The sequence below is a fragment of the Hibiscus syriacus genome, unplaced genomic scaffold (genome assembly GCF_006381635.1).
Source record: "Hibiscus syriacus cultivar Baekdansim isolate YM2019G1 unplaced genomic scaffold, ASM638163v2 tig00014862_pilon, whole genome shotgun sequence".
Taxonomy (NCBI): Eukaryota; Viridiplantae; Streptophyta; class Magnoliopsida; order Malvales; family Malvaceae; genus Hibiscus; species Hibiscus syriacus.
This window is the reverse complement of record NW_024062338.1, coordinates 289,317-433,495: the sequence shown is the minus strand read 5'-3', so window position 1 is coordinate 433,495 and position 144,179 is coordinate 289,317. Positions and strand designations below refer to the sequence as shown.

Here is a 144,179-nt window from a genome sequence, read left to right as displayed (position 1 = left end):
CTCTGTAAGCTCTTCGTGAGACATAATATGTTTATCTTCCTGTTCCACTATCTTTATAAATTCATAAGGTGGTTCACATCCCTCATCATCACCACAACCTTCAATTTCCCCTTGACATATGGGCATCTCGAAATTAATCTCCAGGTCAGGGTCATCAGTATTTTATCATTGATATCTGAGTTCCTGAAATAATAACGGAAAAGAAGATATATATATATATATATATATATATATATATATATATATATATATATATATATATATATATATATATATATATAGGAGAATCTAAATAAATATAAAGAATAATATATACATATATCCAACCAAAATGAAATGCATAGGAGAATGTTTGCCATTTGGCAATTAACAAAATACATCTTTTATTGAAAGCAAGTAAAAACACACAGTTTAACCCTTTCCATCAGATCACCTATTGCCCCAGGGTATGAACAATAGGGAAAAGTTCTAGCGTATTACTCTGCAAAAGATTTGTAAACTACAGGCAGTTCCTCCGTTGTCCAGTTTTTCAACACAAAGCCCGGTAGTGCAGGGTAAATCCCCATAGCCCTCATTTCTTCAAACTCCTCGTTGGTTATAACATTAATGCCTAAATCCTTCAAGGCATTCTCAACTATCACTTTACTGTTCCTCGAATTCCCTTGAAACATATGCCCTCATGACACGAAAATATTGCTTAATGGCGGGAAGGTCATGGGTTCCCAGCTTGGGTCATCACTAGTCAATCTTGTCTTTCTCAATTCTCGACTCTTCTTGATGACCCTCAGTTTTTCCTTCAAAGTTGACTGATACCCTAAACCAAACCTGTCTCTTTTAGTTATAGGGTAAATTGGACCCACCAGTTCTTGCAATTGACGTCCTAACCCTTTGCCAATTTTTGCTCATTTTCCAAGGACCAGTTTGAGTCCCATTTTGGTGCAATTTGACAATTTAGGCTTCAGGATCTTCTTGCCTTCGGCCACAAATATGGCATTGACAAACTCTAACGATCTGAAAGAACATTCAACAGCTTGTTCTTCCACTTCAACATATAGACCCATAGTTGAAACTGAAGCGATAATGTCTTCTTCAGCGTGAATGCATATAAGTATTCCATCAATTGCAAATTTTAGCCTCTGGTGCAAAGTTGACGGAACCGCACCGGCCTGATGAATCCAGGGCCTTCCCAATAAGCAGTTGTATGTAGGCATGATGTCCATCACAAGAAACTCCACTTTATATATTGCTAGACCAATAGTCAGAGAAATGTCAATCTTGCCTAACACTTCTCTTTTCGTTCCATCAAAAGCTCGAACCACGCTATGACAGTTTCTCATTAGGGTACTGTCCACTGGCAGCTTTTTCAGAGTCATCAAGGGCATTACATTTAATGATGAATCGTTATCTATTAGTACTCCGGATAAAACATGCCATTTGCACCTAACTGTAATGTGCAGAGCCTTATGACTTCCGATCATCCCGGAGGGGATTTCATCCTTAGAAAAAAATAGAAAGTTATCGGCTTGTATGTTGGCAACCAGTCGGTCCAACTTTTCAGTGGGTAACTCTTTTGGGGCAAAGGTCTAGTTCAAAACCTTTAACAAGGAGCTTCGATGGGTCTTTAAACTCAGAAGAAGCGATAGAACATAAATTCGTGCAGGTAGCTTGTACAGTTGTTCAACAATACTGAACTCACTATGTTTCAAGAATTTTGAAAATTCCACTGCTTCATTCTCCGTTACTGGTTCATTGATAACGAGACCGTCTTCTTTTATCTGCACATCGATACTTTTTCCTTTTTCAACAGTAATCTTCTTCTCAGGCTCTTTGAAATAACACATACCGCTCTTGGTTAAGTGGCATACTTCATCTATTTTTTCTTGTTGCTTTGCCACCTCTCCCATTTGACAATTATATCTCCAGGGAACCTGTTTATCATCTTTATACGAGAACGGAGATGGAGGTGCAATAATCACCTTTGGAGCTATCCTTTCAGTCACTCGATTCTTTGGAGTAATGATGAGGGGTCAGCTTGCACTGTAGACCCCCTTGGAAGATCCTTCATAAGCGCAAATTTCTGCTTATTCTTTTTCAGCCACTTCTTTAAAGAATTTGATTTCTTTATTGCCCATCATTTCTTGTATTAACTCTAAGAAATCGGGACACTGTTGTATATTGTGTCCTATGCAATTATGGTAGTGGCACACCTCTTCACTGTTATACTGGTCACATGACAGACTGTGCTTCAACAATCCCGCTTTAACTATTTGGTACCATACCCAAGACATGGGTGATACCACCTCAGTAACATTCCTTATAACCCTCATTCCTTTATGTTAAGATTTTCGGAAGCTCGAATCGATAACCAGAATGATTTGTAAAGAGGGGTCGGAATAGTTTTGTGTTTAGGGAGTAAGGAGATTGAAAGATAGAGAATTGCACAACGATTTATAGTGGTTTGACTTTCTCAAACAAAGTCTATGTCCACTACCTTAGCTCCTCACCAAGGATTTTCCAACAAATTCACTAATTTGTTCATTCTTTTAAGGACAAAGAGTAACCTTACAACTCCCTAGTTTTTCGGGGCTAAACTAGAACCTTTTCCCTAGCTTTTACAAGGGATAAGCTAGAACATTTCCCCTTTACAAAATGATAAAAGATGTAAACAAGAAAACCTCTCTAAGGTAGGTGTTTACAAGATTGAGCTCACAAGAACAAACTATTTACAAGAGAAATATGAAATAAGAATGAAAAACTCTTCTCTTGTGTTTGATTGCTTGGATAGTTGTTCTCTTGCTTCTTCAAGTGTCCTTAGCTTGTATTTATAGCTTGGAATGTGTTTGAAGTCGTATATAGCCGTTGGGGATATTTTGGAGTCGTTTGGAGATGAGAATCCATTAATAAAACAGCTTGGAGCGAGTGGGGAATCGGTACCCCCTCATGGGGAATCGGTTCCCTAAGTGCAATCTATTTTCGATCGTTAGACAGGGGGAATCGGTACCCCCTAGGGGGAATCTGTTCCCCCTGGGGGGGAATCGGTACCCCCTAGGGGGAATCTGTACCCCCTGGGGGGAATCTGTACCCCCTGGACAATCTAATTTTTCTTGAAACCCTTTAAAAAGAAAATATTTTTGGCTCGATTAAGGCTCGAAATACTTTGTAAAATAGTTTTAAAATAGTTTAAGTATAAAACACAATTTTACACTTTAGTAAGGATTAAAATGAACTTTGAAAGACTTGGAGTAATATTTTGATATTCGAATAATTATATCGAATACAATTAGAAAATCATTTGCAAAATCTTAAAATTCATTTGTTATATCGAAACATCAAAATGTTTTCAACAATCTCCCCCTTTTTGATATAATAAAACATTTGAGTAATTTTAAGATTTTGAATTCAAGTTTGAAATTACTCCCCCTTACTTTAACACTTCTCCCCTTTAACACCTTAACACTTCTCCCCCTTTTTGTTAAATCAAAAAGACTCTAATCTTTGAAGTTAAAAATAACTTTGGAGAGTAAGTAGTAAATTTGACATTTTAAAAATAATTTGAAAAAAATCAAAGCTCCCCCTCAATAAATGTATTCCAAATAAAATTTAGCTTTAAGAACAAGACACTTAAACAAAATTGAATTTCAACAAAGAATAACAAACATGTTAGTAGCACATGAAATTCAATATATCCAAGACTAAAATACTTTATGCAATACCAATTGTTGAAATTTGATATCAATACCAATTGTTAAAATTAAGTGCATATGCATAAAGTTTTCCAAAAATGTTATGCATTTGAAAATTTTGATATCAATTGTTAGAGAGATATCATTTTCATTTAAACCACATGCATAAACATTCAAATTTAGGTCAAAAATTTTAAAATTTGTAAAATCAAAGTATTTGAAAAATAATATCAATTGTTAGAGAGATATCAATTACATTAAAACCAATTTTGACCAAAATTTTTTATGATGAACTAAAAATTCTTAAAAATTAATATAACTTTAAAATGTTCATCATAATCATCTTTTCAACATACATGAGATTAAAACAATGATGCATAATCATTTAAAACCAAAACTCATGCATGCTTAAAATCAAATGAGCAACCAAATAACCAAAATTAAAAGTATTAAGCTTAGAGGTTACCCATTCCTTTTTCATGTGTGGCTAGAGCATCTTGAATATCATCACTTTCATCACCATTGCTCCCACACACCTACAAGAGACATTTAAGTAGATTTTGGTATCCAAATTGCTTTGGATCCTTGGACGTTAGTTTCAATGCCCCTTGTTCCTTTCGGAACTCATATTTGCCTAATTTTAAAATGTTTTTCTTTCTTCAAAGGACAAGTATGTTCCAAATGACCATGATAATGACAATGTGAGCATATTGTCATTATTGAACTAAATGAATTATTTAAAATGATTTCTTTTTCTTTTGTTAAGTATTCAAGCTTAACTTTTAAATCAAAATTTTCTTTTTCAAAACTTTCAATTTTTATTTTTGAAAGCTCTAAATCCTTTTTCAAAATTTCATTTTGGCTTTCAAAATCTATTTTTGTTTTCAAAAGAAAATCGTTTTCGATTTTAAATTTTGAAATCATTTTCTTATATTTGGAGTTCATGGTCTCAAACTCCGAATATAACCTATTAAAAGCATCTTGTAACTCATCAAACATATATGAATTAAATTCAATTGAGTTAGAAGATACCTCAGGCTCTTCATAAGCCATTAGAGACACCACCTTTGTTGGTTCTTCTTTCTTGTTTCCATGGATTTCCTCAAGCTTATTCCAAAGTTCCTTGGCACTTGAACATGAAGAAACTCCTTCATAGATTTCATAACCAAATGCACAAAACAGCATGTGTATGGCCTTGGCATTAAGTTGAGCTTTCTTCCGTTCTTTGTCACTCATCTTCTTCTCCTTCTTCTTTGGAGAAGAGTATCCGTTCTCGATTATCTCCCATGCATCAAGATCATTGGATTGGATGAATACCTTCATTAATTTCTTCCAATGACGATAGTTGACTCCATTGAAGTATGGAGGCTTATCCGTTGGTAAGGAGTCTTCCATGTGAAATGAGCCGGAGGTGGAAGCCATCTTCTCGGTTGTGTTGGGAATTGGTAGAGCTTCTTCGAGGATCGTCTCAAGGTGGTTAAACCTTCTTAACGAGTTAGGCTTTGATGCTAATTGTTGAGATTTTCGGAAGCTCGAATCGACAATCGGAACGATTTGCAAAGAGGGGTCGGAACAGTTTTGTGTTTAGGGAGTAAGGAGATTGAAAGATAGAGAATTGCATAGCGATTTATAGTGGTTCGACTTTCTCAACCAAAGTCTACGTCCACTACCTTAGCTCATCACCAAGGATTTTCCAACAAATTCACTAATTTGTTCTTTCTTTTAAGGACAAAGAGTAACCTTACAACTCCCTAGTTTTTCTGGGCTAAATTATAACCTTTTCCCTAGCGTTTACATGGGATAAGCTAGAACCTTTCCCCTTTACAAAAGGATAAAAGATGTAAACAAGAAAACCTCTCTAAGGTAGGTGTTTACAAGATTGAGCTCACAAGAACAAACTATTTACAAGAGAAAATGAAATAAGAATGAAAAACTCTTCTCTTGTGTTTGATTGCTTGGATAGTTGTTCTCTTGCTTCTTCAAGTGTCCTTAGCTTGTATTTATAGCTTGGAATGTGTTTGAAGTCGTATATAGCCATTGAGGATGTTTTGGAGCTGTTTAGAGATGAGAATCCATTAATAAAATAGCTTGGAGCGTGGGGGAATCGGTACCCCCTCATGGGGAATCGGTTCCCTAAGTGCAATCTGTTTTCGACCGTTAGACAGGGGGGAATTGGTACCCCCTGGGGGAATCGGTACCCCTTGGGGGGAATCGGTACCCCCTGCAGGGGGAATCTGTACCCCTGGGGGGAATCTGTACCCCCTGGACAATATGATTTTTCTTGAAACCCTTTAAAAAGAAAATATTTTTGGCTCGATTAAGGCTCGAAATACTTTGTAAAATTGTTTTAAAATAGTTTAAGTATAAAACACAATTTTACGCTTTAGTAAGGATTAAAATGAACTTTGAAAGACTTAGAGTAATATTTTGATATTCAAATAATTATATCGAATATACTTAGAAAATCATTTGCAAAATCTTAAAATTCATTTGTTATATCGAAACATCAAAATGTTTTCAACATAATTTGAGGTTTAATTTAGGGTTTAAAATGATTTTTTTTAATTTTAAAACACATTTTGTATTAATAATCTATGTCATCATAGTATGATCAAAACAGAAGTAATTTGAAAGTTTAGTTATTAAATTAAAAGTTTTTGAACTTTAATAATTTAAATAGGAATGAGAAAATAATTGAATGATGAACATTATAACTTCCTTTCTTATCTTCGATTTTCTAGATAAAAACAAAAAAATTGAAAATTTGTTTCATTTTTGAGAAATCGAAAGTTCAAGCCTTAACTTTTTGATTTTGATAACCCATCTATTCTTAGTGCATCAAAACATGATCTATTTGTTTTTGTAAAAATAAAAAATCTTAAGCCTCAAACTTTGAGGAAAAGTTCATATTCATCCCGTACTCATTTGAACACCAAAATGCAAATGCTTGAGGAAAAATTCAATGCATTATCTTAAGATCTAGGCTTCTCCTTCTTCTCTTTGAAGAGTGCCAAGAGCGAAACACCCGAGACCTTCACGACCTTGAACCTAACACCGGGGATATCGCCCACTGCATGACCCTTTCGTCCAAATCCGGCAATCAACACCTCATCTTAAACCAAATACATTATGGTCATAACAATGGCATACCTAACATGCTTAAATAAATAACAATATTGTAAGGCTTTCACTCGGATACTAACATTCTCTTCGATGTAGTTTAAGCAACCATCATTTGGAACAAATGCGGCAATCTTCTTTCCGTTCTTGATCAGTTGAACTCTAGCACACTTTCGGATGGTAGAGTTTGGCTGCTTAGCTTCAATACAACTGCATGTTACAAATTCATTAGTACAAATATTTGATTCTCGAGTTACTGAAAGCAAGAAAACCAAAAAGGAAAAAGAGGGATCTACTCTTACATCTTCTCAAGGACAATGCCTTTGGCATGGGAAGAACCTGCAAATGGCTTCTTCCACTCATTTCCAAGGTTGGATTTTTTGTATGCCTTATCAGCCCACCTCTGCCTCCTGCGGTGGGTCCTCAGCTTGCGCCCAGCTTCCATACCACGCGTCTTCCTGAGATAAACGTTTTTGATATAACGCGTCTTCCATACCACCGTTAATTTGAGGTTGTAACAACCAGACAAAAAATTGGAAATGGTGTGAACAACTAACTGAGAGTGACCAGAGCTCAAAAATAATTTGAGCTTGTAACAACCCGACCCTCAATACACCATGAAACCCAAACGTTTTTAAACCCAATCCAGAATTACATTCAATACAATCTACACACAATCCAATAAATTGGTCTAGGACCATATCTGCATATCTAAATGTATCAAGCTACTGAAAATGATTATGTTAGGGGAATTGCAGATTGCAGAATCTAGGTAACGTAGGCCAAAGATAATATCAAATGTACACCTGAAACTAGAGTCTTTCCTATATAGTTTGATAAATTATTGAAAATGGGCCAAATTACACTTATGGTTGATATAAATTGTACACCTGAAACTAGAGTCTTTCCTATATAAAATGTTCACGTAACAATTAAATTTTTTGATATAAATATAATTTACTCCTCATTATTTAGCATTCTCAGTTTGGTCCTAATTTTACTTTAATTTAATAAATTTAATCATTCAAATAAATTAAAATTAAGATGAAGTTGATAGAATATGTAAGTAATGAGAATTAAATATATAACTATACTAATTTTGTTAACTGACATGTCAACTTCTCCGTCAAATGTCAACGATACTTCATTCAAATAGTTAAATAATTTAATTGATATATTAAAAGATTGATAATCATACACAGAATGAGTCTAGAGCAAGCGTCGCACATCGAAACATACCACTAATATGACACACCAATTCACACTACTGATTAAATTGTCCTTATTAAATAAATATAAAAAAATTTAATGACTTATCAATAATTAATCTTTTATTAAAATTTAATGAGTTATCAATAATTATATATTATTATTATTATTAATTTTATTACATAATGCTTGCAGGCCTATCAGTCAAATAATCAAAGTCCAATATTAGTGACCTAATTACAAAGCCCAAAATAAAATCCTGGAGCCCAAATTTACAAGACCCAAATCAGCAACCCAGCACCAGATTCGACCCGGAAGAGGACTTGATCCAGAGCCGACCCGAATGAGACTCGAACCGATCTAGGAGATGACCCGTTCAACTAGGGTATTAAAACCCTAAAATAGCCAGCCGCCAACAGTTCTTCTAGATCCATCGACGTGCATGCCATCACCCACGAGCCACTGAACGAATCCACTCCGAGCAGTACGCGAGGCCACTATCATCATCACCGAGTCATCATCCATCAACAGAAAAAATAAAAACATTATCATCCACTAAAAAATCCACCAAACCAAACATCCACTAAACATATTTTAAAACCAAATCGCAGAAAATCAGTGTGTTACCCTACCATTATTCGGACAACAGTGGAATAACCACTATTCAGCAAATATAAATACACCAGGGGATTCAAACAAGGGGAGGAGGCAAGCAAGAGAAAAAATCAACAACAACAGAGTGCTCCACAACGACCAGAAATCAACGTAAAAAACTCACGAACACAGAGAGGGGTTATTTTTACAGTACAAGGGGTCTCTTCTTTGAAATCATAAGAGCAATCAAGCTTTGTAAGAGGGGTTCCCTTCCATTTTCAAAATAAAAAAAATCAATACATGAGGTTTATTCTAATTTATTTTCAATTCACATTTTATTCTTGTTTTCAGCATTGATTTCTTGTTTTTTTACATGTTTATAAATTAATAGTGAAACCAAAAAGAAAGTGAGAGAGGTTGGGTTTACCTTCGGGTATGTGTGTAGCTGAGGTGTTGGGGTTGATTAAAGCCTTGCCTATCATGTATTTGAGTTAGCTCTAATCGGTTGGGGTTTTAAAATAAAAACGAAATAGAAATGAGAGATTAATTTACCTTGCGGTGTTTGAGACTTCACTGGAGTAGAGAGGGAGCGTCACTAGAACTGGAAACCGAGCGTTATCTAGTGGTTGGAGAATAGTGTATAAAAGGGGTGTAAACGAGCCGAGTCGAGCTCGAGTATTGCTGAGCTCGACTCGACTCGAAAACTCTGAAATGGAGCTCGACTCGACTCGAAAACTCGCGAGATTAAAATTTTTAAGCTCGAATCGAACTCGAAAATCCTGAAATGAAGCTCGTGAGCAGCTCGAAAAGGCTCGAAATGAAAAAATAAATCTTAAACTTAACTAGATTGAAGTTTTAAACTCAAACTCGAACATGAACCTTAAATACATGAAAATCTTACTGTATTTTTTTAAAACAATCAACACATAAATGTTAATATTATTAATAATTTATTTTTTTTAAAAAATAAAATCTTAATATATTATATTTTCGAGCTGCTCACGAGCTTTTCGAGTCGAGTATCAAGTAGCTCGTTTCGGCTCGTTAAGAATTCGAGTCGAGCTCGAGCTCGACTCGAGTCCATTCGATCCGAGTATTTATCGAGCCTTGACCGAGTCGATCTCGAGTAGCTCGCGATCTGTCTCGTCTCATTTACAGCCCTAGTGTAGAAACCACCGTGGGGTTGTTGGCCGTGGCTTTTGAGAAAAGGCCTTCGGCCATGGGAAGAGGAAAAGAGAGAATAGTCGTTAATCCTTAGGGTTTGTTTTCGTTCTTCATCGGGCTTCATCGAGGGTTGTAGAAGAACGGTGGTCGGATGAGGGGTTTCATCAGTTTTTAACTGTTGGGCTTTTGAGCTCCTCATTCGGGTTAGGTAACTAGTAAGTTTGGCCACCATAGTGCAGTGGTTGGGCTGGCAAGGCGGTCTGAGAGATTTGGCCATCACCGTTGGTGGCCTATTTGTGGCGTTGAGGTGAGCCTCTATGGCTCTCGGTCGAGAAAAACGAAGAGATGAAGAAGAGGGGAAGAAAGGGGCTATATTGCTGTGTGGGTGTTTTATGTGCGTGAGTTTAGTTTGTGTTTAGTTATATTTAGGTTTTAAATTGATTTTTTGGGTAAATTAAATTTTAGTCACTGAAGCCGAAGGGTAAATTAGTTTATAGTCCCCAAGACTTAGGCGTCCTTTTGTAAATTAGTCACCTGAGGGGTTAGTTTTAAAATTTGTCCATTCTTGTTTGTCCTGATTTCAGTATTTTCCAGTTTTATTTTTAGATGTAATGTTGTTGGGCTATTTACGGGTTAATCCCTTATTTTTATGCATGTTTTTATTTAAGTCCCTGACTTAGTTTTTAATTAGTACGTAATTTTGTGTTTATTTAAATTTAATCATTTTTTAATATGTATATATATATATATATTTAATTTTTGTAGTTTAGCATGTATGTTTTTATTTTATTATATTTAGTCCCTACTAGTATTTAAATATATTCAGGGTAAATATTAGATTTAATCCCTTAGATTTTAATAATTTATAAATTAAGTTGAATATTATTCAGGAATAAAAGATTTGTAATAAAAATGATTTTAGTCGTGTTAGGTATTGGTGATTTTAAATTTATAATTATTGTTTAACCTATTTGGCAACTTATATATAATAATGCAAAACCTAACTCTTTTGGAGCTTTCCCATATCTCCCTTGAAAAAGCTAGACCATTGCCTTAAACTTGATGTTGAGTTTGGTTAACGTGATTAGCATGTATATATTATATCTTAAATGTTATTTTCAACTTTAGGTAAATAAGATTAGTATTATATTTATAGTTATTAATTGATTTAGCATAAAAAAAATATTGATTACATGTTAGTATAATTTTAATAAGTTTTTTAGGGTATAGTTATATGTGTATTTTAGACTTAAATATTTTTTTCAAATGTGTGACATTATTTAATTAGTTTTCGCATGTTAACCTCATATGCATAACTCAATATTTTTACATAATTGGATTAAAGATAATACCCTTTTAATTTAAAATTGTTTTAAGTGGGCTGCCTTAACTCATTAGAGGTCCGCTTTTAACAATTTTAAATTAAAAGTGTATCCCATTAGTGCCTAAAAATTGATTCATCACTTTAAAATTTGGGAATAGAAGAAAAAGAAATATTCAGTTATTTAAATTTATCGAGAAAAGGTTGTTATACCTCATTTAAGATCTGGTCTCGATATTTTTAAATAATTGAATATTCTTTATCTTTCTAAAGGCTAGATAATTTTAATCTATTTTGGTGCTTTTGAATACTGTAAAATTTGTATGTTATTGTTTTGTTGGGGATCAAAAATCAAATTAAATTCAAATTTGTAAAATTCATTGCAAAGACATTAACTAATCGAGTAGGTACCGATTTAGGGTGCTATGGGGGTGCTAATCCTTCCCCACACGTAACTGACTCCCGAACTCATTTTCTGGTAACGCATACCTCAATTTATTGTTTTAATTAAAATTAATTTTTATTTAAAATGACAAAAATGTTTTTGGGTGCCTAATCACACCCTAATCAAAGGTTGGTGGCGACTCCTCGAACTATATTTTTTTTCTAAAGGAATTTCCAAAATTTTGAAACGAGAGGTTTTCTAAAATCGCATTTACTTTTTAATTAAAATCAATCAATTAAACGGAAAATTAAAAAAATGATGTGGTTTTCAAAATCTCGCTCTTTTTAAAAAAATCGTTTCGACGGCTTGGCGACTCCACTAGGGGATTTTTTTAGAGAGTCAGACCGATAGCCGATTAATTAATTGTCTTTGAAAATGAAAGTTATAAGTTTGTTTTAATTTGGTTTTTGATCCCTTGTTTGTTTTAAATTTCATGTTTGCATTTTAATTGGTGATTTGGTTAACAAATAAATAGTTTGTACTAACGTGTGATTTACATGTTCCAATTTTCTGACATTCACTTTAGTTTGTTGTTTTTCTTGGATCGAGACAAAGGATTATGAGTTTTCCCCCACTCTCGCTATAACCTTTATATATTTAGAGCCTTCTAACTGTGCTCTCTACCATTAAGTAGAGGTGAACGCTACGCTTACGTGAGAAAAATTACTTTTCTCCGCATGAGCTTTAGCAATAAATCATATGGGGTACATGCCTTATGTTTATGAGCGAAACATATAGTTTCCTCGCATGGACATAAGGAAATGTATCGTCTCGAATTTAACTTGACCCGTTTAAGCCTATAATGGGTAAGGGTCGAGGGTTTGGCAAGCCCAAAAGGGCATCAGCAAAGGACAGTTCAAGGACCCTGTTAGTGATACAAAAACTCTGTCCGTCTTATGCTGAATCTCTGTCCGCAGACACAAAGGAGAAACTCATTCTAACCTTTTCCTCGAATTTATTTTTGCAAGAAGTATAAGAACTAGAAAAGCATGCGGTTAGATTTTATATTTTCGTACAAAGCCTGTGAACTAGAAAAAAATATGGTTAGGATTTTTTGTGAGTAGATATCATGTTGGGTAGATGTCATGTGGATAAGGTTTAGGATGTATATATTTTCTATCTTTATTTATCATATTGTTGTTTATTTTATATTCTTCGATTATTCATTGTATATACTAACACAGTTTTATTTTTGTTCATGTTTCTGTGTTTTATTTATTATTGTTGCATTGCATTATCATTCATGAAGAAAGATGTTGGTTCACGAAGTGGTCATCAAAGTAGAAGGCGATCATAAAATGGACAGGAGCTTTCATAACAAGGAAATTGTTGAAACATTTTAATATTTCGATATAACAAATTAAGTTAAATGAATTTTAAGATTTTCCAAATGATTTTCTAAGTATATTCGATATAACTATTCGAATATCAAAACATTACTCCAAATATTTCAAAAATCATTTTTGATCCTTACTTAAGTGTAAAATTAAGTTTTAATCATAAAACAATTTCAAAATAATTTTACAAAGTATTTCGAACCAATTCAAAGCCAAAAATTCCAGATTACTCAGAGGGAACCGATTCCCCCCATAGGAGGAACCGATTCCCCCTGAATGGTTTGGCTCCGAGATTTCCAGAATGCTCGGAGGGAACCGATTCCCCCCTAGGGGGTACCGATTCCCCCTGTTCAACGGTCGAAATATTTGAATTTTACACTTAGGGAACCGATTCCCTATGAGAGGGAACCGATTCCCCCCACGCTCCAAGCTGTTTTATTAAATGTTTTCACACTAAAACGGCTATAATATCTTCTCTAATTATCTCCAACGTTCAGAAGTGATCCAAGGTGTATTTAAGCAAGCTTAGAAGCCATTGATCAACAACAAGAAATATCAAGCAACTAGAATCAAGAGAGAATCAAAGAGAAAGCATCAAACCTCAAGTTTGAGCATTTCAAAGCCCATTTTCATTCAATATTCATTTTGCTTTCAAGAACACTTTTTGTGCTCAATTGTATTCATCTTTGAGTGTTCTTTTCTTTGTTCTAGAATTGTGCAAACATCTTACCTTGTGAGGTTTTCTTGTAAGTTTGCAAATTTGTAATCTTCTCTTGAGAAAAGAGTGTTCTCAAGAGTTGGGGTATACTCTTGAGGGAATTGTAAGGTTATCTCTTTGGCCTCAAAAGAAAGAACAAATTAGTGAATTTGTTGGAAAATCCTTAGTGTGGATAGCTAAGGTAGTGGACGTAGACTTTGTTTGAGAAAGTCGAACCACTGTAAATCGCTGTGCAATTACTTTCAATTTTCTGCAAAAGCTTCCACAAAATTTTTATTGCCAATTCACCCCCCTCTTGGCCAATTTCGTCATTCGATTAACTCAACAATTGGCATCAGAGCCTAACTCATTTGAAGGTTTAATCGCCTCTTGAGTCGATCCGGGAAGAGTTACATCGATTACCAAGTCATCAATGGCCTCCACTTCAAACTTCGACTCCGGTCTCGATTCGATGCCCGTCAACAAGCCTCCTTTCTTCAATGGAGCTAACTACGCCTATTGGAAGAATAAAATGATGTACTTCATTCAAGCAAGTGACATGGGAGCATGGAATGCCGTAGAAGAAGGATACATTAAGCCTATCACTCATCCAAGGTTGTGGAGTGAAGGAGATACAAAAATGTTCCAGCTCAACTCCAAAGCCATCCATATTATCTTTTGTGCTCTTGGACCAGATGAATACGGAAGAGTTTCATCGTGTACAACCGCCAAAGAAATATGGGACAAGCTTCAAGTCACACATGAAGGTACCGATGAGGTAAAGAAATCAAAAATTAGTATTCTAACGCATAGCTATGAAAATTTCAGGATGAAACCAAATGAAGACATCAAAGCTATGACGGATAGATTTTCAACGATTGTCAATGGTCTCAAATCATATGGAGAGATCATCTCAAATGAAAAGCTTGTAAGGAAGTTAGTCTACTCCCTCCCAAAATCATGGCAATCAAAGAAGATGGCAATCATCGAGTCTAAGGACCTATCGTCCTTAACTCTTGAAGAACTTATCGGTTCACTCCTCACTCATGAGATGATGCTTGAAGATGAGGTGGACCTTGATAAAGTTGAAGAGACACCAAAGGAGAAGGAGAAGAAGAAAAACATTGGAGTTGCTCTCAAATCCAAAAAAGATGAGAGTGATTCTAATGATGATGATGATGACGAGGAAATGGCATTGTTTGCCAAACGGTTCCGAAAAATGATGAGACCTTACCAAGGAAGAAAATTCAAACGAAACGAAGGCCTCAAAAATGAACCAAAAGAGAAGGACCCAATCATTTACTATGAATGCAAAAAGCCGGGGCATGTCAAATATGATTGCCCACAATTGAAGAAAAAGGGTCAATCAAAGAATAAGCACAAGGCTCATGTGGCTACATGGAGCGATGAAGAAGGTTCCGATGAAGAGGAGCAAGAAGTAGCAAACTTGTGCTTGATGGCATTCGGGGAAGATTCTAAGGTAACCTCTAACTCATCCGATTTTGATGATTTATCTTATGATGAGTTATTTGAGGAGTACAATGGGTTGGCTTCGGATTATGATAAATTGTTTTTAAAATATAAAAATGATGTTTCAAAATTGAAAAATGAAAACAAACTCATATCCAAAACCAACAACGATCTTGAAAGTAAAATCAAAAATTTGCAAATCAAACTAGAAGAGTTTTAAAAGAAAAATTTAGATTTGCAAAATTTACTTTCAAAGATCAATGATGATCATCAAAAGAAAATTGATGATCTTAAAACTTCTTTTGATAAAGTTGGAACAAAACATTTTGAAAAAGGTGAAAATTCAAAATCCAACTTTGTTAGAAAAAGTTTTAGAAACTACAATCATAGAGGTCCCCAAAGAACCTCTAATGGAAAAATCATTAGAAGTGTGTGGGTTCCTAAAGAACTCATTACTACTAAAGATAAAAATATCCTACACAAATGGATACCTAAAGGGACTAGGATTTTGGAAACTAATGAATATGGACCCAAAAGAATTTGGGTACCAAAAATCAAAAATTAATCTATGTTTGTAGGGAAAGGAGCATTGCTACAAGGCACGGGAAACAAATTCAAACTCATGGTATCTTGATAGTGGATGCTCAAGACATATGACAGGATACAAAAGCCGGTTCATTGAGCTTAACGCCAAAAATGGAGGAGAAGTGACTTTTGGAGACAATTCAAAAGGTCACATTGAAGGTATTGGTACAATAGGTAATACCTCTTCCATACAAATTAAGAATGTTTTATATGTGAATGGATTAAAGCATAATCTATTGAGTATTAGTCAATTATGCGATAAAGGATTCAATGTCTTATTTGAAATTAATGGTTGTAAAGTCATTGACATTGCATCTAATCGGATTATGCTTGTTGGTCATAGAATAGGAAACATTTACATGGTGCATTTAGATTCTATTGATATGACTAATTTATGCCTAGTTGCTAAGGATGAGCATGATAGTTGGTTATGGCATAGGAGACTAGGTCATGCTAGTATGAGTGTTTTGCAACGGTTAATTCAAGGTGATTTAGTTCGAGGGTTGCCTAAGCTTAAATTTGATAATGATAAAATCTGTGATGCATGTGCTAAAGGAAAACAAAAACGGGGTTTCTTTTAAATCTATTAATGATGTATCAACTAGTAGAGTATTACAATTGATCCATTTAGATCTTTTTGGGCCAACTAGAACTACTAGCTTGGGAGGAAAACAATATGCATTTGTCTTGGTAGATGACTATTCTAGATACACTTGGGTTCTATTCTTAAGTACTAAAGATGAAGCATTAGAAAATTTCATCACATTTTCAAAAATAATCCAAAATGAAAAAAAGTTACTCTATCACTAGTGTTAGAAGTGATCATGGAACTGAATTTGAAAATCTTGGATTTATTGAGTTTTGTAATTCTAATGGTATTAGCCACAATTTTTCAGCACCTAGAACCCCTCAACAAAATGGAGTTGTTGAGAGGAAAAATCGAACTTTAGAAGAAATGGCTAGAACCATGCTTTGTGAAAATAATTTGCCAAAATATTTTTGGGCGGAAGCCACAAATACCGCTTGTTATGTTGTAAATCGAGTAATGATTAGGCCAATTTTAAAGAAAACTCCATATGAAATTCTCAAAAATAAAAAGCCTAACATTAGCTATTTTCATCCTTTTGGATGTAAATGTTTTGTTTTAAACAACGGTAAAGAAAATCTTGGTAAATTTGATGCTAAAAGTGATGAAGGAATTTTTCTGGGTTATTCCTTAAATTCTAAAGCTTATCGTGTATTTAATAAAAGAACTTTAGTTGTAGAAGAGTCTATACATGTTGTTTTCGATGATAATCCCCTTTCGAGGAAGGATTCTTCTGTTAATGATGATGTAGGTATTTTACAAGCAAATGACATTAGACATGACGTTGGAGAATCATCATCAAAGGAAGAAACAAAAGATGAGGAAACTCATGATCCCCTCGAGAATCCAACCATTGAAGAAAGGGAAGTATCTTTTCCAAGAGAGTACAACTATGTCAAGGATGGTGAAATTATAGGTGATCCATCAAAAGGGGTAACTACTCGATCTTCTCTTAGAAATATCTGTAATTATGTTGCATTTATTTCATGCATAGAGCCTAAGAACATCAAAGAAGCATTAAAAGATGAACATTGGTTATGGCTATGCAAGAAGAATTAAATCAATTTGAGAGAAGTAAAGTATGGACATTAGTTGAAAGGCCTAGTAATAAATCTACTGTAGGTACTAGATGGGTTTTTAGAAATAAACTTGATGAAAGTGGTAATATAGTGAGGAACAAGGCTAGACTTGTTGCTCAAGGCTATACTCAAGAAGAAGGCATAGACTATGATGAAACATACGCTCCCGTAGCTAGGATGGAAGCAATTAGAATGTTATTAGCATTTGCATGTTTCAATGAATTTAAATTATATCAAATGGATGTTAAAAGTGCATTTTTAAATGGTTTTATAAAAGAAGAAGTGTACGTGGAACAACCTCCAGGTTTTGAAGATTCAAATTTTCCGGATCATGTTTTAAAATTGAAAAAAGCTCTTTATGGTTTAAAACAAGCTCTTAGAGCTTGGTATGAAAGATTGTCAAATTTTTTAATTGAAAAAGGTTTTTTAAAAGGAAAGGTTGACACTACATTGTTTTTAAAGAGAAAAGGTAAAGATTTATTAGTAGTTCAAATTTATGTTGATGATATAATATTTGGTTCTACTAATGATGTTCTTTGTCAAGAATTTTCTAAGCTAATGCAAAGTGAGTTTGAGATGAGCATGATGGGGGAGCTCTCATTTTTCTTGGGACTCCAAATCAAGCAAAGAAAAGATGGCATCTTCATTAATCAAGCTAAGTACGTCAAAGATATGCTCAAGAAGTTTGGACTGGAAAATGGGAAACCTCATAACACTCCAATGAGCTCTTCAACAAAGCTTGACTTAGATGAAGGAGGTAAATGTGTAGATGTTAAATTATATAGGCCAATGATTGGCTCTTTGCTTTATCTAACTGCAAGTAGACCGGACATTATGTTTAGTGTTTGCTTATGTGCTAGATTTCAATTATGTCCTAAGGAATCACATTTACTAGCTGTTAAGAGAATCTTTAGATACCTTAAGGACACTCCTAGTTTAGGACTTTGGTATCCTAGAGACTCTAGCTTTAGCTTGCATGCTTTTTCTGATGCGGATTATGGAGGATGCAAATTAGATAGAAAAAGCACCTCCGGTACTTGCCAATTCCTTGGAAATATGCTGATTTCTTGGTTTTCAAAGAAACAAAATTGTGTTGCATTATCTACCACTGAAGCCGAATACATTTCAGCTGGTAGTTGTTATGCACAAGTTTTATGGATGAAACAACAACTTTTTGATTATGGAATTGAAGTAGGTACTATTCCTATCAAGTGTGACAATACTAGTGCTATTTGTCTCACTAAAAATCCCATCCAACACTCTAGAACTAAGCACATTGAAATAAGACATCACTTCATTAGAGACCATGTCACTAAGGAAGATGTAGTTCTAGAATTTGTTGATACTTTGCACCAATTAGCGGATATCTTTACAAAACCCTTAGACAAGGAAAGATTTTGGACACTTAGGAGAGAATTAGGTTTGACCAACCTATCTTCACTTAGTGTTTAAAATAATTTTAGCACTTTTAATAAATCTTGAAAAATGCTTATAATAATAATTTTTGATTGCATTCTTGCTATTAGTTAGGGGGAGTTTGTGATTCTTAATGAAAATTAATTTTATGTTCAAAAATCAATTAAAGATTAATTTAATTATTTGAACATAATTAATGTTTGATATATGAGTTGCCAATACCACTAGAAAAGATTAATTTAGCATTTTGTGCTTAAAAAATCGGATTTTAGCATTTTGGTGTATAGGGAATCGATCCCCCCCTGAGGGAACCGATTCCCCATTTGAAGGGGAACCGATTCCCCCCACAGGGGAATCGATACCCCCCTGGGGTTCTGCTAAAATCGGGCAGAACAACCCCAAACTCTCAAAAACCCTCTTCCTCTCTCTTCACCGTTTCTCCCCTCTAAATCTCTCAAATCTCCATTTTTTGCCTCAAATCAACAATATTAATCGGAATTTACTTCATAAATCATCTTCTAAACCTGTTGGAATCATTAAAATCGTGCAAACAACATCTAAATCCCCTCAATCTTCATCTTTCAAGGTAAATTTTTCTAAACTCTTTATTTTCATTATTTTTGAACATAGGATTAGTTTCAATTAGTTCTAGGTTGAAATAGTGATCGGGCATTGATTATTTAGTGATTAGAAACTAGATGTTACAACTAATTTCATCAAAAACACAAGAATTTTTCAATTTTTTTTAAATTTTCGAAATAATAATAAAAAATGTTATTTTTCAAATTATTGTGTTTTGATTAAATTATGTTGTTGTTATGAAAAAACAATACATATATTGTTTCTCAAAACCATATTTTTCAAAAGTTTTTCAAAAACTTTGCCCATTAGGATTGATTCAGAGAATCTTGAAATATTGAGGACTCATTTGAGTTTTGGGATTAATTGAATTGCATACACTTGTTTTAAAATTGCAGGTTATTATATCTATTCCGATTTCCTTCACCATGTCAAATCCTAAACGTCCTAGGTCTTCATCTTGTCGTTCTAGTCGTCAACCAAATCCACCTCCAAATCCTCTTTCTATTCCAATTTCTAATCCCAATCCCACTGATCCTAACTTGACTATTCAAAATTCGTGTTTTAATCATCCTGGATCTAGAAATCACCGATTTTGGTATTATCAATATTTCGATTCTTACAAAATCCGGGAAGAACGTATTCCTTCTCGTCAAGCTATGTTAGCTATCGATTTTAAATATCTTCCCATTTTACAAGAATGGAATTTTGATAAACTATTTGATCTTGAACCCATCGTTTACCATCAACTTGTTCGTATATTCTACTCTAATGCCGTATGTGTTAAAAACCAAGCTGAAACCGAAACCATAGGAATTCGTTCCTACCTTCTAGGACAATTCTTATATATTGACCCGGCATATATAGCCAATACATTTGGATTAGATAATGATGGTATTTCGAATGAAAAACAAATCTTAGGTTCTCGTTATAAAAGAAGAGATAGTGCGAGTGTCTTAGACCTACATGAGCGTTTTCTTCATCTAATGATTTCTTGGTGGTTTCGACCATCCGGAGGTCGTTATTCTACTCTTAGAGCTTTGGATCTTTGGTGGTTACATTGTTTTGAAAATCGTATTAAAATTAACCTACCTCAGATTATTTTTGCTGAAATTGTTAAAACCGTAAATCTTGTTCCTAACAAGAAACACTGTTCATCTCTAGTTTACGGTTGCTTTTTGAGTAATCTGTTTTCCAAAGCTGGGCTTAGAGTCGGTCTAGATGCCGTTTTTCCTCTTAAGAAACAAATAAATCTTCTTTCCTTAACGAGAGCGGGATGGGTAAAGGACAAAGAAACCGGTGAATGGGTTCGTTCTTCTACTCCGGGGGCTAGTTCTTCACAAGCTCCACCCGAGGCTGACGAAGATCCCGAGTTTGAACAATTAATGAGGGATATTGATGAAGCTGAAGAAGAACCTGAACAACCCGAAGAGCAGCCCGAGGAGCAAGCACAACAAACGCATCAAATGCCTCCATATTTTCAATCCTTTATGGAGACATTCGATTTCCGATACGCTACCATGGACTCGCGCTTTTCCTCTATAGAGTCTCATTTATCCACAATGGGAGCTCAACAATTAGAGATTCTTCGGGAGATGCGTGCAAACAATGAATCAACCAACGCTCGTATCAATGAACTCACACACGAGATGGCCGCTATGCGAGCCCGTTTTCCTCCTACCAATCCGGATGCTTAATTTTATGTTTATCTTTAAAACTTTGAACAAAATGAATATTGTTTCAACATTTTGAATTGTTTGATTTTGTGGATTGTTGGATTTTGGATTTATGAATGGTGTGAACTTATATGTTTGGTGTGTTTTATTCATTTTTGCATCATTTACATTATCATTAGCAATATGACCAATTTTGTCATATCACATTATTTATGAATATTGATTTATGAAACTAATGGCTAACCTCTCTTTTGATTGTGATCTTAGCAGCTTAAGCTTATAATTAATAAATCAATTGGCTAAATGATTTTCAAAACCTTGTTTTACAATGTCTTTTTGATTTAACAAAAAGGGGGAGAAGAATAAGTGTTAAATGTTTTACATGATAAATTGAAGAAGTGTTAAAGTAAGGGGGAGTAATTTCAAAACTTGATTTCAAAAATCTTAAAATTACTAAAATGTTTTGTTATATCAAAAAGGGGGAGATTGTTGAAACATTTTAATATTTCGATATAACAAATTAAGTTAAATGAATTTTAAGATTTTCCAAATGATTTTCTAAGTATATTCGATATAACTATTCGAATATCAAAACATTACTCCAAATATTTCAGAAATCATTTTTGATCCTTACTTAAGTGTAAAATTAAGTTTTAATCATAAAACAATTTCAAAATAATTTTACAAAGTATTTCGAACCAATTCAAAGCCAAAAATTCCAGATTACTCAGAGGGAACCGATTCCCCCCTGAATGGTTTGGCTCCGAGATTTCCAGAATGCTCGGAGGGAACCGATTCCCCCCTAGGGGGTACCGATTCCTCCCTGTTCAACGGTCGAAATATTTGAATTTTACACTTAGGGAACCGATTCCCTATGAGAGGGAACCGATTCCCCCCATGCTCCAAGCTGTTTTATTAAATGTTTTCACACTAAAACGGCTATAATATCTTCTCTAATTATCCCCAACGTTCAGAAGTGATCCAAGGTGTATTTAAGCAAGCTTAGAAGCCATTGATCAACAACAAGAAATATCAAGCAACTAGAATCAAGAGAGAATCAAAGAGAAAGCATCAAACCTCAAGTTTGAGCATTTCAAAGCCTATTTTCATTCAATATTCATTTTGCTTTCAAGAATACTTTTTGTGCTCAATTGTATTCATCTTTGAGTGTTCTTTTCTTTGTTCTAGAATTGTGCAAACATCTTACCATGTGAGGTTTTCTTGTAAGTTTGCAAATTTGTAATCTTCTCTTTGAGAAAAGAGTGTTCTCAAGAGTTGGGGTATACTCTTGAGGGAATTGTAAGGTTATCTCTTTGGCCTCAAAAGAAAGAACAAATTAGTGAATTTGTTGGAAAATCCTTAGTGTGGATAGCTAAGGTAGTGGACGTAGACTTTGTTTGAGAAAGTCGAACCACTGTAAATCGCTGTGCAATTACTTTCAATTTTCTGCAAAAGCTTCCACAAAATTTTTATTGCCAATTCACCCTCCTCTTGGCCAATTTCGTCATTCGATTAACTCAACAGAAATAAAGAATGCGGAAGTGAGGTCGTGGTCTGAGAAAACTCAGAGAAAGAAAGACGATAGCTTGACTAAAGACTATATATCGGTACTACCAGAGGTTGCTCCGGTCAGTCTAAAGCAAAACAATCTGTAAGAGTTACGTGAAATTTGGGAGAGTTAGAATTCTGATGTGAAGTATGCTTTTTGGCAAAAATATGGTTACATAGCCCTTTTGTTGTACGTGAAAGTAAATAAACCCCTGATCAAAGCTCTTATCCAGTTTTGGAATCCAGCGTATAGTTGATTCACTTTCAACAAGGAAAACATGACTCCCACGTTAGAAGAGTACACATCCTTGTTTAATTTCGAGACGGTACACTTGGACCGAATCTACGCAAATGCCACAAGAGTGCAATCCTTCAAAAATAAACTTGCAAAGATTACAGGAATGGGTGAGAAGTGGGTTGCTGACCGAATCCAAAAGAAAGGAGAGTCCGATTGTTTCCCTTGGTCGTGCCTTAAAGAACTTATTGTCAAGTATAACGATATCGAGAAGAGCATGGAGATGTTCGATTTGGGGATTTATAGTTTAGTGATTTTCCTGAAAGTTCTTTGTCATGTAGAATCCGCTGTATTCGATTTATTCGAGCGTTTGGAAAGGAAGATGAATCATGTTCCTGCGGTTTTGACAGAGACATTCAAAGCGCTTAGCAGTTGCAGAAGAGCATAGAGTAGCCGCTTCACCGGGTGTGTACAGTTTCTTACTGTTTGGATACGTAGCCACTTCTGGAAGATTGATCGAGAGTACAGTCATCGGTTTTCTACTGCCTATTCACCCTTAAAAGATTTCCTCACCAAAGAATGGCCAGAGCATCTCACCAGGAAAGATTGGGTTTCACTCTTCAAAAGCCTACAAGATCATGATATAGTGTGGCGCGTCCCTTGGTTAGTTTTTGTCGATGTATTGTACAAATGTGGGGATTCTGATTGGATAACCTTATTAGGGTTATGGGGGTGGACTAGGTTATGCTCCACTAATGATACTAAGGCAATTTGGGGCACGTCAATTCGTCCCAGCTACTTCAGGTCTGAGTAAATATGAATTTGTATAAAATGGAGATCACTACAAGAAACCCGCCCGTTTAATGTCAGATGCATGGAAGTCAACCTTTCAAACCAATATGGTAGCAGGCGATGTTATGTTAACACCAGATTATGTGGCATGGAGAGCTGTAAGGAAGAATGATGTTATTCCCTTAATGGATCGTGAGCAAGTTATTCCTGTAGAAACACAATTAAGATATGTACCGTCTGAGTTGGAAATACTGAAGAGTGAATATGAAGTCGAAATTGCCAGAAAGGAAGCATATTGTAAAGCTCTTAAGCAGGAGAATTTCATGTTAGACCTCGATAATGGATTCTATAAGAAGCAATTTGAGCTCATGTGAAAAAGAAAAGAGGATGTTGAGGCCAATTTTGCTGACTTACAGAAAGATTACCGAAAAATGAATCGGGCTTGGGAAATTACTGGATTAGGAAAAACTTTAAAACAGTGGAAGTTGGAGCTCAAGGCCAAAAAGAATCGTCGAGTTAAGGACGCCAGAGCTGAAAGAGAACGTCGGGTTAGAGAACTAGAGGCAGAGAAAAAGAAAAAAGATCAAGAACTCGAGATAGAGAAGAAGTCTTGGGCTAGTGCACTGAGTAGTGAAAGAAGAAAAGATAAAAAATTGAGACAAAGACACACCTTGAGCAAGAAACGAGAAGAGGAGCTCGCTTTTGAAATACAAGGGTTGCAAGTTAATATTGAGGAGCTTAAAATTGAAAATCATAGTATATTAAGCAAGATCGAGGAGGGAAAACGAAGAATAGAACATTGGAAATTGAGAAAAGTAATATGCAACGTGAACTTGAGATTAGAGGACAAAGAATATGCGAGCTCGAAGCTGAAAAGATGCGAGCCAGTGAAGAATTAAAATTAGAAAGACAACATAGAGATCGTGTGCTCAAAGGTAAACATGATGAGGTGTTTCTTTGGATGCAAAGATGCGTAACAAAGAACGAGCAAATAGAGGTCCTCAATCAAGAGATACAAGAGATGTAAGCAATGCATGAGGAAAAATTAGCTCAAGCTCAGACAAAAAATGAAGAGTATAGTGCTTACATTTTGCAGCTCAAAAATTATTTATTCACAGAGAATAGTCAGTGCTGGTTGACAAATTTAAGGGTTAGTCTCGAAGAGAACGTCGCTTTGCAAAGAAAGGTTCATGATTTAGAGAATGCCTTACGAAGCTGTCAAATACATATCTCTGGTCTTGAGCGTACTGTCCAAAGTACCCGACAACAGTGGCAGAACTTGAGTGATCGTTTTGAAGACTAGAAAATGAATGTGAATAGTATAATCCTTGAAACCATGAATCACTTAAGCGATATTACGAGGCAGTTGGGAGAGATGGACATCCAAGCAAGAGTCATCCAGAACTATACAAACCCATCATCAGATGTGGGAAAAGGGTCAATTGACTTGTCAATGAGATAATGGAGCTGAGCACTAGAGCTAGGCCTTTTCTGTAATGGATTTTTCTTGTAACGATGAGGCTTTTGTCCTAAATGAAAGTTGTTCTAAGTCTGATCACGTCTTATGAATCAATGTCTTTCTGCATATATTTGCATTTTGTTTAAGTATTGTTTTCTGCATTTTATTCGTACTTTTATCATTTTATTACCACATAGTTTGCATTCATTCTCAAAACATCAAAATTAACAATAAAGGGTACACTACAGAATACTGAGACCTTCCAAGCATCCATATAATACGAGAAAGAGAGCCATGGAAGATAAGATTATTCAAATTGAAAAAACTCAGCTGGAGTTGCAAGAGAATATAAAGAAAATACAAGAAGACATGATCAACGCTCAAAATGATATGTTTTCTAAGTTGGCAAGTTTGTTGGAAGGGAGAAATCCAGAACATGGAAAGGGCTCTGTACTAAGAACTGAGGAACCACTTTATCCTCCAGGTTTCACCCCAGCACAATCTCAGAATATCCAAGAAACATTTTTTCCTACTAAAGTACACATCAATCCTGTCAGCGCTGCTATAAATCTGCAACCTGTATCTTGTTCATATCCCAAAGAAAATCCATATCACCAGGTTCCGGACCTTGATGAAGAAGCTAAAAAAGACAAAAACAAGCAATTATAGGAATAATATAAACAGTTATCAAGCGAAGTCCGGGCTATGAAAGAAGATACCAGCATGTATGGACTGGACGCTAAAGAATTAAGTTTAGTTCCTGATTTGGTCCTATCTCCAAAGTTCAAGACTCATGACTTCGAGAAATTTGATCGTACTAAATGTCCCTCCGCTCATATTACGATGTTCTGTATGAAAATGAATGGTTACATCGGGGATGATCAGCTACTGATCCACTGCTTCTAAGAAAGCTTAACATGTTTATCACTGCGATTGTATAATCAATTAAGAAGAGCTGATGTTAGGTCATGGAAAGATATTTCCAAATCATTTCTCGACCAATATAAACATATGAAAGATGTAAGACCTAACAGAATAGTGTTGCAAGGAATGGAGAAGAAGCATAATGAGAATTTTAGACAATACGCTCAGAGATAGATGGAGGTAGCGGTGCAAGTCCACCCACCATTGGAAGATGAGGAAACAAACATGCTTTTTGTTAATACCTTCAAGGTTCATTTTTTCTCGCACCTTATAGGCAATCCTTCTTGAAGTTTTGCTGATATAGTTACGGCGGGAGAAATGATCGAAATGGCGATTAAAAGCGAAAAGCTCGAGGGATGAGAGTCCAACAAGAAACCTTCGATGAGGAAAAAGGAAAACGAAGTCAGCACCGTGAAGTAGTATGATTCCCATAACATCACAGTGTCCCGACCTCAGGGAACGTTATCACTACCCCAAAATTACAATAGACAAGGGGTAAAAGATCTGTGGAGAGAGAGACCTCAATTCGATATAATTCCTATGACTTATAAGGAGTTATTTCACGAATTATATGATCGGCATGTAGCTCACCTTATCATATGCCACCTATACAACCCCCATATCCCAAATGGTATGATGCTAGCGTTAAGTGTGAATACCATGCGGGGAATCCCGTACATTCTATTGAAAATTGCACTACGTTAAAAAAGGTCGTCCAAGATTTGAGAAGAATGAATGTCATCAATTTTGGTGACAGCGAACAACCAAATATAGCCCAAAATCCATTGCCCAACCATGCAGGAGCAGGGATTAACGTAGTCATAGAAGAGAAAGTGATAGGATCGAGTTATTCATTTCTGAACAACTTCCCAGTGGGTCACCCATCCTTGGATTTTCCTTGTCCAAGCACGCTTAACCATAGAGTTCTGAAGCGAATGATCAACATTCCTTCTTAAAACCAATTGGTGATAAGTAGGTGGGCTATTTTAACCTCATATCTTTGTAGTGGGTGATCACTGGGTTCCCCCAAGCCAAGGTGGATTCTTATGGGGCACCCCCACAGTTCACCACGACATTGCAGAGCCCCGCATCTATAGCGTGCTGCGGGCGGGCCTAGGGGCTTCACAAGGCATATGTGGGCCTCGACAAGTTGGGCAGTCACGCACCGATATCGTGCCTATACACGATAAAATCTCTAAGGGTGATCGCTGGACCCTATAACCCAACAAATTACAAACCATATTCTATGCTCATTCAAACCCTTAATTCATCCCTAGCTTCGATAATGGGGTGGATGGGGGGTTGTGATTTAAGTTTGGGTATTGTAATTTGAAGTTTATGTTACTATTTAGGCATGTAAATGAACTCAACATTTAACGAATCGTTCGTGAATCGTTCGGAAGGAAGTTCATTTACTTATTAAACGAACAAATATGAACAAGATTTTATGTTTGTTTAATTAAATGAATGAACACGAACAAAGGGCTCTTTCATTCATTTACTTTCGTGAACGTTTGGTAATCCATTTGTTTATGGTCGTTCATTTATGTTCACTTATGCTCGTTCCAATCTCCAGATCCGTTTGAAATATTAAGACCTAATCAATTTTAACCTTAAACTCATTAATATTTCAAAACCCAACTAGTTTTAAACCCAAATAAAAATATTCAAATCAATTAAAGAAAATATAAATCCTAAAATTATTCAGAAAGTAAAAAACTCTTCTCAATATAAACCCAATTAATTTTATGTATGTTCATTTATATTCGTTCGTTTGAGTTCGTTTACGTTCGTTCATTTGTGTTTGTTTATCATTTTAACGAACAAACATGAACAATCTAAATTTCTTCATGAACGAACACAAACAAGAAATTTCGTTCATTTAGTTGTTCATGTTCGTTCGTTTGTTCAGTTAAAATTAAACGAATGAACATGAACATACTCTCGTTCTTGTTCGTTCGATTCATTTATAGGCATGTTACTATTTGAAATTTCAGGATTTTAATTTGAAGTTTATGCCAATGTGGCATTCGAATTATTTTTGCACTCAATGTGACCTATTGACTAATGATTTTCGTCATTAACCGTTAGGATGCTGATGTGACGGTCTACGATGTTAATGTGACGATCTACGATGACAGATGGTGTGACAAATATGCAAATTAGTTTTTTTGTTGAGTTCGAGGATCACATTAGTTTTTTAAGTTCAATGGCTTTATTTGATTTTATTTAGAAAAAATATTTTAAATTTTAAATTTAAACTATACAAAAATAATAAAAATCAAATTACTAAAATTTTTAAATATATATATAAATATTAACCAGAGTGATCGAAAATATTATTATTAAATGATTCATTGAAATTAGAGACGAATTCTAATGTTAATTTATTTTATTTAGCAGTATATTGTTATGGTCGTACATGTCAATTATAATGTGACTTTTGTTTTGTTTTTATTTTATAGAGATGAATCTATTATTCCTTGAAAAATTTTAAAAAATAAACATTAGAGGTTATAAAAAATCTCAAACATGTTGACTCTATATCTACCTTGACTTTATAGAGTTGTATCTAACATAAATTAATAGATCAATTTTCCTATTAATTTTTTAAAATCAAGTTTAGGTGAAGTTTACCTTTTTCTATTATGTTATATTAACTAAAATGCTCTTCTTAATTGTATAATTATTTTTTATATTTTTAAATTATATAGTTTCATGATAATTTATACATAAATTTTAATTTTTATAATAATTTATAATGTTTATTTAATTCAATTTTATAAAAAAAATAGTGAAATCAAATTAAAAAGACATTTAGAGTTTATAATAATTAAAGGTAAATATATAAAATAAAATTTATACATGATGGACGAGTTCATATCTATATAAATGAAACTCAAGTTAAATTTGAGGTAAAAAATAATAATATATTTTCAATTTTCTAGTAATTTAATTTTTATTTTTAGTATTTTTTAAACTATGTTTTATAATATTTTGATATAACAAATTATGGAAAAATATTTTTTGGACTTAATTGAATTTGTTCAAAGTTTTCAAAAGTAATTCAAAGTCCATTAAACTAAAATTTGAGCATAAAATTATTTTCAGGGTACGTAGTACCGATACTGTTCTTATAGTATCGATACTATATGAACAATACTGATAATGTTCATGTGGTACTGATACCAAATATAAGAGAAGTATCGATACTCTCTAGGTAGTATTGATACTACCAATTGTTTTCCAAATTACTACCGATACCCAAGGGGGTACCGATACTACTTTACATAGTAGTATCGAAATCATTATCATAGTATCGATACTGGTCAAGCCCAGAGGTCTTTAACGACTAGTTTATTTAAAAATTATAAAGGTAATATCGATACTCATTAAAGAAGTATTGATACTCCCTGTTCTAGACAGTTTTATTTTACAGAAAATTTATCCCTAATGGCTAGAAATGGCCACAAACTCATTCCAACATATAAAAACAAGTTAATGACACTTGAAAAAGGGTTAGAACACCTATCCAATCAATCAAACACAAGAGAAGAGCTTTTATTCTTATTTTTCTTTCTCTTTTAAAAATTTGTGTTTTTGAGCTCATTGTAAATCTTTCAATTATTTTTTTGTGAGCTTAATTTTCTTGTAAACACCCTACCTTAGAGAGGTTTTCTTGTTTACATTTTATACCTTTTGTAAAAGGGGATTGATTCTAGCTAAGCCTTTGAAAAACTAGGGAGTTGTAAAGGTTATCACTTGATCCTGTAAAAAGAAATAATAAATTAGTGAATTTGTTAGAAAATCCTTAGTGAGGAGCTAAGGTAGTGGATATAGATTTGGTTTAGAAGTCGAACCACTATAAATGATTGTGCAAATTGTCTATCTTTTTGTATTCCTTACTCCCTATACTCAAAAAGTCAATTCACCTCCTCTTGGAAAAATATTATGTTGATCATTGAGGTTCATCGACATCCAAATAATTTGTATCAGAGCTTAACTAATTAGAAGGTTTAACAACCTTGAGATGATCCTTGAAGAAGCTCTATCAATTTCTGACACAACTGAAAAGATGGCTTCCACCTCTAGCTCGTTCCACATGGAAGAATGGAAGACTCCTAACCGATCGACAAGCCTCCATACTTCAATGGATCCAACTACCGTCATTGGAAGAAATTAATGAATATATTCATATAATCCAATGATCTTGATACATGGAATATGATCGAGAACGACTACTCTTCTCCAAAGAAGAATACGAAGGACTGGAGTGCCCAAGAACAGAAGAAAGCTCAACAAAATGCTAAGGCCATGTACATGTTGTTTTATGCATTTGGTCCCGAAGTCTATGAAGGAGTTTCTTCTTATTCAAATGTCAATGAGCTTTGGAAAAAGCTCGAAGAACTTCATGTGACAAGAAAGAAGAACCAACAAAGGCGGTGTGCTTAACGGCTCTTTAAGAGCACAATGTATCTTCTAACTCAAGTGAATCTAATTCATATTCTTTTAATGGGTTAAAAGATGCATACGATGAATATTTTTGGAGTTTGAGACCATGAACTCCAAATATAAGAAAATTATTTCAAAATTTAAAGTTGAAAATGATTTTCTTTTGAAAGCAAAATTGGATTTTGAAAAACAAAATGAAATTTTGAAAAAGGATTTAGAGCTTTCAAAAAATGAAAATTGAAAATTTTGAAAAATAATGCTTTGATTTAAAAGTTAAGCTTGAGTGCTTAACAAAAGAAAAGGAAATCATTTTAAATAATTCATATAATTTCATAATGATAAAATGCTTACATTATCATTATCATGGTCACAAGGAATATACTTGTTCTATAAAGAAGGTAAAACCTTTTAAAATTAAACAAGTATGGATTCTTAAGGGGACAACGGGCATTGAAACTAACGTCCAAGGATCCAAAGCAATTTGGATACCAAAATTCAATTAAATGTCTCTTATAGGTGTGTAGGAGCAATTGTGATAAAAGTTAAGAAATTTAAATGATCTAGCCACGCTTCAAAAGAATAATGGGTAACCTCTAAGCTTATTTTGTTTATCCTTCATAATTGGTTGCTCATTTGGTTTAAGCATGCATGAGTTTTTATTTTAAATAATTTTATGTTTTCTATCTCATGTATGTTAAAAAGTGTTGTGATAAACATTTTCTAAAGCTTTAATGATTTTCATAAATGTTTACTCATCCTGATGAATTTTGGTCAAAATTGGTTTTAAATGTTTTTTATTTTAATTTTTGACTTTAATTTAAATGTTTATGCATGTGATTTATTGCAAATGATATCTCTCTAACAATTGATATCAATTTTTCAAATGCATAACATTTTTTGATAGCTTTATGCACATGCAATTAAATACAACACTTAGTATTGCATAAAGTATATTAGACTTTGATATATTAAATTTCATGTGCTACTAACATGTTTGTTCATCTTTGTTGAAATTCAATGTCTTTTAAGTGTTATACTTTTAAAGTCAATTTTTTTGTTTGAAATGCTTTTATTGAGGGGAAGCTTTTGATTTTTCAAATGATTTTAAGGCTAAAATTCTTACTTACTCTTCATTGTTGTTTTGAACCTTAAATTTGAATTATTTTTTATATAACAAAAAGGAGATAAATATAGGTTTGAAAAAATCAATTTTAAGAATAAAAAAGGGGAGCTTTAATATTTTTCAAATATTGCTCTTTTTCATTAAATATTTTATTAAGGTGGATTTTTGGCAAAAATAATTTTTTAAATGTTTTGTTATATCAAAAAGGGGGATATTGTTGAACTATGTTTTATATTATAAAGGTAGTATCGATACTCATTAAAAGAGTATTGATACCCTTGTCCTAGGCAATTATATTTTGCAGAAAATTTATCCCAGCAGCTAGAAACGGCCACAGATTTGTTCTAACATATGAAAAATTTCCGACCGATTAGCCTTTGCTCGGTTGTCTATAAGGTTGTGTCGAAAGTCATTGTGGATCGTTTAAGGCCTTTGATGTCTAAATACTTTGCTGAAAACCAATGTGTTTTATTCTGGGTAGGCGTATCTCAGACAACTTTCTTGTTGCTCACGAGTTATTCCATTACCTTAAAGGTTCTAAAAACGGATCGAATAAGGGGGCGGCTATTAAGCTAGATATGGAAAAGGCTTATGATAGGGTCGAATGGGATTTTGTTCTTAATGTCATGAATTGAATGGGTTTTAATGTATCATTTGTTAACCTCATTCGTAACTGCGTTAGCTCTGTTTCCTTCCAAATTAGGATTAATGGTGCTTTATCTGATCATTTTACCCCATAAAGGGGACTCTGACAGGGTGACCCTTGTCCCATATTTGTTCTTATTTTACGCACAAGGTCTCTTAACTTTGCTTCTATAGGCTCAAATGAGGAATGATACAAAAAACATTCGGGCTAGCTTTCGAGGACCTAGAATCTCTCACCTCTTCTATGCAGATGATAGCATCCTATTTGTAAAGAACTCCATCGAGCAACTGAGGAAAATTAAAAGCATCTTATTGAAGTATGAAAGGGCGTAAGGACAAAAGGTCAATTTCGAGAAATCCAATATCTACTTTAGCCCCAATACTCCACTCGATGACCGGACAATATTTCTAAATGTTTTGGGAGTAGCAGAGACCTAGGATCCATGAAATTACCTTGGGTTACCGCTTGCAGTGGGGAAAGGTAAGAGAACGACCTTCAACTTCATCAAAGATAGGACTGCGAAACGAATTCAATGGTGGACCAAGAGACTCTTATCATTCGGAGGCAGAGAAATCTTTATCAAATCTGTGGCCCAAGTGCTTCCAGCGTACGCCATGTCTTGTTACCTATTGTCGAAAGAGGTAATTGAGGATATCTCAAGCGAGGTCTTATTGGTGGTCGGACAAACATGATTTAAGAAGGTGTCCAATGCTTGCTTGGGACACGGTTTTTCGTTCTAAATGATTTAGTGGAATGGGTTTCAGGGACTTAAAATTGTTCAACATTGCCCTACTAGGCAATCAAGTATGGAGACCGACGAGTCTTTGGTTTTTAAGGTCCTTAAGGCCAAGTACTTCCCTCGTTCTAATTTTCTTGAAGCCAGACTGGGGGACAGGTACTCCTATACATGGGCAAGCATTCTTAAGGCCAATGATGCTTTAAATGAAGGCTTATTCTAGAGAGTCATGATTAACAGCTCCGCTCGGGCGTTCCTGGACAGATAGGGGGACTCAGGCCCTCTTCGGTGGAATGAAAGTTACATGGATAACAGTGTTGATCCTATTAAAGTGGCAGATTTTATGCTTCCAAACTGCCCCATATGGGATGTGAATAAAGTTCGTTCGGTGCTGTCAAGGGAAAATACAAAAAAGGTTATGAATATGTTGATTGTACCCACTTATGAGGATAAAATCCTCTGGTGCCACCATAGCTCAGGTTCCTACTCGGCCAAGTCAGGTTATAATTGGTTGAAGCTTCATAACAGCACGGCTATGGTCTCTAAGAAAATTTGGATTACTATTTCTAAGGCAAATGTTCTCCCAAAGATTTGTATCTTCGGTTGGAGACTCTGTCATGAAGCTCTTCTTTCTGGGGAAAAAACTTAAACATGCCAGACTCGGGGATGGTATGTGTAGCCTCTATAACGCTTCGATGGAATCGGCTCTGCAAGCGATTAAGGGCTACCCTAAGTCGAAATCTATCCTCAGTCTATCGGGACTTCCCCAAGCTATTGTAGATTGGGAAGGGACATCCTGCTTTGATTGGATTAAATTCTTGTTTCCCATGCTAAACCAGGAAGGATTTTGATTTATTCTTCACGCTGCTTTGGAATATTTGGAATCGAAGGAATAAAAGGATCCATGATGTTGAACTGTAAACGGATAGAGATGTCATCTTAAAAGTTTGGAATCTTATTGGTGAGTTTAAACAGGTTTCCAATCCGTTTGTTTGCCTTAGCAGAGAGACTCCTCCCCGTCGAATCCACAAGTGGAGTAAGTCGGCGCAGGGATTGATCAAGATCAATGTGGATGGAGCGTTTAGTCAAGAATCTCATAAAGGTGCGGTGGGGTTCGTGGCACAAGATTCGAACGGAATGGTCTTTGGAGGAATGGCCAAGCTGATTGATCCTCCTAATACGTCTGAATCCACGGAAGCTTTTGCGTTTACTTAAGGAATTAGACTTATTGTCGAGAATGGGTGGAACAATATGTTAATTAAAGGAGATGCTATCTTGGTGGTGAACAGACTGTCTAATAGATTCTTGAACAAGACTCAGGACCTCTCTACAATCGGATTGTTGCTCAATGACGCTCGTTCCCTTCTTAATGATTCTCATTCCATCAAAGTGTATTATATTTGTAGGGAAGCAAATAGAGTAGCTCACACGCTAACTCAATGGGCTTTATCAAACCATAATCCAGTTTGGTTTTTCATGGATGAACCTGAATGTATCAAAAACAACTTGTAATCAATGATGTCATTGGAATTTAAATCATTTTTTCCTAAAAAAAACACAAGAGAAGAGTTTTTATTCTTATTTTTCTTTCTCTTATAAATATTTGTGTTTTTTGAGCTCATTGTAAATCTTTCAATTGTTTTCTTGTGAGCTTAATTTTCTTGTAAACTGAGTTAATCGATCGACAAATCGGCCAAGAGACGGTGAATTGGCAATTAAAATTATGGTGGAAGCTTTTGCAGAAAATAGAAAATATTAGCACAACAATTTAGAGTGGTCCGACTTTCTCAACCAAAGTCTACATCCACTACCTTAGCTATCCACACTAAGTATTTTCCAACAAATTCACTAATTTGTTCTTTCTTTTGAGGACAAAGAGTAACCTTACAACTCCCTCAATAATTATACCCCAAATTCTTGAGAACACTCTCTCCCAAAGAGAAATACACAAATTTGCAAACTTACAGAAAAACCTCACAAGGCAAGATGTTTGCACAATTTTTAATAAAGAAAGAATACTCAAGAATAATACAATTGAGCACAATAAGTGTTCTTGAAAGAAAAAATGAATATTGAATGAAATAGGCTTGAAAATGCTCAAACTTGAGGTTTGATGCTTTCTCTTTGATTCTCTCTCAATTCTTATTAATTGTTGTTGATCAATGGCTCCTAAACTTGTTTAAATACACCTTGGATCATTTTTGAACGTTGGGGATCATTGGTGAAGTCAATAGAGTCGTTATTATGTAATTATCAATTAATAAAACAATTGGGAGCGTGTGTGCATCAATGCATAGTCAAAGTGCATCGGTACATTTTGTGTAAAATTCAAATATTTCGATCGTTATAAGACTTAGTGCATCGGTACACTAAGGGTACATCGGTACACTAATTACATTCGATGTTTCAAAAGAGCCAGGAGTACATCGATGCATGGTCTGTGCATCGGTACACAAAATGCATTCGATGGTTCAAAAATATTCAAGAGTGCATCAATGCGTGGCTTGTGCATCGGTATACAAAATGCATTCGAAATGAGTGTACATCGATGCATCAATGAGTGCATCGGTACATCCCTTCATAAAATTGATTTTTGACTCGATTTTGGTTTGAAATACTTTGTAAAAATTGTTTCAAAAAATATTTTAAGTTTAAAACACAATTTTACACTTTAGTATGGATTGAAATTGATCTTTAAAAACTTGGAGTAATATTTTGATATTCAAATAATTGAATCGGATATACTCTAAAAATGATTATAAAATCTTAAAATTCAATAAAACTTAATTTATTATATCGAAACATCAAAATGTTTTCAACAATCTCCCCCTTTTTGACATAACAAAATATTTGAGTAATTTTAAGATTTTCTTTGAAAAACATTTTTGAAATCAATTTTGTTAAAATTACTCCCCCTTACTATAACACTTATTCTCCCCCTTACTATAGCACTTATTCTCCCCCTTTTTGTTAAATCAAAAAGACTCTATATAACGTTTTTAAACAAGATTTTGTAAAAATAGCCAATTGATTTAAATTTTAAAGCTTAAGCTGCTAAGATCACAATCAAGAGAAAGGTTAGCCATTAGTTTCATAAATCAATATTCATACATAATGTGTAATGGCAAATTGGTCATATTCTAAATGATGTAAATGATGCAAAAATTAATAAACAATAAGTTCAAATTAAAAATTCAACCAAACCAAATATATAAATGTAAGCATTCAAGTTTAAACATCCAACCATCCATAATAAAACAATCCAAAACATCCAAAATGTTTTAACAAGAAGTCTTTAGTTCGATCCAAGAAAACTAAAGCAAGGCAAGGTCTAATCATCCAATGGAGGATCGGGAGGAGGATAATGTGCTCACATCTCGAGTGTGAGTGCATCAAAACGTTCGCGCATCTCCTGTTGAAATTCCAATTGTTGAGCACCCATAGCGGTTAAATGAGACTCTATGGATGCAAACCTCAGATCAAATAACTCCAAAAATGATCGAAAGTATGGAGGCATTTGATCCTCTTGTTGTGTTGGCTCGTCCTCAAGTAATTCATCATCAATATCTTGCATAAGTTGTTGAAGCTCTGGATCATCGTCATCTGCCGGTGTCGGTGGAGGTGGAGCTCGTGAAGAACTAGCTCCAGGTGTTTGCTCAGTGGATCGAACCCATTGATCACCTTCCTTTTTCCATCCCTATTTCTTTAAGGAAATGAGATTGATTTGGTTCTAGAGAGGGATGGGAATATCAAGCGAAACCTTAAGCCCGAGTTTGATAAACAGATTACTGAGGAGACAGCCGTAAACTAAAGTTTCTACATTTTTTATGGGACAACGTTTACGATATCTACTAGCTCACCAAAAATAATCTGTGGCAAATTTATTTTCTTGTTATGTTGGATACAATGTATCCACCATAAATCTATAACTCTAAGAGAATAGTACCTACCTCCGGATGGTCTAAACCACCAAGAGATCATCAAATGAAAGAATCGCTCATGATGATTTCTTAGGGTACTTACACTATCCTTAGATTTATAAGGTGTATCCACTATCTCTTTCTCGTTATCTAAACCGTCATTATCTAGTCTAAAATTGTTTGTGATAGTGTCAGAGTCAATATAAATGAATTGACCCAGAAGATAGGATCGAATTCCTATGGTTGCAGTTCTATGCTCGTTTTGGACACATACCACATTAGAATAGAAAATGTAGACTAATTGATGATAGACAATTGGTTTAAGGTGAAAAAGTTTATAAAATTTCCAGGATGTAAGGGTAGGAAGATATTGAAAATTTATATCAACCATAGCTTGAAGTGAGTGAATATGCTCTTCCCGGATTTTGTATGACTCAAAACAATTATGGTACCTATGGTAGAGATCTTGTCTACGACCAGGCACATTAAAACATAAGTTTAGAATAGTCATATTTGGATCATCTGGATTTGGATTTGGATTTGGATTGGGTGGAGGAATAGGAGGTCGGTTTTGACTCGAACGACTCGATGATGTCCTAGGTCGGTTTTGACTCGAATGACTCGATGATGTCTTAGGGCGTTTAGAAATGGTTCACGAAATCGGAATAGATAAGGTAACCTGCAAATTTGAAACACATGTATGCAATACAATCAATCCCAAAAAAATTCCTTCATCGCTTTTAGCATCAAATTTGCCAAGATTTTCTTTACCATTATTTAAAACAAAACATTTACATCCAAAAGGATGAACATAACTAAAGTTAGGTTTTTTATTTTTGAAAAGTTCATATGGAGTTTTCTTTAAAATTGGCCTAATCATTACTCGGTTTATAACATAATAAGTGGTATTAGTGGCTTCAGCCTAACAATATTTTGGCAAATTGTTTTCACAAAGGATGGTTCTAACCATTTCTTCTAAAGTTCGATTTTTCCTCTCAACAACTCCATTTTATTGAGGGGTTCAAGGTGCTGAAAAATTATGGCTAATACCATTAGAATTACAAAAATCAGTAAATCCAAGATTTTTAAATTCAGTACCATGATCACTCCTAACGCTAGTTATGGAGTAACCTTTTTCGTTTTGGATTACTTTTGAAAACGTGGTGAATTTTTCTAATGCTTCATCTTTAGTACTTAAGAATATAACCCAAGTATATCTAGAATAGTCATCTACAAATACAAAGCAATATTGTTTTCCACCAAGTTAACAGTCCTAATTGGCCCAAAAAGATCTATATGGATCAATTGTAATACTCTACTAGTTAATACATCATTAATGGATTTAAAGGAAGCTCTTTAATGCTTTTCTTTAGCACATGCATCACAGATTTTGTCTTTGTCAAATTTTAGCTTTGGCAACCCTCTTACTAAATCTCCTGAATTAGTCATTGTAAAACACTCATGCTAGTATGTCCTAGTCTCCTATTCCATAACCAACTATCATGCTCATCCTTAGCAACTAGGCATAAATTAGTCATATTGATACAATCTAAATACATCATGTATATGTTTCATATTTTATGACCAACAAGCATAATTTGATTAGATGCAATGTCAATTACTTTACAACCATTAGTTTCAAATATGAAATTTGTATCCCTTATCGTATAATTGACTAATACTCAATAGATTATGCTTTAATCCATTCACATATAAAACATTTTTAATTTGTATGGAAGAGGTATTACCTATAGTACCTATACCTTCAATATGACCTTTTAAATTATCACCAAAAGTCACATCTCCTCTATTTTTGTCATTAAGCTCTATGAATCAGCTCTTGTCTCCGGTCATGTGTCTTGAGCATCCACTATCAAGGTACCATGAGTTTGAATTTGTTTCTCGTGCCTTGTAGCAATGCACCTTTTCCTATAAACATAGATTAATTTTTTATTTTTGGTACCCAATTTCTTTTGGGTCCATATTCATTAGTCTCCAAAATTCTAGTCCCCTTAGGTATCCATTTATGTAAGATATCCTTATCTTTAGTAGTAATGAGTTCTTTAGAAACCTATATACTTTTAACGATTTTTCCATTAGAGGTTCTTCGGGAACCTCTATTATTGTAGTTTTTAAAACTTTTTCTAACAAAGTTGGATTTTGAACTTTCTCAATTTTCAAAACTTTTTGTTCCAACTTTATTAAAAGAAGCTTTAAGATCATCAATTTTCTTTTGATGATCGTCATTGACTCTTGAAAGTAAGTTATGCAAATCAATATTTTTCTTTTCAAACTCATCTAGTTAGTTTGATTTGCATATCTTTAATTTTACTTTCAAGATCATTGTTGGTCTTAGATATGAGATTATTTTCATTTTTCAATTTTGAAATATCATTTTTGTATTTTAAAAATAATTTCTCATAATCCGAAGCCAACCCAGTATATTCCTCTAATAGCTCATCAAAAGAATAATCTTCAAAATTAAATAAGCTAAAGGTTACCTGAGAGCTTTCCCCGATGGCCATCAAGCATAAGTTTGCTACTTCTTGTTCCTCTTCATTAGAGGCTTCTTCATCGCTTCATGTAGCCACGTGTGCCTTATGCTTCTTCTTGGATTGACCCTTTTTATTTAATTGTGGACAATCATATTTGACATGCTCTGGATTTTTGCATTCATAGCAAATGATAGGGTATTTCTCCTTCGATTCAGTTTTGAAGCCTTCATTTCGTTTGAATTTTCTTCCTCGGTTGGGCTTCATCAATTTTCTGAACCGCTTGGCAAATAATGTCACTTCCTCGTCATCGTCATCTTCATCTGAATCACTCTCATCTATTATAGATTTGAGAGCAACTCCCACTTTCTTCTTTTTCTCCTTCTCATTCTTTGTCTCGTCAATCTTCTCAAGGTCTACCCCATCTTGAAGCATCATTTCATGAGTGAGGAGTGAACCAATTAACTCTTCGAGAGTTAAAGACTTTAAGTTTTTAGTCTCGATGATTATCATTTTCTTTGATTGCCAAGCTTTCGGAAGAGAGTAAACTAACTTCCTCACAAGATTCTCGTTTAAAATGATCTCTCCATATGATTTAAGACCATTGACAATGGTGGAAAATCTATCCGTCATAGATTTGATATCTTCATCCGGTTTTATCTTGAAATTTTTATAGCTATGAGTTAGAAGACTGATTTTAGATTCTTTTACCTCGTCTGTACCTTCATGAGTGACTTGTAGTTTATCCTATATCTTTGTGGCAGTTGTACAAGATGAAACTCTCCCGTATTCATCTGGTCCAATAGCACAAAATATAATATGGATAGGATAGCATTTGAGTTGAGCTAGAACATTCTTGTCTCTCCTTCACTCCACATTCTCGAATGAGTAGAAGGAATGATGTATCTGTCTTCTATGATATTCCATGCTCCCATGTCACTTGCTTGAATAAAATACTTCATTCTATTCTTCCAATAAGCATAATTAGTTCCATTGAAGAAAGGAGACTTGTTGACGGGCAATGAATCAAGATCAAAGTCGAAGTTTGAAGTGGAGGTCATTGATGACTTGAATATCGATATAACTCTTCCTGAATCGACTCAAGAGGTGATTAAACCTTCAAATTAGTGAGGCTCTGATACCAATTGTTGAGTTAATCGATCGATGAATCAGCCAAGAAGGGGTGAATTGGGAATTAAAATTTTAGTGGAAGCTTTTGCAAAAAATAGAAAATATTTGCACATCAATTTAGAGTGGTTCGACTTTGTCAACCAAAGTCTACGTACACTACCTTAGTTATCCACACTAAGGATTTTCCAACAAATTCACTAATTTGTTCTTTCTTTTGAGGACAAATAGTAACCTTACGACTCCCTCAAGAATTATACCCCAAATTCTTGAAAACACTCTCTCCCAAAGAGAAATACACAAATTTGCAAACTTACAGAAAAACATCATAAGGCAAGATGTTTGCACAATTCTTGAACAAAGAAAGAACACACAAGAATAATACAATTGAGCACAATAAGTGATCTTGAAAGCAAAAATGAATATTGAATGAAATAGGCTTGAAAATGCTCAAACTTGAGGTTTGATGCTTTCTCTTTGATTCTCTCTCAATTCTTCTTAATTGTTGTTGATCAATGGCTCCTAAGCTTGTTTAAATACAGCTTGGATCATTTCTGAATGTTGGGGATCATTGGTGAAGTCAATAGAGTTGTTATTGTGTAATTATCAATTAATAAAACAATTGGGAGCGTATGTGCATCAATGCATAGTCAAGGTGCATCGGTACACTGTGTGTAAAATTCAAATATTTCGATCGTTATAAGACTTAGTGCATCAGTACTCTAATTACATTCGATGTTTCAAAAGAGCCAGGAGTACATCGATGCATGGTCTGTGCATCGGTATACAAAATGCATTCGATGTTTCAAAATATTCAAGAGTGCATCGATGCATGGCTTGTGCATCGGTACACAAAATGCATTTGAAATGGGTGTGCATCGATACATCAATGAGTGCATCGGTACATCCCTTCATAAAATTGATTTTTTGCTTGATTTTGGTTCGAAATACTTTGTAAAAATTGTTTCAAAAAATAGTTTAAGTTTAAAACACAATTTTACACTTTAGTAGGGATTGAAATTGATCTTTGAAAAACTTGGAGTAATATTTTGATATTCGAATAATTGAATCGAATTTACTCTAAAAATTATTATAAAATATTAAAATTCAATAACACTTAATTTGTTATATCGAAACATCAAAATGTTTTCAACACCTACCTTAGAGATGTTTTCTTGTTTACATTTTATATCTTTTGTAAAAGGGGATTGGTTCTAGCTAAGCCTTTGAAAAGCTAGGGAGTTGTTAAGGTTATCTATTGATCATGTAAAAAGAAATAATAAATTAGTAAATTTGTTAGAAAATCCCTAGTGAATAGCTAAGGTAGTGAATGTAGACTTGGTTGAGAAGTCGAACTATAAATCATTGTGCAATTTGTCTATCTTTTTTTACTCCTTACTCCCTATACTCAAAAAGTCAATTCACACCATCTTGGCAAAATATTATGTTGATCATTGAGCTTCATCGAAAATCCCAACAGTATTTATTATATTTAATTTTTGAATATTTTTATCTTTTAAATTTAGAATATTTTTATTTTTATAAAAAAATTAAATAAGTCCTTGAACTTTTACAAAATAATTAATTTAACCCTCGGACTCGACCAAAAAATTAATTTGGTTCATCTACCACATCATCAGTCATGTCGTCGGTCACCCTGACTGTTACTTCAGCACTATGAAGTGTCACGTCAACATCGTAACGGTAAACAACAAAAATAGTTGATCAAAAGGTCACGTTAAATTTATTTTCTAAGTTTAAGGTCCACATTGAGTGCAAAAATAATTCAAAAGTCAAGTTAGTTTTTTTAAAAAGTGCAAATGCCTTGTATATCTTTTTGTCTAAATATTTTTTTATTTCTTTTATCATATCACTTATTTATTAAATAAAATTTTAAAAACATATACAGTTATTAAAATGCCAGCTCTTTTCAAACATATAGTCTACGTAGATTTTTCCTAAATGATAATAAATATTATTAAAGTTCTTATTTTGCATAAAAATAATTCAAGAGCCACGTTAATTTTTTTAAGGTGCAAATGCCTCGTATAGCTTTTTACCTAAATATGTTTATATTCCTTTTATCACATCAATTATTTATTAAATAAAATTTTAAAAACATATGCAATCATTAAAATGTTAGATCTTTTCGAACATATAGTCCACGTAGATTTTTCCTAAATGATAATAAATATTATTAAAGTTCTTATTTTACATGAAAATAATTCAAGAGTCACGTTAATTTTTTTAAGGTGCAAATGCCTCGTATAGCTTTTTACCTAAATATGTTTATATTTCTTTTATCACATCACTTATTTATTAAATAAAATTTTAAAAACATATACAGTCATTAAAATGCCAGCTCTTTTCGAACATATAGTCTACGTAAATTTTTCCTAAATGATAATAAGTATTATTAAAGTTCTTATTTTGCATAAAAATAATTCAAGAGTCACGTTAATTTTTTTATGGTGCAAATACCTCCTCGTATAGCTTTTTACCTAAATATGTTTATATTTCTTTTATCACATCACTTATTTATTAAATAAAATTTTAAAAACATATACAGTTATTAAAATGCCAGCTCTTTTCAAACATATAGTCTACGTAGATTTTTCCTAAATGATAATAAATATTATTAAAGTTCTTATTTTACATAAAAATAATTCAAGAGTCACGTTAATTTTTTTAAGGTGCAATGCCTCGTATAGCTTTTTACCTAAATATGTTTATATTTCTTTTATCACGTCACTTATTTATTAAATAAAATTTTAAAACATATGCAATCATTAAAATGTCAGCTCTTTTCGAACATTTAGTCTACGTAGATTTTTCCTGATAACAAATTTTATTAAAGTTATTATTTTACATAATTAACTTATTTTAATCTTAAATCTTATAATCAAAAATTATATATATATTTTTAAACTCTAAACAACCCTAAATTCTAAACTCAAATCTTAAATCATCCTAAATAAGACTCATAAATAGAGATGCACATAGCCGGATTTAAATCCGATCCGGATCGGATAAAAATCGATCCGGTTTTTTCACTAAGTCAAAAAACCGGTTTATAAAAAAACCGGTTCGGATCATAACCGGTTTGGAGGGCCAGATGATGTAACCGGTGTAACCGGTTTCGGTTTGAAAAAAACCAGTTTTTTTAAAAAACCATTTTTTAATCCGGTAAAAAATCCGGTCATCCAATTTTTTAAACCTCAGACCGGATTTTTAAACCCCAGACCGGATTTTTTTCCGGATAAAAAACCATTTTTTTATCCGGTTTTTTTCAAACTGGTTTTTAATCCGGTAAAAAATCCGGTCGTCCAATTTTTTCCCAAACCGGTTATACTATCCGGTTTTAAAATATCCGATCCGGTTAAAAAAACGGTTTTTCTCAAATCCGGTTTCGGATATTTTTTGCTCAAAATCGGATATTCGGATTTTTTGTGCACCTCTACTCATAAATCTAAAATAAGCATACTTATATATAAACTTCTTAGGGTTTAAATATCCTATTTAAGATTTAGAATTTAAGTTAAAATAAACAAATTGTATAAAATAAAATTTTCACAACTTACACATCAAATAAAGTATTATTGTAATACATTTTTATATAATCTTTAAATAAAATAATTTTAAATTATCATTTTAAAAAATAAATTCTAATAAATAAACATTTTGATTAGACAATTTTTCATAAGTATTTAAAAAATTAATTCAATGTAATAGCTTATATGAAAAAATATATATAAATACAATCGTTGCATCAAACAAGTATAAATCATATAAAACCCATAAATATCACATCAATTACTTTTCTTTTTCCTTTTTTTCTAAAAAGAAAAAAGTTAAAATACTTGATAAAAGATACACCAAGTTCTGGAAAAAAGAAAAACACATAACATACTATACACGCACAAGATCAGGGATATGTTATTTGGTCTTGCCCAAACCGAGCAATCAACAACGTAGGATAGAATTTAACTTTATTTTCACATCATGCCATCACACATAGAAATGTGGTTCAGCTAGCCACTAGATGTTCTTTGATTACAAGGCAAGAACATTGGTGACAAGAACTCAGGCCCCACGAGCCATGGTCTGCTCCCCAGGAGGGGCCATGGCCAGTACAGCCTGAGCATTGAATCCTGGATGGTGCAGCCTTCGACGAACCTCACGCCCTTCCTGGCAAACAGCACAGGGATGGCACACTGGGTTGCCAAGTCCAGGTTAACTCACACACGTTGCAAACGCAGCCTCCGCATGACCTGTTAAGTGCCTCGAAGCTTCCCTGTTCATCAAAAAAATCGATGATACTCTGACTTGAGTGTGAGTGTCGAATACAACTATATGTACAACCATGGTTATTGGTACCACACTTATAGCAACATTACGATCGGTATGTACCATTTCGGGCCTTAACAAAAAAGTTCTGTTTCAGTCAAAATTCTGGTTTTTTGACCGTTTCAGCTAATACCGGCCTGTACTAACTTAAATCGGCTAGTACAAGATTTTAATAATTCAAACTAGTGCCTAGCGGAAAATATTTCAACAGCTCATGGTTCAGCAACAGTGCGTATGAGACAAGGATATACTACTACCACACCACAATATGAAAGCAGAATTTTCCAAAAACCAATCAACACCGATAGACCGCCAGCCTATGTCATTACTATTGGCAAAGAACTTCGGTTGACAAACTGTCGTCTATATAGATACAAACTATATCAATTAAATCAATCTTAAAAACCAAGTCAAAGAATATTAAAGAAAATATTAATTTGCCTCGAGATTGAACTTTCGCCGAATTGCAGTACGAGTAGGGTATGAAAACCATGGTGCAAGGCAATTCCAGCCAAAAACTGAGTTACCGATCAGGTAGAGAGCTGAGTACGGCAAGCAGTGGTTTACAAAGGTCCCAGGATCAGATCCAAGTCTTTCAACATTGGTTCCATGTAGCACACAAGGGACCACACTTCCAAGGAGACCTGGCCGAGCAAAATAAGCACATAAGAGATTTCACAATTGACAAATTGGACAAAAGAAATATTATATATATAAAAAATAAAATAAAAATGAAACTGGTAAAACATTCCCTGATACTTTGTTTTATCCAAATTTGAATTTAGTATCATAAAAGATCTGAGCTTTGAATAGAAATCCATTATATATCAACTCAGGTAACCGTATGAACTGGACTAAACCTTTAGTTCACAATCAATCTGCTAAGTATCATAAAAGATATGGGATTGAATCCGAATCCGCTCAATATCACCTCAGGCAACCGGATTAACCTTCAGTTCACAAGTCAAATCGGCTTAATAAATAAAAGATATGAGAATTGAATCCAAATCTGCTAAATCTTCATCTCAGGTAATCACATGAACCGGATTAAACCTTTAATTCACAAGTCCAATTGGCTAAATATCATAAAATATATGAGATTTGAATCCAAATCCGCTAATTTTGGCCTTGAATAACCACACGAACCGGATTAAGCTTCGAGTTCACTGATCACAATCTACCTTTTCCTTACACAAATATAATTGGTCTCTGATTTTTCCACAACTTTCCTTTCTAAAATCCAATTTCTCTACATCTACAATCAATATTAATTTCTTTTACGCAAAACAATAATAAGAACATCACCATTAAGTTTATAAACTATGTCAATCACTTGCATATATAGAGACATAAGCATAGATTTCAAAGCAATTACAATTTAGCTCCTAATCAATGGGAAAAATCATATATTTCATAAAAGATAAAAAATCCCAAATTGAACCAAATTTATAAAGTATCAGATCCAAATAGAAAACCCTTCGCGTAAATCATACAAGGACTTACAAACTTCAATGTCGCTGCTGCAAAACTCATCGTTACGGCCAAGACAAGCGAAGAGAGATGAGTTCCATTGAGATCGGCCCAAGGGTTCACCCAGGACACTCCGATGGACTAACGGCAGCCCATCAGCCGTCCATCCAAACCCATGGCCGGTACTGAATACCGGAAGAGGTGACACCTCGGCGGTGTGTTCCTTTGACTTTTTACCATTTGGTTTCTCTTTCAAATCTTCGTCGAGCACTTGTTTGGCCAAAAGAGGACTCGATTCTTGGTGATCGTTGCTGTTGTTGTCGTTGAAAGTTGCCATTTTTTGTGGAATTTTTTCCCTTCCTTTGGAAGAAAAAAGATCAAATTTAAAGCATTAAGAAAACTGTGGATCTAAAAATAGTGACAAAAATTAAGGGGCGGAAAAGATTTGATATTTTGGTGTTAGCTTCTTTGGGCGTAAGAAACAATAACGAATGGTCGTTAAAAGATAAATTTAGGGTAAACTACACTTTCAGTTCTTCGTTTTTAAGATTCTTTATAATAATTAATATATTTAGGGCAAAGTACAAAATGATCCTCCAAGTATAGAGTGTTGCTTTGTTGAGTCATCTGACTATAGAATGTTACTTTGTTGAGTTTCTCGACTATTAAAAGTTACAAAATGGTCAACAAATTATTCATATGTTTCAAACTCGTCCTTTGTTATTAAAAATATTGATGACAATCTAAGTTGGATGTTAACCCGTTGACTGAGATATGATAGTAGTTTGAGATTTTGTGATCAGATTTTATCATATCACGGTCAATAGGTTAACGTCCAACTCAGACTGTCGCCAATTTTTAATAGACAATGACGAGTTTGGAATATATGAATGGTTGAGTGACCATTTTGTAACTTTTAGTATTCATAAAACTCAACAAAATAATGTCCTATATTTAAATGATCACTTCATAACTTTTAATAATAGAGGACTCCATAAAATAATGTTTTATAATAAGATGATGTGTATCATCTTTTTATTCATCTTTTTATTAATAAAAATGAGAAAAATATGTATAACTTTGATAAGGATTAAACCATTTATGTTAAAGAGAAGATATGATGTCTAACACTAACCATTAAATTAAAGAATTATGATAGCGTTAAACAAAAATAATATTTAAATTAAACTAAAATTCAAACTAATTTAATATATTTTAGACAGATATAGTTGATTTATTTGGGAAAAAAACAAGAGTGATTTCGGCTTATAATCAAGGGAAGGATTATAGGATAAATCTTTGATATTTAATAGGATCTATACAGCCTTTTAAATCCTGAAATTTCAATTTTTTAAAGTATATTATTAAGAATGGAAAACACAATATTTATGTCTTCAAAAAAAAAGTAGATAATGCTGCTTTCATGAACAATAAATTTTAAATAATTGTGAAAAGTCCAATCATGAACAATTTATTATTTATTCACAAGGAATATATATATATATTAGAGAGAGTTAATTTTATACGATTATTTGAATTAAAGAATAAATAAAAACATATGATTGAGATTAACATTTAAAAATAAATAAAATTTTATAAATATAATTGATAAACTAATTATATATTTTAGACAGATATAGTTGATTTATTTGGGAAAAAAACAAGAGTGATTTCGGCTTATAATCAAGGGAAGGATTATAGGATAAATCTTTGATATTTAATAGGATCTATACAGCCTTTTAAATCCTGAAATTTCAATTTTTTAAAGTATATTATTAAGAATGGAAAACACAATATTTATGTCTTCAAAAAAAAAGTAGATAATGCTGCTTTCATGAACAATAAATTTTAAATAATTGTGAAAAGTCCAATCATGAACAATTTATTATTTATTCACAAGGAATATATATATATTAGAGAGAGTTAATTTTATACGATTATTTGAATAAGAATAAATAAAAACATATGATTGAGATTAACATTTAAAAATAAATAAAATTTTATAAATATAATTGATTATCTTTAATTTTAAAAAGTTAAATTTTGTATGCCACGGGGTCGATAAATGGTTCAAAGAAACATGCAGAAAGAATCGTGTTACTGCTCCTGATTTAAAGAGAAAGCTAGAAGATTTGATCGAATCAACACCAACCAATGAGGTGCTTGGAGAAATCATTGATACAAAATTGCAATTGAACCTATAAGCAGATAAAGACGAATTATATTAGGAACAACGTGCCCGAGCAAACTGGCTTAAAAACAATTATAACAATACGGCTATCTTTCATCGGTTCGTCACGAGTCGGAAACGCCAAAACAAAATTCATTCCCTAGAAGATGAGAATGGTAATCTAGTGACAGATGAAATAGGTATGGAAACCCTTGCACGAGATTACTTCCAAAAATTGTTTCTATCAAGCTCCCCTACAATCGATGAGAACATAATGGATAAGTACATGCATCATGAATGAGATAAACAGCGCTCTCACTAGACCGTTCACAAAAGAGGAAGTAAAGAACGCGGTTAAGTCACTAAGCCCCCCTAAAGGCTTCGGGAGAGGATGGGCTAGGAGCCCTGTTTTACCAGAGATTTTGGTCTTTGATTGGAACAGAGGTATTGGAATACTGCATCAACCTCATCGAAGGAAAGGCGGAAGATAACGATGAAGATGGGGTTCTCAACAGAATGGATAGGTATCATACAACGCTGTATTCTTTTAGTAACATATTCGGTAATCCTAAATGGAGTGACAGGCGAACGGTTCACACCTCAAAGAGGACTACGTCAAGGTGACCCACTAAGCCCATACTTATTTCTGATCCGTAGTGAGGGCCTATCAGCTTTAATAAAACGAGATGCTGCAAGAGACGATTTCAAAGGAGTAAGGATAAACCGCTATGCCCAGGTAATTACACATTTGCTATTTGCAGACGATAGCCTGAATTTTTGGGAGGCAACAACACAAGCGGCTTCGCAAATAAAAGAACCAGACCAGGTATGGCAAAAGCTCGGGGCAACAAATCAATTTAGATAAATCAGGACTAACGTTTAGTTCAAATGTCAGAGGAAATCAAAGGGAAGTGGGCCGAATTTTGGAAGTATCAAGATCATCAAACCCAGAAAAATATCTGGGTCTCCCGGAAATTGCGGGACGACATAAAAAAAAGGTGTTTTCTCAAATATGAAGAACAAGTTTCAAAATCGAATCAAAAACTGGAGTGTTCGGGTGCTATCACAAGGGGGCAAGGAAGTGTTCATAAAGTCGGTCCTTCAAGCCATTCCAATGTTTGCAATGAACTACTTTCTACTGCATAAGACTTTATGCAAAGATCTTGAAAGTATAATGGCACTTTATTGGTGACAAAAGTCAAAACAAAAGCGCAGCATACACTGGTGTTCATGGGAAGCTTTAAGCAGACTCAAAACATGCGGAGGCCTTTTGTTTTCGAGACATGGCAAAGTTCAACATCGCCCTACTAGCAAAAAAAGGATGGCGACTATTTCACAATCCTATGTCATTAGTAAGCAGACTACTAAGGGCAAAATATTATCCCTCAGATGATTTCCTAAGCTCAAAACTAGGCACTATGACTTCATACATATGGAGGAGCATATGGAGTGCGAAAGGGCTACTGGAAAAAGGACCCAGGTGGAAAGTAGGTAATAGAGACTCCATCCAAGTATGGAATGATTATTGGCTTCCCCTGGGAAAGCCACGCAGAATAGTATCACCACGTATTGGGAATCTAGAACGAGTATCAGACTTGATAAACGAAACAACAAGGACATGGAGAACGGACTTAGAAAGAGAAACTTTCGAAGCAGAATTGATCATCGAAATCCCAATATCGTGTTTTAATCAAGAAGACTGCCGAGTCTGGGCAGGAGAAAAATCTGGAATATTCAGCGGGCGAAGTGCATATCAAATGCTGCTGGATGAGGTAAGCGTCCCTCAAGACGTTGAAACCGTGCTAAACAAGATGTGGGTGTGTGCGTGTTAACGAAAACTCAAACTACAGATATGGAAATTTATGCTAAATTACATCCCAACAAAACAGAACCTCTTCCAAAAGAGAATAACGAATAACCCTTATTGCCTTCAGTGCCCACTGGATCAAAATAACCCTTATTGCCAGGGATTGTCAACTGGCAAAACAAGCCTGGCAAGCGTTGGGATACTACTGGCATCCTCACAAGTCAACGGTGGACTTTGCAGAATGGCTCTCATGGTTGTTCTTGAACAACCCTACATCAAAACACCCAGAGATTTCGGTTACAATTTTGGGCTATGTGGTTCGCCCGTAACAAATTCATAAACTAAGCATGCATTTGGTTCACGGAATATAAAATTAACAATGAGAATAAAATTACCGACAGAAATAAAATTACTGGGAATGTTGTATTTTGTGTTTGGTTCGTTTAACAGGAATATAAGACTACAATGTTTGGTTAAAAGAATAAAAGATTATTCGAATATATATTTTACCAAATTATCCTTATTATATATTTGTTTTTTAACAAGTTAAATTCTATTATAATTTTATTATAATTAATTTATATATTTTCTTAAATAAATTTAAATTCATAAAATTTATATAATTTTTTACAAAATTGAAAAGATAAATAAGTTTAATGAAAGGATAAAATTTTATTTTAACCTCTGAACTTCATATAAAATTCTAATTATATATTTTTTTTGTAAATCTAAAATAATTTAAGGATAAATTTATAATTTAATCTTCGTAAAATTATTTTATTCAACGACATAATAATGATATTTTTTAAAAAAATTAAGAATATTTTAGTCTAAAATGTCGGTAATTTAACAATACTTAAGGGAGGATAATTACATTCCCGATAATATATAATATACTAAAAATATTACTGTTGTGAATAAAGGATTACCGAGGCTAGAAATATTTGACAACCAAACGAGAGAATGATATTTCATTCAGCTAGTAATGTTAGGTGACTTGAACCAAACACGAACTAAGGTCAAAATTCTAGAAAGGAGGAAACAATTACCTTGGTTCAATCCTAATGCTCCGATTTCACCAAAGCAAATTTTATCATGAAGGGAGAAACTGAGACCCTAATCGCAAACTGGAAACCAGCCATTTCCCCAAATGCAAAGACAAATTTCGATACTCGGTTTAAACAAAATAAAAAAGCATGGTCAGGGGTAATAATAAGAGACCGTGAAGGTTGGATCCTAGGTGCATGCCGATGATTAAACCGAAATATTACCTCATCGTTACTGGCAGAGGCGAGGGCAGCAGAACACGCTGTAGAACTAGCGATGGACTTGGGGATTCAATAGATTGTGATTGAAGACGACTCCCGCTCGGTGATAAAGAAACCGGCTTCTGATGAACCTGACTCCTCGGAAATTAGTGCAGTGATTTAGGATGTTAAGAGGAAGTGTGAATCCTTTCGTACATGCAGCTTCCAGTTCACGGCCAGATCCGGCAACAAGGCGGCGCACATCTTAGCTGCAGCCACCGGTTTAGGTGAAGAAGACAAATTCTGGGTAGAGGAAGGACCTAGATGCGTGTAAGGCCAAATATCGTTGGACAGGAGGAACCACCCTCCATAGACGACGTTTTGATAGACAACAAGCCCGAGAGAATCTGGGGGATCTTCTTGCTCTGTTCGCGAAGTGAAGACATCACCGGAAAAGCAGAAGACGAAAGGCCAGCGATGAATTGAATTTTGTTTTTTGAAGTTTTAGGATTAGTTTCATTCCAATTGATGGGTAGTTATGCGGTACGGTGCCTAAAAAACGGTTAATATACGGTGTGATCGATTAAATAAGTGATCGGTTAAAATTTAGATCGGTTATATTATATTATTTAACCGAAAATATTATAAAGTACAATAACATAGATAGCGCTTATATAATATAATAGGTAGCGCTTATATTGGCCTATTTTATAAGTAAATTGGTATATTTATACCGATAGCATTACAAATTTACCTATTACATTATAATATGTTGAAAGTGTCTATACTTTTTTATAAAAAAAATCGATACTTTTTTTAAAGTTATGTAATTTATGTTTCAATTTTTTAATAGTGTTTCATGTTTCCACCTATAATATTAATTTAATAATTTCATTTGAATAAAAAATTATTTGATTGTTTTGATATTTTATAAAATAATATTTAGAATTTAAATTTAAAAATATTAAACTAAGATAATAATAAATATGTAATATATATGTTTATTGTTTTTAATTTAATGATAATATATACCGTAACATAAAAAATAAATCATTAGATATATATAATTACTAAATTGATATCTTAAAACTCACTCAAAAGATAACCTTAAATTAATGTTTTCCACAGTGAAATAAGTATGAACACTTTTATAAAAATGATAAATACTTTACAATATAAGCACTACCTATTACATTATATAAACGCTACCTATTACATTATATAAGTGCTACCTATTACATCATATTTTTACCTATTATATTGAAAGTGTTCATACTTTTTATAAAAAGGATCGATACTTTTTGTAAAGTTATGTAATTTAGGTTTCAATTTTTTTTAATAGTGTTTCATGTTTTTCACATACAATATTAATTTAATAATTTCATTTGCACAAAAAAATATTTGATTGTTTTTGATATTTTATAAAATAATATTTAGAATTTAAATTTAACAATATTAACCAAAGATAATAATAAATATGTAATATATATGTTTATTGTTTTTAATTTACTAAATTAATATCTTAAAACTCACTCAAAAGATAACCTTAAATTAATGTTTTCCACAATGAAAAAAGTATAAACACTTTTATAAAAAGGATAGATACTTTACAATATAAGCACTACCTATTACATTATATAAACACTACCTATTATATTATATAAGCGCTACCTATTACATCATATTTTTACCTATTATATTAAAATTGTCCATACTTTTTATAAAAAGGATCGATACTTTTTTTAAAGTTATGTAATTTATGTTTCAATTTTTTTAATAGTGTTTCATGTTTTCCACCTACAATATTAATTTAATAATTTCATTTGCACAAAAAATTATTTAATTGTTTTGATATTTTATAAAATAATATTTAGAATTTAAATTTAACAATATTAACCAAAGATAATAATAAATATGTAATATATATGTTTATTGTTTTTAATTTAATAATAATATATATCGTAACGTAAAAAATAAATCATTAGACGCCTATAATTACTGAATTAATATCTTAAAACTCACTCAAAAGATGTACATACCTAAATATATAGTTATTGTACATACCTAAATTTAATGATAATATATACTTGTAGTTATTGTACATACCTAAATATGTACTGCGAATTTAATGTTGTACCCACCCTTTAACTACCACTACCAATATCACATCCTATTGAAAGCAGCACGACTGAAACATGTTCAAAATGAACCTTTGCTTACATCTCCATCAACTCCTGGACCACTGAACTTGCACAACAAAATTTTTGCCATGGATAATACTGATGTAGACAATGTTAAGCCAACCGAGGAATGCCATGAAGTACATAATGTTGATGAATCTGACAGATTGGTTGGTCAGCTCTTCTGTTCACCGTGATCAAGCTTGGTACTTTTACAAGGGATTCGCACGGGAACATGGTTTAGTGCACGTAAGGAAACAACACGGCTTGACGTGGAAGGAATGTGAATACACAAGAATTTTGTTATTCCAAAGAAGGGTTTCGAGTATCAAAAGTCAATTGTTGATCGTCAAAGTGCTCATACGCCAGTCACAAGAACAGGATGTAAGGCTAGAGTCGTAGTTACAGCAACAAATACGATCAGTGGGTTATAAGTAAGTCTGATCAGAAACATAATCATGCATTGTGCACACATGCTATGACACCATTTATGCGTTCTAATAGAGCTGTAAGTAAGGCTGATATCGATGAGGTAACAACATTGAAAGAGATCGGTGTTGGCACGTCACAAGTAATGAACTATTTAACGCAGCATGAAGGGGGCTATCATAATGTTGGATTTACACATAAAGACCTCTACAATGCACTTCAAAGAGGTAAAGCAAAGGAAATCGTAGATGGGGATGTGAATATGCTTATTGCCTACTTTTATTATAAGAAACATGATGATCCCGGGTTTTTTTATGACATACTCGGTAGACGAATCGGGGGCATTGTATAATCTTATATGGTCGGATTCTACATCGAGATCGGATTACACATGCTTCGGTGATGTAATTGCGTTCGATACAACGTACAAAGATAATTTGTATGGTCGACCAATTATGCCTATTGTTGGTGTCAATCATCACCATAACACAATTGTGTTTGCCAACCCCAAGATGTAAATGTGGATTTAAAACTAAATGCATATTTATCATCAAACAAGAAACCCAGGTCAATGACACGTTCGAGATGAATCTTCCTTACTTTAAAACTCGTCTGCCATCTTTGTTTCTCCATATCGGATCTAAAGTTCAGAGTTTCGAAGGACCTGATTTCCTCAGAAGAATCGTTTGTTACAGAAGGAGGTTGTGGTTGAGAAGAACTGGGTTGAGAAGAGCTTTGAGAAAGACCGCGCTTCTAACGCTGACGTTTTGGAGCCATTTTGGTTGGATGCTATTACAATGGAACACAAACACATTAAGGAAAAAAACTCCAATATAGAAATCAATCAAACCCATAAAATATCGATAAATTTACCTGAATATCTGATCGTCATGTTATGATAACGCTAGTATTCTTCGGAGAGGAAGAGTTATCTTCTGTCTGCTTGTCTTTATGTTTAGGGTTTTTTGATTTAGAGTACTATATATAGTGAACGGTGGAAAAATACTTGATATTTAAATTAGTATCTACAAAACATTAAACAATGTCGATACATATTATATCAATTCTCTCATAAAACCGGTATACTTGTACCGGTTAGATTGAAAAATTACCTATTACAATTATACTTATGGGTTTCGATGTTTATGGGATCGAACTTTTTATATATGGATCGACACTTTATTGTTGCACCCTGTTTGCCATTCATTCTGGACTAAAAATATCGACACAAACTAAAAAAAGTGTCGACACATTATTTAGACCTATTATCTCATAAAACCGGTATACTTGTACCGGTTAGATTGAAAAATTACATATTACATTATACTTTTGGGTTTCGATGTTTACGGGATCGACACTTTTTATATATGGATCGACACTTTACGGTTGCACCCTGTTTGCCATTCATTATGGACCAAAAATATCAACATAAACTACAAAAGTGTCGACACATTATTTAGACATATTCTCTCATAAAACCGGTATATATGTACCAGTTAGATTAAAAATTACATATTACATTATACTTTTGGGTTTCGATATTTATGGGATCGACACTTTACGGTTGCACCCTGTTTGCCATTCATTCTGGACCAAAAATATCGACACAAACTAAAAAAAATGTCGACACATTATTTAGACCTATTATCTCATAAAATCGGTATACTTGTACCGGTTAGATTGAAAAATTACATATTACATTATACTTTTGGGTTTCGATGTTTACGGGATCGACACTTTTTATATATGGATCGACACTTTACTGTTGCACCCTGTTTGCCATTTATTATGGACCAAAAATATCGACACAAACTACAAAAGTGTCAACACATTATTTAGACCTATTCTCTCATAAAACCGGTATATTTGTACCGGTTAGATTGAAAAATTATATATTACATTATACTTTTGGGTTCGATGTTTATGGATCGACACTTTTTATATATGGATCGACACTTTACGGTTGCACCCTGTTTGCCATTCATTCTGGACCAAAAATATCGACACAAACTAAAAAAAGTGTCGACACATTATTTAGACCTATTATCTCATAAAACCGGTATACTTGTACCGGTTAGATTGAAAAATTACATATTACATTATACTTTTGGGTTTCGATGTTTACGGGATCGACACTTTTTATATATGGATCGACACTTTACGGTTGCACCCTGTTTGCCATTCATTCTGGACCAAAAATATCGACACAAACTAAAAAAGTGTCGACACATTATTTAGGCCTATTCTCTCATAAAACCGGTATACTTGTACCGGTTAGATTGAAAAATTACATATTACATTATACTTTTGGTTTTCGATTTTGGGATCGACACTTTTTATATATGAATCGACACTTTATGGTTGCACCCTGTTTTCCATATTGTAAATTTGCCTTTTACTTTAAAGTATCAACATGACCCTTAATGTGTATAAGAAACATGTACAACAACATACTGCTAACTTTTCTCATCTCATTCATAATTATATTCACATACAAAATTATAAATCGTATACAAAATTATAAACCTTATACAAAATTAACCCTACATTTACATCATTGCATCCTTTTGTTATTCTTATGTATCATGGCAGCTTTTGTTATCTCCATTCTTCGTTGATTTTGATTGTGGCTTACGAGATCGTTTAATATTCGCGATCGATCCCACTCTCCAACAACCTATATTCAAATTGTCAGAACGTTAAGTATTGTAAACTACAGCATTCAATCTACGACTTTTAACAATTTTACCACAAACGAATTTTTCTTTCCACTTACAAAATCACCAGTTGCCCCTGTAGAACCGATCGATTCCATCAACATCATCATATACATGCCGCAATCATGTCTGTTACAAAATTTGAAAACCACACATGTCAATTATGATGAATACTGCATAAATTAAGCTTTCTATTTGTGATAACATCTCATACCCATTCAATTGCTTATTCTTCTTATGCTCCACAAATTTGAAATTTTTCAAGGGATACTTTCCTAGAGATCCACAGGATTCAACCCAAATGCGTTTCTTATTATAAGAATCTAATATTTTAATCTGCATTAAAATATAAGAAGTTATGATCCAAAAAAATTATGCATTATAATTTACATAATGTCCTTTACATACATACATACATACATACCAATCTCTTAGCATCCTTCACTCTCTGTTTAGCTGCTTCAGTTGTAAACATACTATCATATATTGTTGCAACACGATCTACCATATCCAACACCAACAGATACCAATGTGAATTATGGTAGTTTATTGTGATCATGATCTGCAACAAATTTCACACCCAATTTGACAAAATTCAACATTCTATATCCGAAAACATCATTTGCAATTGGTATGGTGTCTTACCTTCTCACAGTCGGTGAATTTCACATAGTTATTCAGTATGGGACCCCAGAAGGTAGCAATACTCTCAACACTTTCTTTGCTGTTGGCATCCAACGCCTGCTGCTGCAATTTTGCAACAAACATTATTAATTTACTGTCTATAACACTACTTATCTCCATTTATTAATTTAACTCACCGCTAAGTGGTATGGAAGGTAGCCAATCCTTCGGAGTGACTTCTGAGAATCGTAGCATACTGTCAGGCGAGCAAATGATAACCTAACAAAATTAATTACACAATCAGAACATATTCAATAAGTTTTAACATTTTATACTTTCTACTTACCACACCGCCAACATTCCGTAGGCTTCAACGTTGCAACGTCGTATACACTAGCGAATTGATTTCCCATTGAGATTACAGAATATCTGTATGAATCATTAGGATTAATATGTTGTCATGAAATATTTAAATATAACTCACAAAGCAATATATTTCACTTACTCCGATTCTAACTCACTATTCCATAAATAATCACAAATTGCAGCTTCGATGTCATCAATTCCGCTTGGAATATCCGCTTTTTCAACCTACAATTTTGCATACAAATTTTTGTCACAACAACATAATAAAAATCAAATTAAATTTTCTTTTATTCAACTTACCTTCTGCTTCTTCTTCTGGGGTGCAGGACATTCTGAATCCAAATCTGCTGCTATAACACTCTCCGGTGTATAAATGACATCGACTTCCTTCCTCCTCATTTCTTCCATCTCTTCTTCTTCCTCCTCCCTCTTTTCTTCTTCATATTTTTTCAGTTCATCGTATTTTTTTTCTACATAGCTCTTCATCTCTTTTATTTCACCCTTCAATTGATCTCCTTCATCCAAGTATTTATCAACCACCTTCACCCCCGTAAGTTCACTCCTCAATTCCACAACCTTCTTCACCACTCCCTCAAATTTTTCACCCGTCACCATCTTAATATCACCCCTTAACACCCCAACTTCTTTCACCACTTCACCCCTCAACACCTCTACTTCTTTCACCACTCCATCTTTTTTCCTTACTACCCCCTTATGCCTCTCAAGTGTATCTTCGACTCTCTCAAGTTTCTCTTCGACTCTATCAAGTTTCTCTTCGACTCTTGATTGTCTTTTCATGATATCAAATTGGATTTTTTTGATATCAGCCAATTCAGACATCAAAATGTCGAAGTTACTATGTTTTCCCTCATCGTCGTCCCACTCATCGTCATCCCCCAATACAACCATCTATCCTTTCTTCTCCTCTGCCTCCTCTACATCCTTGCCAATAACCTTCAAAATTAAATTACAATATTAAGACATTGATTATATTCTTAATATTATTTAATTACATTTATTACCCTTTCTTGCTTCTTCGCTCTATCCAACTTCAACTTCACCATCACTTAACCACCTCTTCTTCCCCCATGCACGGATGCATGCCACTCCAGTTCTTTCATAAGCCGGCACTGCATCACAGCCCGACCAAAAATCGAACAGTGCAACCTGCATTTATAATAAAATTTATATTTTTATATAAAAACACAAAAAAGTTCTTCAACTCATTTACCTCTAAGATTGCTATGCACCCTTTGAGGTATCTCTGGCTGCCCTTTTTAAAGGTGATTATTGATTCAATCAATCTCGAATGGATATATTCAGTCCAATTGAATTCACCCTTCAAGCCTTCATCGTAAATGAGCTTCATATGTTCCTTGTTCGTTGACGTATTACCCGTTGGACAAAGAAAGATACCGACAAGGTATAATAGAACTCTGGCCTTCAGCTCATCCCCAACATAAGATCCACTTTTTATTTCCTCTTCAATTTCAGCATATGTCACCTTCTGCTTCAAACCATATTTGGAGGCAAGTGTTTTCCAGTCCTTACTCTTACAGACTTCTACAACACTTTTGCTTTCATTTTCTACCCCCAATACGGCTGCAGCACATGGGATCCCGAGAGGAAATGAAAAATCACCATACTTAGCAATACATTGTCTGACATCAAATTGCGCCATCAAGGATCGACACAATTCCCTCCGAATAGGTCGATCCCTTACTCCTACCAACGATCCAAAACCTTTTTCTCCCAGCACATTCAACTGACCCTTCTCCTTAAGGTGTTTAATTAATGAATTCACCCTTTTAATACTGCATCATGTCGACACTTCCTACATTTTTTAACAATATATAATGTTATAGTTCTTATATATTTTGTATCAACGTATTTACAAGTTTAATGAATACCTTATTTTCATGTGCTTTCCTCCGTTCTTTGTATTCTTTACTATCATTCCTTGACTGTGTGATGTAAGGTTCATTTTCAGCATCACTCATTGAATTCCATTTGGACCTCACATCTTTTGTCACCTAATATTAAACATAAACGTTTCTTAATCAATACATTAACACTAAATACTACTCAATGTCAATTTCATTTTACATACCGAACCGCTCTGTGTGCCATCTTCCTTCATCCTTTTGCATGCGGCCATACTGTTAACATTTAAAATTTGTAATCAATTTAAAGTTTATCGATACTTTAATCCAATTACCATTTCAACAATAATAACAAAAAGACATTGATACTTACTAGAAGTACATATATCCACCCTTTGGTTGCTTTCGAGTCTCGGCTTCAATTTCAAAGTCATCTGCTCCACCAATAATTTTCCAACCCATTGACTCCATTTTTCCTTCATATATCAGTTTACGCAAATCAAATTATTTTGTTACATACACTTTATTCAATATACAAATATAGATAACTACTCTTGTGGTAAAACGGTTTTCTTCAAAAGAATTTGAATGACCACACCAAAATGTGTCGGCACATTTATACAACCTATAATATCATTTTCTACCTATAATATTTAATAAAAGTATCGACATTTATATTTTTCCTTGAATATCACTTTCTACCTGCAATCGGTCCCAAATGCATCTTTACTCCAAAACCCCAAACAACACATAAAAATCCTATCACGATTACTGTAATAATAAAAAATTAGGGTTTCGACAACATATTTTTCGATTCGACTGCAGCAACAAACAAACAAACTTCGCTTTAGAAACGCCTTCTAAAATGCAGCAACAATTACGCTTCGATTTCAAAAACTCGTCCGTTCTATCTATTTTCAGAGGATATTTAGCTATGACCTTTATATTTTCATCGGATATGTTATTTATATTTAATCGATACAAATAAAAAAGTGTCGATACTTTTATGTCAGGTGTCGATACTTTCGAAAGGATAATTACCTATTTATTTGAAAGTGTCGATAATTTATTATACGTACTTACGAAAGTATCAACACTTTCAATATATCTGGTATCATTTTACCGGTTTTATCATTTTGATACCGGTTTTATCATATTTTTACCTGTTATATCGTTGTGGATCGATATATTTTTTAAAGTATCGACACATTATAGGCTCTAAAACTGCTTCTCTTTTAAATTCACAAAGTGTCGATCCTTATATAAAGTATCGACACTTTCAATATATCCGGTAACGTTTTACCGGTTTTATCATTTTGTTACCGGTTTTATCATATTTTTACCTGGTATATCGTTTTGGATCGATACATTTTATAGGATTTAAAACTGCTTCTATTTTAAATTCACGAAGTGTCGATCCTTATATTAAAGTACCGACACTTTAAATGTATCCGATAGCGCTTTACCGGTTTTATCATTTCAATACCGGTTTTGTCATAGTTTTACCTGTTATATCGTTTTTGGATCGACACATTTTTAATTTGGATCGACACGAACCGACAAGTTAAGTTTGCCGGTTGCACAATTTTTTAATATTTCTTCATGACTTAGACTTATTACATTATTATTAGTCAACATTTTCGCTAGCGCTAAATCGAATTTATTAAATATCTTTTAATGTATCCGATAACGCCGTATATTAACCGTATATTAACCCGACTTTCATGAGACAATCCCCAATTGATGCATTTTGTTTTAGGAACATATTTTTTTTTCATTTATTAGGACAGTAACAGTTGTATCCCACATAAGCGAGGGGCTTTGTTTGAGACATTTCCAATGTTAAATCAATAAAGCCGGCGTCTCAAGTTAAAAAAAAGTATGATTGGTCTGATAAAGAAATTTTAGATATTCGTAAGGAAAATAAAAATTTACTTATATATTAGTGTAATTTATTTTATTTTATATATTTATTGCATCACGTTAATAATTTTTAAAATATAACGATAATTATTTTTTTATGACAACATTATAATTAAATAAAAATAAAATTGATTAAATATTATATTTTTTAAATCTAATAAAAATGTGTACAAAATTTTTAAAAAATAGTTAATATTGTAGTTTACCCATAGAAGAAAAAGATAAATCGATTGAATAAAAGTAATTAAGAACAAATAAAATTGAATGAAACTTATAACTAATATATGTTATATCAGATATAACCAACTTTGTTTTTTTCTTTTTCATTTCTTTGAGAAATCAAATCTTACGATTCAAATATTGATATAGTTAGTTATTATTTTATATTTATAACAGATTTATAAATAAATATTTATATAATTAGGTATTATTTTATATTCATATCAAATTTATAAATAAATATCGATATAGCCGATAACATAAAAGATTCATTTAAAACCTAAAATAAAATAAAGATATACAAATTACAAATATATATATATATATATATTATTTCATTCTCTCATAAAACTCTAAATTTTCTATATATGTTACCACACCATCTAAATTTACAAATTAAGATTAATAGTATAACTTTAAAGATCCACTCAAAAGTTCACATATGATATTTATACCTAAAAACCTTAATATATATGTGTGTGTAAATTACAATAAAATTAAAAAGGAAAAATGCATTAGAGCGAGCATCAAAATTTTCATAAGTTACCCATGAATTGTTTTGGCCTGCAAAATCAAATCAAAACACGAAAAGATCAAATAAAATTTGCTTATCTTTGCCATCAAAATGTCGTAATGTTATCAGTGGAAAATAGAAAGAAAATGGGGAAAAAAAACTCACATTTCTTCCTTTATTATTATCACCAACCCTTAAGCTCTTGGAAGATTGAAGAGATGACAAATCAGTTTTCCGGTGAATCATATGACGAAGACCGTGAAAATAATCCGGCGGAGGGACTGAAGAGTGTGTTTCCGGACCTCTATAATCGATGTCGTTCTTCTTTCTCCGAAACATCAAAGCTACCTTTTAGAAAGAAAGAAAAACCCAATATTAAATCAATTAAAAACTTTAAAAAGAAAAAAGAAAAGAAATACAAAATCAACCTGTTGAAAAATAGGACACGGAAAGTAAGAGAAGGAGGAGTGAGGAGGAAAAGCAGGTGAGAAATTATTGGGTTTTGAAGGTTGAAACCGTCGGCATATTCACCAATTAAATATGTTTTTTTAATTAATTATTTGTATTCGATCTATTGATCGATTAATCTAGATCGGATATTACAGAGACGAGAGCGACCCTCCCTACTGCTCATTCACAAAACGTCAGAATTCGAACCTCTAACCTTACTTAAAGGACCTAGTGTCTCATCCTACTAGATTAATCGGTTGTTGGTATCAATTAATCATGTTTATGTATTGGATTTGGTTGGAACATTTATTAAGCATAACTAAACGCCACACACACCCTACTCTCAGTAATAGGACACAGCAAAATTAAATTTAATTATGAAAATTGATTTTTTTTTTTAATTTTAAGTTATCTGAGTCAAATTATTTAAGTTAATTTAAATTTTGAATTTGAATTATAAAAAAAACGACGTTGTTTTAGTTTTCAGTTAAGTAATTGGACTGTTTTACAATCTTGATCTCTCATTTTATTGGTTTTCAATTTCTCCTTTGTTTTAAGTTATTTTTAATTAAATCTGAACCACACTTTCCTAAAATCATTGTAGAATACATTTATAGTTTCAATTCATTTTTTGGGGAAAAAACTTGTTCCTTTTACAATTTAATCCTTCAATTTTACACGTTTGATTAATTTTCCTTCGTTTTAAGTTAATTTTGATCAAATTTAAACCACCTACTCCTCTACCGATATAAAAGGTATATGCAACTTAAATTCCTATTTTTAACAAAATAAATTCCTTTCCTAGCAATTTAGTCTCTCAATTTTACATTTTATTCAATTTGATCCTTCAACTAAATTTTTTTACAAATTCTTTTTTTCATCAATTCATTGAGTCCTTTATATTCCCCTCAATGTAGTCATCAAAATCTATTCTTTAAAAAATATTATAAATATATTTATAGATGTTGTTTGATTTATTAAATAATATTATAAATTTTATTTACACATGTGATAAGAAATATATATGTATAACTTATATGATTACTGGTTAGAGAAAGTCATTTAAATTGAAAACAAATTCTTCCATGATATTATAAATAGTTACAATTAAATTTAAAAAAAAAACTCGAACAATTAGACTCAATTTTTAAAAAATATAAATTTTAAATCATAAAATAAAACTCATCAACTCGAAAATTTTAACTTGACTCGATGAAATACTCTTTTTTTACTTTTTAGGATTTATATATATATATATATATAATTAATACATAGTTAACAAAATATATCACAGTTCGTAACACATCAATAACATATAAATAATAATGAATTATGTTATTATTATTATTGTACTGTGGCATGGGACAGGTCCATGTGTGTGTGTTAAACGAGGGACATGCCATGACAATGAGTCTAGTTGGCTGGATTTCACATTCTTCCCATCTACTCTTTTGGATTTGTATAAATTAATTGTTAAATTTGGAGATTAATTCACTCCCAATTTAAGCCAACAACACAAATGATTGGTGTTATTTAGGGTTATACAAGCTGAGCATGGTATTAAACTTGTGATGTTTATTAGTATGAAGTGGGGGTGTTCACAATGACAAAAATAAATAAATAAGGAAAACAACTAAAGATATCATTGAACTTTATCTGTTCACTCGTTTAGATCACTAAACTTTTGATTTTATCAATCATAGCACTAAATTTTAGTTATAGATTCAAGTACGTCACTCTGTCGTTAAGTCACTAGTAGGACAATGACATAATTAACAGTTGTTAATGTGACATGTCATTCCAAAACAACATTGTTTTGATACAACTGTTATGACACCTAAAACGACGTTGTTTTAGACATTAAACTTTAAGAGTATATCGATTTTACCACTAAAGTTTTAAACAATTTACTTTTTTGGCATTGCACTTTTCGTCTGTCGTCGACAGTCGATCATCGATAGTATTTCGTAGCAAAATGGGTACCAAAATATTCATATTTCACTATTTATTCTTCTTATATGATTAGTTTTCCACGAAATCCACTCAAAATCGATAAAATTAAACAAAAAAAATCTACCATTTATTTTAGATGTTTGAAGATTTTCTTAGATAAAGTGAAAAATATTGTTTCGAGAAGACGAACCACATACTTCAAAAAAAAACTCATCGATAATATTTTGATATTGATCTTACTATGAAATATGACTGATGACTAGTGGTGCTTGACCGTCGACGACAGTCAGAGAGTATAGTGTTGAAAAGGAAAACTGTATAAAAGTTCAGCGGTAAAATCGATATACCCGTAAAGTAGAAATAATTGTTAAAACACCTAACAATGTTTTTTAAAGCGTGCATGTGTATGGACTTCATGAAGGTTGAACTAGAAATAAATTGTGTTGATGTGTATAATTTTTTAGTCCATAAATCATTGACGCTAGAGTAGGATAGATCATCCTTAATTTAATAGTCACTTATTTTGTTGATTGTGTCAATCTTAAAATTTTATTTATGTATATTCCATACAAAAATTGTATATTATTAATTCATATATACTCACCTTAAAAATATCTCTGGATTTGTCGTTGCGTTAAAGGGGAAAATTATTATGGATGCAATGAGATCTTTAATGGATCAACCCTAAGAGAGGTGGATTTGTCATGTGTAATATAAGTTCAACCCATTTAAATCGAGATACGTTAGTAGGAGAATGCTTTTTACCTTACCTCCAAAAAAAATCAAACATGTGCTTGATATTGAAGCTTTGGATAACGAATAGTATGTTAGTAAATTTGTATGAAAAAAAAGTAATATTGAAAATTATAATATTTTTATATTTTTAAAAATTAAAATTAAATTATTTAACTCAATTCAAAAAAATTTATGTAAAATTCGTTTTTTTAAAGATTAAGTTTTTTTTTTTAAATAACTTACGCTTTTGAGAGGAGGAACACATTTTATATAATTTTTCCTTGTGAAACAAATACCGAGTTCAAAAACTATGAGAATTGCTTCTAAATTAAGGACTTAAATTGATTCTAATTAAAAGAAGAGTAAAGTATACAAATGGTCCCTTAATTATGGGATACTACTTTGTTGAATCTCCCAACTATTAAAAGTTACAAAAAGGTCCCCCAACTATAGGGACTTATTTTGTTGAGTCATTCGACTATTAAAAGTTACAAAATGGACCCCCGGCTATAGAGAGTCATTTTGTTGAGTTACTCGACTATTAAAAGTTACAGAATGGTCACATGATTGTTCATTATATTTCAAACTCGTCATTTTCTATTAAAAAGTTAACAACAATCTGAGCTGGACGTTAACCTGTTGACTGAGATATGATAAAATCTCATCTCATAATCTCAAACGAGTGTCATCCCTCAGTCAGCATGTTAACATCCGGCTCAGACGACCTTCAATTTTTTAACAAAAAAGGACGAGTTTGGAACATAATGAATAGTTGGGTGATTATTTGTAACTTTTAATAATCGATGGATTCAATAGAACATCTCCTTGTAGTTGAGGGATCATTTTATAAATTTTAATAGTCAAAGACTTAATAAAACAATATCATATGATAGTAACTCAATAAAGTAGTATCTTAAAAGAAATCGAGTGGTTTGATTTTTATTTCAAATCAAACTTAAACTTCTATTTTTTTTTTGAATTAAAAGGAAGTTAACACAGCCTAGCGCAAGCTAAACATGCAAGCTAACGTTGTGGCAGTGGAGAAGATCTTCGACCTCAGGAGGAGGGGACTGGAAGGAATGAAATTCGAAGGACAGATTCCATGCAAGCTTAGTCATATCATCCGTAGCTTTATTTCACTCTCATGGTCCATTGACAGATTCCACGGATTAACTTTGATTAAGAAGATCGATTATGTGTGGTATCATTGACGATAAACCTCCTGATTCCTTCCCCCAATCAAGGACGGATAGAGCCTCCTTACTGTCTGTTTCCACGATTAGTGGCGACAATCATAATTTCATAATAACGAACTAAAGAAGAGATCTTATTCAGAATCAAAGATAAAATTTGTGCGAATGCCGAAGATTCTGAATAATCCATGAATTAACTCGAAATTAAAAAGTTCATATGCATTATCCAATTTAATCACCGCATACCAAACTGATTTTGTCGCTACACAATCACGAAGAATATGGATAGCATATTTAAATAATGAAGTTAATTTACCTCAAGCAAAGCTTTGAGCCTTGATTTTTGAGGTCGAGTAATTCGCTACACTCGGAATACAAAACTGAAAATTGGGTAAGAAAGGAGGGTAAAATCGACAGTTCAAAGATTTTAAGGACTCTCGTTTAGCTTTGCAAAAGGTTAAAGGGTATCAATGGGTTTTCCTAGTGAGTGAAGTCAAGTTAGGGCATCCAAATCCTACGCAGATATTAAACATGAGAAACCCTAGCTAAACAAAGCTGAGACTAGGGCTGTAAATGAGACGAGACAATCGCGAGCTACTCGAGATCGACTCGATCAAGGCTCGATAAATACTCGGATCAAATGGACTCGACTCGAGCTCGAGCTCGACTCGATTTCTTAACGGGCTGAAACGAGCTACTCGATATTCGACTCGAAAAGCTCGTGAGCTACTCGAAAAAAATTATATTATAATTTTAGATTTTTAAAATTACATTATTAAAAATACATTATTAATAATTATAAAATTTTAAAAATATATTAAAAATTCTATAATACAACTAAGACATCTCATCCCTTATAATTATATGATAGGGTTTATGATTTAGGTTTTAGGGTTATAGTTTAGGGTTTAGGGTTTATGATTTAGGATTCATGTTTAGGATTCATGGTTTATGGTTTAATTTATACACAACTACTTAAAGAAGACAATCCTAAACAGGGACTAAATTATTACCTAAACTAAAGTGTGCTTACACGATACATGCATGCATACGAATGAAATGCAAATGCACATACATTAAGATGAAACAATATAAAATTAAACCTACTATTAATAACTTAAACTCATATTTTAAAAATGCCACGAAGAATCAAAACAATATAAAACTGAAAATTGACATACAAAGTAAAAATTACTCATTAAATTAAACAAGCCAACTAAGGGATTACAATGTCAAATAATTAAAATTACAAGACACAATTAAAAACAAGCACAAATTGAAGGAACACTAAAGCAAGATATCTAGGGTAAAAATTCTTACCCTAATTCATTTTCCCCTCAAAACATTCCCGGGCTAAAACTTCTCCCCCTCGCCGTTCTCATCTCAAACATCGTCCACTCGCACAGCCCTAGAAGAAACCCACAGCCACCGTGGCCTAAACGCTCCCCCAAGACTCCGGGCGACAAAGGCTACCTCCTATCGACGAGAAGGTAAGGTCTGTTATCTGGCCACTGCTAGTTTTTTTTTCTTTTTCTCACAATCAGTGAATACTTATAAAGAGCATAACAATACCGTTGAACGGCGAGGTTCATCCCAAGTTCTATCAGTGTCGTATCTTCCATGATATCGCCCTTTATTACTTGAACCTTTAAGAATCTTGGTCAGCCAACCCATCTCTATCAGTTCGGATTCTGATTTTCTTGCTAATTTTGTACATTTATGGAGTTTTGTTTAGCACAGTTTAACTGCTTGGAAAATTGGAGGAAATGAATCTATTGTTGTCTTCTTTTGTGTTTATTGGAGAAGTACTTGTTAGTTCTTTAACAAGTATTTTCGATTAGAATCATTGTTGCAATCAATTGGAAGCGTTATCATGATTGTACATACCCATTGCATATATGGACCATGGTGAGTGTTTTTTATTTGAGATTTTTTTATGGATTTTGCTGATGCACGAAAAAGTTTCTTCTGAATCCGTAACTCAATGGCTATTGTTTCAGGTTGATTACACTGCTGTGTTCGTTTTTCGTCTTTTGATGTTTGTAGATAACGGGCTAGCTGCTGGAATGGGTTTGTAAGTACTCATCTTTTACTCTTAAGTAGTTCAAATGAGACTGCTGTCATGCCACTCAACGTAGCTACTAGAATGCCAATTACCCATTACAGTTTAAAAATCTATTTTTACTTTGTACTTTTTGATTCGCAGTTGCAGTTACCTGTAATTCTTTCTTCTGTAAAAGGTAGTATTCCGATAATAGTTGCTGTTTTACATGACAGGTAATTATCTTATGCTTGACTTCATTTGCTTCTAGGGATTTGGGATGGCAGCAGAGGTATGCTCGTTTTTGTGGAAGAATAGTAGTCCTCTCGATTCTGTCTATGTTACTCTATCCATTTCTTTGGGCCTGGACTGTAATTGGCACTCTATGGTTCACCAATGCTAGGAATTTTGTAAGTGTTTATTGCTTTCATGGTTGTCAGCATCGTTCTCTTCTGAATGCTATCTTATCACTAGAGTTTAGGGTTAACATGGCAACATATGCAGTTGCCGGAAGAAGGTTAGAAATATGGTTTCCTTATTTGGTTGTTTTTCAGTTTCTGTGGACTGCTCTGCATTGCTTGTATGTCTATTGGGAAGGTTAGTCATGCCTATACTCCATGAGTGCTTCATGGAGGTGATGTTACATCTAGTGGTTTGTATGAGCTTTTGCAAGACGTTTTTAGTGGAGAAACATATGTACCGCGTGTGAAGTCTGAACTTGATACATATTTGGATGAGGGGTGCATCTTTAGTCAAGATGCGAAATTTGATGTCATTGCTTGGTGGAAGGAGAAGTCAAACAAATTTCGCATTTTATCTAGGATGGCAGTAAAAGTATTGGTTGTTCCTATTACTACTGTGGCTTCTGAAGCCACATTTAGTGCTGGAAATCGTGTAATATATCCTTATAGGTCTTCCCTTACTCCAGAAACAGTTCAAATGTTGATTTGTGCAGGTGATTGGTGTAGATCCCTTAATGGAGTGAAAAGAAAGAATAAGGTAAATGTATTTTCTTATAACAGAGTTTGTTTACTTTTTTAAATATATGTAGATTTATTTGAGTTTTTAAATTATTGCAGAATGATGACAAACAACCGAAAGAAATTATTATATCAGTACCTTCGAAAGAATCGATAATGTGACAAATTAAAAGGTTTAATATTTGAATTTGTTAATCTTGTATTTTTTACTTCATATTTGTAATGATTTCATGCTTTTTTATAGAATAATTTATTATTATTTATTGTCTTTTACTCTTTTTTTATAGGTGTTATGTATTGAAGTTAGGGCATGTTACTGTTATTTTTATTTTGGTGAATTTGGGTTTTGTGGTACATGAACAGGTAGATTTGAATATTTTGTTGTTGGATTTCATGTTTTCTATGGAAGATTTGACTTTGTATTTTGAGTTTTGAAACACTACTTTTATGGCAAGAGTTGTTGTTTTGCTTTGGAGAGGATTGTAAATGGTTGCCTGCTGTGGGCGCATATTTGATCTTATGTGTTTAGAACATGTTCTACAACCATAACTACTCTTATATGCGTCCTATAATGTTTCTAAAATGAGTTCATATTATCATAAAAAAATGTATTGGTGATGGTTGATTAAAGGAAAAATTATTTATATATTTTAAATGTAATATAAGATTTTTGTAGGTTCAAATTCGAGTTCGAGTTTGAGCTTGAATCGAGCTCGAGTCTCGAGTTTCAATCGAGCTTTTAATTTTTTTTTTATTTTGAGCTTTTTCGAGTTCGAGTCGAGTTTCAATATTTTCTTTCGAGTTTGAGTCGAGCTTGAAAATTTTAGGCTCGCGAGTTTTCGAGTCGAGTCGAACTTACATTTAAAGTTTTCGAGTTCGAGTCGAGCTCGACAATACTCGAGCTTGACTCAGCTGGTTTACACCCTAGCTGAGAGAGTGATACTTAAGCTAAAGCAAGCTACCATTCCCCCTCCCTCTCTCTTCATTTCACTTGCTTTCGACGATCTCTTACACCGAAGACGTCGAGAGCATTTAGTCTAGCGATTCTCAGCTACTATTTTCTTTAAGCTTACAGGTATACATCCTTTTCTTAACTGATTATTGTTTTTATTTGATTGAAGAGAAAATATGACCTGATTGATTGTTTGCTGATAAAATTAGTTCCATTTTTATTTGATATAGTTGTATAGTTTATGAAAAATTATTTTTTATTGTCCTCCGTTTGATTTGCTTGTTTTTACTGGATGATAGAGTAGTTTACGATCTGATCCTTTTTATTTATTTATTCATTTTTCGGTTTTGATCGATGTGTTTTTATGCATCTATGTTTGTTTAAATTTTACGAGTTAAAGAATTTATATCATATGTAACCATTTTTTATAACTGATCTATTGAAGCAAAATGCAATCCAAGTGAAATTTCTTAACGAAATTTTTCAAAATGATCAGCCGTTTTTTTCTCAGGCTTATTTGTTTTGAGTGGAATTTTTTTATCGGTTTTATGGGAAATGATATTTTAAGATCTAGTGGCTGTTGTTCAGTGGAAAGAACTCCATATCTATGGAGGACCTGGGCTCGAATCCCAGGGCCACTCTTTATCGTCGTTGAATCTGTTGGATTTTAACTCAGATAGACTGGTTTTCTAACGTAAGTTGAATTATTCTTTATATATATTTAAATCGGATGTCAGATTTGTTATTTCTTATTCATAAGTACGCATTTTATTTTTCTTAGGCAATTGAATTGAGTTGAGTTTGATATTGAATGCTTTTTTATGATTGGTTTTGTGATACTGTTGTCTATTTTCAGTTTCTCTCCCAAGTTTTATAATGGGTAAGGAGAAGATTCACATCAACATTGTGGTCATTGGCCATGTCGACTCTGGTAAGTCGACCACCACTGGTCATTTGATTTACAAGCTCGGTGGTATTGACAAGCGTGTGATCGAGAGGTTTGAGAAGGAGGCTGCCGAAATGAACAAAAGGTCGTTCAAGTATGCCTGGGTGCTGGACAAGCTTAAGGCTGAGCGTGAACGTGGTATTACCATTGATATTGCCTTGTGGAAGTTTGAGACAACCCAATACTATTGTACTGTCATTGATGCACCTGGACACCGTGACTTTATCAAGAACATGATCACTGGTACCTCACAGGCTGACTGTGCCGTTCTCATTATCGACTCAACCACTGGTGGTTTCGAAGCTGGTATCTCTAAAGATGGTCAGACCCGTGAGCATGCTTTGCTTGCATTTACCCTTGGTGTCAAGCAGATGATTTGCTGCTGCAACAAGGTAAACTTATTGTATTATATTGTAATTGTCGTATTGGTATTTCTTTTTGGATTAATGTGGTGATTTTGCAACTGGAACTGATATTCTATTGTTGTGTGGTATAGATGGATGCAACTACCCCGAAGTATTCTAAAGCAAGCTATGATGAAATTGTTAAGGAAGTATCTTCTTATCTTAAGAAAGTTGGATACAACCCGGAGAAGATCCCATTTGTTCCGATCTCTGGATTTGAGGGTGATAACATGATTGAGAGGTCTACTAACCTTGACTGGTACAAGGGTCCCACTCTCCTTGAGGCTCTTGACCAGATCAACGAGCCGAAGAGACCCTCTGACAAGCCACTCCGTCTCCCACTTCAGGATGTCTACAAGATTGGTGGAATTGAAACTGTCCCTGTTGGTCGTGTTGAGACTGGTGTTCTTAAGCCCGGTATGGTTGTTACTTTTGGTCCCTCTGGTCTAACCACTGAAGTTAAGTCCGTCGAGATGCATCATGAATCCCTCCCAGAAGCTCTCCCCGATGATAATGTTGGGTTCAATGTTAAGAATGTTGATGTTAAGGATCTTAAGCGTGGCTATGTTGCATCAAACTCCAAGGATGATCCTGCCAAGGAAGCTGCCAACTTCACCTCTCAGGTCATCATCATGAACCACCCAGGCCAAATTGGAAACGGATACGCCCCAGTCCTCGACTGCCACACTTCCCACATAGCTGTCAAATTTGCTGAACTGTTGACCAAGATCGATAGACGATCTGGTAAAGAACTCGAAAAGGAGCCCAAGTTTTTGAAAAACGGTGATGCCGGGATGGTGAAGATGGTTCCGACCAAGCCCATGATTGTGGAGACATCCTCTGAGTACCCACCTCTGGGACGTTTTGCTGTCCGTGACATGCGCCAGACAGTTGCAGTGGGTGTCATCAAGAGCGTTGAGAAGAAGGACCCCACTGGTGCCAAGGTCACCAAGTCTGCTGCCAAGAAGAAATAAGATGGTTACGTTTGGGAGCAAATAGCATTTATCATCCAACTTTGGACTTAAATTTTCTTTGGTTGCTACTTTTTCATGTTGTCATGTTGTGCTACAAACTGCTGTTGAATAGCTTTTATACAAATGTTGCTTGATATCCTATGTTTTACATTGATTGCTGCTTTAGCTAAGGCTTTAGAACAGAGGATTCGTATCATTTGTTTATTACTCTTAGTGCCTAAAATGTTTAATTTTGGAAACAAATTTAAAACATAATATAGAACTGGAGATATTAAGTTACTTTGGCAGGCTGAGAGATGGGGTCGCTCCATATCTTTTAACAACACTTCCTAGCCTAGGTAATCTTATATTCTCCCATTCCCCCTATTTTATCTAAGCTCAAGGGTTTATTGCACTAGTTGTACTCAAATTAAGACTTCAATTTTAAATTAATCATTAAACTTTAAAACATTTTAACCTCATTTGTAAATTACAGATGCTATACTAATAAAGCCTTTCTGTTATTAAACTCGTTAATTTGTAAATGTCATGGCACCTATGATCTGAATTACGTTGTAATCTAAACATGAAAAAGTAATAAAAGAAATAATGAACTATAGTTATGACCACTTAACTATTGTCTATTTTCCTCTTAGGTCACATATCTTTTAGTCTTGTCAATCAAACCACCTAACTTTTTAAAATTGTCAATCAAACTATTGGTTATTAACATTTAAGAGGTGATATGCCTGTTAACAAATTAGTAAAATTATATATATAGTCTTTAATATTTATATATTTTATCCATGTAGTTTTCATTTTAATTCAATTAAATAAATTTAATATCTAATAAATTAGATTCGGTCTTGAGAGAAAAAAGGTCAGGCTTGAACCATTGGCCAAACTGCTTATTTGGTAATGAATACAACAAATTTTATACAACTTATTGTTACTAAGGGTTAAATACAAGAATTTGGACCTAAGGCCTTAAGGAGGAATAGAAGCACCTTAGTCACTAGGCCTAAGCACATATTTAGTAAAAGTTTACAATATATAATATATATAATTAATGATATAGTATTTCAGTGATATACCCCATTAATTAAAAAACAAAAATTAAATTTGATTTTTTTTAAATTAATGGTCAAATTTAACTTAAAAACATAATAACGAATGGTAATGACTATTGAAAACAAAATTCATCATTATACCTTGTTTTTTAATGACAATATTTTTCATTAAATATTAAATTATTATTGAGTGAATTTTAATTTAATTAACATTAGTATTCCTCTAATATCCTCATAAACAATAAAATTTTATATTTTAATATTTATATATATATAATGCAAAACAATACTTAACACAAGTATATGAGTTAAAACTAAATATATTTATATTAATAATCTCAAAAATATGCTTATATCAAATCTGGCACTTGTCTAAATTTAAATAACATATAACTAATATAAATCTGTTCATTATATCAAAGCATGTGTTATATTTAAAAGCACCCATAAGTGATCTTATTAAATTTAGTGTAATAGAAACATAGTAATTATAGATCGAAAATTAAATTAAATAAAATTTACGTTAGTAATTGTCATGGTTTTCAAATGTAGCGGTTCTGAATTATATATAATGGGATATGATATTGTTACATAATGTAAATTTCTTTTAGTTTTATATAAATTTAAGATTGTTGAATGAATGAAAATAGATGACTGAGATTAACAGCAAGAAATGAAAATATATATTTACTAAAAAAATAAGAAGTCAATCTCAGCCGTCTATTTTTACTTATTTAACAGTCGTAAATCTGTGTAAAACTAAAGAATTTTAGTTTATGTAAGTGGATCCTAACTCATATATAATTATGTTTTATTAATTAAAATTAAGATTATATAAAAATATTATAATTTTTTACCAAATATATGCTTTGGCCTAATGGAATGGTTAAGATGCACCTATTTTTCCTTGACGCCCTATATTTGAGTCCCTACATGACTAGTTTTACTTCTTCTTTTTTACCTAAGTAATAATAGGTTACATAAAAATTGTTGTAATTTATTACTATATAGATAATTTGGCCTAGATTTTCAAAATAAAAAGAATAATAATAATTTGGCCTAGTGGTTTAAACGTGGCCATTCCCCTCCCAAGACGTTTGTATACATTCACGTATATATTTCCTTCTATTCGAGCGGAAATGATACATGTTATCATCTAATTAAATATTAAATTTAATTAATTAAATTAAAATTCTAGAAGGGGTAAATATTGAGAACTAAATGTATAATTGCATTATTTTTTTAATAGTCATATTACCTCCTTCATACGGGTGTAAATGAACTGTGTTTGAACGTGCTCATTTAATTGAATTAAAATCATAAAATGTTCGTGTTCAGTTCATGCTCATTTAAATTTTTAATATCATGTTCATGCTCGTTTATTTTTTGTTGGCAAATGTGTTCGTTTATATGTTCACGAACATGTTCATTTAGCGTTCACGAACATTTTTGTTTATCGTTCATTTATATGTTCAATTTTTAATTTTACCTTTTTATTTGCAAGTTAAATAAAAATGGTAAAATTATGTCAATATAGCTTAAACACTTTTAAATTCACAGTTTAATTTTTTTAATTTTACTATGTGTTCAATTTAGTACATACCTTCATTAATATTTAAAATGTAAAAAATAAAAGGAAAAGGATAACCAGGTAAAGAAGCTTGTTCATGAATATAAACGGACGAGTCGATAAAAGAGCTCATAAACGAGTTTGTTCATGAACATAAACGAACTGAACACACATATGTTTGTGTTCGTTCGTTTTTTAAAATGAATAAAAAAATTGTTCGTACTTCTTTGTTTAACTTAATAAACGAATATTATACGAAAGATTCACAAACAATTTATCGAACACTCTGTTCATTTACACACATACCGAGTCCTCCATTAAATGTTACCAACCAATGACTTGATTAATAAAATTAAATAATTAGGTGGTCTGATTAAAAAAGATAAAAAATCAATTGTCAAATTAAAAACTGGTCATAAGTATAGTTTACTCAAATAATATATATATATATATATCATGTTACACAATGTAAAACTCTTTTGGTTTTATACATATTTAGGACTGTTATATGAGTGAAAATATATGACTGAAATTAACAGTAGAAAATGAGAATATATTCACTGAAAAAAAAACAAGGAGTCAATCTCATATATCTATTTTCATTCATCCAACGGTTCTAAATCCGTGTAAAACTTGAGAGTTTTACATTAGGTAAGTGGATCATAATCCATATATATATATATATTAATTAAAAGATAAATTAAGCATTGATACTGAGAGCTAAATACCGATATCCCAGGAATAGAAGAAGAAAAGCTTGAATTGATGTTCTTGGAGTGAAGATTACAACTCTTACCTCTTTTAAATCGTCCAAGATTTTGGCTCTTTAAAATTCTCATCTTTGATGCACTCGCAAGAAGAAAGGAGGAAAGAAATACGATGAAGAAGAAGACAAAATGAATGGCCTTCCCAACGTGTGACATAATGGGTTAATGGCCTCTTTAGTCTTCCCTAATTAGATCTCAATCCAAAAAATCTCTTTTTTATGGCAATTTGGGTTCAATTCCAATCCAAATAAGCTTAAACTTAGCCCAACTATTCTAATTATCCGATTATACCAACTCATAGCCTATTCGGGTCAACCGGATATCATTAACCTAAAATGACGTTACAACTACTATTATGAATGTTTTCTCTAAGGCTTAAAACAGTTAAATAAAATCTCTCATTTTTATATTTTCACATATCGACGTAGATTCTCCTAAAAAAATACCTTTAAAGTTTGAATCTCCTTCTCATGAACCAACATATGAGATTGTTGTATTTTCATGCTTTTCCTCTCTAATTTCCTTAGTTTAATTTTTCTAAAGATATCCTTTGAAAATATCAAAATAAAACCTTAAATCTTTGTCCTCGTCCCTCACCAATCGCGCTATTTCATCTTCCAATGAACCCGAGATCAAGATATAATTTTATTCTCATTTCGACGAACCTTTCACCATTGTGATTGAAAGATCATCATCATGGTCAATACTTTAGATTGTCTTTTCGTTTGCTTTCTCTTTTCTTTTTCTTTCTTTCTTATTTTTTGTTGGTTCAAGTCTCCATTAATGGAAATGGTTGAGTCGGGTCTTGAATTTAGAGAATATAGAACAAAGAATAATACATTTGCTATATTAATTATTTCTGTAGGCTTCAATACTTCATTTATATAACGCACAGCAGCTTATGCGGTTAGCTTTAACAACCTAATTACCTTGTTCAATCATCTTGAGCCACGTGTCAGCTTGCCCCCTTTCTTTCATTTCCATTTTCTTCCTAGCTAGTGATCTACGTGGATGTGGATTTTTATTTATAATTAAGTTTTATTAGTTGAATATTTTTATTTATTTATTTGACCCAATGCTTGCGTCTTGATTTTAATTATGGAGCCCAATGATTGATGATGCAAACGTGTATCCATGTCTTATATTATTTAGACGTGATACCAACAGACTTTATGCTATAATTTAATTACTAATTCATGCAATTATCTTACTCAAATTAAAACAATTGACCCACTTCCAAACCTCCCTTGCCAGCCCCCCAGGCCAATAATAATAACAAATAATATTAGACGTTTTGTTTTTTTATTTATTAAAAAAACATCAAAATATGGATTGAAATTATAATAATCTGGTCATTAGGTAAAAACGAGAATACGCACAACGCAATTTTAGTAATAAAAACACGCATAAGACGAATGACTGTATTTACATAATTTATATATGGTGTCAATAATTAATTTTTTTAACGTTAACTAGAAGATTAGAAATACACATAAGACCTACAATGGAAGAATTCAATGTAACTAATATAGGAAATTAACGTTAGTTGGCTACATGATCAAGGGGTTGAGTGAGGCACACATTAGCCTACTGATTAAGATATAATAAAATTATATTTTAATGATATTTATTGGTACCGTCGCTATTTTTAAGCATTGACTTAATGACATAATATTTCAAATCTGACTCGACACCATAATATAAATGAAAAGTTGATTCTATGATAAGATTTTTATCATATCATTGTCAACAAGTTAACGTCTAGCTCAGACGATCGTCAATAAATGACTAGTTTGGAACATATGATTAACCGAGGATCATTTTGTAACTTTTATTAGTTAGAGGACTCAGCAAAACAACACCTTATAGTTGAGAGATTATTTTATAACTTTTAATAGTCGAATTACTCAAAATAATACCCTATAATCAAGGACCATTTGTGTACCCTACCCTAAATGACTCTATTAATATAAGAGTAAAATGATGATTTTATATAATAAAAGATAAAAATAGACAAATAATTACTAAAACAACTTTATACTTTTAAGTAAAAAAACAGTCTTATTTAAAACAAAAAATTCACTCTTTCTAAAATAGATGGATACAAAAGAGTCTGTTTGTTTGGCTGTAATTGATTTTCGAAAATAAATTACTGGAATTTGAATTACTGAAATTTGAATTACTGAAATTTGATTTACTGAAAAATGAATTACTGGAACTTGAATTCTGGAAAATGAATTACATTTCTGAAAAAAGTTTTCCGGAAAATGTTTTCCGTAAAATGAATTACATTTTTTTGAAAAACATCTGGAAAACGTTTTATGATGTTTGGAAGATGTTATTTAACATTTTTTCCATTAGTTGAAGAGTTTTTAAAAAAATATTTATTACAAATATTAAATACAATAAATAATATTATTTATCATAAAACTTTTTTATTATTAAAAATAATTTATTTATTATTAAATAGTATTTTTATAATTTTATTAATAAAAATATTAATATTTGTATATTTTAGTGAAATAAAAATATTATAAATATTATAAATTATTTATTAAAGTAATATTCTTATATTATATTTTAAAAATATTAATTAGTATATTTTAAATATCTTTATTAAAATATTATTTAAATATATAAATAATATTATTAATTATTAAATATATAAAATTTTTTATTATATATTATTAAAATAAAAATATAATATCTTATATTATTATAATATAATTGATTATTTTATATAATATTAAAAATATAATATTATATTATTATAAATATTAATAAATTAATAAATAATATTTTGATGAAAATGATATTAAATATTTTATTAATATTAAATTCATAAAATAAAATTATTTTGAGTATTTATTCATTGAAGTGAAAAGTTCAGAAAATGATTTATGGAAAATGAATCCGTAAGTCATTTTCCAGAAAACAAAAAGGAAATTTTGTTACTAGGAAAATGAATTACGTTCAGGAAAATCAATTACGTGAAACAAACACTGAAAAATATTTTTCGAAAAACGAATTACGTGAAACAAACACGAGAAAATATTTTTCGAAAAATGAATTACGTGAAACAAACACAGGAATTCGAGAAAAACAAACTCCGTAATTCTAATTACGGAAACAAACAGACATAAGACATTTCAAGTTTTGTTGCTCATAATTTACCCACTACTCACTTCATCCTTACTGCTTTTACTTTTTTTTATAAAAGTTATAAAAAGTAAAAACAATTATTCAAACTCTAATTCTAAAAAAATATTGATCTTTTTTATTATTGAAATCGTTTAATAATATAACTTATACATTAATTTTAAAATCTTTATAGAAGATTACCTAATGTTATGAAAAATAAAATGTTACGAAATTCATTGACATTGATATTTCTTTTTTTCACGAACGACATAATATAATATTAGTCCGATTTTAACCAAGTTGAGTTGAGTTTTAAACTGAAGCGCCATTAAAAGTTTAAAACCCATAGGAAAAAGAGAGCGTGCTTTTTTGGTTACCAGACTTTGTGAATTCATTGGGCCCAGTGCGGTCATTACACAACAGCTGTTCCTCCTCCATTTTTGTCTCAAAAGCCTTCCCTCCTCGAGATCTGTTTCTGTTCTTCTTCTCAACTTTCTTCAGATCTGGGCTTTACATTTCAGGTACTGTTGCTAATTCTGTTTCATTAACCCCTATTCAAAGACGCATTTTCAAGCTTTTTTTTCTTTCAATTTGTTCCAACTTACAAATATATTGTGGAGATTGGAGTTTTCTGTTCTTGTCCTTTGTTTGGTTGATGAGAAAATTCTGATAGCTGAACTGGGAAAAATCCACTTTAACCTGCATTAATTATATTTAAATTGCAACTTATTTAGATTGTGTTAATTCCTTTTAAAGGATAATATCAAGGAAAGAAAAGATGGGGAAGAAAGCAAAATGGTTATCTTCTCTAAAGAAAGCCTTACACCCATATTCAAAGGAAAAGAAAAGCCAGGTTTGGAGAATTCCAATTCAGCTCAAATTTCATGTTTAATTTTTGCTTAGCTCACATGTTCTTATTTTCTATGTTCTCTTTGTCAAATTATGGTTTTGGTCCTTCTTCTATACTCAAATTTGGAATTTAGTCCATGGAAGGCTGTTAGTATAATTTGGATCGATACAAATATTTAACACTGATTACTTTTTCTGTTAAAATGCTATTGTGAACTTTTTATGCGAAAAAAAAATCATTTTAGCAGATTAGTTTAAAAAAGTTGTTTTAAGAGAGAAAAAACCCACTCTAATATTTTAACCAAAATAGAATAATGTTAACTATATGGACTAACTAATGATGTTAGACAAATAAATGATCAAATTATATCAAATTAAAGTACAATGACTAAATATCGAATTTTGAGCATGGCTGAGGGAACAAGATAATAATTTGACCCCTTTTTTTTAATACATCAGAAAGAGCAGAATTTGGAGAAGCAGTTGCATTTGGGTCCTAGTTCTAATGCAGACAGTTTAGAACCTGTTGATCTGTCCCCTCCACCTCAGCCAGAAGAAGCGAGAATAATCGATCTGAAACAGTTGCTGCAGCTACTGATGATGTTGTCGCTCCCACTGCTCCAACTCAGGCTGCTGTCGCGGTTGTTCGACGCCAGCTTAATAGAGGTTCTCAGTTTGCTGGAAAATCTATGGAGGAAGTGGCAGCAATCAAAATTCAGACAGCTTTTCGAGTTTACATGGTAATGTTACTACAGATTTTTTGCTAGTTTTCTCCACAATTCAAAACTGAGATTTAAGCAATAGATTCACTGATCATATATGGTTTATTCTTTTAAAGGCAAAAAGGGCATTGCGTGCTTTAAGAGGACTGGTGAGGCTGAAATCGTTGATGGAAGGGCCTGTGGTGAAACGGCAAGCAGCGAGTAGCCTTCGGTGTATGCAAACCCTTTCTCGTGTGCAGTGTAAGGTTCGGATGAGGAGAATCCGGATGACGGAAGAAAATCAGGTTCTTCAGAGGCAACTTTTGCAGAAACATGCAAAAGAGCTTGTGAACTTGCAGGTAAATTCGATATATTGTCGTATTCATCGCTCGAATCGATAATAGTGTTAGTAGTCTAGGCTTATATCCTGGAAAATGTGATGTAGAAGCTGGCTGCTGCAAATTCGGTTTGAGTTTTTCTCTGAATTTGGGTCTTTTATATACGGCATGTAACATGGCATTTTAGAGTGATTTCTGTTATGTGATCATCAAACCGCTTAGTTTTCTAGGCGGAAAAGTGCCAGTTGTTACTGAATTCAATTGATTTTGAATGTTTAAACAGATGGGGGAAGACTGGGATGATAGCCTGCAATCAAAGGAACAAATCGAGGCGAGCTTACTGAGCAAACACGAGGCTGCAATGAGAAGAGAAAGGGCGATGGCCTACTCATTTACTCATCAGGTGATCTTTTTCTTTTGATTTTATATATGCAGTTGAATGCATGAATGAATGAGGCAGGAAGTCGTAGTGTCTTGGTAACTTTGAGCATTGCAGTAAACTTGAAATCCTAACAGATTGAAGCACAACAATTTCGTTATTATATGTATGATCTCATCATCGGGAAATAGCGATGAAGTTTGAAATATCCCGATTCCAAGTTCGAAAGAGTTTCTTTCTGCAAACTGTATATGCTGTTTCTGATATCTACACAACATTTTGCAGAAAACTTGGAAGAACGGTTCGAGATCTATGAATCCGTTATTCATGGATATGAACAATCCAACCTGGGGTTGGAGTTGGTTGGAACGATGGATGGCAGCTCGGCCATGGGAAGGTCGTAGTACGGCAGGAAAAGAACCAAACAATGACCAGTCATCGGTAAAGAGTGCACACGTCGAAGGAGAAATTAGCAAAGCTTATGCACGTTACCAACTCAATTTGGATAAGCAATCCCCAAAAGCGAGCCAAAAGCCAAACCGAACTTCAGGTCTCCCATCCCCTTCTACAAAGTCAGCTTCCACACCATCCCGAAAGCTGAAGTCTGCAAGCCCTAGCAGCAGTATTGTCGGTCCGGACGATGACACAAGAAGCATTGTCAGTGTGCAGTCCGAACAAAACCGGAGACACAGCATTGCAGGCTCATCAGTGCACGACAACGAGAGCTTAGCAAGCTCACCATCACTTCCGAGTTACATGGTACCTACTAAGTCCGCAAGAGCCAAAACCAGGTTGCAAAGTCCCTTGGGACAGGAAGCAAATGGCACACCAGATAAAGGATCGATTGGGTCGACCAAAAAACGACTCTCTTATCCGCCTTCGCCGGCCAAGCCGAGGCGACACTCCGGTCCTCCGAAAGTTGACACCGACATTATTAATACAGAAGTTGCTGTGGTGAATGGAGGAAGCAGTTAAGTAATTTCTTGAAGGAAAGCAAGGAGAACCTAAAGTAGCTAAAACAAAGAAGCAGAGGGGTAAATTATATAGTGATTTGATTTTCTGAATCTTTTTAATCCACACATGTTTATTATTAATTTATGTTTATGCCTTCTTTATGTGAATGATTAATTGTGAGATTGACAGCAAATCATGTCCATTTCTAGTTCATTGATAATTTGATCAATTTTCTTGTGGTGTGTTGTATTGATTTGTATAATAAATATACATACTTCTCGTTTGTTTTGACATTCACCAGTCGCCACTCTTTAATTGTATTTTCTTTGGGCTAAACTACCTGAATGATCACTCTCAACTTTTAGAGTACTTACATTTTGGTCACACAAATTTTTACCTTTACTCAAATATTGGTGTCATCTATTTTATCCTTATTGTCAATATCGCTAAAAATTAAAATTATTAACAGAGAAGTTGATGTTAACATTTTAATCAGAATAATTTATTATTTTAAATTTTTTTATTAATCTGGGGTGAGTATAGAGGTGCACAAAAAATCTGAATATCCGATTTTGCGCAAAAAAATATTCGAAACTGGATTTGGAAAAAATCGGTTTTTTTAAACCGGATCGGATATTTAAAAACCGGATTGGACGATCGGTTTTTTTACCGGATTAAAAACCGGTTTGAAAAAAACGGGATAAAAAACCGGTTTTTATCCGAAAAAAATCCGGTCTGGGGTTTTAAAAACTAGCCGTTGGGGGGTTTTGTGACCTTTTTTTCTAACAAAATAATCATTTTACCACCTTAAACATGTATAAATAGGTTGTGATGTATTTGGTTGATTATAACTTTCTCAAATCTTATTGCACAATACCTAAACATCTCTCAAATCTTATTTTTATAATTTTTTTGATCATGGCTACAAACCGGTTTTTAAAAAAAAACCGGTTTTTTTTCAAACTGAAACCGATTACACCATCCGGCCCTCCAAACCGGTTAGGATCCGAACCGATTTTTTTAAAATCCGATTTTTTGGCTAGGTGAAAAATCCAGATCGGTTTTTATCCAATATGGATCGGTTTTTTATCCGACTTTGTGCATGTCTAGGTGAGTACAAGGTAATATTGTTCAAAGTCTCCCAATAATTTGACATTAAACGTTCATATCATTGGCATACATGATGCTCGAATCCGGAACCTCAAGAAATAATAATATTTTTTTAATTATTGTGATAGATTGATTTGTGTTATTAATTTTTAACTTTTTATAATATGACAGAGATGATAAAATACTTAATGTTGACTTGAATGTGTTATTGTGATATGTTAAATTTGACTTAATTTAATAAAAGACAAAAATTTAAGAATAAAAAAAGTAAAAATCTAAAGGTTAAATTAATAAAATTAAGGGGCAAAAAGGTTATTATACCTAAAATAAACTATATATATATATATTTTTTGAAGACCATGTTAATAATTTAATATTTCCATATAAATTAGTAAACATCTATTCTTATTCCACCCTCAAACGGTGCTCCCAATTAAACAAAACCCTATTATTTTCAATTTCCCCTCCTTTTCAGCCTCTTGATTGCTGCTCTGCTGCCGCCGTTCCCCGCTTAAGCCCGAAGCTGCCATTGCTGTAATTCTCGTATTCTTTAATTTCCTAATACTGCATTGATGTTATTTGGATGTGGAGTGTCTGAGTATATATAATTTTTTTATTGATTGAAGTGAGAACACAAGAACAATCCTAGTCTTTTGCTTCTAACTTCTGATCCGACTCTTTGATTTTGATCCATCCCATGATAAAGCATGAATTCTGTTTACAACTTCATTCAACCAATGATTTTTATCATACAGCTTGTTAATCTGTCTAAGCTCATACTCTATAATTTCTATTTTTTTTAGAAGGTATCGGTTACTGGAAATAGAGAACCCTTATTCATTCATGAGTCTTTAGGGGTGGCGGTCAGTGATACAGCTACACTGCCTCTTTTTGAAACCCTAGCTTAAACTAGTTTAGTTTACAATGGCGACGACCCCAGTTCCTCAAGATCAAAGAAAGCGCGCTTAGAAGAGGCATTGGAGCGAAGGTTTGCCGTTGCCAAAGCCGAGCTTCTTCAACAACAGAAGAAGAAGAAAAATAAGACATTTGTTGAGGAAGATGGAAAAGGAACTCCTAGCAGTAATTCTTCTTTTCTCAACACTCGCATCTCAACTCCCTCCAATTCCTCATCAAAGAAAGGTTTCCCCAAAATTTTCAGTTATCTTCCCGTCCTTTTCCTTTTCAATGTTTATTTGGCTAATTTATGTTTCCCATTGGTGTTACGTTCAGGAAATTTTCCTTTCTTGGGTCCCTCTAGTTTGCAAGGTAGTTTCTGTTTTCTAACATCGCTGAATGTGGACATTTAAGTATGTTATATGTCTTGGTTTTGATATGGCATGAATTATAATTTTATCTATAGATGTTGAAGAAAGTGGTGAAGTGTATTCCAAGCTTTCGGAACCAATACATGAGAATTTGCTACCTGCTAATTCCAAGGTAAAATTTTACTATTTGATTAGTGGCGTCTAAGACTTCATAGTTCACAGAACGAATGGTAATCGTGATGTTTCTTGTCGTAGTTTTCCAACAAAAAAGGAAGCATGGCTGATAAGATATTGCATGAGCTTCTTCAAGGTGGGGATTCAGCTCAGAAATATATGCAAGGATCTAGAAGCATCAAATTAGACAATTGGATCCTTCTTGATAATTTAGTGAAAGGGCGAGTTATGTCTACTGGCTCTCAAATCAGGGCTTTGAAGACCCACTCTAAGCGCTGTAAAAGACATATGTCGATGAAGCAACTTAAGAAATCCGGAATACTTAAACTGCCTCAAGATAAACAAAAGTGAGTATTCTATCATGGATATGGTGGTTGCTGCTCTTTTCCCTGCTTTTTGTTGTAGGATTATTATTATGAACCTTTGTGTCGCATTGTTCTTCACTAGGAGGCTAAGTTCAGTAACCAGGATGATCTCTTTCCATTTTTACATCCTTTATATGGAATTAATGTTTTTAGACATTAATTGGTCCTTTTCGAGAAAGAGTGAGGATGTTAAGAAGTGTTTACATCTGTGAAGAATGCTTTGAGGTTTGTTCCACAATTTATAGAAGAATAGGGACAAAACAGCAGATCTCCTTGTTGATTGTTAAAATGGGAAAAAATGAGATTGCCACAAAAGGATTTTAGTTAGTAGTTCTTTGTGAATGTTATGTGTTGATGTTGTTCAATTGTTTAATTTTTTAAAAAAATATTTGTTATGTCTTTAATATTCAGGTTTGATACATTTAAACCAATGCATGAAATGTGGAAAGGCTGCATGAGTCAACTTCTTAAAACTACTGGGTAAGACAGTATCTCATTGTGCTTATGTTGGTTATTCAGTAGTGTGGAGTTTGAGGGTAGTAATTTTTGTCGAACTGTATGATTGTTAAATGATTTTTTGGTCTGATTCTATATCCATTCCATAACTGCAGGAAAAATCAGTTGGCTCAATGTATTATTGGTGCGGATCTACATGGTGCCCTCATTCTAGGTTGGTTATACTTAACTTCTGGATCAATGATTCATAATATTTGGGCAACTTAATATGTTTCTCAGGATGCAAAATTATTTAGACTATACCCACTTCAAGCAACCAACTTTATGATGGGAACAGTAGGGTATTTGAACGAATAATAAGTTTCTTTTGCGGGTTCCACACATTTCATATTGCTATGAAAGAACTTATAACCTTTTCTCATTGAAGTAGAATGATCCTGGAAATACAATAGCCCATTTGATAGGAGCCACTATAAGTTCCTCTATAGGTACCCTTTATCAATTCTTTGATCACAATTTCTCTAAATCAATTCAAAGAGCAATTCTGTAGTTATCAATTCTGTCTTTTTTAGCCTGAGCACTTCATTCCCCTTCTTTTTATAGAAAGCTTTGCTCTAAAATGGGTAACCAAAGAATGATATTTTGGTTTAGACCATGACCACACACAGAGGCTTAAATGATGCAGTAATTACTATTTACTAATTATAACTAATGAACTTCATCTGCAAAACATGTGACAATCGTTTCTCAATTTTGTTTAATTTTATCTATTTTGTGGGTATTTACTGTAATCTTCTGTATTTTCTGATAGTGGCCGAGTGCAAGGTAACTAGTTTCACTGGAGTGAGTGGCATTATGATTCGTGAAACTGCGGAAACATTTGGTATATTAACCCAGGACAATAAATTCAAAGGTAATTCAGCCATCGATTTGAAAGCCGTACTATTTCTGATATTGCTAATTATAACTTGTTTCTATCTGAGTACCATTTATTTTGCTGTACCTTCCTTCACAGTCACTTGCATATACTCGTGTGTATATATATTTATAAATGGTGCTCCGAAATAAATATACATAGGTTTCTCAGCTGTTGCCTGTTTATATGTGTATGTACATATATAGATATACATGCTAGCAGTAACTTAGTGTTGAAGCCATCTTTTAGAAATTGATATGTGAATTTTATTTGGTTGATGTAGGATTTCCAGTTTCTTGTCTTTGTACTCTTTGTCCATATAGTTTACTATGAGAATAATGATCATTGAACCATTAAATGTTGTGCTCTTTGCAGTTGTGCCCAAAAAGTTATCAATCTTCATATTCCAAGTTGACTGCTGGAAAATTACATTACAAGGTGATAAACTCACTTCGAGAAACTTGAGTTTGTGATGTTTTGATATTTATATTAAATATCCCATTATAGGTTTTCCGTTTTCACTCAAGTTCAGATAGGAGACTGTTAAAGTAACTCTTTTTTAATCATATTGATATCAAGAGAATATACTAAAAAGAAGAGTTGTGGCGCTGAGGCAATGTACAGTTCCTTTACAATTCTAAGTTTAGAGAAAGTTGTTTTTTTGCCTATGTCCTCTAAAATATGATGGAATTGCCAGATTTCTAAACATTTTGTTAATAGTATGAAAATGAATATTTTTGGCTACTCTTTTACTGCACGCCTATTGATTATTATATACATAAATGATTGTTGAGTTGCCTTGTTTTACAAGGTTTTCCTCTGAAAACAACATCCATATATGAGTGTGGATTTGAGAGGAAATGAGTCACTATTACATATCATTATATGGGTACACTACCGTTAGTGTCAGATAAGATCCCATGGCTTCTTTTTGGGTAGGGAGGAGTAATTAGTAGCTTTTGTCATTGTTTTGTTACCTTTAATGGAAAAATGAACAAACGTAGTTCTCATGGTGTTTGTTTCAGTTCCTTTGTTGTCCGAAGGGAATGATGAAAGAAAAAGATCAGGAGCAATAGATTACTATTTGTTGCTTTCATTGCAAACAAAGCAAAGGCGTAAAGCATTAAAACACCCTTTATTATTATTCATTTTGCAACCTTAGCTTACCTTATACTTTGATATCCTCATAAAGAAGTAAATAAAGGGTTTTATTCCAATGCAAGACAAAAAATACGAGTGTTTTCTAATTAATTGGAACACCAAAATCATCAGTTTCCTTTTTTTTATCCATTTCAGATTGCCATTGATTGAGTACTTGCATAGTAAATATAAACTGATAAAACAATGTTGATTTTTACTGTCAAAATCATAATTTGACAACCAAAATTGAAATAAAAGGATAAGCAAACGAAACTTGTCTTGGGAAAATGGTCCCTAGAGGTTATAATTTTTCTAGGGATCCCCCATTCAACAAAATGCACATGTGAATGCTTGGTTGAAACTTGAATTAATTCATGTCAGTTGCATTGAATCATTAGGCTGCATTGTCGATGCCCAAGGAAAGTTCCAAAAGGGAAATTTTTGGATTTTCCAGGAAATGCTCTTACTTATTCCACAATTTATACAAAGGTCAGAGAGCTAAATGGTAAATTGCACATAAGAAAAAGGATATGTCAAATTGTGGTTGTTGTCCCTCTACTATATTCAATTGACATAATTTGATCCTCTCTGTTCTTTAAAAAGAGCCCTTCTAACATGATAAAATCTATGTCAACAGAAGAGATGTTTTCCAAGAAGAGTTCAGGTCAATATTTTAAAAAGTATTAATTATTTAGACTAACCAATGGTGTTATAATTTCCTTTTTTGATATATAAGATAGGAGCGAATTTAGAAATATTTTTTAGGCTGAACTCACATATATTAGCAATACAAATTTTAAGTCGGACTTTGATTATAATTTGTATGTGGGTAGGCACAAATAAAATCTCAGGCCAAGTAGAATCAGAAAAATGAATAGCTAACCGAAGAAAATTTAAATTTTAAAGTGGGCAGATCCGTCACTGATACAAGATTTGAGACTAGTGCCTAAAGCTAAAATATTTGAAATTCACAGCACACAATTCACGTCATGCTTCAATCCAAAAATTTCGTTCAAGAGAGCTGTCCAAGCTTCACGAGGGGTTGCTCAAGTCTTAGGAACCCATGTTACCAGAGAGGCTAGCCAAGATATCAGCAAAAGTATTAGCCCTATACTAGTAAATTGTCAAATTATATCAAATGGATTAAATCCCAAAATTAAGCATAATAAATGGGTCAAAACTAAAATTTGACCAACAAAATGATTTGATTTTAGACTTATTTGGATATGATTTCTTAAACTGAATCATCAGAATCTAGATACATTTTGGTATGATCTGAAGGAAGGTAATCTTAAATTGCAAGTTGGCATCTCATTGCATGGAACAGCTGAATTCTTTATGGCAAAGACTGGTTATGATTAATCATAAAGAGCAAGGTCTATTTAGCATAGTGATGCCAAAGAGATAAGACCATGATTTTGAAGATTGTTTTATCTTTTTTGTTGTCAATATTCAGTGGAAAAAAGACAATCAATATGTCGTTACTTATGGCTGTAATAAACCACAACGTCAACGCTATATGCTTCTATAGTTTTTAAAAATGGAAAAAATGGCAGATTCAGACCAAAAAAAAAAAACAAAGGTAAAACCTTTGGATTGGGACATGGGGGGAGGAGCCTCAGCAACCAATGTGGGCACATGACTGAGGAGTGTAGTTCTTTTCTTTATATGAAAACGTCCCAATAAGGCCATTGCCTTTGCTTTTGTTGCTTAACGAAAACAGTGAAAAGCAAGATTTTTCTTATAATTAAAAAGAAAAAGGAAACACTTTTAGCTTTAGGAAACTGAGCAACAGCTGAAAGCTGAAACACAACATAACATTGTTTGGGTTTTCTTTAAGGTTCTTTGTTTACAAGCTGCTGCTGCTGCTTTTCTTTTACAAGCTGAAACACTATATGCTGTTCTGTTCTGAAACAAAGTTTTTTTTTTAAAGTTTGATCTTTTGTTTTAGTGATATTTTTAAGGCTCAACCGTGAGTTTCTTTCTGGGTTTTGCTCACTTCCTCATGTAGAAGATGAATTACAACAACTTTCATTGCTTTTTATTTAAAAAAATGAATTCATTTGATGGAACCCTTTTGATGTTTCTTTCTTTTAAAACTGTCATTTGGTTATGGTTGGTGGTAGTGAGAATTGTTTCTCTTTCAAGGAATTGTATTATTTGTTTGTTTGTTAGGTCTGCCTAATATATCACCCCAACCTTCATTAACTATTTGCTTCCTCTTCCCCTACATATACATACATACATACAAACATACATGCATATATGATTTTTCTGCACTATTTGCAGGTTTTTGAGGCTGAGGACATATGTAAATCCTTCCCTTTCTCCGATTTGATTCGAGGGAATACATTTAATCATGCAAACGCAGAAAGCAAGGTATGGTCGTCGTTAGTCGATGTGTTTATAACATTCTAATCAAGGGAAACTAAGCTTGATGAGTTAAGATTAATATTGATTATGCTTTTCATTTATCAAAATCCATGCCAACAAGGATCTAGAGACGCTTTTTTGTATGTTATTGGTGTATTTGTATGTACATTTTCATCCCCAAGCGGAACTATCATTCTCAGCACCGAGCAAATATGCCGGACCTGAAGATAGTTCACCGGTTGTTTTACTTGTGCTTTGAATGTTACAACCATCAGCTTCATTGATTTTCATGTTGTGACAGTGGAACAAGCTCTGTAGCAGTGCCTCGGAGAAAATCTCCTTCAACTCCTCGAACTGCTCGGCAATTGAAGATACCGGGATTGGATTCCGGCTCTGTTTCATATCCGAACCCTGCAGGTAAATGCCTAAAGACCAAAGTCCTAAGGGTACCGAGCATAAAGTAGTGAGAACTCGAGTATCTGAGGTATTCTTCAGTCACTTATTACAAATCATAGAACATATATTTGTTTACTTATCTATCTGCTTATGTGATTTCCACTCTTGTTGTGTGAGCTCTAGAAGAGTCGATCGAGCCGAGTGACTGAACTCGAAGCACAGCTCGATCAACTCCGAGCTGATTTGAAAAAGACAAAGGATCAACTGACTGCATCTGAGTCATGGAAGAGGCTAGCCCTTAAGGAAGCCGAGGATGCCAAGAAAAAGCTATCGACAATGTCCGCCAAGCTCAAAGAATCCGAGAAACAGTTGCTGGAAATTTCTACCTCCGAGGACGACCGCGTGCAGGAACTCTGTAAAATCTCACAAGATCGAGATAGAGCGTGGCAGTCCGAACTCGAGGCTGTCCAGAAACAGCACTCAATGGACTCTGCTGCATTGGCCTCTTCTATGAACGAAATTCAGAAACTTAAATTTCAGCTTGAAAAGGCATATGAATCCAAAGCCATTCAAACCAAGCATGCCGAGTCCGCACAAGCTGAGATTCAGAACTTGAGAATAGAACTGACCGAAACTTTCTCATTGGTCGAAAAACTTAAGTGCGAGCTCACTGATCGTCGAGAATCCGAAGCCCGGGCTCTTGAACTCGTTAGCAAAAGCCGAATGCAACTCGATGCAGCAAATAAAACAATCGAAATGATGCGTTCTAATGCAACCAAAGAAACAGAAGCTTACAACACATTACTATTGGAGTTGGAACAATCAAAAGGCAGAGTTAAGTCATTAGAGGTAATCGTTAGCAAGCTCCAAGTAGAACTCGTTGGCAGTGGCAGCGTCAGGGATCGCGAAGTTGATAAACATCAACAGAACGAAGAAAACGAGGACATACATCAGCTCAAAAGCGAGCTTAACTTCGCCAAGCTCGAAATTGGTCAGTTGAGATCGGCATTGGATGCAACTGATGTGAGGTACCAAGAAGAATATATTAAAAGCACCTTGCAAACTAGAAGTGCTTATGAACAACTGGAATGCATAAAAATGGAGTCTTCCCGAAGGGAGGCCAAACTCGAGGCCGAGTTGAAGAGAACCAAAGCCGACATTGAAGAAATGAGATCGAACTTAATGGATGAAAACGAGGGTCTGGACATGAAGATTGAGAAAAACCAGTATGACAGAAGAGAATCAGAACATGCAGCGAAGTTGAAGAAGTTAGAGGCCGATTTGATTGAATTGAGAGAGAACTTGACGGCCAAGGAAACCGAACTGAAGACAGTAACCGAGCAAAACAAAATGCTCGAAAGGGAAATCGATAAAAGTGGAATGGAGAGTAACAAAGTTAGTGATGAATCAGGTGGATTATTAGAAACAGCAAGGGCTGCAGAGCGAGCGGCATTGATGAAACTTGGATATCTAACGGAGGAAGCCGATAAGAGTAACCGAAGAGCAGCTTGGGTGAGCGAAGAGCTGGATGCAGGGCAAGCAGCGAAGGCAGAAATGGAGACGGAGTTGAGGAGACTAAAAGTGCAGGCAGACCAATGGAGAAAGGCTGCCGAGGCAGCTGCGGCCATGATTACTAACAATGGGAAACAAGCAGAGAAGAGCCTGTCTTTTGATATCAACTATAAGCCAAGAATTGCATGGGAAGACATGGACGACGATGACGATTCATCAAAGAAGAAGAATGGCAACATGTTGAAAAAGATTGGTGTGCTATGGAAGAAAGGGCAGGAATAAGATCATTGCAGGATGCATATAATTCTGATATAAATATTTTCACGGTAAATGTGTAGGTTTAATACTCAGCTTTTGTTCTGTTTTGGTCACTCAATTATTATTTTTTTAAATCATATTTAAAGTTTAATTTTAATCATCCGTCGTTAAAAAATTAACAGGACTATTGATGTATGAAATCAAATGATAGTTGGATTAAAAAAATAAAACTAAAACATAACATTAAGTATGAATTAAAAAAATAGTTGGATGATGAAAACATAACAAAATGATAGTTGATTACTAAATGTGCAGTTTACCCATATTTTTATGAAAATTCTGTGTTTAATTTTGCTCTTAGAATGTCTGCTGATTCCAATTCAGTTTAGAATTAGGATAAACTACACAAATCATTAATCAATTTTTTTATCACTCCGATTTTAATTACTCAAATTTAATTTTTTTAATCTAATAATTTAACTTTATACATTACTCGTTTTTGTTCACTCTGTTATTAACTTTATAATGAAGTTATAATATAATCTAATAAAATAATTTTTTATTAACAACGTTGGCACTATAGCAATAATTCTTCCCTTCCCTAAGTCATCTCATTATCGACTACTTCAAGTTCTTCCCAATAGCAGTCTCACAAGGGTTCGAAACTTTGATTCTTCCCAAGCAAATCCACCATGAGATTCCAGGCATAGGAGTTCACGTGCTAGTTAATAAATTAATATAATTATATATTTAATTCTTATTTCATATACATGTTATCAATTTGGTCTTAATTTAATTTAATTCAATAAATTATTTAAATCAAATTATTTATTGAATTACATTAAAATTAGAACTAAAATGATAGAATGTGTAAATAATGAGAACTAAATGTATAATTATATCAGTTTGGTTAACTGTTATGGGGTGACTTGATTGAAATTAATTAAATAATTAAGTGGTTTGATTGATAAAATTAAAAGATCAGTGGTTAGATTTAATAATTAAGGGGTCATGTGTGTAGTTTACTCTTTTATATACATGGTTCCTTTATAGGGTTAGAGCATTGAAGGTTTAAGCTCGGCGGCTGTGGGTTCTACTTGTTTTCACTTCCTATCTCTCGGAACCCTCATTCCTGTGAAAAAAGCACTCAGCCAAAATGGGGTATGTTTCATTTTTCTCTATTTCAACTCAATCCTGTAGCCTTTCTATTCGTTGTTTACACTGCTCCTGCAGATTCAATGGAAGAGATTTTTTTTATTTAAAGTTTTGGTTTTTAAAACGTGGGATCGGGATCTTGAAGTCTAGTCTTAACTTTGTTCTTTGTTTAGGGTTTTTTTTTTGCTTTGAATGTATTGCTCCTGCCTTTGGTTCTAGATGTAATGGAAGTTCTAATTTTATTTTGAATTTGACCATTTGCAGCTCTAGGTTTTTAAGTATTGAACTGAAATATGATTGGGTATATAATTTCTTGATATTTCATTAGTTTATGGAATCTGGATTCTTGTTATGATTGTGGAGAATTACACCTGAATAACTCTTGTTTTGAATTACTTTATAATTTTCCTTTCCACCATAAGTGTAATTGTCTCCACCGTTAATCATTTATTAGACTATATATATAAAAAAACTATAGTTTCAGGTGTAGTTTTTATTTTAACTTTTGTCTACGTTACCTAGATTCTGCATTTCCCCTATCATATTTTCAGTAATTTAACCCATATGGTCCTAGACCAATTTATCGGATTGATTGTAGATTTATCGAATGTCATTCTGGATTGGGATAATTTGAGTTTAAAAACTTTTGGGTTTCAAGGTGTATTGAGGGTCGGGTTGTTACAAGCTCAAATTATTTTTGAGCTCTGGTCACTCTCAGTTAGTTGTTCACACCATTTCCAATTTTTTGTCTGGTTGTTACAAGCTCAAATTAACGGTGTTTATCTCAGGAAGACGCGTGGTATGGGAGCTGGGCGCAAGCTGAGGACCCACCGCAGGAGGCAGAGGTGGGCTGATAAGTCATACAAAAAATCCATCCTTGGAAATGAGTGGAAGAAGCCATTGCAGGTTCTTCTCATGCCAAAGGCATTGTCTTTGAAAATATGTAAGAGTGGAAAATTAATTTTAAATATTCCACGGAGAAGCTAATTCGTCGTTTTGTATGAGGTTCATACAATGAAAAATTAGCCTTATTGCTTGTGAAATAGGAGATTGTGTAATAGTAGAAATCATGATTTTCAACTCTGGACAATAGGAGTGGTTAAGATTAGTTGGAATTCTACCTAAGTTGAATTTCCTAAATTAGTCGTTGTTTGTCCATCGAATCCTATGTTTGGTAAGAATGTTCCAGGTTGGCTTTGGGAGGATTACAATCTTAGAATTATAAAAAATAGTAAAAAATTCGGGTTTTCGGATAATCCGAAATTTGTTTATTACCGATCCGATTTGTTGATCCGATCTGAAAATTTGGATATCTGATCCGTTTTTTAATTTTCGGATAGTTCAAATCGAGTATCCAATTTTTTTCGGATTATTGGATCGGATACGGGTCGATAAAAAACAAGTTTCGAATTATTCGAAAACCCAATTTTTTTTACTATTTTCGATAATTTTAAGGCTCTGTAATTCTCCCAACGCCAACCCGGAACATCCTTACCAAACATAGGATTCGATGGACAAAAAATGACTAATTTATGAAGATCCAGTTTAGGTAGAGTTCCAACTAATCTTAACCACTCCTATTGTCCAGAGTTAAAAGTCATGATTTCTACTATTACACAGTCTCCTATTTCACAAACAATAAGACTAATTTTTCGTTGCATGAACCCCACACAAAACGACGAATTAGTTTCTCCATGGAATATTTAAAATTAATTGCTTAGGCAGAGTTCCAACTAATTTTAACCACTCCTATTTCATATATCAGAATTTTCCAGGGAAAAAAATAAATTAAAACAAATTTATAATTTATTGCAAAAACAATTAATTAATAAATTGGTAGCTTGACTCTCTAAAAAATTTAGCCCCAGCGGAGTCGTCAAGCTATCGAGACGGTATTTGTCAGGCGAAAACAAGTGTCGTTATTTTCTAAATCTTGTCTCGAAAAAGTAAGTGTTTTTCTTCTGGCATAAGATAAAACACATATTTGAGGAGTCGCAACCAATCATTAATCGAGGTGTGATTGGTCATCAAAATACTTAGTTATTTTAATAAAATTTGTAAAAATATTATTTAAATAACACAAAAAGGGTCTGTTTACTAGAAAATGTGTTTAGAAGTTGGTTATGTGTGGGAAAAGATTACCATCCCCACAACACCCAAAATTGATACATTTGTTTATTAATTAATATCTTTGCAGTAAAAATTTATAAATCTAAGTTTAATTTAATTTATTATCCCTTTAACAAACATAAGGGTACTATTTTATACCAATAATCATTTAAAATATATTCCTAATCAGTTAAGGAAATATTTATGATTTTTGTATAAAATAATCCAAATACATGTAATAATGATAAATTATAAAAATACAAAAATTTAGGTTACTATTGCTAATACTTTATATTTTAGGCCCTAAAATTGCAAATAATCATATAATTATTTAAAATATAAAAGTTAAAATTATAGTGGTTAAATTATAAAATATCAAAATTAATAGTGTTAATTATAAATATTACAAAAAACTATGTACTATCAATGTAATTTAATCATAAATAATATTTAGGATCAAAATATAACTTATTAAAATTATAAGAACTAAAATTTATATTTTACCCTAAATATATAAATATATTAGTTAATGACTAAAATAAAACTAAATAAAATTAGAAAACCAAATTGAAATGCACCAAAATTGATTTCCAGTGACTAAAATTGAAAACATTACAAATCAAAAGGATCACAGACGAGATTTTTCCATTTTGGAATTACTTAGAAGCCTCTCCCCAAAACGGCGTAATTTTGAGAAGGTATAAATACCCCAAAATTGGCCAAAAATGGTTATTCCTTCTCAATTTTTTTTTTCCATTTTTGCTTCTCTCTCTAAGGAGAGAGAAGCTTTCCCTTCTCTCTAAACTCCTTCACCAGAGGGAGAATCGGTCACCGATCGGTCATCGTCGGTCATTATTTCGGCCACCGTCAGTCACTATTCACAGTGGTCGGAAAATATAAAATACCTCAAATTTTAAATCGAAACACCCTAAACCCGAAACCACCCTAAACCCGAAACCACCCTCATTTATTCCTTAAAAATTTCAAAACGACCTAGATCTATATTTTTACCTTCGGTTAACGACGATTTTCGGCGACATTTGAGCTCCTCGGTAAGTTTTCTTTCTCTTTCTTTCGGTTTGTTTACTGGTTGTGGATCGTTGCTTGTAGCTTCATTTTTCTATTTCTTTCCCTCTATCACTTCGTTGTTTCTCTGTCTTGTTGTTGTCTCCTTCCGTTGATTGCCCCTCATTATTTTGCAAGTTGAATGACCTTTTATAGGCTTCAGAAGGCCTTAGACAACCGTTCATTCGGTGAGTCACCGGATATATGATGGTGACTCACCATAGGATACAAAGTATGCGGTGATCCTTCATCTTCTGGAGTGTTCGGTGCGACGGTGACGGCGTGGCAGTCATTAGTTGGGACTTCTGGAGGCGGCGACCGAAATCACCCTAGGGTTGGTGAGGGTTGCATCTGGGACGTTAGATCTTTCCAGATCCAACGATTGTGAGAGATGACGGCTGAAGTTGATGAGTGGGAAACCTAATCGGGTTTGGGTCGTCTGGGCTTGGAACGGGTCTGGGCCTAGATCCGGTAGAACTTGTAAAACGGGCTTCGGGTCATATTTTTAATTTTGGGTATCGGTTTATTGATTTGGGCTTATAGACTTATTGTATTATTTTTAATAATAATATAATTATATAATAATAATAATAGTATAATAATAATATAATATTATTAATAGTAAACAGGACAAAAACTACTGTCGACAACATAGCTGTCGAGACGATATTTGCCCGGCGAAAACAAGTGTCGTTATTTTCTAAATCTCGTCTCGAAAAAGTAAGTGTTTTTCTTCTATAAGATAAAACAGAAATTTGAGGAGTCATCGCCAATCATTGATCGAGGTGTGATTGGTCACCAAAATGCTTGGTATTTAAATAAAAATTTGTAAAAATATTATTAAAATAACACAAAAAGGGTGTTTACCAGAAAATGAGTTCGAGTCAGTTACGTGTGGGGAAGGATTATCACCCCACAACGCCCAAAATTGGTATATTTTTCATTAATTAATGTCTTTGCAGTAAAAATTTGTAAATCTAAGTTTAATTTAATTTATGATCCCTTTAACAAACATTAGGGTAATATTTTATATCATAATCATTTAAAATATATTCCTAATCAGTTAAGGAAATATTTTATGATTTATTGTATAAAATAAATAAACCAAATACATGTAATAATGATAAATTATAAAAATACACAAATTCTAGGTTACTATTGCTAATACTTTATTTTAAGCCATACAATTGTAAATAATCTATAATTATTTAAAATATAAAAATTAAATTATAGTGGTTAAATTATAAAATATCAAAATTAATAGTCCTAATTAAATATTACAAAAAAAACTATGTACTAGCAATGTAATTTAATCATAAATAAATTTAGGATCAAAAAAATAAACTTATTAAAATTATAGGAACTAAAATTTATATTTACCCTAAAAATATAAATATATTAGTTAATGACTTAAATAAAATTAGAAAACCAAATTGAAATGCACCAAAATTGATTTCCAGTGACTAAAATTGAAAACATTACAAATCAAAAGGACCATATAGGATTTTCCATTCTGGAATTACTTAGAAGCCCTTCTCCAAAACGACGTAGTTTTGAGGAGGGTATAAATACCCCAAAATTGGCCCAAAAATGACATTCATTCTTATTTTTTCATTGTTGCTTCTCTCTCTAAGGAGAGATAAGCTTTCTTTCTCTTTTAAACTCCCTAACGAGAGCCGATCACCGGTCGGCCACTGCCCAGCCACCGTTAGTCACTATTCCAGCCACCGCCGATCCATTCGCGGTGGTCGAAAAATATAAAATACCCAAATCATATCGAAACACCGAAACCCGAAACCACCCTTTCTTCCTAAAAAACTTCAAAACGGCCTAGATCTACATTTTTACCTTCGGTTAACGACGGTTCGGTAAGTCTTCTTTCTCTTCCTTCCTTTCGGTTTGTTTACTGGTTGTGGATCATTGCTTGTAGCTTCATTTTCTATTTCTTTCCCTCTATCTCTTCATTGTTTCTCTGTCTTGTTGTTTCTCATTCCGTTGCTTGCCCCTCATTATTTTGCAGATTGAATGGCCTTTTATAAGCTTCAGAAGGCCTCACACAACCGACTCACCATAGGGCAACAAAGTATGCGGTGAATCCTTCATCTTCTGGAGTCTTCGGTGCGGCAGTGACGGCGTGACAGTCACTAGTTGGGACATCTGGAGGCGGTGATCGAAATCACCCTAGGGCTGGTGAGGGTTTCTGTTGGATGCATCTGGGCCGTTAGATCTCTCCAGCTGGGCTTTAGACTTATTGTACTATTTGTATAATATATAATATAATAATAATATATTATTATTAATAGTAAACAGGACAAAATTAGTGTCGACAGCCACCCCTCTTTGCTTATTCTTGTGTCAACAAGAATAAGGCAAAGAAGAAAAAAATTAAGTTTTTGTCTAGTTGACTTCTCTTTATTAGAAATCAAAGTTTGACTTCTTTTTACTAGGAAGTCAATAAAAAGTAAACATCATGCCTGAAGGTCTTATGGATGACCCGAAGGATTTAATTAATCACCCGGAGGATTTAATTTTCTAGAACATTAAATAAGAAACTTTGAAAATTGCTTTCTCATTTTCATGCAAAAACATCCTACCCTGAGGTTTTACAGATGACCCGAAGGTTTTATAAATCACCCGAAGGATTTAATTTTATAGAACATTAAATGAAAACTTTGAAAATCGCTTTCTCATTTCATGCGAAAACATCATACCCTGAGGTTTTACAGATGACCCGGAGGTCTTATAAATCACTTGGAGGATTTAATTTTCTAGAACATTAAATGAGAAACTTTGAAAATCGCTTTCTCATTTGCATGCGAAAACATAATACCCTGAGGTTTTACAGAGGACCCGAAGGTTTTATAAATATGTGGAAAATAATTTACTAGGTAAGAAACCTCTTACTTTTCAAAATTTCATTTTTAGAAAAGATTAAATGAGAAACTTGAAAATCGTTCTCTCATTTTCAAAACAACTTGTTGTTGGGTAACATACCCCAAAATAATGCTTCCTCTGTGGATTGCTTTCATCTATTCTTTAGATGTCTGCCTCTCCTAACGTACTTCTTGTATTTGGGATTTGGATTCTACCTTCCATTTGTAAGGTATTTTGTCCCTGCATCTTCATGTGAAAAATGTATTTATGCAAATGCAATCAATGTATTAATGTGCATGATCTTTTATGCAAATGATATTCTTATGAATGCGTGAATATCGATTCAATCTTCATTTGACTTCAAGTGGTGAATTTGATCTTCTTTCACTTGATCATTCCTTTCCAAGGCTTATTTCAAACATCAGTGTAGTAACATATACTATCAAGCTTGCTTTTCTGAATAGCCATCTAATCAACTTGCATCTTCGTGTCTTCTTTGTCTTCATTTGCATTAAAGTCTCAGAATAACTGTTTTATTTATGAAACTCTTGCTTCAATCAGAACTATGACATTGGTGCCCCACTTTGTCCTTGATAAAACTGGTTTTCTTTGCCTGAACTTGTGTATAAATCCCATAAAGCTTTTATCTTTGAAAAGATAATCTATCATCTTTGTAGAGCATTGTTTGTTCTAATTTGACTCTTGAAACACATCACAAGGAGGATTTATCCTAATTCCTTTCATGTCTCCACATCTAATCAGACCTCGAACAAGGCTATTTAGACCATATCATGTTGAGATGTTTAACAACAACCTGTTGTTCAACCTCATTGGCTCCACTATTTCTTGTTGTTAATATTCCAGTGCCCCTTCGTGGAATGAATCTTCATCATTTCTCATTTTTGAATCTTGGGGTTGAAGAAGATAAACTTCATCTTGAGTAAAAATGGGAATACCATATGACCACAACATTGGTTCAACACCATAATTACTAGTTTGTAAAACATTTGATAACACATTCATCATTTCCTGTGTCTTCTACCCAGATTTCTCAACCAGGGAACTCTTTGCATGGTGTTCAGAGCTTTTGTATGACTTTACAAGGACACTAAATAATAAACTTGTTGGGAATACCAGTGGGATGCCTTGACTTGTCATCATCAATGTAGGTGAGATTACCAGGATAATACAACTATCACTGTTTCACCATTTTCATTCTTCATACCTTTCTGTTTCATTGGAAATATTTGTTCAAATCAATGATTTTTTTTTGAAGGATAATATGGGCTATCAGCATGCCCCAACATTTGTTGATACGAACGTTCAAAATGCGTTCAAAATTGTTTCTTGTGATATGAGCCTTTAAAATGCCCCCAATATTTTCATACTGATGTGAGCATTCAAAATGCCCCACATGGATCATTTTTGTCTGAAATATGCCTTCAAAATGCCCCAATATTCTATTTCTGGTTGGAATGGGCCTTCAAAAATGTTCCACATTTTCATATTGATGTAAACCTTCAAGATATCCTAACATTCAAAAATACCCCCAACATTCCAAGTCGTAAGGTTCACTCTCAATGTCCATTGGATTTGAATCTCATGATCCATACGAGGTCCAACTTTGATAATGTCCCATTGTGGCTACTCGTGGTTCTATTCATGCCTAAATCTCTTTATCTTGAATACTCTCATTCTGGTGTTACTAAACAACAGTGTTGTTAAGTAACTTGAGGGATTCTCTTCATGTTGTCACAAACTTAAGAAGTGATCAATCCTTCTGACAGAAATGTCTGAGATATGTGTCTCTCCCGAATAAGGTAATCATCTTCTTCTTGATTGGTCACATTCTTGTATTTTTGCTATACACTAGGATATGTGCCCCTCTTTCGAATAAGGTGATCATATTCTTCTTGACTATTTGTCACAAAGGGAATGTTATAAGTCCAATTATTCAGACTTTTTGGTGTCTCCGGCCACTTGCTTTCAAGAATATGAAATGCTTCATCATTCTGGTATCGCGTTTTCTTTTTCTCTAATAGAGATAGAATATGCATCAATTTGATTCAAGATCCTTTCTCATTTCAGACTGTCTTATTTGAAAATGTTTTTCCTCTTTTCTTTATTAAAGAATGAAAGAATTTTGTAAAATATTACCCCTTACAGGTTCACAATAGAATCAAACATAAGCACGAGTTCAAAGAATATCAAAAGAATCAACAGCTTTTTAATGCTTGAGAGTTATAGTTCTTTGACAAGTATCAAAATTTATGGGTTAGTTTTAGATTGGCTTTTATATTTTCTATGGTTAGATCTTATTGAAGATGTCACTCATTTCTCACTCTTTGTGAACATTATCACATGCCTCACTTTCTTGACTTGGTATTTTAATCGGATGCAAACAAAATGACGCAACTAGCATAGCCAGTTACTAGACTTTCTAGAATACCTCTATTTTAGTTCTCTGAAATCTTCGATTCAACCAAACCAGTGCGAAAATATTGGTCTAAAAACGAAATTTCTATGTGCACGTCTGTGAAGTTGACTATAACAGGTAGGGCTGATGAGATGAGATCGAGATCAGACTCGATCGAGACTGACTCGAGCTCGACTCGACTCGAGACTCGAGCTACTCGATTCGACTGAAAAGCTCGCGAGCAGCTCGAAATATAATATATTAAGATTTTATTTTTTTTAAATAAATTATTAATAATATTAATATTTATGTATTGATTTTTTTTAAAATACAGTAAGATTTTCATGTATTTAAGGTTCATGTTCGAGTTTGAGTTTAAGACTTCAATCGAGTTAAGTTTAAGATTTTTTTTTTCATTTCGAGCTGCTCACGAGCTTTAGTTCAGGATTTCGAGTTCGAGTCGATCTTGAAAATTTTAAGCTCGCGAGTTTTCGAGTCGAGTTGAGCTCAGCAATACTCGAGCTCGACTCGGCTCGTTTACACCCCTAATAACAAGTGTTTTTTTCCCTTACAACAACTTCTTGTTTAGTAACCTTTTTTCCATTTTGGCTAGCTGAATTCAGCTTTATTGTAATTAGCCTTCATTAGGCTAGTTGAAACTTTTCCATAAAACTGGGGATATTAACCAATTTCTCTAGAGGGACAACTTTATTGCATATAATAGTAATATAACAGGCTAGTTGAATATTATCCATAAAGCCATGGCGATTAACCAATTTCTCTAGAGGGAGAACTCAAGCTTTATTGTATATATAATAATATAAAATGGTTATACAACTCTAACTTCTTAAGCTTGTTAAGAAGAACCTGTTATAGTCTAGGTATTTTGGTGGAAGTCAGAAAATCTCTTCGTTAGAGTTCAATTCCCAAGCAATTGACTTTACCTATTTGTGAAGATTTCATCATCGAACATCATCAATAGAAGAGTAATCTAGTTGTAATGTTACACAAAAGATGCCCCATGTTGTACGCTCCTATATGTAAATACCGAGCCTTTTGTCTAATTCCTTGCAATAGGAGAAGACTCTCTCATATTTGTAAGAGGGTATAGTGTTTGGGTGTATTTCATCTGAGGTAAGGTCAAGGTCTTTGTTTTACCAATTTTCAATTTTGATACTTTGTCAAAGATGTATAACTCTAACCATAAAGAGTTTTTAATCAATGATATTCAAAGAACTGCAAGATTGTAAAATTGATTCAATGCTCATAACCTTAAAAGCAACACAAATTTATTTATTATACAAAAGGCGGAGAAAGGAATAAAAACATGTTTAAACAAGATATTGAAAAATAAGATAAAGCTCTATGATTGATAAAATGATCTCTTCTTTGATTAAGATGCCCCATTACTCATCTAATGTGATAATAATTGATTTAATTGTGTTTTGATGCCCCACTTGAGTTTGTCATCCATTGTTTCACTAATTCTCATGTTAATGTCCCATTATCAACAAGCATCTCTATCTCCTTTAACAATGACCTATAATTTCCCGTAGAATTTCCAAGTACCCCTAAGTGGAAATCACATAATGCTGAGTTAATCGATCGATGGAATCGGCCAAGAGGGGGGTGAATTGGCAATTAAAATTTTGGTGGAAGCTTTTGCAGAAAATTGAAAGTAATTGCAAAGCGATTTAGAGTGGTTCGACTTTCTCAACCAAAGTCTACGCCCATTACCTTAGCTATCCACACTAAGGATTTTCTAACAAATTCACTAATTTGTTCTTTCTTTTGAGGCCAAAGAGATAAGCTTACAACTCCCTCAAGAATATACCCCAATTCTTGAGAACACTCTTTCTCAAAGAGAAGATTACAAATTTGCAAACTTACAAGGAAATCCTCACAAGGTAGATTGTTTGCAGAATTCTAGAACAAAGAAAAGAACACTAAAAAATGAATACGATTGAGTACAAGTAGTGTTCTTGAAAGCAAAATGAATATTGAATGAAAAATAGGTTTGAAGTGCTTTAACAATGAGTTTGATATTTTCTCTTTGATTTTCTCTTGGTTCTAGTTTCTTGTTGTTTCTTGTTGTTGATCAATGGCTTCTAAGTTTGTTTAAATACTCCTTCAATTGATTCTGAACGTTGAGGATGATTAGTGGAGTCAATAGAGATGTTTAAGTGTGAAAACAATTAATAAAATCAGTTGGGAGCGTCAGTGTATCGATGCATACACAAGGTGCATCGGTGCATCAAGTGCAAAATTCAAATATTTTGACCGTTGGAACACTTAGTGTATCGGTGCACTAAGTGTGCATCGATGCATAAAATACATTCGATGTTTCAAAATAGCCTGAGTGCATCGATGCATGTCTTGTGCATCGATGCATCAAAATGCATTCGATGTTTTCATAAAACCCTGAGTGCATCTATGCATGGTATATGCATCGATGCATAAAATGCATTCGATGTTCAATTCATGGATTGGTGCATCGATGCATGGATTGGTGCATCGGTGCATCAGCGTATTCCTTTGAAAAATTGATTTTAGGCTTGATTTTGGTTCAAAATACTTTGTAAAAAATTGTTTCAAAAATATATTAAGTATAACACACAATTTTACACATTTAGTAAGGTTCAAAATTGATCTTGAAAGACTTGGAGTAATAATTTGATATTCGATTAATTGAATCGAATATACTTATAAAAATCTTTGTAAAAATCTTAAAATTCATTTATACTTAATTTGTTATATCGAAACATCAAAATGTTTTCAACACATACACTATCTTGATCATAGCTATGAGCAGAAGGGTTTGGTGGAACTTTCATTGACCTCAGTGTGATGTATTGATCTTTAATCAAATTAGGGTATAGATCTGAGATAGAAGTTTGGAACACCTTCAAAGTATTTCTCAACAGTATAACTTTCTTTAGTCGATCTAAACCACTAATTGCTCATTTTCTTTTTACGATTGCAGGGGTTCTGGATGTGACATTCATTCACATTATCATCCTTCGTTTCTTGATCAGCTGGACTTTTGGATGCGACTTTTAAGTTCCCTTCGCTGATTGCATTTTTAATCAATTCTCGACTTATCACAAGATATTTAAATTCATCCTTTGAACTTGCCAGCATTAACTCATAGAAAGGAGTTGGAAGTGAATTATAAAACATATATGATATCTCTTCTTCTATCATGGGAGGTTGAACTTGTGCTGCCACTTCTCTCCATCTTAAGGCATATTCTTTAAATCTTTCATTGGCTTTCATCCTTATTTCTTGAAGATACTTACATTTGGGAGCTAAACTTTTAACATATCGATATTGCCCCAAAAATGCACCAGCTAGATCAATCCATCCCTTGATTTGTTCTCGGTTCAAATGATTGTACCATATAACTGCTGGCCCAACGAGACTATCATGGAATGAGTGAATTAACAAATCATCAATATTTAGGTATCATTTCATTTTTCTGCAAAACATTCTCAAGTGGATTAGGGGACAATTGTTGCCATCATATTTCTCAAAATTAGGCATCCTGAATTTATGGGGAATAACCAAATTTGGAACCAAACTGAGCTCTCTTGCTTCTAGTTCTTTATGTGAGGCGTTAACACCTTTCATATTTTTGATTGTTTCCTCCACCTGTTTGAATCCCTCCTAATATTGTGCATAGTTAATGAGGCTATTCTTTAGGTTCGAGTGGGATGCCCCAGGGTATATTATCATTCTTGATGCATTAATTTGATATCATTGTTATTTTTTAGCAGTCATCTCTTCATCAGCAGTCTTAGTTACCATTACTTGGACCTTATGATTTGATCAATCTTGCAAAGATCCTGATGCTTGTTGTAACCCGTCAAACTGTTCTTGCAGCTTATCTCGTGATCCCTTATGAGATTGATCCATTGTTTCCATGATGATGACACAGTAATATGAATGAATGATCTCGATTTTACTGTTACAAAACCTTTCATGAATTATTTACATGCTCTTATATTAATGACTTAAATAATAAATGTGATGCAAAATACAAAAATGCTGAAATGAGAATGCAAATTGTGCAATGCAAATGCATGTACGCAAAAGGTGTCATTCGAGAGTGATTATCTTAAAACAACTTTCATTGAACACAAAAGTTTCTATACATCAAACAAACTTTACATATAAGGGATAGCTTTAACTCTCAATTTCTCTATTTCCCTCAAAAGCCAAATTAACTTCCACTCATGCTCAAGTGTTGAGTTGTCAATCTGCTTTAACTCTTGCGTAAATTCAACTAAATCAATCAGCTTGTGGGCCACATTGCTTGCTTGTGCAGCAGCTTCTTTCATGACATCGTCTTTTTCTTGAATCTTACATGTCATCTCTCGGAGTTGTAAACAATGTTGCTCATTTTCCTTTATAAGAGAGTCTTTGTGTTCAAGAAGTTCTTGTACAAGATCTCCATAATCATATACCATCTTCATCAATGTGTTGTTCTGGGTTCTAGTGGCTTTTAACTCAGCATCAATCTCATGCTGATGAATCTAATATGAGGCTTCCATGTTAGCTATAGCCTTCTTCAATATCTAATTTTCAGCTTGACATTTTTCCCAAATTAATGATGGATTTATTGCGCATTTCTTCTGTAATCTGTAAGTCATAAGAGAATTTCCTTGCTCGATCTTCATGTATTTTTTTATTCTTTTTCCATTGCTCAATATCACTTTTCAGTTTAATGATCCCTGTTGTCCATTCTTATGGGGTGTTTCCTATGCCAGCATTTTTAAAGGCTTGAATGATTCTTCGAAAATCATTACGCATGGTTTCAACCTCTGTGCTCAATTTCTTGTTTTTATTCTTCCAAAAACATGTTTGAGCTTCATAAAAACTTCCTTCCTTCTAAATACTTCTATTGATACTCCTACCGTAAAATACTTTTGGTACCAATCTAACAGGATCTTTAGGTACATAGCTTTCCATTTTTTTGAGAGCTTCCTCAAGATACCAGTCATTGGCTGTGTTATAGTTCACTTGATCATGAAACCCTTTGCCCATATGAAAATCATGTGGCGAGAGTAGCTAACTATGAAGCGGATGAATTTGCCAAACAAGGGATAGGTTAAATAATGGGGAATTATTTGGGTTGTTATTTTTCTATTACTCGTATATCGGGAACATTTGGGAATGAAATTTGTTTGTATTTGGTCGAGTAACCTAGGAGGTAGTTTTTGTGTAGGGTATAAACTTTTACATATAGGTAGTGTTGTTTTGCACTGCGTTGAGTGGGCTATCATCGTTTATTGGTGGTTGTGTGATCGTATTGTACTTGGTTCTTATGCAATAAAATTTCTAAGGCACTCTTTTCCTCCTTCCAATGTCCGTTGAGTCTTTGTTGCTTGACGGTTATGAAGGGAGTTTTTAACGAGACCTTCCTTTTTATCAAAAAAAAATCCCTCTTTTCCTTTTTGGTGCTCTTGCTTTCATTAACTCGAGAATCAAATATTTGTACTAATGAATTTGTAACATGCAATGGTATTGAAGCTAAGCAGCCAAACTCTGCCATCCGAAAGTGTGCTAGAGTTCAACTGATCAAGAACGGAAAGAAGATTTCCGTATTTGTTCCGAATGATGGTTGCTTAAACTACATTGAAGAGAATGTTAGTATTCGAGTGAAAACCTTACAATATTGTTAATCATTTAAGCATGTTAGGTATGTTGTTGTTATGACCATAATGTATTTGGTGTAGGATGAGGTGTTGATTGCTGGTTTTGGACGGAAGGGTCATGCAGTGGGCGATATTCCCGGTGTCCGGTTCAAGGTCGTGAAGGTCTCGGGTGTTTCGCTCTTGGCACTCTTCAAAGAGCAGAAGGAGAAGCCTAGATCTTAACATGGTAACTGGCATCTAATTATGATGTGATATTTTTACAAAAAGAATCGAACCGAGAGCAATGTTTTGCTTCTATGCTTTTGTTGACAATCTTTTTGGTTAATAGTTTGGTTATTGTATTGAATTTTCCTCGAGCATTTGCATTTTGGTGTTCGAATGAGTAAGGGATTGATATGACCTTTTAGTGCCTTTTGTTTAGAATTGTTTAGGCTTAGGGCATCGATTTGGATATCAATTTCTTTTTTTTTTTAAACAAATTAGTGGAATATAAAAAAACTCCAACATAAAAAATTCATTCAAGAAAAATTCGAAAATATAATGTAAAAATTAACTTACAGTAAATTGAACAATTTAAAATTTTATATACTGTAAAAGGTTTTATTGAAAAATAAATATTCAAAATTATACCTGTATTTTTTTACTGTAGTGTTTAATATCATGGTTTTTAGAACCGGACCGGTTAGCGAACTGGTCATGTTACCGGTTCACTGGTTCAACCGGTCCGACCGGTCGGAAGAACCGAACGACGTCATAATTATTTAAAAAATTAAATAAAAATACCAAAAATATTTAATAAAAAATAATTTTTTATATCACAAGTCATATTCAAAGCAAATCATAACATATATAAGTTAAAAACCATAAAATCAAGTGAAACAAAATGATTCAAATTAACCACAACATAATATTTAAGGTAAAACATATTAAATAATAAATATAATTATATAACTATAATTAAAAAATAAATTTGGGGTTAAAAAAATCATAACAAAATGATATTGTTTGGTTTAATTTTTTTTAAAAACAATCCCACATGGCTAAGAAACATAGAAAAGCATCCCAAAAGTCTAAAGAGTAAAAATATGAGAACAAAACAATCTCACATTGCTAAGAAACATAGAAGCGCATCACAACTAACTTCTATAAATAATAGAAGTAATTTGACATTCAAAATCATGGAGCCTTTTGGTGAGCATTGAGTGAACTATTCTTTCACTTCAATCAAACTCGAATTTTAAGCTTCAATCGAGCTTCTAATTTTTTTTTGAGCTCAAGCCTTTTTGAGTTCAAGTTTCAATATTATATTTCGAGTTTGAGTTGAACTTGATAATTTTTAGCTTGTGAGTTTGAGTTGAGTTGAGCTTACTTTTAAAGTTTTCAAGTTCGAGTCGAGCTCAGCAATACTCGAGTTCGACTTGGCTCGTTTAACAAACAACGTTGTTTGGTTTAATTTTAAAAAAAAATAAATAAAAATCCCGATTTTTTCCAGTTTTTTTTTTATTTTCAATCGGTCCGGTTCGAACGGTTCATTGGTTCTGGCCGGTTCACTAATAGCGGTTCAACCGGTTTAGATTGAACCGGACTAAGCAACGATTCCCGGTTGAACCGACCGATCCGGTCCGGTTTTCAAAACAAAGTTTAATATATATATTTTTAATCAAAGTATGTATATAATGTTTTATTTTTTTTATTGCTGAGTTTTTTAAGCTTATAACTTTTTTCCAAGCTCGTTATAACAAATGGAATCAAAGTTGAGACTAATTTTTTAGGAGTTGAAGTTTTAATTTTACTTGCGAATAAATGAATCTTTATAATCAAAGTGTTTGAAATTAGTTTTTAGGCTTGAGATTTTCGACTTTTGCAAAATATGAGAATATAAAGGCATAGACCAAACTTGATGCACCAAGAATAAATGGATTTTCGAAATCGAACAATATAAGACTTCAAAATCCTCAAATTCTAAAAAACAAAACAATTTTTTTTATAATTTTTACTTTCCTTTTCTGTTTATTTCTCTAAAAAATTAAAAAAGAATACATTCAAAAGTCACATATCACACATTTATTGAATAGTTTTTTAAATAGATAATTTGAAAATAACTACAAATAAAATGTTAAGCACCTAAAAAACTAAGAAATCTAAAATAAATAGTTTGGACACTTATTTTATAACAAAACTTTATAAGACTATAATTTAAAATCCAAATTTGAGTTTTAGAAAGATGGAAAAAACGAGATGTTCTCTGTTCATGCCCTAACTTACACTTACTCTCTGTATTTGATATGCATATGTAATAGATGGTGAATGACCTTTATTTCCTGGCAGTGCAAATGAAGCATGAAAAGGGTAATTTTGCAAGATTCCATTACAAAGCAAATTTGCAGATATGATTCATGAAATTTGTTTGCCACAAAAATATAAATTGAGCACTTCAAGTTCAGCCCTGAAATATATCTCGTAAGACACTACCTACATGAAATAAAACGTCAGATTCAAACTTAGTAAAATTCGAACCTGGGACCAACTTATCTCCATGACAAATATCATATCCGAACCTGGTGAAATTCGAACATGAGAACTATTTCTCCTGAATTACCAAAGTTTATCACTGAATCTACAAGACTTGTATCGAAAAAGTTCCAAATAAGAAAAATTGGAATGGAAGAGGCACATACCAAGGTAACTTGAAACAATCTGAAGCTAGGCAGCTGCACTTAGCTATTATTCTCAGGAAAGGTAGACTCTAATGTGGTCGTCTTCTCGGCTGTTTCCGATCCTGATAATATATCGTGGTGCATCCGTATTGTAAAAGGAATCCTTGACCGAGAAAGGTATCCTTGAGCCACAAGTAATTTCAGAAGTCAGCGGGGATGGAGTGGTTGGAGTGGGATTTGACAAACTGTTCTCAAACTCAGAGATAGGTTCTTTCCTAACAGCGCCTATTTGGTCTTCAACAGGAGTTTCTTCCTTCTTGTTGGCATCATAAAGGAAAACTGTTTCAGTCTTGGGGTATGGATAACTGCATGTCTCATTTTCAGCTGCTTCTTTTGATGCAATTGTGTTTTGAACATCGGCATTGGAAGCTATATTAGCAGTTGTTTCAAGTACTCCATCGAGAGGCACAATCTTGGTATCCTTTATGCAAGCACCATCCTTGCTTTCCTGGACTGCTACTTTCTCAGCAGAACCAATACCATTTCTGGGAGAGGATTTATTCTGAAGTTTTGGAGATATACCATGGCTGGTTTTGACGTTTCTTGAAGAACTTGGTACTGTTGTTCCAGCAAGTGGAGATTTTTGAATAGATAAGGAAGAACTTGATTTTATAGCAGAGGAAATTTGCTTGACATCACCTTGGGGCTTCGAATTGCAGTAAGAGTCCTAACAGGTTGAAGCTTTCCAATCTTTGCCTTATTTGAATTTACACTTGGACTAGTGGTTTTTGCTCCAATTTTAGGCAAGCCACTAGGTACACCGGGATGAGACAACATACTCCCATTTGGAGTGCGTCCCGATGATCGGACCTGCATTATCATGATTTCACACAGGTCAACAATTTGACCAACAAAACAAACCGGATCATAAATGAATACAAATCATTTAGATTTCAGAATTGAATAGGCATAACTAGTTATATACTCTTTTGTGCAGAAGATCAAGATTCTAAAATGAAGATTTCTGTCTGGTTGTTCTTGAAAACAGTTGAAGTGGAAACCAATTTTGATACAGAATAAGAATGTAAAGGAGTTCAAGAAATAAGAACTAACCCCATCAAAAAATCCAAGCTTTGGTGATGGCATGCGGAGGCCAGAGGGTTTCATTGAAGCTGGATGAAGAAGTTTACTAGTTCCAGAAGAAACTTTGTTTTCACTTTCATTGAGCGAGCCAGTAACCTCAGCGCCATCTCCCTGTGAGCACTCACCAGTAGGATGGTTCTGCAAGTCCAAAACTTGGTGAGCATCACTATTTATAGCAGGTCCGTTGCTGGAGCCAGAGCCAGAGCCAGAGCCAAGGCTAGCTCTTGCAACATTAGAACTTTGGTTAGCAGCAGAGATAGATGATGATGACTCTGAAGACCATTCACTGATAGAGCTTGCTGAATATATACTGGAATATTTCTTGGTAGAAGACTTCAAAAAAGTTGGGAGCTTTGAACTGCCTGCTTGAACTTTACTTTTTGGTATAATTCTGGAGTCATTTTTAGGTTTGATCAAATTCAAAGAAGATTTATTAGTTCTGTGAGACGAAACACTGACACAACTTTCAAGTGAGGAACAAGAAGAATTCAGCTCCGTTTTGCTAGAGGCTGGGGAGCAAAAAGAAGATTTGGAAGATGGTTTAGGCCTAGGCACAATGCTTCTTGCACCACCCAAAGGAGTTTTTAATGTCGTAGTTCCTCTACCTGCAATCGTTAAAATTAATTGGAGATTGAATTAAGCTGAAAAAATGAGCATGAAAACATCCCCTGTTTCGGAAAAGTTAATTTATACAAATAGTAGTTTGAATTACCAGTAACTGTTTTTGTATCCTTTTCCATTCTGACATTCTTAGCACCCAAGGAAACCCTTTTTGGTGAAGGACCAACGCTGCTTAACACCTTTGGTGGCTTATGAAGAGACGAAGTTGATTCTCTACTCCTAGCAACCGACTTTACAGTCTTAATGTTTATAGAACCAAAAAGAAAACAAAACAAAAATCAGATTCCAGTGGTAGTAAATAGCAGTTATATGGTTGCATGTTTAGCAGCTGCAACAAATGAATATTTACAAGCTTATAGCATAGTTTCGTATGAACTTGTATAACATAAACAAGCCATTTAATTTACCTAAATATTTAGATTTAGAACTTTGTAACTGACCTACAATACCATATATTGTTGAGTAATATTATATCTATCATAAATAGAAAGGGCAATATAACAAACAGGTCATTTGCATGATATTAGAAATACATGCCTGTGAAATTTGTGGGCGGACAGCCTGCTTCAATGTTTTTGCAGAGTCTTTCACGCCAACGTTAGGCTTCTTTGGAGTAACTTTCTGTTTCATCTGAATTTTTTAAAATGTTATTGGAAAGAAAAACAATAAACTAATCAGTAATGAAATTTTACTGCAGCTGACATTTCTTGAGTGTACCTTATCTTGAGTAGTAAGTTCTACCTTTTTTGAAGCTGCGAAAAAAAAGAGAACATGACTGTCAGTTTGAGGATATTTTCTGGCATGAACACACATCTAGAACGTTAAGTTGAGCTCTAGACATGAGTGCAATGTAAGTATGTAAGTTGTATTTGTGGGATCAAAGAAAAATGATTGGGTGTATCAGCATAAAACAATGCAAAGACAAAAGGGGAATAAACTATACTTACATGACACAGTTTTACCATCTGTTTTCAACTCCTTTTTGCCACTAGAATTTGCTGTAACAGAAACTTTGTTAGATTTCTGGATTGAAGCTCTTACATCCTCGAATAAATCAGCCTCTAGACTTTCCAATGTCAAAGTTTCCGAATCCAGCGTTGTTAATGAATCATAAGACTTGTTTACATCCTCTTGAATCGCAGGCAATGTTTGTATTTGATCTTTCTCGTTGCCTACCAGCATGCTAGACAACTCCTCCGGCTCCAGAAATCCTAAAATATAGAGTACAAAACGTTATCAAAAACCAGAAATTTAGAATCATAAATGGTCAAATGTAAGTAAAATCCACGAACGTGTACCTTCACTAGTAAAGAAAGCGCTATCCCATGCTAGACTTTTGCGTAAATTATATTTTCCATTTTTACTTGTCTTGTTTTGTTCTGGAGACTTCAAAGGTTCTTTTGCCTTTTCTGCTTCTTCATGGGAGTCATGGGAGCCTGATGAGATTTCAACGCTCTCGGGATCCATGGCGAACCTAACAGTTTTGGTTTCACTTCCTTTCTCTGTTCAATAAAAAATCCGATTTTCATGATAAAAAGCAAAAAAATGCGACATTAAAATAAGATAAAGCTTCAAATTTAACACAAAAAAATTCAAAATAAAATATTCTGTCATTCTAATCAATCGTTGATAGAGCTGGTCTTTCCTGTCGCAATTTAATTACTATCAGACTATGTTGATTGCGTTCAGTGATGATTTGTTTCTCAAGTTGATATGATTACATGGTGTACTCACAGCAAATTTTGATGAAAATTTCTAAAAATGAAAAAATTAAGACTTTTTAAGAAGCCCGGCGCCTAAATTCTCTAATGTTAACAAGAAATTGCTTCCAAAAATCCAAAAGGAATCCAATGTTAGTTAGTGTAAAACCAAGCTAATGTAACGAGAAAATGCTTTCAGAAAACGAAAATAAGTTCGGGGGGAGGTTAACATCTACTACTTCATTTACCTCATTATTGGTAATAACTAATAATTGGCTAAAAACATTTAACATGATTAGCATAAGGTACTTTTCTCCAGTAAACAGAACAGAAACAGCTTTAAATTAAAAGATACTCAAATCAAGCAAAACTAACTATTTGGAACGGGGAAAAGACTCAGAAAGTTAATTAAATTCGATGCAAACCTGAGGATTGAGGAATTATAGGACCGCAGAGAGGCGAATGGACGAGGCAATCGTCTTCGGAGGAAACATCGATGAGGCTTAACCCTTTGATATTGAAATCGCTTTGCTTCTCAGAATCTACCATTTGCAGAGAGAGATTAAAAGCTTAATCAGTTTATTGAAATGAATTGAAAAGCAAGAGGACTGACAGCCACAGGGAAATCAATAAAGGAAAAGCGAAAAAATTTTGAATTTGGGAGAAGAGGCGGTTCAAAATTAAATAAATAATAAAGAAAAGAAAAACTGAGCGTCTGATGCATAATATAGCACTGTCACCATGTGTGTGGTGATCAGGTTATTTGAACCGTTGGATTAGGTCTCGTCCAACGGTTGTCGAGATTTAGATATATATTCTTTTATTTTTAAATGTATTCATGTATGCAGGTTTAGATTTATTTTAAAAATAATCTAATTATTAATCATAATAATCAATATTCTGAATTATGAATGAATTTTCAAATTGTATATTTTATTCATAGCAATCCATTTTCAAATTATAATAATCTGGATTTGATTGTTTTGAATTTAAATTATTTTAATTTTTTATCAAATAATTTTTTTGTCAAATCATTTAAAATTTTGTCATTTAGATTTAACACTTTATTCATATAAAGTTTGAACGTAAGCTGAAGTAATTAACTTCCCATGCTTATTACAACCAATGGGAACAAAACTAAAGCAAAGTGAAGAGTCAAATTGGTAGAATTTGTAAAGGCGAGGGTTAAATTTGTTAAATTATTTAAAAATAATATAAGAATAATATTATTTATAAATGTTAAAGACTAAATGTATAATTATATGGAATAACAGTTTGAATTCTATTATTGTTTTAACCAGCAGTAACTGAATTAAAACTAAAGTATACCTTCAATAATCAAATTTACAAAAATTTTAATTTGATGATCAAAACATAACATACTCAATAGTTTACCAATATGATTTATTTTTCAGATGATGAGCGGTAAGGTGATGATGAGAAGGTGCTGCTACCTTCAAATCTCATGATTACAAAGCCAATGGGGTTTTAAAAATATGCATTGCCAATGATCACAGATGCTGGAAATATGAACATCTTTTACTTGAAAAGCTGTTTCAAAAATATGCATTGCCAACTGTTTGAAGAACCTTCTTCCCTGGAGATTTCCCAGACAAATATCACCCTTCATGATTATTATTATTAACTGCAGATCTTTGAGATTTCCCATCACATTGCTTAAATAGTGGTAATGAAACTGTTGAATTGTTCAGTAGGCTTGCAACCCTGAAAGTTTGCTTAGGCTGCAGAGATTTATCATCAACCTCCGCTGAAGCACAAGTTTTGTTATGTTTCATTGCTGACTCAACAGGTGAAGTTTCCATAGCCTTTAGTTTTTTAGCAGGAGAAGAAGAAACTTGTCACCAGCCTTGGTATTCAGTTTCCTTTTACTAGATTCTCCCTGGATCCCAGCGTTAGCAATGATCTGAGTTTTAACCTCAGCATTTGCCTACTTGGGAATGCAAGAACAGGCTAGACTGAACCCTACCCGTCTAGAAACCTCGTCCAAAGCACAATCCACAGCCTAGTGAAACTCATCCATATCGTTCTGCTTCATTCCAAGCAAATGTGGTGCGAAGCCTGCCATTGTGGAACAATATTCCGGGGCACTTGAATTTCATTTTAAGAAAATATACAACTTGGTAGTAGAGATGCACATAGCCGGATTTAAATCCGATCCGGATCGGATAAAAACCGATCTCGTTTTTTCACTAAGCCGGTTCGGATCATAACCGGTTTGGAGGGCCGGATGATGTAACCGGTTTCGGTTTGAAAAAAACCGGTTTTTTTAAAAAACCGGTTTTTAATCCGGTAAAAAATCCGGTCATCCAATTTTTTAAACCTCAGACCGGATTTTTAAACCCCAGACCGGATTTTTTTCCGAATAAAAAACCAATTTTTTATCCGGTTTTTTTCAAACCGGTTTTTAATCTGATAAAAAATCCGGTCATCCAATTTTTTCCCAAACCGATTATACTATCCGGTTTTAAAATATCCAATCCGGTTTAAAAAAAACCGGTTTTTCCCAAAACCGATTTCGGATAATTTTTGCGTAAAATCGGATATTCAGATTTTTTATGCACCTCTACTTGGTAGATAGAAATAAGAAATGGTTTAAGAATTTTCTGATTTTGCTTTATTTGTGGATAATTTAAACATTGTAGGTTATCTTCTTAAGAAGGGGCCAAAGGTATATCAGGTATGATGTATTAATAAATTGAATGATACTAATAAAATCTTGAATCGATTTAATATTTTACATTAATAGAATGAGAAATACAATAAACCGAATAAACAAATATTGATCCTATAAAGCATTATAAAAGTGTGCAAAGTTAGTTCTACAATTTCGAAAAATTATTTATTACACCACTAGTTGAGTGTTTAGGTTTCACAAACAAGATTAAAAGGATGGGAGTATACTCCTTGGAACACACCAAGGAGTAATAATAATAATAATAATACCCAAAAGAGTAAAATCAGCATCAAATAAATAATATTGTAAATTGTATTTGAAACTTACATCGTTCAGTTTAAAAAAAAAGGATGAATAGGAACACACCAAGTGTCCCAAGTAATATCATCCCTGATAACTCAATTCTACAATAATACCATACGAACATTTACACCATTTCGTCGACGATGAATCTATTCCAAATAACTGATATGCAAATATTACTGGAAAAAGTAACAACAGCTTACACGATAAGACGATGTGAACCATCCAAAATATCAGCTTTTCACATTAGAATACGTAGTTACTGATAGTTTCAGTATTGATTCATGATAATGCAATTTCGATTATGCAGTTGGCTTAAGTAGGATTAGCCTCTCACTCATTGTCTTGCATCAGAGGCCATCATATGGGCCTGTGACTACAAAAGTTGAAAGATATTAGAACTGACCAACCTAAACCTTATTTCCTCTTAAATTTAAGGATCATTGAGTACCAGTAGAGAAGAGTTTTAATGATAGAAGATGATACAATATAGCAACAAAGAATCAACACAAGTAGTAAATAGCTGCTAAACTCTTTGAAGACACCAATTTCAAGCATGTGAATCTGAGCATATTTCAAGCTAGTATAGCATCCTTTTCTAAAAGTACTTTTAAAAAGATAAATATCTATTTTAGACATGATGTTATAGAATAAAATAAAAAAGTTAATATATAAAATAAGGGCAAATAGATAATTTAGCTTTTCGGATTGGTTTATATACCCAGTTTCAAATGCACGTTTGGTTGGAAAAATTATCTGTTATGCATTTCTTATTGCTTAAAAACCTGTTTTGGCTTGCAAAGTTGTTAATTAGCAACAAACTCATTTCTCTTAGTAGGTCTTAACTTTTGCACTCTGGACATTCCGATTACATACTATGCAAGTTCTTCACCGTTTACACAAGATATAGCTTTCATATAGGATGATCTTATGAAGTACCTATGTGTTGGTGTGATTTGATATATTACACAATCAAGGAAGCAAGTACTTCAAGATTATGTTGTCTTTAAAAAGAATTGGCATCATTTAGATCAGTTCTACTTATGTCAATAGGCAAATACATGATATCACTAACAGTGTTCAGAATAATGGTTCACCTAAATAGATAAAGACATCTAGAATGATCCACCACATCAATGTTTGGATGTGTGGATGGATAATTTAATTTTCGTGCTATTCATTATCAAGATATGTGACAAGCATTTAGCAAATAAAAATGTCATCCAGCTGTACCTTGAAGGCTAAGTTATGATTGTTGGATAACCATAATTAAAGCACCTTATGAAGAAAATATGTAAGAGACATTAGTGTGTTTATGCATTAATACGTTCCATGACAGAGAGAAAAAGATAGAGAGAGATTACTTGAGATTGTGAATTCCCATAATAAACATCTTGCGAGAACGATCCTTGATGTGCAAGCTGCGAGAATTAATTACCAAAAGATGAATAGGATGTCTAAGTTTGTCCAGTTTATCAGATGGATCAGAAAATCAGATGGCATGGTATGTATAGGAATGACCATCATTCAAGAACAAAAAGGAACAAAAAAGGTGCAATATGCGAGAACCAAGACTAAAATGAATGTAGAAGTAAAATAAATCTTATACACAACCTGGGCATTTGGGCCTGGTTGGACATCTTTCTTAGCAAATGTATCTCCACCTTTAGCTGAACCCTTTGTATCACCCTATCAAACAACATATTTTGGAAACCACAGCCATATCAGAGAGGTAGCTTGGAGGGGACAAGTGTAAGGCAATATCTAAAAAAGTAGTAGCTTGATTTGTAGAAGAATATTGACTCACCTCCATCTGCAATGACCCAATTGACCATCCCAAGTAAAAAAGAAAAAAAAATCTGTTCAGTACAACTCATTGGAAAGTTAGCAATCAAAGCCAATAACAGAAGTTAGAGGGTACGTAATTATTTAAAACCCCCTTTGGTTTCAGAGAAATTGCAAGAAAAGAAAAAAGAACAAAACCTGGAAATCTCACATGTTTCAACATCCATAAGCCAAATTTATTTCCCTTTATTTTCAGATGGACTATGATCATATAAACCAACATTTGATGAGATGTGTTGCTATTAAACTATATACATGGAAAAAGATTAGTTAACTCTGTACTTGGAAATCTCACATATTTCACCATCCACGAGTCAAATTTCTTTCCCACTATTTTCAGATGGACTATGGTCGTATAAACCAGTATTTGATGATGGAATGCATTACCTATTAAAACTATATGCATGGAAATCGAGGAAATCTCACATATTTCACCATCCATAAGCCAAATTTCTTTCCAATTATTTTCATATGGAATATTATAATATACACCAGCATTTGATGAAATGTGTTACCTATTAAACTATATACTCGGAAATTGAATAGTTAAATAAGCAAGTGGCAAGCCCATTTGTGAAGTTATCCAATTATGTCCGAGACATATAGACTAATAACAAACTTAATTTACTTTCATCACAAAATAAAGACCCAAAATAACCATAAAGAAGAAAAAAATAAATCAAATAACAAAGAACAGTTTTTTCATTAATCACCTCTCTATATTTGGCAAGATAAATTTTAAGTGGATCGATGTAATCTTCAAACCCTAACGTTGCCATAGCCCAGAGCAGATCATCCCCATTAATTGTCTTCCTCTTCTCCTTCTGGCACTTGTCGCTGGCTCTGAAAATCAATTTATGACCAAATTTACAATTACCAATAAATTTCATATTATGAAACTAATAAAGTCAGCTAAAAAGTTAATAAAACCCTAAAGTAAATAAATAAAATATTGAAAAAAAGAGGAGAAAAAAAGAAAAGAATCAAACTCGCTAGTGATGAAGCTGATGAACTCCGAGACGCACTCCTGTACGGTCTCCTTAGCATCTTTAGCTACCTTGGCGTTAGCAGGAAGAGCTTTCTTCATGATACGGCTAATGTTAGCGATAGGAAGGAATCTCTCCTGTTCTCGCACGTTGTTGGATCTGGGGCTCTGCTCGCCGCCGCTGTCGTGACTTCCGCCGCCAGAAGTCGCCGGAAACTGTTCCGCCGCCATAGAGAGGATCCTAGCTCCAACAAATCAGCGGAAATCATAATAAAATAATAAAATCTCTAATTCCTAAACAGAAAACCTAAAAAAAGGAAGAGGGAGATTAACCTCAAGTGGGGGGCGGATTAAATGAATAAAAAGAGAAAGAAAAAATGAAAAGGGCGGGAGTGAGAGAGATTGGATTTCAAGGGAAAATCTGACGCTGGAGAAGGAAGCAAAGATGAGTCGGCTCAGATCAGATCTGATGAGAGATCGAGGTTTTATCAACACCGTTCGTTGCGTTTTCCCCTTTTATTTTTTTTATTTTTTTTGAAAAATATCTATTTAAATAATATTGACTATTAAGGGTGTTCCGTTCCGTTCTGGGAGGCACGCCTTTTAGGTCCTACTCTGCTCTCCCATTTGACCACGTGTTAGATGAATTTACCTCTGTCGAATCAAAAGCTATCGTTCCACTTTTCTTTTGATTATTTATATATAGCAAAGCTTATTTAGAAACTACCATTGTGGAATCTCCAATATCGAAAGTGCAAGCCATGGAAGGAGTTACCTTACGCATTGTAATATCAGTTGATACTAAAAATTTTCAATTCCTTCTATAAATTTTTAAATAAAAATTGAGTAAATTACTTTTGTTGCAACCCCTTCATATTCATTATTCTCGTGTCTCATAGTCACCTAAGAACCCTAAAGCATTTCTGACTCTTTTACACAAAAAGAATTTCGAAATACATTTTAGAGAAAGAACCTCAAATGTACAACATTCCTTAGAAAGTCGTGACTAATTTATGTGATATCTAACAAGTTCACGTAACATATCATACCCAAATCCATCGTCACCTAATCATATTAACTTAGCCTACTAATATATAAATAGTCATTATGACGTTATGGATGACACACACAATAAGGCCACTATAAAACCTATTGAACATGATTGAGAGACAAGTGTTAACCTCAATAAAATCACATCACCTTTATTCATCTTTACTATATCTCCTCTTGGAGACAAAGTTTATTGACGTCGGCTAACGATCAATTTCTCACTGGTAATCGTTCTCTATCCAAAGTAGAATGAGTTAAACGCTTATGGTCGTCAAAACCCATTTGGTGTAATATCCCAAACATTGGGTCAGTGATTAAAGTGTAAGAATTTAAAATTTAGTGGCTTGATTTTGATAAATTGAAAAGTTTAAGGACTGATTTGGAAATTTTGTCTAAGATCTATTATCAAAGATTGAAGGTTGGAAGGGCAAAATGGTCTTTTTGGTATGAAATGAATTTAGTTTTCATTTTTGAGTTCAATTTAACATGTGAGGAAATGAAGAAAAAAAGAAAAGGAATAGTCTGGAAACTCTTATTTTCATCTTTTCTTCTTCCTTTCTCCATCGTGAACATCCATGCTATGGTAAGTGATTTTAAAGTTGGTTGTTTCTTTCAATTTTGAATTGGTTTTTATTCTTTGGGTGGTATAGAAGCTTAAGAAAGCTTATAGATGACTAAAAACTATGAGAATGATGAGTTAATGATAAATTAGTAAAATGGGTTTTTTAAAGGAATTGATGAAATTTAAGTAGTTATTGGATTTTAAAGGTATATTTGACTTGTCAAAAAGTGTGAATAAGGAATTTGAAGTGATAGGAAGGATTGGAAGCATGGTTGAAGATTGAATATGATTTTTTAGTTTTAAGTGTTCTATGGAGAAACTTAGATGTTTAAAAGGGGATTAATGGATGTAAGTAAGTTAGGATAAGTGTTAATGAGTTTAAGGGCATGAATGGAGTTAGAAGTATGATATTTAGGTGAATTTTGGGTAAAATTCGAAGTAAAATAAGGGAAATCTAGGCAAGGGAGTACTAGAAGAACAATATTGACACCATGTGAATCGGATGAACAACATCGGTACCAAAGGGGTAGCATGTATACTAGGGTATCGATACTATAATGAAAAAAGGAATTCCAGAATGCAAATTGGGTATCGATACTAAGGTAGGTATTGATACCATAAAAGGAAAGTATCGGTATTGGGTGTAGAGTATCGATATTGTCTAGTCTAAAATTATGAATTAGGTGTTTTATTTAGTTACGCAAATGTTGATTGGTTAACAATTAATTAAGCTCCGATATTCATCGTGATCATGTTAACGTGTAGATTCGATTGAAAGAAAGTGTTGAACGAAGTGATGTATAAAGATAGAATGAAAGTGAAAATGAGTTGTTTAGGACATACGTTAGACAAATGTGAGTGCTATTTACTTATTTTATATATGATTGGAAAATAGCTTGCAATGAGCCAACCTCAAATGTTTCTGAACAAAATGATTTGTATTATGTTATGGTTCTAGTTAAATTGTATTTCAAAAGCACTGTTTTGATTTCATTACTATAAATATATGAATTATGTGAATATGATCTATGGGAATAAATGATAATAATAATGCTATATGAAACACGATGAGTATATGATCTATGTGAATAAATGATAAGTTTAGTAATACTATGTGAAATGCAATAAGTAATTGTTTTATGTGAATAAATTATAAATTGAGTAATGTTATGTGAAGTACTATGAATATATGTTTTATGTGAACAAATGACAGTTTGATTAATACGAAGTAAAATAATTATATGGTTAAATCTCAAAGTATATGTTATGAGAATTAGAGGTATAGTTAGCATGCCAAGAGTCGAGGGTTCTACGTGGTCCTTCGGGACAATTCTATGTGATCATTTGGGACAAATTTTACGCGGTCATTTGGGACAAATCTATGTGGAACTTCGGTGCATATTCTACATGGCATTCGATGCAAATTCTATGTGGCAGTTTCGACTGCAATTATAGTGCATAACCTCAATGTACTCACTTACCTTGAGTTATCAGTGATATACATTGGGCTAATTAAACAAATGGATATGAATTAAACAATGCTTAATAATATATGTTATGAAATGTATTGTGTTTTTGTAATTAATGTTTCTTCTGAAATATTTACATAAATGTTTTAATATTTTGTTATACTCATTTATGCCTCACTAAGTCAATGACTTAGCGTGTGAGTGTTTTCACACGTATGTTCAGCAAAGTAAACAAGGGCATGACAACATATCTTTGAAGAATATCATATCAGAATGATTTTCATAGTATGCGATTTGGTATTTGAAATTTGGTTGGCATGTAGTCATGTACTATAAATGTATAAATAGAAAATGTTCTGATATGTTTTGTAAAAATATTCAATATTTGTTTTCATTGTCAAATTTTAGTCATGGCCTATGCGTTTCGACTAAGTCTAGTTGTAACACCCCCAACCCGTATCCGACCAGGATACGAGTCCGAAGTGTCACATTGACTTTTCAAAAATTTATTCGTATAAAATAATGAGTAATTTAAAAACTTTTATAACATTTAAATTATTCAAAACATTTACAAAATTATTCAGAGCTTATACAATATATTCTTTTGATTACATGCCAACTAGAACTTTATATACAAAAATACATATTATTCACCTCTCTTCTGATCTGACATTCGGTAAGGAGAACTGACATGTCTTGTTCCTCTTTACTTTTCTTTTCGCTTTCCAAACCTACGTGTGAAACAATCACATGCTAAGTCGATGACTTAGTGAGGCATATAAAACATATAATATTTCATATAACATAAAGCATACATAAACATATACCATCATTATCATAATCTCTATCATTATCATTAAGAAACACACATAACATCATATGGTTCATGTAACACATTTCAAACCACTTACCTTTGATAACCATTTATAAACCCATCGTATACATATCACATTCAGTATGCTTGTTTAATCACTTTATTAGCCCATGTACACTAGTGAGAACTTAAGGTATGTGAGTACATTGAGGTTGTGCACACATATGATGTCACCACAGCTCGATCAATGTCCCGAAGGACCAGTCCATAGATTTCGAAGAACCTAGGTAATCAGTCCATATGTCCCGAAGAACATAGGTAAACAGTCCATATGTCCCGAAGAACATAGGTAAACAGTCCATATGTCCCGAAGAACATAGGTAAACAGTCCATATTTCCCGAAGAACATAGGTAAACCCTCGACCCTTGGCATGCCAACTATACCCTAGCTCTCATATCACATAACATGGGCATTATCATTTAACAGTTCACATTACTTGTCATTTCTCTTCTGTCACATACCACATGTATGAGTAACCATGTATTCCATATCATATCACATGTTCATATAAGCTCATAGCTTCTTTCACATATACATGTAATCACTTAGTCTATTTTCATGTAATTCTTTTCACTTCTCATATGATTTTATATTCATATCTCACATAGCTCATATCACCTTGTATTGTTTTATATAAACAAAGATTTCATATCTTGTTCGTATATATTTTCTATATAACTCATATATCTCATAGTTCTTTCACATAGCTCACTATCATATTTTCATATCATATATCTTATAATAGATTCTTATATCATCATTTGTTTCCTTTCTACCTATTCATAATCACATAACATATACAAAGCATATCATTATCTTTAGTCATGCATACATACAATCAATGTAATACAGATAATCACATAATCATGTCCATGACTTCATGCATATTACTCTAGGAAATAGACTCATCACAAGTCTTATTTCCATTAAACACTACATATCACTAGTATGCACTCACCTTGGCCTCACTAGTCAATTCCAATCTCTTATCATTCCCTTGATCGATCTTACTTGCCAAATGTTCCGGAATTGCTTTACGCGCAGAATCTACATAAATGTACATTTTGAGGCAATCATTAGATACCTACACCTTGTAATTGGATACTAGCAACTTAAACGAACTTATTAAACCAATATTCACATTTTTCCTTTAGGGGAATCGATTCCCTCCTGTGGGGGAATCGGTTCCCCTATGAGATTCTGGAATTTCTGGTTCGCTTGAGGGGTATCGATTCCCCATTGAATGGGTACCGATTCCCTTGAATGGGTACCGATTCCCCTTGCCCAGAAATCATATTTTCAGCACGAAATTTACTTCATTTCATCTTAAACACTTCATATTTCAACCTCTCTTATATACTAAACTCAAACACACATACTTAAGCCCATTTGTACTCATTTAATCCATCTTAATTCTCAAAATCCTCTCCTCTTAATGAAATTCAAGAATTATACTCAATTTTCAACATGTTCTAAATTCCTTTCTATCACTCCAAATCTCTTAATTCAACTATTGACAAGTCAAATTCAACTTATCAACTTTATTTCAAGATTTCATTCAAAAACTCAAAATCTTTAATCTCTCCTATACTTTTCATCTTGTTGTTTTATAACCAATTAAGCTTTCCTTAAGCTTAATTACTATCCAATGAACAACACCCAACCTTTAGTTGAACAAATAATCAACTAATGAAGAAACTTACCTTTGCCCTTGAGCTCTTACGGGAGGAGAAAGAAGAAAGGAAGAAGAGATGAAATGTTTTCATCTTCCACGTTTCAATCTCCTATTAAAGGGGATAAAAATATCTTTATTTTCAAATGACCATTTTGCCCTTTACTACTTTGGATAATTACTAAAAACTTCCAGGGATTATCTCCACATAAATCATTGAACTTTTCAACTTTTCCACTTTAATCACCAAATTCTAAAATTTTACAATTTAGTCACTAACCTATAATTTTGGGATATTACAAATCTCCCCTCCTTTAAAGAAAATTCGTCCTCGAATTTTCACTGCACACCTTGATAAGAACATGTCTGTTAATATTCTCATGTTGTTTCCTTTACTTAATCTTTCTTTCCCTTAGTTCTTCAACTACCCTTTTTTTCTCTCTTTTTTTTTACATCCTTATCATGTCTCTTATCATATAACCAATAGCATCAGTTCTTATCACTCAAAATCATTAATCAATCAAATTCCTTATTAATCTTTAATTACCTTTCAGTAATAACCAACCTTTATTCCATCATCGCTTAATTACTTCTTACACTTTCTTAATACATATAAATTATTCTTTATTCCTCTGACTAAATCTGCTTGACCAAGAAACATAATCTTTATTTATTCAAAATCAAAATCTCCTTATACATAAATCATATATTTTCTTTCATGCTCACATACTCTTTTCCTCTCACTTGTACTCATCTCTGATTACTAATCTTTATCATCTCTTCATCACTTTGATAATCAACACTCCTTGCACATACCTTATTCTTCGTAAAGTCCTTATTCAAATCATAATACACATATACTTGACTTCCTTCAAACATATTAATCCTTTACTCTTTCCGGTCGAAACTAACTCAGCATTAATTTATTTGACTCATTCAACTCACATTCTTACTCATTCACAATGCAATTTTCCTGGGTTCAAACTCAGGCATTACAATTTCCTTTATCTTATAAATCAATCATCAATGCACCTATTCTTAAACCCTTGCAAAACAGTACCTATATCACTTGATCCTTTTAAAATAATTTTGCTTTACCTATTTTTTAGCAGAACTTTTAATCCAATCCATTACTTTCCCTTCTAACTTAACTTCATATTCATTCTTAACTCCTTATTTAATCTTCCAGTACCAGACTCTACTATTCAAGTGTATCTGTCTTTCATCAAGTTTTGATCCTTTTCTATGGAATACAACTAATTCAAATCGAGTCTGTAATTGACAATCATAATCTATGTCTCTCTTCGATAATATCGATTTTTATGAGATACGAATTCTCTTAATTCTTCTGAGATCTCTCTAGATCTTCAATACAATTCATCACTTCTTGAAAAGAATAATTTTTTTTAAACATCAATAATATTTTTTTTTCGTCTAGGCACAAACCCTCCATACCTCACTTACATACATCATTTTTCCTTCAAATAACTTAACAACAATTTCTTCAACTTATCAAACTATATTCATATCCCTACACGTTACGATTCCTCTGTTTTCAAAATCAAGCATTCTAACTTTCTCTGTCTTATAAACTGATTGTTGATATATTGATTCTTAAACTTTATAACTTTCCTTAACCATATGAATCCTTATCTCCTTCACTACATCACATTTACATGGTCGAGATACACAACTATATCCATATTTGTTTCATATTCGGTTAACTTATCCTAATAATATCTTCAAATCCTTTAATTTCAATACACTTTTCGTCACATAAACTGGTTAGCCAACGCTAACTCTTTTCATCTAGAATGCAAACCATTATAATATCCACATTTTGCTCATACCCAGTATTATCTCTTTGTTTCAAATTCATCACACTAATTGCATTTATCTTATAAACTGGTCACTGATTCACTTATTCTTGAACTCTTCTACAATTCTAGCCACATCCTTAGATCTTTTAACTTTCTTATGGTGACACTTTCATTCACCATATTTTATCTTATCTACGTAGTAACGAAACTTCTCAATTTAATTTCTCATCTTTGGAGAAATGAACACCTTCTAGCATTATCTTCATATCATTTATCCAAAGGTCTGTAACAACAGAACCTTTCTCAAATTCACCCTTGAACTCGGGTGCACTTAACTCTATTCGATACATTCATTCTATGAGTTAACAAAGTATACAATTTAAAACACATCGGAATATCATTCAACATCATGAATCATTCTCTAATCTTATACAGGCATTCCCTGAGGTTTTCGCTCTTCTCCCTGCCTGGCCAGGGCAGGTGAATGCTATTACCTTCAGGTCTATCGCCTTGTGCTTCACTTTGGAAGCTCTCATATATTCATGTGCTCATATCCTTACTTCTATCACATATCACGTGTGCATATGATCATCCAATTCATATCATATAACGTATGTCATTTGTATATGTTCACATATCATCTATCATATTATATAAACATATATATATATCTCATAACTCATTCTCAGTATTCACTTATCTTATATAACATAACAATTTAACTCTATTAACAAGACAACACACTTCTTACCCTATCAGATCATAAATTTTTTTTCACTTTGTGTTGGCATGTACACTTTTTAAAACACTTTCGACTTCGTTTTTAGCCTAGAATCGGCTAAACCGTAGCTCTGATACCATTAAATGTAACACCCCCAACCCGTATCCGACCAGGATACGAGTCCGAAGTGTCACATTGACTTTTCAAAAATTTATTTGTATAAAATAATGAGTAATTTAAAAAAATTTATAACATTTAAATTATTCAAAATATTTAAAAAATTATTCAGAGCTTATATAATATATTCTTTTGATTACATGCCAACTAGAACTTTATATACAAAAATACATATTATTCACCTCTCTTCTGATCTGACATTCGGTAAGGAGAACTGACCTGTCTTGTTCCTCTTTACTTTTCTTTTCGCTTTCCAAACCTACGTGTGAAACAATCACAATCTAAGTCGATGACTTAGTGAGGCATATAAAACATATAATATTTCATATAACATAAAGCATACATAAACATATACCATCATTATCATAATCTCTATCATTATCATTAAGAAACACACATAACATCATATGGTTCATGTAACACATTTCAAACCACTTACCTTTGATAACCATTTATAAACCCATCGTATACATATCACATTCAGTATGCTTGTTTAATCACTTTATTAGCCCATGTACACTAGTGAGAACTTAAGGTATGTGAGTACATTGAGGTTGTGCACACATATGCTGTCACCACAGCTTGATCAATGTCCCGAAGGACCAGTCCATAGATTCCGAAGAACCTAGGTAATCAGTCCATATGTCCCGAAGAACATAGGTAAACAGTCCATATGTCCCGAAGAACATAGGTAAACAGTCCATATGTCCCGAAGAACATAGGTAAACAGTCTATATTTCCCGAAGAACATAGGTAAACCCTCGACCCTTGGCATGCCAACTATACCCTAGCTCTCATATCACATAACATGAGCATTATCATTTAACAGTTCACGTTACTTGTCATTTCTCTTCTGTCACATACCATATGTATGTGTAACCATGTATTCCATATCATATCACATGTTCATATAAGCTCATAGCTTCTTTCACATATACATGTAATCACTTAGTCTATTTTCATATAATTCTTTTCACTTCTCATATGATTTTATATTCATATCTCACATAGCTCATATCACCTTGCATTGTTTCATATAAACATAGATGTCATATCTTGTTCGTATATATTTTCTATATAACTCATATATCTCATAGTTCTTTCACATAGCTCACTATCATATTTTCATATCATATATCTTATAATAGATTCTTATATCATCATTTGTTTCCTTTCTACCTATTCATAATCACATAACATATACAAAGCATATCATTATCTTTAGTCATGCATACATACAATCAATGTAATACAGATAATCACATATAATTATAACAACACATAATCATGTCCATGACTTCATGCATATTACTCTAGGAAATAGACTCATCGCAAGTCTTATTTCCATTAAACACTACATATCACTAGTATGCACTCACCTTGGCCTCACTAGTCAATTCCAATCTCTTATCTTTCCCTTGATTGATCTTACTTGCCAAATGTTCCGGAATTGCTTTACGTGCAGAATCTACATAAATGTACATTTTGAGGCAATCATTAGATACCTACACCTTGTAATTGGATACTAGCAACTTAAACGAACTTATTAAACCAATATTCACATTTTTCCTTTAGGGGGAATCGATTCCCTCCTGTGGGGGAATCGGTTCCCCTATGAGATTCTGGAATTTCTGGTTCGCTTGAGGGGTATCGATTCCCCATTGAATGGGTACCGATTCCCTTGAATGGGTACCGATTCCCCTTGCCCAGAAATCATATTTTCAGCACGAAATTTACTTCATTTCATCTTAAACACTTCATATTTCAACCTCTCTTATATACTAAACTCAAACACACATACTTAAGCCCATTTGTACTCATTTAATCCATCTTAATTCTCAAAATCCTCTTCTCTTAATGAAATTCAAGAATTATACTCAATTTTCAACATGTTCTAAATTCCTTTCTATCACTCCAAATCTCTTAATTCAACTATTGACAAGTCAAATTCAACTTAAAATTCAACTTATCAACTTTATTTCAAGATTTCATTCAAAAACTCAAAATCTTTAATCTCTCATATACCTTTCATCTTGTTGTTTTATAACCAATTAAGCTTTCCTTAAGCTTAATTACTATCCAATGAACAACACCCAACCTTTAGTTGAACAAATAATCAACTAATGAAGAAACTTACCTTTGCCCTTGAGCTCTTACGGGAGGAGAAAGAAGAAAGGAAGAAGAGATGAAATGTTTTCATCTTCCACGTTTCAATCTCCTATTAAAGGGGATAAAAATATCTTTATTGTCAAATGACCATTTTGCCCTTTACTACTTTGGATAATTACTAAAAACTTCCAGGGATTATCTCCACATAAATCATTAAACTTTTCAACTTTTCCACTTTAATCACCAAATTCTAAAATTTTACAATTTAGTCACTAACCTATAATTTGGGATGTTACACTAGTGGATCACATTCATGATTATTAAAGACATTTTTCCTAAACCGTTATTCTATCAACGAAAAATCATATTTATAAATGACATTTATGAAATTATAATAAATTATACTATAAAAAAAAAACCAACTCATAATTATGAGAAAAATAACAGTTTAATTAAAACATGTCTTTAAAAATCCAAATTACAATAAACCAATATAAATTAGCAAAATGAGTACTCATTATAAAATTCAATACTTTTAAAATAAGACCCATGTTACCATAATAGAGTCAACTTAAAAGATAAAACATTACAATATATGATATACTTCAAGAGATATGTTGATCCTCCAAGTGCTTGATCCGAGTATCTAACCAACAGTATCTGAAAGGGGAAAATATTTTCGAAAAGTGAGCTAGGCTCAGTGTGTCCCAATAGTACAATAAAATCATAGTAGGTACAATAATTGAGTAATAGTTCAGAAATTCATCATCAAACCATAATGAAGTTTAACTTTTAAACTCGTAATTTAAAACCCTTCTCCTGTACACCATCTGCAATTCCCCATAACTGCGTCCATAGGGCTTACCTTAAGCATACAGCAGAAAGGAAGCCAACCTAAAGATAGGCTTTGGGGCCTATATCCTTAAGTCCGTAAGTCCGTAGGGATTACCCTAAGCACACAGCAAAGTGAGCCAACCTAATGAAGCATCTTGAGGCCCGTGAGCCTACCCAAGAGTCACATTAGGTCCATAAGGTTTACCAGCTTGATCAAAGCTGTACCTCCGTAATGCAATCCAACCCAAAATTAGTATTTCAAAAATACTATTTATGCAGTAAGCATAATTTACATAATTCCATATTCAATATTATCATATACCAATGAAAACCAATAATCATATATCAGTCATATTCCATAAACCATCACCAGTAAATAGGTGGATTAATAAAACATTAAACCATAGCTTTCAATGCACCATATTTCAAAACATATAAAACAATCAAGTAGTACACAAGGAACACACCTCGACAATAGGTTCAAATAGTAGATTTAGTGATTGTTGGCCTCGCCACGCTATGCTACTATTTTCGAACCTAATCCATAATAACACTATATTACTAATGGGTAACAAAATTAATTTCTGAAATCATAAAATTTACGGGTCTTACGGGTGAATACTGGCACACGCGGCTTAACTGATCTAGAGGAGCTGGGTTGAGCTGTCGAACGGTCATGAGAGTCTCTTGTACATTCAAACATTAATAATTTATCAGTCCCAAGTCTTACTCAACCATTCAAAGCTTAAACTCTTTAGTACATAAGCATTTTTCGGGTTTGACTATCAATTTGAAGGCTTTCGAGTCTGAATTTGACCAAACGGAGTGCGTAATCGAAATCAGGGCGTCGAACAACATAAAGTATGACTTTTCAAAAATTCAAATTCTTGGTCAAAATCAAAGTCAATGGGTTTGACTAATGATTTGGAGGCCTTCGGTTTGAATTTGGAAAAACGGACTTCAGAAACGGATTCGGCACGTCGAAAAATGTCAGAATAGGTATACTCGAACAAAATCAAAGGTCGTTTAATGGCCGTTTAAATCCGGTCAAAAGGGTTCAATAGTCCACATTCAAAAATTACAAAATATCACTTTTATTAAAAATAATTACCAAAATATCACCGTTTTACAAATAATTCCCAAAATGTCATCGTTTTAAAAATAATTACCAGAATGTCACTGTTTTTATAAAAATTCCCAAAATATCACCTTTTTCAAAATAATTCCTAAAATGCCATTTTTTCAAAATAATTCCCAAAATGTCACTGGGTCGGGTCGCGTCAACGGGTCGGGTCAACAGGTCGAGTCGGTCAACGGGTCGGATCGGGTCAGACCGGTCAACCCGGTTCATACCGGTCAAAAGATCACCCAGCCGTTCGCATATTTCCCCACGCGTAGGGGTGGCGTGTGGGGGCGCGTGAGACCTCCTCCAGTCTCCAAAAATTCCTGCAAAAATTTCCAAAAATTATTTTAAGCGATTTTGAGTCACTTACCAACCTCGGTTCAAATTTTTGAACGGTGAAGAGCTCGATTTGAACTCGATCGGAACTTTGACCGCTTCACCTCCCTCACGCGCCGTCGCCTATGGAGACAAGGAGGACACCGTCGGACTCGGAACGACTCAATGAACACGATGGTGCGGGAGGTGTCGAAAACCAATCAAAGATCGGAGATGAATTTAAGATTTTCTCGGCGGTGGTGCTAAAAAAATGTCAAGACTTTGACTTGAAATTCACGTCGTTTGGCAGCGTTTCGCTATAATTGGTTTACTGGGTTTTGTTCACGGGTCGAAGATGAACACGACGGTGGTTTTAATTTTAGGATTGGAGCTCGGACGACGTCAAAATTGAGCTTGAAAGAATGGGTACGGGAGAGCAAAATTTAAGCAAATTATCATTTGTGTTTTCTGATTTGAAATCAGAAAACACGCTTATAACACTAAAGCTGTCGATGGTTTTAGGGTAAATTCAGGGCTTGGTCCCTGAATTTCCTTTAGTTCTAAAATGCCCTATAAGTTTTCATAAATTTTAATTTAGTCACCAACTTTCACCAAATTACACTGATTTAAATTTTTTTTCCGGGTTGTTACAATTCTCTCCCTCTACAAGAAATTTCGTCCTCGAAATTTACCTTACGAGAATAGTTGAGGAAACTGAGCCTCCATTGACTCTAATGTCTCCCAAGTAGCTTCAGAGGGGCCTCGGTTACTCCATTGAACTTTTACCATTGGAATACGCCTATTCCTAAGAACTCTCTCATTTCTTTCTAAGATCTGAATGGGCTCCTTCTCATATGACAAATCATGTCTCAGCTCTACTTCTTCAACCTGAATGATGTGACATGGATCTGGACGAGATCGCCTCAACATTGATACATGAAAGACATCATGAATACGACTGAGTTGTGAAGGCAACTCAAGCTGATATTCAACAGGTCCTATCCTCTTCAAAATACGAAATGGTCCAATAAATCTTGGGCTCAATTTACCCTTACGCCCGAACCTCAATACTTTCTTCCAAGGTGATACTTTTAAAAAAACTTGATCTTCAACTTCAAACTGAATATCTTTCCTCCTTTGATCTGCATAAGACTTCTGTGTATCAAATGCCTCTTTCAGACGGTCACGAATCAACCTGACTGTGTCCTCCGTCTCGCGTACTAAATCAGGTCCCAACGTCTTCCTTTCACGCAACTCAGTCCAATAAATAGGGGTGCGACATTACGCCCATAGAGTGCTTCGTAGGGTGCCATACGAATGTTGGTCTGATAACTGTTATTGTAAGCAAATTCAGCCAACGGCAAAAAGTTCTCCCAGCTACCATGAAAATCAATTATGCAACCCCGCAACATATCCTCCAGAATCTGAATCACTCTCTCAGATTGACCATCAGTTTATGGGTGAAAGGATGTACTATAATCCAATCTTATTCCCAAAGCCGTATGCAGAGCCTTCCAAAATCTCGAAGTAAATCTCGGATCTCGATCAGAAATAATAGACAATGGAACACCATGCAATCTGACAATCTTCGAAATATAAAATCTCGCCAGCTTGTCCAAAGTATAATTTACCCGCACAGGAATGAAGTGAGCTGACTTTGTAAGTCTGTCAACAATCACCCAAATTGAATCCTTTTTCGAACGAGTCATAGGTAAGCCAGTAACAAAATCCATAGTAATACGCTCCCATTTCCATTCAGGAATCTTGATAGGCTGTAAGAAACCTGATGGATGTTGATGTTCTGCTTTAACTTGCTGACAAGTCAAACACCTAGCCACAAAATCCGAGATGTCCTTCTTCATGCCGACCCAATGATACCTCTCTTTCAAATTCCTGTACATCTTATCTCCACCGGAGTGCATAGCATATGGACTACTGTGAGCCTCATTAAGAATAATCTGCCTCAACTCATAATCATCAGGCACACAATATCGACCCTTAAAGCATAAAACTTCATCCTGATCAAGGGCGTAATCTGAGCTTATCCCCTGCTCTATTTGCTCAAAGATGGATAGCAAGGAGCTATCAAGGGGCTGCTTAACTTTAATTTCATTAACCAAAGTCGGCTTAACTTGTAATTATGCTAACAAAGTGCCATCGTCATATAAATTCATCCTGGTCATTAAAGACCTCAACTCCGATACCGCCTTTCGACTCAAAGCATCCGCTACAATGTTAGCTTTACCAGGGTGATAATCAATCACATAATCATAATCCTTTAGAAGTTCTAGCCAGCGCCGTTGTCTCAAATTAAGCTTCTTCTAGGTCAGAAGATACTTTAAGCTCTTATGATCAGTGAAAATGTAACACTTCTCTCCATAAAGATAGTGTCTCCAAATCTTCAAGGAAAAAATCACTGCTGCTAACTCCAAATCATGAGTACGATAATTACACTCATGCAGTCGTAGTTGACGTGACGCATAAGCCACTACTTTAGCCTCCTACATTAGAACACAACCAAGTCTTGAATGTGAAGCATCACTAACACTGTAAAATCCTTCCCGGACTCTGGTTGAATCAACACTGGTGCTTGAGTCAAAACCTCCTTTAATTTCTCAAAGCTCTCCTTTTGTGCCTCGCCCCAATCAAACAACACGTTCTTCCTTAACAGCTTTGTCAAAGGAGCAGCAATGATCGAGAAGCCCTCGACAAAACGTCGATAATATCCAGCCAAGCCCAAGAAACTGCAGATCTCAGAGACGTTCTTGGGTCGTTTCCAATTCACAATAGCCTCGATCTTGCTTGGATCGACCTGAATACCTCGAGTAGAAATAATGTGCCCCAAAAACGATACTTCTTGAAGCCAAAACTCACACTTGCTTAGTTTGGGATTTAGTCGATGCTCTTTCAAGGTCCGCAGAATAATCTTCAAATGCTCTTCATGCTCTGTTTCCGTCCGAGAATAAACCAGAATATCATCAATAAAGACAACCATAAATTGATCCAAATATGGTCATAACACATGATTCATCAAATCCATGAAAGTTGCGGGAGCGTTCGTCAAACCAAAAGGCATTACTAAGAATTCATAATGACCATATCTAGTGCGAATGGTCGTTTTTGCAACATCTGACCCCTTAACCTTCAATTGGTAATACCCCGAACGAAGATCAATCTTAAAGAATACAGTAGCTCATCGCAACTGATCAAATAAGTCGTCAATCCTGGGTAATGGGTACTTATTCTTGACCGTCATCTTGTTCAACTTCCGATAGTCAATACATAGCCTTAGCGACCCATCATTCTTTTTCACAAACAAAACTGGAGCTCCCCAAGGTGAGGTACTATGCCGAATAAATCCTCGATCGAATAATTCTTGCAATTGGACCTTCAACTCCTTAAGTTCCTTTGGAGCCATGCGATAAGGTGCTATAGAAATAGGTGAAGGTCCCGGATAAGTCTCAATCTCGAACTCTACCTTTCTATCAGGAGGTAACCCAGGCAACTCCTCCGGAAAAACATCAGGAAACTTGCTAACTGTATGAATCTCCTCGATCGTGGATAAGGAACCTTTAGTGTTCAGAATACAGGCAATAATAGTCTCATACCCCTTCCTGATCATACGATCAATTTCCATAGCTGAAACAATATTGGAGAGATAGCCACGCCATTCACCAATTAACACAACAGTCCGACCATCTGAAGTCTTTAGAGTAGCTCGCTTGTATTCGCAATCCAGATTTACCTTGTGTTTATTCAACCAATCCATCCCAAGAATTAGATCAAAACCTCTAAAGGAAGCTCCATAAGATCAGCGAGAAAAATTTCTCCCTGAACCTCCAGAGGACAACGTCGAAATACTTTATTCACTAATATTGCCTGTCCTACTGGACTCGTAACCGTAATAGTATTATCAATGTTCTCGATCGAAATCTGAAGATTTCGAGATACTGAACTCGATACATATGAGTGGGTGGAGTCATTGTCCAGTAATGCAAAGTATAGAATAGAATATATAGTAAATGTACCTGCAATAACCTCAGGCTCATCTCTGTCATCCCGATGTTTAGCGGCATAAACCAACGCTGACTGTCTAGCCTCAGAAACTATTGGCTCTCTATTCTGCTGAGGTCGGACTCTACTATCTGTTCTGGATGCTGATCCATAAGGTCTTCCCTGACTACGACCTCTGGCTGGAGTCTGAACTGATGTATGGGAACGCGCAGGAGTCTGGTTAGTTGTCCTCTCAGATGACACTAACTGTGGGCAATCCCACCGGAAATGACCACTGGATCCACACTGGTAACAAAGTCCCATCTTCTTACGACATTCTCCTCTGTGTCGACTACCACAATACTCACATAGGGGCCCATAATAAAACGACGAGGAACCACCTCGACTGATAACTGAAAGTGAAGATACTGCAGGCCTAGAACTGGTATTGCTTCTCAAAGGACCTGAAGTACGAGTCTTCCTTCCAGGACGTGCAGAGAACTCGTTCGGGCCAGAAAATTTCCCAGGCCGCTCTTGATCAACACGATACCTTGCTAGAGCTAAGGTCTCTACCTCCTCATCATCCTTCGCTCTGCCCACCAGCACATAAAAAATCTCATCTTGATGGGTAACAACCTACCTACGTAGCTCATATCTGAGTCCGAGAGAAAATTTACGGCATCAATCTCTCTCAGTAGGTACCATATTGAATCCATAATTTAGCAGCTTCAAGAACTCGATATCATACTCAGAAACGGTCATGTCTCCCTGTACCAGATCCTGGAACTACTATCGTCTCTAAGCTAAGTAACGCTCTCCCAGAAAACGGCTCCTAAAGCGTTCCTTAAAGAAATCCCAAGTTAGACGATCAGCCGAAACACTACTGACTACTGACTCCCACCAGGTGTGGGCATTGCCATCTAACATCGCTACTGCACCTAGATATCTCTTAGTTGGATCCAAACCCAACTAATCCATGCGTCTTTCTGTATCCTGGAGCCAATCTTCTGCTTCAGTAGGAGGTCCACCAATCTGTCCTCCAAAAGTTCTGACTCCATTGACAATCAGAGTTTGAGAAATAAACACCTCGGATCCAACACCAGCAGCTCTGACCGCTCTCTGAATCAACTGTAGAAATTGTCTACCAAAATTCTCATCAGGTGTAACTCTGTTAGAATCAGGCTCAATATCAGTCGCTCCTATGATCGATGTAGTCATGCCAATACCAACGGCAGGAGGTAAATTTGTCGGGGTCGCAGGAGCAGGATCACCTGTCGGAGGTGGAGGATCTACTCGAATCTCATCGATTGGGTCTGTAAATCTAACCATTCGACCTCGTCCACGGCTAGTTCGACATCCACGTCTAGCACTCATTTTGGTAGATCTCTTGTTTACTACAGAAGATAAAACTTAAGGTTAGATAAGCACTTGGAGTATCTAACACAATTAAAACCGTAAAAACTTTGAGACATGGCCTTAGCAACTTATTTTGTAAAATATTTCAAAACCGTATTTTCAATTTGGACTCATACACAGTCTGAGGTTTAAAAACCAAAAGCTCTGATACCAATTAAATGTAACCCCCTAGACCCGGCCTATGCGTTTCGACTAAGTCTAGTGGATCACATTCATGGTTCTTAAAGACATTTTTCCTAAACTATTATTCTATCAACGAAAAATCATATTTATAAATTACATTTATGAAATTATAATAAATTATACTATAAAAAAAACAACTCATAATTATGAGAAAAATAACAATTTAATTAAAACATGTCTTTAAAAATCCAAATTACAATAAACCAATATAAATTAGCAAAAGGAGTACTCATTATAAAATCCAATACTTTTAAAATAAGGCCCATGTTACCATAATAGAGTCAACTTAAAAGAGAAAACATTACAATACGATATACTTCAATAGATATGTTGATCCTCCAAGTGCTTGATCCGAGTATCTAACCAACAATATCTGAAAGGGGAAAATATTTTCGAAAAGTGAGCTAGGCTCAATGTGTCCCAATAGTACTATAAAATCATAGTAGGTACAGTAATTGAGTAATAGTTCAGAAATTCATCATTAAACCATAATGAAGTTTAACTTTTGAACTCGTAATTTAAAACCCTTCTCCTGTACACCATCCGTAATTCCCCAGAACTGCGTCCATAGGGCTTACCTTAAGTACACAGCAGAAAGGAAGCTAACCTAAAGATAGGCTTTGGGGCATGTATCCTTAAGTCCGTAGGGCTTACCCTAAGCACACAGCAAAGGAAGCCAACCTAATGAAGCATCTCGAGGCTCGTGAGCCTACCCAAGAGTCACATTAGGTCCATAAGGTTTACCAGCTTGATCAAAGTTGTACCTCCGTAATGCAATTCAACCCAAAATCAGTATTTCAAAAATACTATTTATGCAGTAAGCATAATTTCCATAATTCCATATTCAATATTATCATATACCAATGAAAACCAATAATCCATATATCAGTCATATTCCATAAACCATCACCAGTAAATAGGTGGATTAATAAAACATTAAACCATAGCTTTCAATGTACCATATTTCAAAACATATAAAACAATCAAGTAGTACATAGGGAACACACCTCGACAATAGGTTCAAATAGTAGATCTAGTGATTGCTGGCCTCGCCACGCTCTGCTACTGTTTTTGAACCTAATCCATAATAACACTATATTACTAATGGGTAACAAAATTAATTTCTGAAATCATAAAATTTACGGGTCTTACGGGTGAATACTGGCACACGCGGCTTAACTGATCTAGAGGAGCTGGGTCGAGCTGTCGAACGGTTAGGAGAGTCTCTTGTACCTTCAAACATTAATAATTTATCAGTCCCAAGTCTTACTCAACCATTCAAAGCTTAAACTCTTTAGCACATAAGCATTTTTTGGGTTTGACTCTCAATTCGAAAGCTTTCGAGTCTGAATTTGACCAAACGGAGTACGGAATCGGAATCAGGGCGTCGAACAACATAAAGTATGACTTTTCAAAAATTCAAATTCTTGGTCAAAATCAAAGTTAACGGGTTTGACTGATGATTTGGAGGCATTCGGCTTTGAATTTGGCAAAACGGACTTCGAAAACGGATTCGGTACGTTGAGAAATGTCAGAATAGGTATATTCGAATAAAATCAAAGGTCGTTTAATGGCCGTTTAAAGTCGGTCAAAGTTATGGTCAAAGGGGTTCAATAGTCCACATTCAAAAATTACAAAAATATCACCTTTATTAAAAATAATTACCAAAATATCACCATTTTACAAATAATTCCCAAAATGTCATCATTTTAAAAATAATTACCATAATGTCACTTATTTTTTAAAAATTCCCAAAATGTCACATTTTTCAAAATAATTCTCAAAATGTCACATTTTTCAAAATAATTCCCAAAATATCACTGGGTCGGGTTGGGTCAACGGGTAGGGTCAACAGGTCGGGTCGGTCAACGGGTAGGATCGGGTCAGATCGGTTTGGACCGGTCAAGCCAGTCACAACATCACCCAGCCGTTCGCATCTTTCCCCACGCGCAGAGGCGGCGCGTGGGGGCGCGTGAGAACTCTTCCGGTCTCCAAAATTTCCTGCAAAAATTTCCAAAAATTATTTTAAGCGATTTTGAGTTACTTACCAACTTCGGTTCAACTTTTTGAACTGAAGAGCTCGATTTCAACTCGATCGGAACTTTGACCGCTTCACCTCCCTCACGTGTCGTCGCCTACGAAGACAAGGAGGACACCGTCGGACTCGAAACGATATAATGAACACGATGGTGCGGAGGTGTCGAAAACCGATCAACGATCGGAGATGAATTTAAGATTTTTTCGGCGGTGGTTCTAAAAAAGCGTCGAGACTTTGACTTGAAATTCACGTCGTTTGGCAACGTTTCGCTATAATTGGTTTACTGGATTTTGTTCACGGGTCGAAGATGAACACTACGGTGGTTTTAATTTTACGATTGGAGCTCGGACGACGTCAGAATTGAGCTTGAAAGAAGGGGCACGGGAGAGCAAAATTTAAGCAAATTATCATTTGTGTTTTCTGATTTGAAATCAGAAAACACGCTTATAACACTAAAGCTGCCGACAGTTTTAGGGTAAATTCAGGGCTTGGTCCCTAAATTTCCTTTACTTCTAAAATAGCCTATAAGTTTTCATAAATTTTAATTTAGTCACCAAATTTCACCAAATTACACCGATTTAAATATTTTTTTCGGGTTGTTACAGAACTTTTCAAAGAGTGAAAGTGTTTTAAAGTTAATGTGTCACCTCATATTCGTATCTAGGTTAGGTAACAAATGGTGCAATGAGCATAAATACCTCATATTATAAAATAACAAGTCGAAATGCATTCTCAAATGCCAAATAGTCAAAATCAAGCTCATATCTTCTTCCTAAAATCTCCTCTAATGAACTCAGTTATTATTGGTCGATGACTACAAAAGAGATATATAGAGATTGCATGTTGACCGAAGAGCTTAACACTTAAAAAAAGGATCTTGAGTGTCACTATAGTTACAATTCGACACATATTGAGTATGCATAATATAACAATCACCACTAAGGCTACACAAGCATTTATGCTTACGTCACTAAGGTTAACAGTAAGACCCTTACGCCACTGCGGTTACTCATTAGGGCCAAAAACACATATATATGTCTCGCATTAACGCCAATCATAGGTTGCCACTTAGTCTGATAAGGACATATCAAGTCTTTACTCTATAAGGGTATTTCAAACCTTATAAGAGCTATGTAATACCCCAAATTTTGACTAGTGACTAAAATATAAGTTTTAAAAGTTTAAGGGTTAAAGTATAAACTTTGTAAAAATTTAGGGACCGAAAATATAATTTTGTAAAGTTATAGATTTTAGTCGGTAAATGAACAGTTTGGCCTAAAACAAATATTTTTGTGGGAATCATATTTTCGGTACGGGATTTGTGTTAAAAGCTATAAAGCGATAAACTTCATTATTGAAATCGAATAATCGGAACGAACTGGAATTTTATGAAAATTTGAAGGATGTTAGAAAATGGTTGGAAATATTATATTCATATTTTAGATCAATGAAATTTGGCTCAGAGAAGTATAATTTTTTTAGATTTGGTCGAACAATGGAATTTTAGTGACTAAAGTGCAATTTTTGACTATGTAATATTTTCATGCAAGATAATGCAATGGCATTTGGTAATTATCAAGTTTCATTTATGGTATTTTTGGGATTTCTCATTAATTGAATTTTAAATTCAATTATATCATTAAAGTGCCATGTGTCAAGGTTAATAAATACTAGATTAATCAAGAAAATTAGAAGAAAAAAATCAGTTTCTTCTTCAAGCTTAGCCGAAAATATCATTTCTCCAAGGTAAACATTTTATTTTTGATTTTTAAGCTTATATGATTGATTTTTAGACTAAGTTATGAATTAGAGAATTAATGTACATGAAATTTTATATCACTTGGTACCAATATTTCATAGTGAATATGCTTATATGTTTATATTTAAGGTTAGGGTTTATGTAGGGTTTTTGGAATTTGAAGAATTAATGAAAGATTATTATGTTTTTTATGTCGGAGATTAATTTTCAAGCATGTATAATGTTTAAAATCAAGTGTATAATGATTTAAAGCATTTGGCCTAATTAGGGTTTTGGTGATTGATTGGATTTTGATTCAATTAGATGGTGTATTGATTATAGTAGCATGAATTTGAAGTGAGTTGAATTCATGCTTAGAATTGAATGAAAAGCTAGTCTTATGATCATAGTGACATTCGACCATTGGGGAAAATTAGGGAAAAATATTAAAACATTTCCTATGGTCTATAATTCATTAGAAGTGTTATATGTGACTTGGGGATCAATTTGGAGCCGTCAGTTAGTAAAAGGGTTAATATACAAGTTTTGAGAATTGTGGGATGTTATTGCAAGAATGTAATATTTGAGGGGTTAAAGCTAATTTTTTATAGTTGAAAATGCTAGAAATTTAAGTTGAAAAGTTGTTTGGAATCAAATTTCAAATTTGGTAAAATTTGAGGGTGGAATTTGAAAAGTCTCAATATTATGGGGACTTGATTTTAAGTTTATTAATTGTGGAAGTATCATTTGAGTAAATTATTGTAATAATGGAAATTTATTTAATATGTTGATTTTTAGGTTTAATTCTTAAGTTGATATTTAATTCTAAGTTTATCAAGTTGTGTGGTTGAATTTGAAAAGTCTAAGAAAGTTTAGGATGAAATTGCAAGCTTTTAAATGTTTAAGTATTGATTTGAATATTTTATTGAGGTGCTAGAAATTTTCTGTGATTAATGTGAAATGATCATAATGGTTAAGGGCCATTATGAATTAAATAGGAAAGTTGATATAAATTCTGAAAAGAATTCATAATTAGTGGTTGGATTATGAAATTAGTAAAAGTTGAAGAGTTTATAGTGAAACAAAATATTCATGGAATTTAACGAATATTTTGAGAAGTTTGAAATTATGATGGAAGTACGATTTAGTTTTATATCAATTTAAGTATCGTATTTATTTTTATCGAATTTTATATATAAGTTTAGTTTATGTTAGTTCGATATTAACGAATACTTTGAATATTCTATGTTATTATATGACGTCGTCAGTCCACAGTAAATTTAGTGATTCAAGTATCTTGAAAGGGAAGGAAAAAGTGTCGAATCGAGAAGATTATCGTGGAGAATATTTGATAGCGAGGCAAAGGTGAGTGCATTTCATTTGTATATATGTTTCGACCAAACATTGGCTTACGATGAGCAAGTGTCGAAGTTACGTTAAGAAGCGACTCCCAATATTATGTGTAATGTGATTCAATTTTATATGTTTATTTAGTAAGCTAATAGAACTAGGGAATAAGTCAATGACACTAGTTGATAAAATCTGCTTAGAAATTATGTTTTGAATAATAAGTTTAGAAAATCATCAGAAATTATATAAAAATGATTAGAGAATGAATATTATACCATTGGATTCTTCTATCACTCTAGTTTCGTTTAGAATAAACGGAAACTGATTTCAAGAAGTATACAAAATGATATGAAATTTTAATTAGTGATAGATCAAAAAACAGGAAAACAAATTATGTCCAAAACAGTTTCTATCAGTTAACTTTGAAAATTCGCTATAAATTGTACAAATGGAAATAGAAAGAGTTCCTTATATAGTTAGATTTATATTTGAGTTTAGTTTTTATTGGTTGAAACAAAGTAATTTTTCAATATATATATTAATACAGAATAATATTTCTTTGAAGGTAGTGCAAATTGTCGAAATATGAAATTTCAATAAATTGTGTAGTGGAAGCAATTTTTAGAGCTTAGTGAGGCTTATATTTGATTTATAAGTAAATTTTTTAATTGAGTCTAATTTATTTATTTAATCACTCTGATCTATGATGACTTACGATAAGTCAACTTCAATTTATTTTGCAGTATGATTTATAAATTTTCAGTATGGAATATTTCTATAATATTTTTCATCAAGTTTTATGAATGATTTTGGGTATGAACTGCCCAAGTATGATTTTATGATGATAAATTATAAG

The 144,179-nt window shown here is 33.5% G+C and overlaps 5 protein-coding genes, 1 long non-coding RNA gene and 4 pseudogenes across 7 annotated transcripts in view; 5 read left to right on the top strand and 5 right to left on the bottom strand.

Annotated features, from left to right (window-relative positions):
- Nucleotides 1–7,260, bottom strand: part of LOC120207513 (40S ribosomal protein S23-like) — a 19,548-nt gene extending 12,288 nt beyond the window's left edge. The window contains exons 1-4 of the mRNA XM_039206960.1: nucleotides 7,106–7,260; nucleotides 6,886–7,013; nucleotides 6,653–6,795; nucleotides 1,300–1,309 (exon numbers count right to left, since the gene is read on the bottom strand). Coding sequence (XP_039062891.1) covers nucleotides 6,656–6,795; nucleotides 6,886–7,013; nucleotides 7,106–7,248 — 411 coding nt within the window. The 5' untranslated portion in view covers nucleotides 7,249–7,260 and the 3' untranslated portion in view covers nucleotides 1,300–1,309; nucleotides 6,653–6,655. The remainder of the gene's footprint in view (nucleotides 1–1,299; nucleotides 1,310–6,652; nucleotides 6,796–6,885; nucleotides 7,014–7,105) is intronic.
- Nucleotides 7,261–44,238: 36,978 nt separating this feature from the next.
- On the bottom strand, nucleotides 44,239–46,651 carry LOC120207511 (annotated as a pseudogene).
- A 15,822-nt stretch (nucleotides 46,652–62,473) lies between these two features.
- On the bottom strand, nucleotides 62,474–62,805 carry LOC120207492. The gene is made up of 2 exons (XR_005524216.1): nucleotides 62,741–62,805; nucleotides 62,474–62,660 (listed from the first exon to the last, which is right to left on the bottom strand). It is a non-coding gene; the product is annotated as an uncharacterized LOC120207492 (long non-coding RNA).
- Nucleotides 62,806–70,654: 7,849 nt separating this feature from the next.
- LOC120207510 (elongation factor 1-alpha-like) lies at nucleotides 70,655–72,983 on the top strand. Its single transcript, XM_039206958.1, has 3 exons — nucleotides 70,655–70,739; nucleotides 71,473–71,954; nucleotides 72,059–72,983. Exons 2-3 carry the CDS (start codon nucleotides 71,493–71,495, stop codon nucleotides 72,938–72,940), a joined length of 1,344 nt encoding a protein of 447 aa, XP_039062889.1. The 5' UTR covers nucleotides 70,655–70,739; nucleotides 71,473–71,492; the 3' UTR covers nucleotides 72,941–72,983.
- Nucleotides 72,984–80,245: 7,262 nt separating this feature from the next.
- Nucleotides 80,246–82,917, top strand: LOC120207508 (annotated as a pseudogene).
- A 1,789-nt stretch (nucleotides 82,918–84,706) lies between these two features.
- On the top strand, nucleotides 84,707–87,652 carry LOC120207479 (ribonuclease P protein subunit p29-like; the record flags this gene model as incomplete). The annotated part of the gene is made up of 8 exons (XM_039206935.1): nucleotides 84,707–84,938; nucleotides 85,029–85,064; nucleotides 85,159–85,235; nucleotides 85,319–85,584; nucleotides 86,014–86,082; nucleotides 86,214–86,272; nucleotides 86,870–86,971; nucleotides 87,350–87,652. Coding segments are annotated over 8 exons (939 nt in total), but the record flags the coding sequence as incomplete, so codon positions are not given.
- A 2,685-nt stretch (nucleotides 87,653–90,337) lies between these two features.
- On the top strand, nucleotides 90,338–92,714 carry LOC120207506 (annotated as a pseudogene).
- Nucleotides 92,715–93,729: 1,015 nt separating this feature from the next.
- LOC120207507 lies at nucleotides 93,730–108,202 on the top strand (annotated as a pseudogene).
- Nucleotides 108,203–110,311: 2,109 nt separating this feature from the next.
- On the bottom strand, nucleotides 110,312–114,637 carry LOC120207505 (hyphally regulated cell wall protein 3-like). Its single transcript, XM_039206957.1, has 9 exons — nucleotides 114,476–114,637; nucleotides 113,649–113,852; nucleotides 113,298–113,561; nucleotides 113,053–113,102; nucleotides 112,888–112,980; nucleotides 112,442–112,589; nucleotides 111,700–112,334; nucleotides 110,608–111,456; nucleotides 110,312–110,487 (listed from the first exon to the last, which is right to left on the bottom strand). Exons 1-8 carry the CDS (start codon nucleotides 114,597–114,599, stop codon nucleotides 111,256–111,258), a joined length of 1,719 nt encoding a protein of 572 aa, XP_039062888.1. The 5' UTR covers nucleotides 114,600–114,637; the 3' UTR covers nucleotides 110,312–110,487; nucleotides 110,608–111,255.
- A 2,487-nt stretch (nucleotides 114,638–117,124) lies between these two features.
- Nucleotides 117,125–120,384, bottom strand: LOC120207491 (nuclear transcription factor Y subunit B-10-like). 2 transcript variants are annotated; one of them, XM_039206943.1, is made up of 7 exons: nucleotides 120,212–120,384; nucleotides 119,883–120,119; nucleotides 119,607–119,736; nucleotides 118,856–118,861; nucleotides 118,663–118,737; nucleotides 118,413–118,469; nucleotides 117,125–117,424 (listed from the first exon to the last, which is right to left on the bottom strand). In XM_039206943.1, the coding sequence occupies exons 2-7, from the start codon at nucleotides 120,107–120,109 to the stop codon at nucleotides 117,386–117,388; spliced, it is 534 nt and encodes a 177-aa protein (XP_039062874.1). In that variant the 5' UTR covers nucleotides 120,110–120,119; nucleotides 120,212–120,384; the 3' UTR covers nucleotides 117,125–117,385. The 2 variants fall into 2 exon arrangements, with proteins under 2 accessions (XP_039062874.1, XP_039062875.1); XM_039206944.1 differs by lacking the exon at nucleotides 118,413–118,469.
- Nucleotides 120,385–144,179: the final 23,795 nt, after the last annotated feature.

Coding starts and splice junctions, on each gene's coding strand:
- LOC120207491 (XM_039206943.1), bottom strand. CDS start 120,109: ATGGCGGCGGAACAGTTTCCGGCGACTTCTGGCGGCGGAAGTCACGAC. Junction 118,470..118,662: donor AACCAGGCCCAAATGCCCAG/GTTGTGTATAAG, acceptor TAATTCTCGCAG/CTTGCACATCAAGGATCGTT. Junction 117,425..118,412: donor ATGGGAATTCACAATCTCAA/GTAATCTCTCTC, acceptor CAACTTTTGTAG/TCACAGGCCCATATGATGGC.
- LOC120207505 (XM_039206957.1), bottom strand. CDS start 114,599: ATGGTAGATTCTGAGAAGCAAAGCGATTTCAATATCAAAGGGTTAAGC. Junction 112,335..112,441: donor GGATACAAAAACAGTTACTG/GTAATTCAAACT, acceptor TAACGATTGCAG/GTAGAGGAACTACGACATTA. Junction 111,457..111,699: donor AGCTTGGATTTTTTGATGGG/GTTAGTTCTTAT, acceptor ATGATAATGCAG/GTCCGATCATCGGGACGCAC.
- LOC120207510 (XM_039206958.1), top strand. CDS start 71,493: ATGGGTAAGGAGAAGATTCACATCAACATTGTGGTCATTGGCCATGTC. Junction 71,955..72,058: donor TGATTTGCTGCTGCAACAAG/GTAAACTTATTG, acceptor TGTGTGGTATAG/ATGGATGCAACTACCCCGAA.